At 59.5% G+C, this 111559-nt stretch overlaps 7 protein-coding genes and 1 long non-coding RNA gene across 15 annotated transcripts; 3 read left to right on the forward strand and 5 right to left on the reverse strand.

Moving 5' to 3' along the window:
* Positions 1 to 5759: 5759 nt before the first annotated feature.
* Positions 5760 to 8951, reverse strand: CD70 (CD70 molecule). Its single transcript, XM_040990229.1, has 4 exons — positions 8784 to 8951; positions 8323 to 8481; positions 8176 to 8209; positions 5760 to 6145 (listed from the first exon to the last, which is right to left on the reverse strand). The coding sequence occupies exons 1-4, from the start codon at positions 8949 to 8951 to the stop codon at positions 5760 to 5762; spliced, it is 747 nt and encodes a 248-aa protein (XP_040846163.1).
* A 10100-nt stretch (positions 8952 to 19051) lies between these two features.
* On the reverse strand, positions 19052 to 23873 carry TNFSF14 (TNF superfamily member 14). Of its 2 annotated transcripts, none has more exons than XM_040990934.1 (4): positions 23637 to 23873; positions 21360 to 21396; positions 21100 to 21141; positions 19052 to 19835 (listed from the first exon to the last, which is right to left on the reverse strand). In XM_040990934.1, exons 1-4 carry the CDS (start codon positions 23754 to 23756, stop codon positions 19408 to 19410), a joined length of 627 nt encoding a protein of 208 aa, XP_040846868.1. In that variant the 5' UTR covers positions 23757 to 23873; the 3' UTR covers positions 19052 to 19407. The 2 variants fall into 2 exon arrangements, with proteins under 2 accessions (XP_040846868.1, XP_040846867.1); XM_040990933.1 differs by having other exon boundaries at positions 23529 to 23873.
* Positions 23874 to 23981: 108 nt separating this feature from the next.
* LOC121163437 lies at positions 23982 to 28291 on the forward strand. Its single transcript, XR_005884881.1, has 2 exons — positions 23982 to 24321; positions 28032 to 28291. It is a non-coding gene; the product is annotated as an uncharacterized LOC121163437 (long non-coding RNA).
* On the reverse strand, positions 27664 to 52005 carry C3 (complement C3). The gene is made up of 41 exons (XM_040990674.1): positions 51886 to 52005; positions 50968 to 51160; positions 50327 to 50492; positions 49744 to 49814; positions 48916 to 49010; positions 48721 to 48803; positions 48517 to 48607; positions 48305 to 48407; positions 48082 to 48208; positions 47837 to 47952; positions 47599 to 47745; positions 46750 to 46959; positions 46451 to 46657; positions 46148 to 46306; positions 45299 to 45428; positions 45018 to 45089; positions 44612 to 44812; positions 43428 to 43536; positions 42740 to 42825; positions 41039 to 41181; positions 40719 to 40931; positions 39178 to 39244; positions 38934 to 39020; positions 37601 to 37804; positions 37138 to 37213; positions 36700 to 36859; positions 35115 to 35213; positions 33763 to 33919; positions 33303 to 33466; positions 32204 to 32362; positions 32025 to 32084; positions 31820 to 31910; positions 31638 to 31689; positions 30532 to 30619; positions 30324 to 30413; positions 29650 to 29755; positions 29141 to 29230; positions 28805 to 28888; positions 28245 to 28328; positions 28012 to 28147; positions 27664 to 27831 (listed from the first exon to the last, which is right to left on the reverse strand). The coding sequence occupies exons 1-41, from the start codon at positions 51957 to 51959 to the stop codon at positions 27690 to 27692; spliced, it is 4992 nt and encodes a 1663-aa protein (XP_040846608.1). The 5' UTR covers positions 51960 to 52005; the 3' UTR covers positions 27664 to 27689.
* A 5542-nt stretch (positions 52006 to 57547) lies between these two features.
* On the reverse strand, positions 57548 to 63912 carry GPR108 (G protein-coupled receptor 108). Of its 2 annotated transcripts, none has more exons than XM_040990811.1 (17): positions 63766 to 63912; positions 62199 to 62318; positions 61870 to 61920; positions 61671 to 61753; positions 61407 to 61559; positions 61171 to 61315; positions 60691 to 60795; positions 60228 to 60361; positions 60039 to 60114; positions 59764 to 59837; positions 59563 to 59680; positions 59335 to 59465; positions 59166 to 59209; positions 58953 to 59002; positions 58732 to 58815; positions 58520 to 58644; positions 57548 to 58091 (listed from the first exon to the last, which is right to left on the reverse strand). In XM_040990811.1, exons 1-17 carry the CDS (start codon positions 63910 to 63912, stop codon positions 58019 to 58021), a joined length of 1713 nt encoding a protein of 570 aa, XP_040846745.1. In that variant the 3' UTR covers positions 57548 to 58018. The 2 variants fall into 2 exon arrangements, with proteins under 2 accessions (XP_040846745.1, XP_040846746.1); XM_040990812.1 differs by lacking the exon at positions 57548 to 58091 and adding an exon at positions 61331 to 61377 and having other exon boundaries at positions 58516 to 58644; positions 61171 to 61239; positions 61453 to 61559.
* Positions 63913 to 65199: 1287 nt separating this feature from the next.
* TRIP10 (thyroid hormone receptor interactor 10) lies at positions 65200 to 73555 on the forward strand. 2 transcript variants are annotated; one of them, XM_040990794.1, is made up of 15 exons: positions 65200 to 65228; positions 66541 to 66656; positions 66783 to 66839; positions 67752 to 67899; positions 68006 to 68068; positions 68197 to 68301; positions 68458 to 68586; positions 68972 to 69118; positions 69232 to 69426; positions 70345 to 70512; positions 70745 to 70854; positions 72533 to 72665; positions 72901 to 73046; positions 73152 to 73276; positions 73358 to 73555. In XM_040990794.1, exons 1-15 carry the CDS (start codon positions 65205 to 65207, stop codon positions 73504 to 73506), a joined length of 1815 nt encoding a protein of 604 aa, XP_040846728.1. In that variant the 5' UTR covers positions 65200 to 65204; the 3' UTR covers positions 73507 to 73555. The 2 variants fall into 2 exon arrangements, with proteins under 2 accessions (XP_040846728.1, XP_040846729.1); XM_040990795.1 differs by lacking the exon at positions 70345 to 70512.
* A 529-nt stretch (positions 73556 to 74084) lies between these two features.
* Positions 74085 to 79412, reverse strand: SH2D3A (SH2 domain containing 3A). The gene is made up of 9 exons (XM_040990230.1): positions 79344 to 79412; positions 78661 to 79013; positions 78336 to 78412; positions 76834 to 77306; positions 76642 to 76757; positions 76299 to 76473; positions 75877 to 75988; positions 74856 to 75044; positions 74085 to 74245 (listed from the first exon to the last, which is right to left on the reverse strand). Exons 1-9 carry the CDS (start codon positions 79410 to 79412, stop codon positions 74085 to 74087), a joined length of 1725 nt encoding a protein of 574 aa, XP_040846164.1.
* A 3767-nt stretch (positions 79413 to 83179) lies between these two features.
* Positions 83180 to 109470, forward strand: VAV1 (vav guanine nucleotide exchange factor 1). 5 transcript variants are annotated; one of them, XM_040990745.1, is made up of 28 exons: positions 83180 to 83361; positions 83410 to 83478; positions 95886 to 96002; positions 96442 to 96500; positions 96635 to 96703; positions 96812 to 96920; positions 97045 to 97140; positions 98774 to 98842; positions 99327 to 99430; positions 99762 to 99861; positions 100457 to 100552; positions 100708 to 100776; positions 100866 to 100952; positions 101076 to 101161; positions 101528 to 101660; positions 101968 to 102077; positions 102623 to 102724; positions 102936 to 103033; positions 103141 to 103163; positions 103309 to 103354; positions 103903 to 104039; positions 104463 to 104528; positions 104887 to 104918; positions 105637 to 105753; positions 107248 to 107335; positions 108124 to 108238; positions 108871 to 109022; positions 109177 to 109470. In XM_040990745.1, the coding sequence occupies exons 1-28, from the start codon at positions 83275 to 83277 to the stop codon at positions 109228 to 109230; spliced, it is 2490 nt and encodes an 829-aa protein (XP_040846679.1). In that variant the 5' UTR covers positions 83180 to 83274; the 3' UTR covers positions 109231 to 109470. The 5 variants fall into 5 exon arrangements, with proteins under 5 accessions (XP_040846679.1, XP_040846681.1, XP_040846680.1 ...); XM_040990742.1 differs by having other exon boundaries at positions 83181 to 83478; XM_040990747.1 differs by lacking the exon at positions 105637 to 105753 and having other exon boundaries at positions 83180 to 83478.
* Positions 109471 to 111559: the final 2089 nt, after the last annotated feature.

The following is a 111559-nucleotide window of genomic DNA, read 5'->3' on the forward strand; positions in this document are numbered from 1 at the left end:
CTGGGCTCAGGGCACGGCCAACTCATTGTCGGATGTCATGAAAAATATGACTTCCTCAAATGCCTTCTCAACACTCCCTCCCAGCCCAGATCCTCCTTTACGGTCATATCCTGTCTTTGGCCTCTGCCACGGAGGGAGGGGCACAGCTGGGGATGGGCGGACGCCTCGGAGTGCCCTCTCTGTGACCCTGGCACAGCTCCTGTGACCGTCTGATCCACAGGGACTCTGCCAGCCAAAGACTCTCATGTGGCGTGGCCCCTCCCACTTGGGCCCCAGCATCTCTTTGTGATCTGCTGGATCCATAGATCGGGGTTATTAGTCACAGAAAACAGATTAATCAGCACTATTTGCTTTTCATTTTATTATCATTATTATTTTAATTTAGAGACAGCGTTGTGGTGTAGTGGGTGAAGTTACCACCTGCAGTGGCGGCATTCCATAGGGGCACCAGTTCAAATCCCAGGTGATTCGCTGCTTGCTGATGTGTTGGGGAACTCAGCAGAAAAAAAAAAAAAAAAAAAAGCAAGTGCGTGGGCCCCTGTACCCGCGTGGCCAAGGCGGTTGATGGGAAGCTGGCTGCTAGCTTTGGCCTCGTCCAGCCCTGGCAGTTGAGACCACTTTGAGTGGAAGGGAGATTTCTCTTTCTGTTACTCTGCCCTTCACATGAAGACATCTTTACAAATAAAAGACATAACGGTCAGTTCACCAAATGAAGCAGATGTGTTTATTTGTGTTTACGATGCAGCAGACACAGATCCTGGAGGAGATGCCGGCCTCTGGTTTGCTCCCCAGATGCTAGCTGCCCTGGCTGGAGCTGGAATCCACGGGCCAGGAAATGTCTCTAGGTGAGCCTGTGTCTCCATCTTGTGGATTCTACAGGCAGCAGATTCCAGCAAACTTCAGGGAAAGCAGGGACCAGGGTCAGGCCCTGAGCCCCACCCCTGCCCCCTGCAGCAGTTGCCATGGTGATGAGAGGTGGAGCAGGACCAGTGATGCATTTTGCTGTTCCAACGTACTCTTTCTCTGTCTGCCTCTCTGTTCCTCCGCCTCCTCTGACTCTGTACTCTGGGCCTCACTCCACCCAGCCCAATGGGGTTTGGGTGGTGGTGCTGATCCTGTTGGCCATCGTCTGCATCCCGAGCTTGATGCGGGGCGAGGAGGCTGCCCGGGTACACACCTTTGTGACCCCCTGCTCCTGTGTGTGGGGGTTTCTCGGCTGAGCTCGCCTCTCTGCAGCCCCAGGATGCATGCATGGGAGTTTCCGGCCAGCAGGTTGCTAGCTGTGCCTTTGCCAGGTGGCTGCAGGGCCCCCGGCAGAGGTTTTAAAAATCGATGATTTTGAGGAACTGGAAGGAGACAGAGCTCTGGCGACTGGGTCAAGGATGAGCAGCCGTTGAGAATGTCTGAGAACTTCCGGGCCGTCTCTCCCAGGACTAAGTCACTTCCAATATCGGATGGATGGGGAGTGGGGTGGACCCCAGGTCAGTGGCTGTCTTCTGCCTTGATTCAGTTTTTTAAATTATTATTATTTTTTAAAATTTTTATATTGGAAAGTCAAATATCCAAAGGAGGAGAGACAGAGAAAAAGATTTTCTGTCCATCCATTCACTCCCCAAGTGACCGCAACAGCTGGTGCTGAGTCAATCCGAAGACAGCAGCCAGGAGCCTCTTCCGGGTCTCCCACGCGGGTGCAGGGTCCCAAGGCTGTGGGCCGTCCTCCACTGCTTTCCCAGGCCACAGGCAGGGAGCTGGATGGGAAGTGGAGCAGCCGGGATACCTATATGAGATCCCAATGTGTGCAAAGTGGGGATTGAGAGAGACAGAGAGAGTCCACTTGCTGTTTCATTCCCTATAGATGGCTGCAACAGCCAGGGAGAGAGGGAGAGGGAGGGAGGGAGAGAGAGAGGGAGAGAGAGAAGGAGGGGAGGATTCAGCCTGCACCCAGGACCTGGGGCAGCAGGCGAGTCCTGAGAGACACGACAGGCTGCCAGGGGATGGTAGTGACCACTGATGTGTACGAGTTCCTCTTTTCAGCCCAGAGGGAAAGTTCTGGAACCAGAAGGATGCATTAGCTCTGAAGGTTTTGCTACTTTCAAAGAATTCATTTATTTTCCCCCTCAGCAGCAAAAAGTGTAGATTCGTGTTCCACAGGAAAACCCCATACAGGATCCTTTTTTTTTTTTTAATGATGTTTTATTTGCAAGGCAGAGTGAAAGGGTTAGCTACCAAGCAGTGGCAAGGCAGCTGTTGCCTGTGTCCCAGCATGCATCCTTCAGTCCAGCAATGAAGACAAGGGTGAGGGCGCCACGTCCCAGGGCCCAGGTTCGAGTCCCAGCTCCGGCTCCTGGCTCCGACTCCCTGCTTGAGCTCACCCTGGGAAGCTGTAGGTTACGACGCAAGGGCTTGGTTGCTGCTACCCACGTGGGAGCCCTGCAGGTGGAGTTCTGGGGTCCTGACTTGGGGGGATTGCTGGGTCAGCCTTCCTTAGCAGTTAATGTACATTTGGGGCAGTGAGTCAATGAATGGAAGTTGCCATTTACATAAAGGTGGCGGGAGTAGGGGGGCTCTGCCAGGGTCCAGAGGAGCAGTACTTAAGGGTAAATCCTTTAGAAGAGAAAGCTGGACCTGGCATTGTGGCGTAGCATGCTAACCCTCCATCTGTGGCACTGGAATCCCATAGGGGCATCCAATTCATGTCCCGGCTGCTTCACTTCCCTTCCAGCTCCCTACTTGTGGCCTGGGAAAGCAGTAGAGGATGGCCCAAGGGCTTGGAACCCTGTACCCACGTGGGAAACTCAGATGGGGCTCCTTAGCCCTTGGCTTTGGGTCGGCTCAGCTCCGGCGCTCACAGTCGACTGGGGAGCAAGCCAGTGGGTGGAAGATCTCTGCTCTCTCTCTCTCTAAACTCTTGAAGTAAAAATAAAACTTAAGAAAACTCAGGTGCCCTCCCACTTTCTCACCGGGTGGCAGCCGGGGCCACCCTAGCATGCGCCAGCCAGCAGGAGGGGCTGTCCCCTCGGGGCCAGGCATCTCCTCCTAGCAAGCCCTGCAGAGCCGCAGAGCCGAGCCAGGCCTCCCGTGAGCATCTGTCCTAACAGGCCTCTGAGAGGTCAGAGAGAACAGGCCCCAGATGCTGCTGGGAAGGGCAGGGGCGGTGGGGGAAATTTTGTTCTTTTCTGATATGAATCATTACAAGAGTATTCCCTAGCTGAAAGCTTCAGTGTAAAGAAAGGAAGAGAAAATGTCACACGCGTGGGGAGCTGGCGGCCCTGGCCTCCTCCCTCCATCTCATTGTCCCCTGGGGGCCTCCCTGCCACGGCCGCATCAGGGGACCTCTTAAAATGTTTCCATGAGTGATTGCATTTAAAAAAAAAAAAGGTTTATTTATTTTTATTGGAAAGTCAGATATGCAGAGAGGAGGAGAGACGGAGGAAGATCTTCCGTCCGATGATTCACTCCCCAAGTGGCCACAACGGCCGGTGCTGTGCTGATCCGAAGCCAGGAACCCACAGCCTCTTCTGGGTCTCCCACGCGGGTGCAGGGTCCCAAGGCTTTGGGCCGTCCTCCACTGCTTTCCCAGGCCACAAGTAGGGAGCTGGATGGGAAGCAGGACTTCCAGGATTAGAACTGACACCTATATGGGATCCCAGAGTGTTCAAGGCAGGGACTTTGGCCACTAGGCTATGGCTCCTGGTCCCCCGATTACATTTGAAGGACACTGGGCTGGGAGTGGGTGAAACCTGGGAGCCTCTGCGAGCTCCATCTGGGTCCCCCATGTCACTGGGTTTCCGTTGCTTTCCAGGGTCCATCAACGGGATGCTGGAGCAGCCGGAAATCAAGCCTTCCTGTAGCTGCTGTAGGCAAATGGCGACTCCCCCTACCCGCCCACCCAACCCGGACCCGCCCTGCCCTGTCCTGTACCCCAACATACATTCTCAGCCCCCCACCCAGCTCCCACCCTGCTGCCCAGGAAATCTCCATCATCCAAGAGAGACAGAGAGCTTGGACTGGGAAGGAGAAAGCTTTTTCAATCTATCCTTCTTCAATTTTACCGCGAGAAGCAGTGCACCTGGCAGAGAGTGCCCTAATCTCGTTGAAGGGCGCAGCGCCGGAGCAGTCCTGAGACGGCAAGGTCCTCACCCACAGCTCCAAAACTTTCTCCTCTGTCTCACCCTCCTCCCCCACGCCCTCCAAACTGAAACTCCGTCCCCGGGAAACTCTTGGGGCCCCCAACCCCGTCCCCCCCGACTCCCATCTCTCAGAAAGCATCTTCAGGCTTCTTCAGTGCAGTTTGTGGCAACACTTCCTTCCTTTGTTAAAGTTTGAGAGGCAGAGAGCCCGGTGCGATAGCCTAGTGGCTAAGTCTTCGCCTGGCACGCACCACCAGGATCCCATATGGGCACCGGTTCTAATCCCGGCAGCCTCACTTCCCATCCAGCTCCCTGCTTGTGGCCTTGGTGGGGGTTGGGGGGGGCAGTTGAGGATGGCCCGAAGTCTTGGGCTCCCGCACTTGTGTGGGATTGAATTCCTGAGTGAGAGATCTGGAAGAAGTTCCTGGCTCCTGGCTTCAGATCAGCTCAGGACTGGCTGCTTGGGGAGTGAATCAGCGGACGGAAGATCTTCCTCTCTGTCTCTCCTCCTCTCTGCATATCTGACTTTGCAATAAAAATGAATAAACATTAAAAAAAAAAGTTTGAGAGGCAGAGAGAGTGGGTGGCAGGGACCCAAAGGACCATCCCCTAGTGCCTCCCAGGCTGAGGTTGGTGGAGCAGGGAAGCAGCTGGCAAGCGGAGGTGGCGGGACTTGAACTCCAGGCTTGGGATGCTCCGACGTGGGGAGGAGCCCCTCAACTTCCTTCCCTTTTATGGTGTATGAATAGCTGGTCGCCTGCCCGCAGCGGCCGTCTTCTCTAAGCCATTCACCTGCCAATGGATGCTTTCACTTCCGGGTGACGGGGAAAGCTAGCAGCCGCACTAGTGGTGGGGGTGCTGGTGTGTGTGGGGGAAAGTTATGAGCTTACGGCGGCTGAAGTCATCTCCCTCTTCATTTTGGAGATTCCCTGGGAATCCTGAGTGCTGCTTCGGTTTTTTGCAACCCTTTCTCTGTCGCAGGAGCTTCTGAGATGGCGGAGGGCAGTGGGGAAGATCAGCTACCTTTGGATACATGGGTCTTTATTAAGAAAACTTTTTGGGGGGTCAGCATCCTGACTCAGTGGGCTCATCCTCTGCCACAGGGGGTGCTGGTTTGTATCCTGGCTGCTCCACTTCCCATCCAGCTCCCTGCTTATGGCAGTAGAGGACGGCCCAAAGCCTTGAGACCCTGCACCCGCGTGGGAGACCCGGAAGAGGCTGCTGGCTTTGGATCAGCTCAGCACCAACCGTTGCGGCCACTTGGGGAGTGAATCATCGGACGGAAGATCTTCCTCTCTGTCTCTCCTCTCTGTATATATGACTTTCCAATAAAAACAAAAGCCTTTGTCTGGGTGGGAAGTGGAGTTCTGCCTCCTGTGTGTTCCCAGCCCCACCTGCCTGGAATCTGTGGTGTTGCAGCTACCCGAAGGGCCCAGGCCTCTGGGCACAGATAAGCACCTCCTGTACCTAGCCAACACATGGAGCAGGGGTCAAGTACAACTTTTTATTGGTTTCTTAGATATTCTTATTTCCTATCTATGGTAGCAGCAGTGTCTGGCCGCCACAGCCTCCCTACTCCTACTGGGCTGTGAGGGCCATTGTCCGGAGAATATACATATATATATATATTCAGGGATGCACCCACTGGACACCAAAGAAGGTTTCGTCGGGGTTTTGGGAGGGTACCAGGGGCAGTGTGAGGTTGGTGCACAGCAGGTCCCCACGGGCCAGGGGTGTCAGGCGCTGGGAGACGACGCTGCAGCTCTGGGAGAAGTGGAGGCGCAAGATGCTGATGCTGTGTGTGGCCGGTTTGCAGATGCTCAAGGCTAGAGTGGCACCGCGGGGCCGGGTGGGTCCCCACCAGGAGCAGTTGGCTAGCGTGACCTGGATGTGCAACCGGTAAATGCCGTCACGTTGGATACGTAGCTGCCCGTCGTCCAGCTCCGGTCCGAACAGGAAGGAGCGGCCGAGTGCCGGGCCGGCCTGCCAGCGCAGCCTGGGGTCCTGGCGAGCACCTGCTGAGGCATAAGGGTTGGGGGAATGGGAGGAGAGCGGTTTAGGGTTGCTGAGGCTCGAGGTGGGGGTGGTTGTGTTGATGATGGGATGAAGGAGAGACGGGGAAGAGAAGATGGAGAGAGAGAGTAGCAGTTGGATAGAAAGAGTCCTCGGGCAGTGAATTCCTGCTGTTCTACCACCCAGCGTCTGCTCTGAGCCTGGGGTCAACCTTCTTACATTGGAACCCAGCTTGGTGGCTCCAACCACCAGGACCCCGCCTCCTCCCGGTTCCTCAAAGCCATCTGCTTAAGGCACAGCCAGCTACAGCTCACAGGCAGAACCCCGTCCGCAGCCCCGACTCCACACAACCACTCCCCGACCCCACGACCTCAAATAGATGTCCCTTGTTACGTCTCTCACTAGCTGGGTCCCCTGTGGCTGCCCCTCAATCCCCTTGGGGCCTATGAGGCAGTACCTTCTCTCTAGGACCCCTGAGTCATAAAGGGCTCCTTGGGTTCTTCTGGGGACCTACACACCCTTGTATCTTGGTTTCTATTTGTTCAAAGAGGCCGACCAGGACACCTGTCACTGTACGCTGGAAAAGGACCCACAGGGCGTGTGCCAGGATCTGCCATCTCCTCCCCTCCCCCTGGGAGGGCTGCATTTGGCCACGGGTCAGGCTCGGGGGGTGTAGGCATGGTGGCCGTGCTGGTTGGTCAGCTGGGCACATGATCAGAAACATTGATACCACTTGGAGCCAGCTGCCCACGTGCCCCCATCACCCACCCAGAGCCTTGGGGTTGAAGGCCGGGCACAGAGCCACAGAGAAGGTGAGAGAGAGAGAGACAAAGGGAGAGAAGAGAGAGAGAGAGAGATTACCACTGAGGGGTAGAATGTTGAATCTCACCTGTTCCACACAAACAGGACACAGTACCCCAACTCAAGGGGCCCCCCCTGCAGACACAACAGCCCAGAAGAGAAAGAGGCGCAGCGGACAGCTGGAAGGGGCCCTGTCTGCCCACTGGCTCAGGTCCCCCCGGGGGGGCAGCTGGCCATGGCTGAGACCCCAAGTGAGGAGGCCCACACCCCCAGCACGCTCTGTCCCTTCTCTTCCTCCACAGGACCAGGGGTGTGGCTGGCCTGCCCACGGCTGGCTGCCGGCCGCATCCTGCTCCCAGGGTAAGGGTTGGACATGCGCAGGCTGCACTGGGGGGAGTGAATGGGGTCATGGCTGCGGGGACTGCTTGCTCTGCCTTCTGGGTTGATTTGGGCTCTTTCAAAGGAGAGGGAGACACGCCGGAAGGGAGCCTGTGTCTCGGAGAGTCTGGGCTGAGAACTGGCCGGCCCCAGCTCCCTGCGCATGCGCACCCCGGGACACAGCTGAAGATGAGCTTGGGCTCCTGCACGCATCGGGGGAGACCCGGAAGGAACTCCTGGTGCCTAGCCTTGGTCTGGTCCAGCTCTGGTTCTTGCAGGTTTTGGGGGAGTAAACCAGTGGATGGAAGGTTTTTCTCCTCTCTTCCTTCCTTTTTTTTTTTTTTTCAGATCATTTATTCTTATTTGAAAGAGAAAGGAGGAGAGACAGAGAGGAAGATCTTCCGTCCGATGATTCACTCCCCAAGTGGCCACAACGGCAGGTGCTGAGCCAATCCGAAGCCAGGAGCCTCTTCCGGGTCTCCCCCGCGGGTGCAGGGTCCCAAGGCTCTGGGCCGTCCTCCACTGCTTTCCCAGGCCACAGGCAGGGAGCTGGATGGGAAGTGGAGCAGCTGGGACTCAAACCAGCTAGGGCCCATATGGGATGCCAGCTCTGCTGAAAGTTTAACCTACTGCACTATGGCACGGGGCGGAGACGGGGTCGGGGGAGGTGGTCAACCTTTCAAAAAAAAAATTACACACATAAAAATGGACAGTGAAGAGCTAAATGGGAAGGGAAAGGTACCCAGGCGCACACCTGCGCCTCTGCGTCTGCCCTCTTCCTCTGTCTCATTCATTTGCTCTCACCTGCACCCGCACCCTGGCGCGCACCCGGCCCGCACTTGCCCCGTCTCACCTGTGCGGTTCAGCTGCAGCTCAGCAATGTCCCACTGTGGGAGGGGGAGATGAAAAACAAAACAAAAATGAAAAAAAAAAAAAAAACCAACTAGAAAATGCCAGCCCGGGAGAGGAGGGGGTCTGTCTATCCCCCCTCCCGCCGCACTCCAGCTTTCCAGACAGCCTGAGCACCAAACTCGGCGCTGCCCAGAGACTTTTCCTGGAAGTTACCGGACGCAGGCACCCGGAGGGCCTCCTTACGCGAAGGCCCCTGCGCGGTCCCCAAACGGAACTCCCCGCGCCCATGGGTGATCCACTGCCTGCCCTGTGAAGCCCCCAGGAGCCTCTGAGTCAGCCGTGCCAGGGGGAACACCGCACCTGTCCCTCCTGGCGCGCGCTCTCTGTCTCTCTGTCTCTGTCTCTCTCTCCCTCTCTCTCTCTCTCTCTCTCACACACACACACACAGCCTCCGTTGTCACCCAGCTCTCCCTTTCTCCCTCTCGTCAGTCCATCTGCGCGCCCCGGGCGGGTGCGCGGTCCCTCGCCCCGGACCAGGTTCCCGGCACCCGGAGCCTGGTGCGCGCCGACTCTCCCTGCGCTTGCAACTCCCTTCTCCGGTTCACTCACCGCAGGTGTCTCTAGCTGCTGCTGCTGCGGCTGCTGCTGCTTCGCCAGCCAAGGGCTGTAGAGGAAGCCGTAGACCGCTGCCACGATGAGGGCCAGTGGCAGAAGCGGGCGCAGCGCCGATGCCCAGGGTAGGCGTAGCGAGGGGCAGGAGGAGCCCTCCTCCGCCATCGCGGCCCGCGGCCGGCGTAGCATGGGCGAGGGCGGCCGCTGAGCCAGGAGGAAACTTGGGTCCCTGCGGGCGCGGTTCTCTGAGGGTTTTTGCCTGCCTCGACCTGCCTGCCCCTCTCTCTCTCTCTTGGGGATGTCCGGCCCAAGGGAGGGGCTTGAGCTCAGGGAAATCCCCTCAAGCCTGTGCAGGCCCTCACCTCCCAGCTGAGGCCATCTGGGGGGAGGGAGGACAGCGGCTGCCGCAGCCCATCCCTCTGACCCTGGCGGTCTAGCTTTCCTGTTTGGTTCCTCCTGCCTTCTTCCTTGCTCGTTGGGGAGACCCCCAGCGCACAGTGCATCCACAGCGGCAGGGGTGGGAGGGCTGGAGACTGTGTTAGTTCCCCCCGGGGTTCAGAAAGCAGCCAGGAGTTGGGAGTGGCTCCCCAGATCTTCATGCACGCCTCTCTACTTCTTTATTTACATGAAAGCTGAGAGAGAGAGAGAGAGAGAGAGAGAGAGAGAGAGCCACAACGACCGGGGCTGGGATGGCTACAAGTCAGGACCAGGAGTTTCTTCTGGATCTCCCACGCAAGTGCCGGGTCCCAAGCACTTGAGCAGTCCTCCACCGCTTTCCCCAGGCATCTCAGCAGGGAGCCTAATCAGAAGTGGAGCAGCCCAGACTCGAACCCGTGGCCCTATGGGATGATGGTGTAGCAGTGTCTCCCTTGCTCTGGCGCATTCCTGACCTTACCTGGCAGTCAGGAGTGGTCAGGTGACTGCCCAGGTTGGCGGGAGGAACACGGTGGTCATGACGGAGTGAGACAGCCCGCTGTCTCCCCTTCCTTACCTCGTGTCCTCTGTGGGGGTGCTCCCCGGGGCCTCCCCAGGTTCCTGTACAGCCCAGATGTCAGAACACGTCTGCGTTTGGAGATGAGTCGGGGTGGTGAGGCAGTCGACAGGCAGGCACTGCCTCGTTCTGCTTCCAAAACACACACACACACACACACACACACACACACACACACACACACACACACACACATCCTAGAGGTGAAGTGACATCATGGGGTTGGCACAGTGGCTCAAGAGGCTAATCTTCCACCTGCAGGCACCAGGATCCCACAGGGGCCACCCGTTCATCTTCCAGCTGCTCCACTTCCCAACCAGCTCCCTGCTGGTGGCCTTGGGACCCTGTACCCACTTGGGAGACCCGGAAGAGGCTCCTGGCCATGGAAGCCACTTGGGGAGTAAACCAAGAGATGGAAGATTTTTTTTTTTTTCTGTGTCTCATTCTCTCTGTTGATATGCCTTTCAGGTAAAAACAAATCTTTAAAAACAGAAAAAGCAGACGATGCTGTGGCGAGGCAGCTGTGCAGCTGGACAGAATGCTACGTGAAGGCGAAAGCGCCGGGCGCAGGAGCCCACTCAGAACGAAGACACCCAGCTGCCAAGATGCAGTGAAACGTGATGGGAAACTGGCCAGGCCACAGTGGGACTTCCCCCTCAACCCCGCCCTGCCCCTGGGCGATGGGGTGGAGCTGCATCAGGGGCTTCGCAGCAGGCACCGGGGGTGGCACACGCCTATACCCTTAGCAGCTCCTTTCCCAGTGCAGCCCGAGAAGGGGGACCCTGCAGCGGAGCTGGGGATGTGAGAACAGCCTGGCTGGACACACGTAACATGGGTGCTCACACACGGCTTGTGCCAGAGACGTGTGCGTGTAGTTTGAGAACGCTGACGTCGCTCGCGTGCCGTGGAGAGTGAAGGGTGACCGTAGCGTCCACGGGGGCGAAGCTGGGCAGTGTAGGAGGTGAGGTGGGCTGGGGAAGGAAGGGGTGGGTGGCTAGGCTGGCGGTGAGGCTGAACCTGCCCCCCTGTGTCGAGCCCCTGGGTTCAGTCCCCAGGCTCCGGCTCCCGAGTCGGGACGATGCGAGCAGTTGAGTCTTTAGCCTTCTCACGGGGCAGATGCACAGAGTTTCAAAATCCTGGCCCTGGGCCCGAGCCTTGGCTGTCACGGGCATTAAAAAAAAAAAAAGATTTATTTGTTTTTATCGGTAAGTCAGATATACAGAGAGACAGAGAGGAAAGTCTTCTCTGATGATTCACGCCCCAAGTGACCTCAGAGAGACCACAGCCGGAGCTGAGCTGATTTGAAGACAGGAGCCAGGAGCTTCTTCCGGGTCTCCCACGCGGGTGCGGGGTCCCAAGGCTGTGGGCCATGCTCCACTGCTTTCCCAGGCCACAGGCAGGGAGCTGGGTGGGAGGTGGAGCTGCTGGAATAGGAACCGGTGTCCATATGGGATTCTGGTGCATGCAAGGTGAAGACTTTAGCCACTAGGCTACCGCACCGGGCCCTGTCACGGTTGTCTTTGGTGGGAGCTCTGTCTCTTTGTTTCTGTCTGCCTTCAGATAAAGATGTGCAGAATGGGGGTGGTGAGGAAGAAAGGGAGAAGGAAGGGGGTAGAATCAACAGAGAGCAGGGTGGGCAGCGCAAAGCACGGGGGTCTTACTCAGAACCTGAATGGTTCTGCTGTGTTTTAGCACCTGACAGGTACCTGCCTTTAAGGAGCCAAGACACGGACCTCAGCACCATGACTGGGGAAAGACATGGCCACTCCAATGCGGTACACACTCACAATGGAATATTACTCAGCCGTGAAGAAGGAGCCGTATGGCATGCACAGCCCTTTAGAACTGAAGGTTCCTGAGAGAAGGAAGGGGACCTGGCAGGATGGCTCAACTGGCTAAGCCGCCTCCCTGCAAGCGCTGGTATCCCACAGGGGTGCTGGTTCATGTCCCGGTGCCTCCACTTTCCATCCAGCTCCCTGCTTGTGACCTGGGAAAGCAGTGGAGAACGGCCCAAAGCCTTGGTGTCATGCAGCCATGTGGGAGACCTGGAAGAAGCTCCTGGCTCCTGGCTTTGGATCGACCCAGCTCTGTCTGGCTGTGGTGGCCAGTTGAGGGAGTGAACCAGTGATGGGAGATCTTTCTTTCTGACTCTCCTTCTCTCCGTAAATCTGACTTTCCGATAAAAATAAGATATTTTAAAAAGAGACAAGGAAGCAGATCCCAGGCAGGCTCCGGCTGCATGGTCTGTCTCCTGCAGGCGAGTGAAAGAATTGTCATTGAACTGAACTTGCTGTTGTGATGATAAAAGTCTGGGAATGCTGGGAAGGTGAGTTCCTAGCAGAGGGAGACAGCACAGTGGAGCTCCCAGGAACGGGCTGTCTTTTATGGGAAGAATCAGGGAGAGAGAGAAAGAGAGAAAGATCTTCCATGCACTGGGTCACTCTCCCAAATGTTTACAGCAGCCAGACTGAGCCAGAGAGAAGTCAGGAGCCAGGAGGTCAAACAGGAGCCAGGAGCTCCTGGCTCCTGGGGGTGTGTGCAGGAGCCCAGGCAGTTGAGCTGTGGCCTGCTGCCTCCTAGGGGCGCATCGGTAGGGGCAGAGCTGGCACCACAATGGTGTGAACTGTGAGCAGGCCAGGCCTTGTGCCAGCTGCGGTGTGGACAGCGGATCCAGGCGCAGCTCTGCAGGTGTGCGACGGAGACGCGAGCGCCGGTGGCTCTGCAGTGTCTACCGAGGGGAGCCACATGCGCCTCCCGTGCCGCAGGTGGCTATCCTCCTCCAAGCATTCCGCGTCCTCAGCGCGCCTGCGTGTGTCAATCCGGCCCAGGTACCTATGCAATCAGTCAGTCAATCAATCAATCAATCCATCAATCAATCCAGTGTGACACAAGACTCACGCAAAGACCCCCTCGGGATGGGCACCGGTGCCTCGGCCAGCGGGCTTAGGACTCCGTGGGTTTCCCCTTGGGTTCTCGCACGAAGAAGGCGCAACCGTCGTGTTTTTGAGTGGGAGGAGGTTCTGGGTTGGAAGGTAGGCTGACATGTCCCTCCCCCACCCCGCTTGCATCACTAGGGGACTCTGTCCTCTTCTAGCCTGCGCCTCTTCCCCGGGAGCTTCCCCCATCTGTAGGGCCAGGGTCACGGGAGGAGATCTCCTCGGCCAGCCCACCCCTCGCGGCTGTCCTTCGTGTAAATTGGGGAGGGGGGCAGGAAATCAAGGAAGTACGCGAGGGGGCAGGACTTGGTGGATGGTGGGGACATACCCCAAGGCTTGATGAGTTGACCCGAGCCCCACTGTACGGGGAGCCCCTCCTTGACATGAGGGTGCTGTGTAAACGATGCAAGCTTGCTCGGACGAGGTCAGAGTTCAGTGTGGAGCTGCCCACGTGTCTCCTGTTGACGTTCTGTGTTGTCTAAGGGCTATTTTATTTATTTGAAAGGCTGAGGTTCCAGGAACAAAGAGGGAGAGAAAGATCTTCTGTCTGCTGGTTTACTCCTCAAATGGTTGCAACAGCTGTGGCTGGGCCAGGCTCCCGTCTGGGTCTCCCACGGGGATGGCAGAGTCCGAAGAACTTGAACTAAACCTCAAACCAGGCCTTCACGATGTAAGATGCGGTGTCCCTAGTGGTGAATAAACTGAATTAAGGGGGCAAAAGATTCGTGCCTTCTGCACTATAAAACATTGGCCAAAGAAACGGGTTTGGGAAGGTGGAAGTCTGGCGTGATGGCTCAGTGGCTAAATCCTCATTGTCTATGTGCTGGGATCCTGAAGGGCTGCTGGTTCAAGTCCCAGCTGCCCCACTTCCCATCCAACTCCCTGCCTGTGGCCTGGGAAAGCAGCAGAGGACGGCCCAAAGCCTTGGGACCCTGCACCCGCATGGGAGACCCGGAAGAGGCTCCTGGCTCTTTGCTTTGGATCGGCGCACCTGTGTTGTGGCTGCCTGGGGAGTGAACCAGCAGATGGAGGACCTTCCTCTCTATCCTCTATCCACGGTGGGGTGCTACGGTCAGGACACAAAGCAGCGTCCATGTGGGCTGCTGGCACCTGAGACAGAGGCTTAGCCTACTATGCCATGGCGCCAAGCCCCAACTGCCTTCCAGAAACGGTGCCAAGAACACCCAATGGGGAAAGGGTTTGTCTTTTTCATATGTGATACTGGAAGACTGATGACGCTCGTGCCGAAGGTGGCCATTCCAACTTCCTCGCCACACCACGTGCAAAACCCACCGGCCCCCACAACACACACAACAGCTTGAACCAGACAGTGAAATAGAAGAGACCAGATATCATGGAACTATCCAGGAGAAAAAACACCGCAGAAAATTGCCTGCAGGGAGTTTCAGGATTTTAAAGCAAAAGTATATGACAAGAGTGAAGAGAGATGGGGGGGGGGGGGAGAGAGAGAGAGAGAGAGAGAGAGAGAGATGGGATTACCACCTGCTAAGTAGATATATCACAAAGGAAAATAGTCCTCTTCCACCTGCCCCCAGACCCAAGGGTAGCTTGCAGAATGGCAGGGAGATTTTGCAAAGCAAATAAGCCAGAAGGCGCTCAGTAAAGAAAACCCGAAATCACCCGATTTAAAAATAGCCCAAGGCCCTTCTCGCCAGTTCTCAGAAGATACAATTGAATAACCAATAGACAAACAGCATCATTAATCATCAGGGAAATGTGAATGGAAACCACAGTGGGACGGCCCCTCCTTAGAGAGGGCTGGCTGACTTGGAAGACGGGCGGCAGGGGGCAGCGCGGAGGCACCACCTGGGCAGACATCGCTTGAGAAGTTCTTGTCCCGGCTGCTCCACTTCCCATCCAGCTCCCTGCCTGTGACCTGGGAAAGCAGTGGAGGACGGCCCAAAGCCTTGAGACCCTGCACCCGCGTGTGGGAGACCTGGAGGAAGCTCTTGGCTTTAGATCAGCTCAGCTCTGGCTGGCCATGGTGGCCATCTCTCTCTGTTTATCCTCTTGACACTCTGCCTTTCACCTAAAACCCATCTTTTGGAAGAGAAAGTATAGCATAAGTCTTCCTTGAATTTCACCACGCGTGGGTCTCTTGAACAGAATGTTGAAGGGAGGAAGTTGTTACAGAGGATGGAAATGGTATCCCAAGCCAGCTCATTGCGTTGGAATGCTGAGTAGAGTTTCCCTAGGAGCAAGGGAGAGAGGCATGCCCGAGAGGTAGACATGAGGGGGATTCCTGGACGCTGGGGATGTGAGTGAGAGCTGCTGGTGAGTGTTCACTCGTTTGGTGCACCTGCCGGGTGTAACCCTCCAACAGAAACCAACCAGCCCCTCACTCAGGCTGTTGTCATGGTGAAGGGCCTGTAGGGGGCGACAGTGGACGTAGAGCGAGCAGACTAGGCAGCACAGGTGGAAGTGGGGCTCAGTGGCTAAATCCTGGCACCTGCTGGGATCCCGTATGGGCACTGGTTCGAGTCCCAGCTGCTCCACTTCCCATCCAGTTCCCTGCCTGTAACCTGGGAAAGCAGTGGAGGACGGCCCAAAGCCTTGAGACCCTGCACCTGTGTGGGAGACCCGGAAGAGGCTCCCGGCTCCTGGCTCCTGGCTTCAGATTGGCTCAGCAGTGGCTTAGAGGGGGCAATCCATTGCATACCCAGATGTCCATGGAGGATATGGCAGGCCACTGTAGCCTGCAGGGGACACCTGGCAGCATAAGAGAGGAAGGAAGGCAGAACAAATTGGACCAAGCTTGAGAGCGAATTTCTGGGTGAACGGAGACTTGAAGGTGGACTGAGTCAGCCAGTGGGCCTTGGAAGGATTTCCACATCTCTGGTTCGGCGAGTCTGACAGCATTTCAGAACTATAGAATCCGCTTGAGTAGAACCCTCGGAGCATCCTGGGGACCCTGGGATGACATCTGAGGGTGACACCCCTGGGTGCTGAGGCGGTTGCGGGGCTGGGTGTGACTTCTCTCGCCTTCTCTCCTCTTCCTCCAGAAACAGGAAGAAGAAAAGGAAAATTTGGAAACAGTGGTCTCACCCACTTTCCCCCAAACCTCAACCCTTCCCACCCTCATCAACTATGTAAGCATCATCAAAAATAGCCTGTGTCAGGTTAGCAAATCTCGCTTCAAAAACTCAGAATAATTTTTTCCCTGCGTCTTTAGGGGAAAGAAGGACGCCCGCTCCCTGCTTCTCTCCCTCCCTCTCATTCTTCCTTTCTTGTTCCCTCCCTTTCCTCCGCCCCCGCCCCCCCAGCTTTCTTTTCTGCCCTTGGCATTGCATACATTCTCACGGGCTACGCAAGATGATTTCCAAGCCACTCCTAGCTGGCGGGCAGAGGCAGGGTGGGCAGAATTTGGCTCCAAGGCCATAGCGACTGATTTTTGCGTAAACTAAGAGCTGGAAAGAGTGGAACTTGATCAGGATTGGGTTCCTTGCTGGGACATGAAGGGGACAAAATGTGCCCTGGTGGCCCCCTGCGATGGCTCAGTGGCTAAATTCCTGTCTTGCAAGCAGCAGGATCCCATATGGGCACCGGTTCGTGTCCCAGCTGTTCCACTTCCCATCCAGCTCCCTGCCTGTGGCCTGGGAAAGCAGTGGAGGACGGCCCAAAGCCTTGGGACCCTGCACCCGCATGGGAGACCTGGGAAAAGGAGGAGAAACAGAGAGGAAGATCTTCCGTCTGATGATTCACTCCCCAGGTGACCACAACAGCCGGAGCTGAGCTGATCTGAAGCCAGGAGCTTCTTCTGGGTCTCGTAGGCGGCTGTAGTCTCCCCAAGGCTTTGGGCCGTCCTTGACTGCTTTCCCAGGCCACAAGCAGGAAGCTGGATGGCGAGTGGAGCAGCCAGGATTAGGACCAGTGCCCCTGTGGGATCCTGGCACACACAAACTAAGGTCTTAGTCACTAGGCTAGCTCAACAGGCCCACCTCATGTTTCTTTTCTCCTGCAAGGTGCATCCCGGGTATTGAACCGCAACAAGCAGCCGCTGGAAAGCGAGACGCCCTCCTTGGTTCTTATCAGCTTTCTGTGTCACTTCTGGGTGGAGGTGGTGGTGGGAGGGAGCAAGGCAGTGGACTTCCGGGCCCGAGTGGGAGTGGAGGCTAGGAGGTGAAATGGGGAGATGCTGGTGGTGGCATTGGGGGTGAAAGAGGAAACTGTGCAGATAAAATTCTCAGAAGCTGCAAAGTAGGTCTGTGGCCAGCGCTGGGGGCGCCGGGGGCGCTGGGGGCGCCAAGGGCTTCCTGCTGCCACGCCTTATCTGAGCCCACAGGGAGGTTCCAGCTCTCCTCTGGGCCCCTCCTCCTGCTGCAAGGCATCACGCCCCATCTGCTCCGTGGGCCACTCATCCCATCCCTCTCTCTCTCTCTCCATTGTCCCGCTCGCTCGCTCCTCTCACCTCCTCTTCAAGGCGTGGGGCGCTCCTCCTCCCCCCTGTCCCCCCCCCCCAAGTTTGGAGACTAAACTTAGCAAGCTGCTCCAGCCCCAGGCGGAAGTCGGTGGCTTGTATAAATGCACTGTCCTGACACTTAGGTCTCCTCATCAAAGCCACGGAAATAGAAAGACCATGATGAGAGAACAGAGGAAACTCCGGCGGGGGCTGGGGCTGGGCACTGGGGCTGGGGGCGGGGGGCAATGGCTCTCGCCTCCCACCTGCCAGCCAGAGCAGGGCAGAAAGGGACACACTTTCCCGGACTCAGCGGCCACCCTTGGTGGAAGCGGTCAGCCCCTCGGCCACCTTGTCAGAGACGTGCCTGGTCTACACAAGGCAGCCTCCCCCGCCCCACACACACACACGCTGTCCTCTCTGACACACTGCTTAAGCGCCTACTGTCTACCGGGTGCTATCACAGACAGTTCTAGGGTCGGCGTGGCGCATTAGCCTGGGGAAGCCACCACTTATGACACCAGCATCCCATAGGGTCACCGGTTCAGGTCCTGGCTGCCCCACTGCCCATCCAGCTCCCTGCTAAGGCTTCTGGGAAAGCAGCAGAAGCTGGTCCCAAGTACTGGACCCCTACACTCACACATAGGGGAGACCTAGAGGAAGCCCCCTGGGGTCTACGTGCCTCAGATCTGGCTGCTGTGGCCACTTGGGGAGTGAACAAGTGGGTGGAAGATGTATCAATTTCTCCATCTCTCTCAGTCTACCTTTCAAATAAAAACGATCTTTAAAAAAAGTGCTTTCCACGCCTGCTCTGCTCTTGTCTTACAACGAACATAGGGCAAGCAAGCACTGTTGTCATTCTATCAGCTATCCCTGGACGAGCAGCCTGAGGCCCCGGCAGCTGTTAGGGCTGGCTCCAGGTCCTGGAGGGCAGGAGTCGGGGTGGAGCCAGGAGCACCTCAGCTAGCCGCTGGTCTCCCTCCCTGCTGCGTGATGACAGCCACAGTGTCGACAATCCCCATGGATGCCACGTGCTCACCGCTGGGACCCCCAGAGTCCCAGGGACTCAGACCTCCCTCCAGCCACTACACGGAAACTTCCTTCCACCCTCTGATTTGGACAAAGTGTCAGGATCGGCTCCCTTTCCTGCCCCCACCCCACCCATCATCCTGTGCTCCTGAATTTAGGTCAGCAGCCAGCCAGGCTCCTTGTGTGTCTATCAGCCGGTGTGGGTCATGCCATCCATGCCTCTGCCGCTGTGGACCCTTGCCCATCACCCAGTGTGGTCCACATCCCCCAAAAACCAGGCAGAGGGGCCTGGTGCGGTAACCTAGTGGCTAAAATGCTCAGGATCCCATATGGGTGCCGATTCTAATCCCGGCTGCTCCACTTCCCATCCAGCTCCCTGCCTGTGGCCTAGGAAGGTAGTCCAGGACAGCCCAAAGCCTTGGGACCCTGCACCCCTGTGGGAGACCCAGAAGAGGCTCCTGGCTCCTGGCTTTGAATCGGCTCAGCTCCGCCCGTGTGGCTGCTTGGTGAGTGAATCATCGGATGGAAGATCTTCCTCTCTGTCTCACCTCCTCTCTGTTTATCTGTCTTTGCAGTAAAAATAAATAAATCTTTCTTTCTTTCTTTTTTTTTAAAGAACCAGACAGAGCCGGGTACAATTGCTCACCATCTTTATTTCAAAGACCCGCGGCCGGGGGAGACATAGTTTGGAACGAGGTCTGGTCCCAACCCCAAGCCGTGTGTGTGTGTATGTGTATGTGTGTGTGTGTGTGTGTAGCTCGCTCTGACAGTGATGTGGACACCCCATGTGACGGACCAGTCTTCCTCACTGCCTTTCTCTGCATCCATCCAGCCACAAGCACGTTCCTGAAGACCTGCTGCGTGGCCGGGTCCCCGGACAGGACACCACAAATGTCTACACTGCAGTGACTGGCGAACCCTACATACAGGTCTTTGAGTGCTGGTGGGGGGCATGACACTGGCAGTAAGCTCTCCACCTGGAGCCCTCGACCCCACCCACACAGTCTCATTCTTGTCCAGGGAAAATGCATAAATACCCATCCCGTGTCCCTTCCTCCTGAATGTCAGGAAAACCAGCTAGCTGGACCCCCATGCCTAAGGAGTCACAGAGGTCCCTACCCCCCAAAGTCTCTGGGGCCGGGGCTGGGGGGTTGTGACTATAGACCACCTGTCGTGTCTTTCGTCTTCCCAAAGTGCCTGTCGTCCCTGGGCTGGGCCCCTCCCTGGGGTCTCAGCGAGTCGCACTCCTCACACCATGAAGGCACCAAAGTAGGAGCGGGTTCCGTCCCGCAGGTGCACCAGCTGCTCCTCCAGCACGCGCACCACCACCTCCTCGCCGGCCTCCAGGTGCACCACGCCGCCCAGGAAGCTGCTGTCCCACCACACGCGGGGGCTGGCTGTCCGCCTGCAGGGTGACCGCCGGCTGACCAGCAGCTCCAGCTCCTCTGGGTAGCGAGACGTGCGCTTGTAGAGTCCGTGCGTCACGGGCCGGTCCATGGAGAGTCCCTGCGGGCAGCCCACGCCGCCCAGCTGCACCTTGGAGTAGATGTAATAATAGCCAGCTTGCGTGGTCACCAGGGCCCCGTCGTGGTAGCTGAGACCTCTGAGGAACGCCAGCCCCAGCTGCGTCTCCCACAGTAGGGGACCTCCTGTGCTTGCCAAGCTGGAGTTGGCCCCTGGGAGAAGAGAGAGAGAGAGAGAGAGAGAGAGGAGACAGGTGGTTAGCATGGTCAGCACAGCTCTGGTTTCTGCTGTGCGCCCCCTACCCCGTCTCTGAGCCTCCATCTCTACGCCAGTAAGGACCAATTCCCATCACCATGGCGAGTTGCCCAAAAGAACTTGTTCTGCCCAGGGGCAATTCAGAAACTCAGTTAAAGGATCCCCAAACGGGCAAGTGGCAGAGGGGCCCCCGTAGAGAGACTCTGTGTGTGTGTGTGTGTGTGTGTGCGCGCCTCTGCTTCCCTTCCAGTGAAGTGGAATGAGCGCCAACAGCCTCATCCAGGATCGAACCAACTCCTCCATGCCCGGCACCTTACACGCCGTGACACGAGAAAGGCGTCCTGAGAAAGCTTTTGCGAATAAGGTTGGAGATGTTCTAGCTCCTGTCCCCACCCCTCATCCGTGACCTCACATGCTGGGGAGTCAGGGTCCACCACAGTCAGTGGGGATCTGTGAATCAACAGAATGTTCTAGAATGTTCTAGAAAGCAGCGATTTGTAACTGGTAAGAATTTCTTTCTTTCTTTCTTTCTTTTTTTTGATGGCATGTGATGACAGTGGTTTTTTTTTTTTCCTTTGATCATCTGTTATCACTTTTTATCTTTTATTGGGCCCAATTCATCAGGCCAACACTACCCCAGGTAGGTGTGTATAGGAAAAACAAAAGACAAAAACCAGAGCCTACAAGAATCTGCTCTGGAATGGAAAGGAAAGTTCCTTTTGGTCCAAAAAATACATTTAAAAAAAAAAATGGAAGCCACACATCCAAAAAGTTTTCAAAACCCCTCTAAGTGAAAGCATATTATGAAAAAAAAAAACCCTGCATGCATTTTTGGCTTTCATTTTTGCACTGAAATAACCTTGTCTTTTCATTTCATTTTTTCCTTCAAACTTACTCAAATTTGCTCCTGGAGGATTTGGTACTGGTAGGGTTTTGGGTATCCTCTAGGGGTTCTGGAACTTTCTTTTCTATGGACAGGAAGGTTCCGGAACCTCCTTCCCTACAGACAGGAAGGTTCTGGAACTTTCTTCCCTACAGACAAGAAGGTTCTAGAACTTTCTTCCCTACAGACAGGAGGGTTCTGGAACCTTCTTTCCCTATGACAGGAGGCTTGTGGACAGCATAGCAAAGCAAGAGTGAGTGAAGGCAGGAATTGTCCTGCCCCATCAAAGCATATGACCACTCCCCCACCTAACCTTCCCTTCAGCTCCCCCCCCTCACCTGTCAGGTGTGCCGCTGGGCTGGCCTTGTGCGATCTGTGTTCTGGGGAGACAGGGCCAGAAGTTAGCAGGGGGCAGTCCCCGTCGGCTACCTCCCCTTCCGGAGTGACCCGCAGTTCTGCTTCTCGGGGCCTGCGGGTGGGGCACCTGTGGGGCTGGGCCGCTTGCCTAAAGCATGTTGCGCAATGGAGGTGGTAGGCCACGCGGGAGGGAGGGACCCAGAGACCCACCCCCTCCCCAGGGAGCCGGGGGCCCACTCACCTTGGATGAGCTGCTCCCAGGAGCCCGTGTCTTGGTCCTGAAAGGGCAGAAGGAGACCGTGGTGAGGACCCGCCGCCGCTGAGGAGGGTCAGCCATTCGGCCCATGGCCACGGGCTTACGCACAGAACCATATGCACATGTGTGCACACACACACACATACACGCCTCTCAAACACATCTCCCACACACATCTCCCACACACATACACACCTCACACACCCCATCCAGCTGCCTCAGTGCCTCAATGTCCCTCTCTGACACTGCTGAAGTTACAAATAGGCAATGGGCACTGGTTCATATCCCAGCTGCTCCACTTCCCATCCAGCTCCCTGCCTGTGGCCTGGGAAAGCAGTGGAGGACGGCCCAAAGCCTTGGGGCCCTGCACCCACGTGGGAGACCCGGAAAAAGCTCCTGGCTCCTGGCTTCGGATCAGCTCAGCTCCAGCCATTGCAGCCACTTGGGGAGTGAAACAGTGGATGGAGAATATTTCTTTTTGTATATCTGACTTTCCAAGAAAAATAAATAACTCTTAAGAAAAGTGTCTGCTTATGATCTAATTGACCAGAACCTGTGCATGCAAGCACCAGTCCAGGGCATGGACGCCTACCACTGGGATAGGACTTCAGCCTTAATTTCTTAAATTTTTAAAAATGATGGATTTTGTTTATCTATGAAAGGCATATAGAGAGATCTTCCACCCTCTGGTTTACTCCTCAAATGTTTGCAACATCCAGAGCTGGGTTAGGCTGAAGTCAGGTGCCAGAAGCCCCCTCTGGGTCTCCCACGTGGGGTCCAAGCACATGGACCATTCTCCACTCCCTTCCCAGGTGCCTGAGCAGGGAGCTGGATGGCAAGTTGAGCAGCCAGGACTCGAACCAGCAATGTTCAAGCAATGAACCAGCAATGATACGGGATGCTGGTGTCGCAAGCTACGCGTTTATCCATCACGCCGCAGCATGGCCTGCCATCCTTAGTGGCACACGTGTGGGCTTAATGATAGGCACAAAACCACGCGGGGGGGGGGGGTGGATGGCTTCAGGTTCCACACAGAGTCAGGTACACGACACCCTGAGCACGGATGGCAGACAGCCAAGTACACACGCACGGCCGGGGGGCATGTGCATGCAGCCACATGGCCAGTAGGTTCAGACAGAAACATGTGGGGACCCAGCACGCTGAAGGGCAAGACCACATGGGCACGGCATCTGACGCCCCGACTCCCAGACCATCCCAGCCACCCCAGCTGGGGCGGGGGGTTCCACCAGCCCCGAGAGAATTACAGACAACATCCCAGGAACCAGGGTTACCTCACCAATCCAGCTGGCTCTCCGGGAATCGAGCATGTTCCCTGGGGACCACCAAGCACCCCAAGTCTCACTTTGTTCTCCAGAAAGTGTGCTGCTGCTTGTACCTCATTTAATCTTTTTTCTTGGAAAGTCACATTTACAAAGAGAGAAGGAGAGACAGCGAAAGATCCTCCATCCACTGGTCCCCTCCCCAAGTGGCTGCAGTGGACAGAGCTGAGCCGATCCGAAGCCAGGAGACAGGAGCTTCTTCCGGGTCTCCCACGTGGGTGCAGGGTCCCAAGGCTTTGGGCTGTCCTCCACTGCTTTCCCAGGCCATAGGCAGGGAGCTGGGTGGGAAGTGGAGCAGTTGGGATACGAAACCGGCGCCCATATGGGATCCCGGTATGTGCAAGGTGAGGGTTTTGACCACTAGGCTACTGTGCCGGGGGCCCCTGTACCCCAATTTTACATATGAATAATTTAGCTTTTGAGAGGTGAATTTACTACTGCTCTTACTTATTTGAAAGGCAGAGAAGAATACACACACACACACACACACACACACACACAGATTCCATTTGCTCATTCAGCCCTGAACAGCCAGCACTGGGTTGCGGCTCAAGCTGGGAACTCTCAGCTCGCTCCAGGTCACCCACGTGGGCAGCAGGAACCCAATCACTTGAGCCACTGTCCCCTGCTGCTACCCAGGCTGTGTGGGCAGGACGTTGGAGTCATGAGTTGGAGCTGGGATTCGAACCCAGATCCTTGGATGTAGAACCAAACTTCCCTCTCCACTCCGCTCGCCCTCCCCAACCTCAGGGCCAAGCTAGACCTTTTGGGGTGTGACCCACCAGCCTTCCACCCTGCTTGGGGCCCCACTCACCGGCAAGCGCATGCCCAATTCTCCCAGGCGCTGGTGCAGCTGCAGGAGGAACCAGCCCTGCACGGCCAGCCCGCTCCCCAGCAGTAAGAGCAGCAGCCCCAGGCCCACGCGGGCCGCGCTGCACGGCTGTCTCCGGCGGCTTCGTCCCAGCCTGGTGAATGGAATGTCCGTCTGCCCGTCCACCACGAACACCGAGGGACGTACTGTCATCTCCTCCATGCCTGTCATAGATGAGACGACTCCCCCACCCCCGCCACCTTCCCTGCCCGCCACGGGTCGTCCAAGGGCCGGGCTGGCACGCCTGGGTACTTTGAGCTGGGAGGAAACCACAATTGCCCAACGTGCTTCGTGTGCTTTGCCTGCTGTGGAAGCCACCCGCAGGGCCCCAGGGGGGCCGCCTTTAGACCTGGGGCTCGGCCCCTCCCCTTTCCCGCTGTACCCTCCTCTTCTTCCTGTCCCCCAACCACGGCTGCCCCCTGCGCGGCTGGGCTCACTCTCACACTTTCCAGTCTGTGAAAATGTGACTCAGGTGGGGAACGGAGAGGGGCGGCCCCAGCTTTCCCTGCTCGGCCACTTCCGTCTCGCCAAATCTGTCCTGTGGGCCTCTTGCAAGTGCTGGCGACTGTTCTAGGTTTCATGGGGGTGGTGGGGGGGGTGGAGCGGTCACAGCAAGTGCATGAGGGGGAGTCAAAGCTGTGGTTGTGTGGAACCCCGATTCCACTGGGTTCAGGCAGACGGTAGAAGAGGCGGATACCCTACAAGAACACGAGGGGCTTGGACGGCGGCATGCACGGTAGGAATAAAGGACTTGTGTGCACGTGTGTGCATGGGGGAGTGTGTGCACACAGGTGGGGGTCCACGCACACGAGCATCTGTGGCTCGCATGCATGCGTGCATAAGTGTGTGTGGGCAGGGCTGTTTGCATGTGTGGCCCACAGACACGTGCAGGTGCATTTTTGAGCACAAATGCATCTGGGTACCTGTGTGTGTGTGTGTGTGTGTGTGTGTGTGTGTGTGTGTGTGTGTGTGTGTGAAAGGTCTGTGTGTGAAAGGTCTGTGTGTGCTTGTGTGCATGTATTTTTTAAAAAAAAAATGTTTACTTTCATCTTCTAGAAAGGCACAATGGCAGGGAGAAAGTGGAGTGAGGGAAAGACAGCAAGAGACCTTCCTTCCGCTGGCTGGCTCTTGATATTATCAGCTGGGGCTGGACCAGGCCAAAGCAGGAGCCCAGCGCTCCATCCGGGTCTCCCACATCAGTCATCCACTGCTGCCTCCCGGGATCTTTTCGCGGGAAGCTGGGAGAGAAGCCGAGGAGCTGGGGCTGAAGCTGGCCTGTTCATACGGGCTGCAGGAGCCCCAGAGAGCGGTTTAGCCCGCTGTGCCCCAGCACCCACAAAGTGCCTGGATTCAGAACAGAGGCTTGGAGACGGCAGGGGACGGGACGGGGTCATACCCAAGCAACTAACCAAGATGGGAGAGTGGGAAGACGGGATGGAAGGAGAGAGGCAGAGAGAGAGGGAGAGGGACAGTGAGAGAGGAGAGAGAGAAAGGGGAGAAGAAAGAGAGAGTTGGAGAGACAGTGAGAGAGAGGGAAAGAGAGGGACAGTGAGGAGGAGAGAGAGAGAGAGGAGAGAGAGAGAGAGAGAGAATCTCAATCTGAAGGAATTGATTCCCAGGGTCGTGGGGCTGGCAGGTCTGAGATCAGGGGCCAGTCCCACGAGCCGGAGAGGCAGGTCACAGCTGATGGTGAGGTCTGGAGGCCACGGCTGGGGACTCCCGCAGCCACTTACCGTGGCAGTCTCGCAGCGGGAAATCTGTGGCCTGGCCCTCAGCCCCTCCCCGACTGGGTGCATCCCACCCACCCGTACTGAAAACAGTCAATCGCATGTGGCTGTACGTGCCCAACGCTAAAGGCCGACGGCCAGCCGGGTCAGCCCCGGAGACGAGTCCTCCCGTGACCCCCGTGTGCAGGACCCGCCGTGCCAGCGTCCCAAGGAGGCGCCTTCTCTCGCTATCACCCCCTTTTATTCTGAACACCTCCCCTGCCAGAGTTCAATCCCAGGAGGTCTACAAGTATCTTTTTTTCCTGTTTCCTTTTGACGTTTTGGTTTGTTTATTTATTTATTTCCCCCAAGGAGTTCTTTATTTGAAAAGCAGAGTGATGGAGAACGGAAAAAAACGCTTCCATCCACCTGTTCACTCCCCAAATGGTCTCGGCTCAAGGCAGCCGTCAGGAGGGAGCTCCAGCCAGGCCTCCCACACGGGTGGCAGGGGTCCAACTACCTGGGCCAGACTCGTTAGCAGGGAGCCAGATGGGGCAGTGCAGCAGCCGGGACTTCCAGCTAGCGCTCTGACATACGGCATACCGGTGTTGTAGGTGGTGGGTGGACCCACAGCACCACAACCATGGCCTGCCCATGCTGGCCAAGGCAAAACTGAACCCAAACCACACATCAGCCCCTCCTCGGGTGTTTAGGAGACAAGCAGGCCCCGTGGTGAAGGTGCCTGCGCCCCTGTATCACCATGTTCAGGTGTAGTTTAGCTCTGGACTCCAGTTCCTTGCTCCAGGAGACCCCGGGAGGCAGCGGGCGGTGGCTCAAGTGTCTGGTCTTTGTGGGATGAGACCTAGATGGAACGCACAGTTCCTGGCTTCGCCCTGGTGCGGTCCAGGTCAGCGCGAACATCTGGAGGAATGAACCGGCCAGTGGGGGCTCTCTGTCTCTCCCTTCCTCCTCCTCCTCCTCTGCTTCTCCAATAAAAGGTTCCTTTTTTTTTTTTTTTTAACAAAAGGCATCTGGGCCCGGCGCAAGTGATTAAGGTCCTCACCTTGCACGCCCGGGATCCCATATGGGCACCGGTTCTATCCCGGCAGCCCCGCTTCCCTTCCAGCTCCCTGCCTGTGGCCCGGGAAAGCAGTCGAGGACGGCACAAAGCTTTGGGACCCTGCACCCGCGTGGGAGACCCGGAAGCAGCTCCTGGCTTCAGATCGGCATAGCATCGGCCGTTGCGCTCACTTGGGGAGTGAATCATCGGACGGAAGATCTTCCTCTCTGTCTCTCCTCTCTGTATATCCGCCTTTCCAATGAAAAAAATAATAAAAATAAATCTTTAAAAAAATAAAACAAAAGGCATCTGAAACCAGAGAGATGGGAGAAGAAAAAGAGACAGCTACGAAGCTGGGGACACGCAGTGTGTCACAGCGACAATAGTCTTTGGCGTCTGAGGCTGGAAGCAGAGTGAAAGAGAAAGAGACAGGAGAGGTGGGGGTGGGAGGGGGGGTTCCATATTCCTGGAGCAGGTTGCTGGGGCTTTCCAGGACCTGGGAGTAGGGGCCCAGCGGCTTCCCTACGGGTCCGTGGGTTTTCCCGCGACGATCTAACCTGGGGCTGGCACCCTGGCCGCCCTCTGCCCCCCCCCGCCGCCGCCGTTCACGACACCCATTGGCCATTCCCTCTATTCAGGGCTGCTGCTGCCCCACGCAGCTCTGCGGTGCCTGTGACCACAACGTTCCCCCAACACACACGTACCCTCCTGCCTGTTGAGTCATGTCTTTATCCGGAAATGCTACCCTTGCCCACCCTGGCCTGGCAGCCGCTCAAAGCATCCGCTAGAGGAGCTGGCCCTGGGCACGCAGGGGAAGGCAGATGAAAGAGGAGGTGGAAGAGGCTGTGGGTGAGGACAAGGGGGTCAGTGGGAATGGCACAAGCAGCAGGTGGAGCGTCTGGGAGCAGGTGCAGGCCAGCGGGTAGGGCAATACGTGCGGAGAAGATGCTGCTAAGAATCTAAGTCAAGGTCCAGACACAAAGGAGGGCTAAGACAGAAACAACACTGCGTCAGGATGCTCCCAGGACACAGGTTAAGCTCACAGGCAGCCAGGCGAACAGGTGCCCCTGAGACAGGGGCAGGGGGCTGGGGAGTGGATGAGGCTGTAGGGGTGAGGGGCAGCAGCCGCTTGGCAAGGAGGAGGTGGCTGGCGGAGAGGAGCAGAAGGACCCATGTGTGAATTCAGGTGGGAGACCCGGTGCAGGGTGCCGGGCGGGCAGGCGTGGGAACAGGAGCGGGTTGAGGCAGTGGCTGGGTGGGAGCGTTCCCAGGTCCCTCCGTCCTTCCTCCCCCCAGACAATGGCGAGCTGTCTCAGGTGAGGCCGGCCTTTATTGGGGTCAGTTAGGGCAGCCATAGACGATCATGTTCTCGGTGAAGGAGGCCAGGTCCTGGCACTGCTTCTGGTTCTCTTCGTCCTGGCACTCGTCCTTCTCAGGCCACAGCTCCAGCCACGTGTCCTTGCCGATCATGTAGCTGATGCTGGGGGCGAGGGCGGAGAGGGGAGGAGGTTGGGGGACAAGTCAGAAGGGCGTGGCCGGGCAGGGGGAGGGGGATGGAAGCTTGGGGAGGATAGTCAGGAGGCTTGCCGGGGGGGAGAGGGCTGGACCACGCAGGTGTGGCAGGGAGAGGGCCGTGCCCGTGTGAGGGGCTGGCACTCACTTGGGTTTCTCGCCCCACAGGTCGGAGGAGAGTCCCCACACGAGGTAGTGCTTTCCTTCCTGGAGTTTGAGCGCCTCTCTGCACTTGATGTGGCTGATGAAGCGACGCTCTTGCCCGGCCTGCACTTCATCTGAGCCTGTGGCAGCGGGCAGGGAGCCAGGGGGGTGATGCTGAGCCTGAGCTGCGGCTGGTGGGGGTGGGGAGGGAGGGCGGGAGGGCGGCAGGAGGCTGACCTGACTTGATGGTGTTCTCAATGACCATTAAATATTCGTCAAAGTCATTCGATTTCTCTATCCGGACCAGCCTGGTCTTGTACACTGCCCAGGAGTGATGGGGGGGGGGCGGAGCCGATCGTGAGTGGGAGCGGGGCAAGCCGGCCAGCAGGTGCGCTGGGCCGAGGGCCCAGACACAGCTGGTCACCCCCTCACCGTTCCACACCCCATCACCCTCAGAGGCACACACCCAATGAGATGCACACACACACGCACACACACACACACAAATGGCTGCACATCTGCACTTTGCTCACACACTCACCTCTGCCAAGGCCAGCGAGCCGTGGCTCCCCCACACCACACACGCAGCCCCTCGCACCACATCCATGCACACACAGACCATGGTCACGTGCAGTCCACGAGTGACCCATGGATCACAGCCACATGCCCCGTGTCTCAGGCTGACACACGCCATCCAAGCCACTCAACACGAGTGCTCACACCCAGCCACGCTGGCATACACACACACACACACACACACACACACACACACACACACACACACACACACCACTCACCATAGTCCACCCCGGGTTCACAGGCCTTGTCCAGCCGTTCGTTCTCGGTGACTTTGTTATCTGGTTGTTGCAGGAAGCAGTTTTCTACAGAAGAGGGTTGGAGCCAGGGTCTACACCAGGGTGTACAGTGGGTGAGGCCAGCCCTGGGGCCCTCCCTCTCCTGGGGTCCAGCCCTCCCTAACTCGCCCCAGGACATCCACCACACCCCTCCCCGGCCCGCCCCAGGATGCCCACCACACCCCTCCCCGGCCCGCCCCAGGATGCCCACCACACCCCTCCCCGGCCCGCCCCAGGATGCCCACCACACCCCTCCCCGGCCCGCCCCAGGATGCCCACCCTCGGCACAGCGGCACATGTCCTTGTGGCAGAGCTTGTTCAGCATGCCGTCCTCTTTGTCTGGGTGGTAGAATACAGTGCACGCTTCCTCTGTGGGCGCAGGGGATGGGGAGGGGGTCAGGGAGAAGGGGATGCCAGAGCCCAGCCCTCAGACCCCCGGGACTCCTTGGACTTCAGGCTTAAAGTGCCGATCCTTGTGGCATGCGGACCCCAACCCTGGGACACGCCCCCCCTCGGCCCCTTAGACCTTCAAGTCGGAGGCCTGGGGACACAAGACTCCCAGAACTCAGGATTTTAGGATGTGTAGCATCTTGATTTAGGGATCTGTGAGGCCTTCAGATCCCCCACCCACGGACCTCTAGGACCTCTAGGCCCCTGGATCCCTTGGGCCACCCCCAATTCACAGATCCCCGCAGGGCCCCTGTGCACCTCGTCCCGCACATCCTGTGACCGCCCCCTTCCCCGCCCAGCTCTCAGCTCCTGGCGCTGTCAGCCCCCTGGCGGCTCACCCAGGTTATAGTAAGAATAAACCTTGACCGAGCCAGGCTGGATCAGCCCCACGTTGAAGAACTGGTGAACTTTGAACGACAGGCAGTGCTCCTCAGTGTGGGAGATCTGTGGGGGGCCAGGGGGCGCTTGGCAGTGAGGGGAAGAGCAGGAGAGGTGAGGAAGCTGGGGGAGGGGGTGGCAGCGGCAGGAGAGGGAGGGGCCGAGGTGAGGCAGCCCGACTTTCCTGTAGGCTCAGCTGTTGGACACTGTTGATCAGCTCCGTTTCCCCACCCAACTTCAAGCCTGATGTGGCCAGGCAACCCAGCTCTGACCCATGGGTGGCTGCCTGTGCGCATACGGCTAGCTCCCTCTTACAACGCTCTCTTACTGGACAGGGTTGATGCTGCAGGGTCTGCAAGACCCACCCCCCTCATGTCACAGAACCCCCCAAGGGGAGCGTGCTCAATCCCTGAAGGACGGTGTGGAGCGCTCGGCCCCTTCCTCACCTGCTAGATGAATGAGAGACGGACGTCTACTCCACCGAGAGACCTCCCCCCGGCCCGCCCCACTCCCCTTCTCCCACGGCTGCGTGAGACCCCGATACCATGGTTTGGCACTAGGGTAGGGCAGCAGGCAGGACCAGCCAGGCAAGGGTCCGGGCAGCCCGGGGTTGGGGAGGGAAATCCAGCCTTACCTTGTCCAGATAAATGATGAGTGTGTTTTTGTGGGAGAAGGCTTTGCTTAGCTCATACTTGGAGATGTACCTATCAATGCCGTTGCTGAGCTGGGAGAGAGAGAGAAAGGGAAGGCTGGGTGGAGTGGTGAGTGGAGGCGGGTGCAGAGTCCCTCCTGGACCCCCTTGCACACTCCAGCCTCCTCCCTTCTCCCGAGCCCCTTCCTACCAGGTTGAGGTCATCTGTGTCAGGGACGAAGCCCGTCATCATAGAAATGTCCAGGATGGACATGGTGGCATCCTCGTCGCCCAGGTACCTGTGTGAGGGAAGGGACGCAGGGAGGGACCTGAGCGGTGGTGGCCGTGCTCTGGGAAGGTAGCTCTTTTGGGGAGAAGCTGGGCTAGACAAGGCTGTGTTGAGCTCTACTCTCTCTCTGGGACACTCCTGTCTGGCATGCCACAAGGGCCTCCGTTGCACTGATTCCGCCAGCCACTGCCCATAGCAGGTGTCAGGTGAAAGGCCCCGGCTGGCCCTGGACATCAGACCTCCAGAACCGTAAGTCCGGATGAACCTTCTTCCTGGGGTATCAGTGGGTAAAAGCCACTGCCTGTGACACCAGCATCCTATGTGGGCACCTGTCCGAGACCCAGCTGCTCTGCTTCCGATCCAGTTTCCTGCCAATGCTCCTGAGAAGGCAGCAGACGATGGTCCAAACGCTTGGGTCCCCGTACCCACGTGGGAGACCCGGATGGAGTCTCCTGGCTTCAGCCTGGTCCAGCTCTGGCTATTACAGCCACTTGAGGAATGTATCAGTGAATCAGTTCTCTCTGTCATAAATACTACCCTTCCCATTAGCCTCTCTCAGGAATCTACTATCTTGGTGAAAAGCTGATTAATACACACATCCAGACTTAGGGCCATGGCGATCCAGGGTGACGTACAGAGAGCTCACTCTGCCTTGTCTGTTCTACAGAGAGAAGATAAACCCTGCCCGCGCTACAGGGTTCTCCAGCAGTGGCCAACCAGGGAAAACACACGGAATTAAAATACTTTCCCTCTTGGGCCCGGCACGGTAAGCCTAGTGGCAAAAGTCCTTGCCTTGCATGCTGGGGATGCTCGTCAATGCGCACGGAGCAAGCGCAGAAAGCACTGGAGGCCTGGAGCACTGGCCACGAGGAGACCGGCCGGCGACACGGGGCTGGCCGAGGCGAGTGGCCGACGGCCGAGGCGAGTGGCCGACGGCCGAGGCGAGTGGCCGACGGCCGAGGCGAGTGGCCGACGGCCGAGGCGAGTGGCCGACGGCCGAGGCGAGTGGCCGACACCCGGCTTCCTACCTGGTGCAGATGTCAAGGATCATGGTGCTCTTCGCATCCTGCGGCTTCTTCACTGGAGACACAGAGGATGGGTTTAGGGGAGCAGGGCCCCTCGCGGTCTGGCTCAGGAAGGAGGCGGTGCCGGACGGACGGTAGGAGGAAGGCAGAGGAGGAGGGCAGGCACGGACTTGGTCCCCTCTTACCTGTGTCGGGAGCTGGTCTGATGTTGGCCCTCAGGTCAAACTTCTTGCAGCTGACTTTGTCTTTGACCTTGGCGTAGTACATGGTCACCACCTGGTGAGCAGAGGGGTCGGGGTGTCAGACGCCAGGGCCCTTGGGACAGCCCAGGACAGGGGAGAGAGGCTGAGAGAGGGCAGGGGCCCGGGAGCGGCGAGTCTGTCGGCTTACCGACAGCGTGCCTTGGCCCTTCCCTTGGGCCGTTAAGGTAAATCCCTCGTTTTCCTTGGTCTGTGGAGAGAGAAGAGGCAGAGGGTGGAGAAGCAGGCCTTCTGACCGCTGTGGGGGGGCGGGAGGGCGGGTTCCTCTGCCCTGCCTGGTTGGCGGGGGGCATGGGCGGGACACCGCACCTCTTCCGACCGCAGCAGGCTCGCGGATTCCCAAAGGATGAGATGCTTGACTGGGGAGCTGCGGCTGGGCAGCTGGATGGAAACCTCCAAGTTTAAGTCCTTGTGGTCAGGCATGTCCACTTGGTATTGGGCCAAAGCTTGGAACACCATGAAGGTGGCCTAGAACACACGAGACAGAAAAGGGGGTGAAGTGGGGATGGGAGGAGAGGATGTGGCTGAGTCCACTGTGGGAGAAGGGGGTTCGAATCAGGGTTTTGATCCCCCAAAAACTGTGGCCCGGAACCCAACAGAAGAACATGGGGGCACTGTCAGGGGGCAGTGACTGGAAACTGGGAAACATGTTCTGGAATTCTCTAGGTGACAGGAGGCCAGACCAGGACTTGGTGACAATAAACCTGTGGTCTAGAACCTACTAAGGTATGACTGTTCATCATTGGACCCTGGGGACATGTTCTAGAACTCTCCAAGCAGCTGGAAGCTGTTGAGAGCGTGTCCAGAATCCACCAGAATGTTCGCAAGGATGTAAGCTTGATCCATTTGAAGGAGACAGGTTTAGAGCAGGGCTTGGAAAGCACTGAGAATGTACTAGAAACTACTGGACACGCGATTCGGAATGGGATCGTGTGTGTGTGTATGTGTGTGTGTGTGTGTGTGTGTGTGTGAAAAGAACATAACACAAAAAAGACATCCTAGATCCCCAAAGAAAGACAGAACTCAAGTGGGAGCCTGAGATTACTGAATACTGCGTTGACTGAAATGATGGTCCAGGAGCCACCAGAATCAGGGAGGGGGGGAACTGACTCAGTGAGGCTCTGCCTGGGTTCAGGGGGAGCTCGTTCTAAAACTCACCAGTGAGACAGGGGGAAATCCTGGGAGCTAAGGAAGCACTTTATCTGATCCCAGCCCTGAGGATACAACCCAGATACCAGCAGGACTGCAGCATGGAACATTCTGGAACATTCCAGATCATTCCATAATCTACCCATGGGCTGGTAGATGAGAGATACTGATCCACGCCCCCGAACACACTGGCTCAGGGGGACAGAATTATGTCTCCAGGAGCCACTGGGGTTGCCCGGGGCCACGCAAGTCCACATACCTGGGTAGAACCGTAACCACCGCCATAGTATCTCTGCTCGTTGAGCCAGCGCGCAACGGCCGGCAAAGAGTCCATGTCACGCAGGCGCAGCAGGGCCAAGAGGGCGTAGGACGTGGCCTCCACGTTGTAGAGTTGCTGGCCAGGCTCCTCCCAGCGATTCCTGTCTGCAAGAAGGACACCCCCAGCCCTGGCACTCGCTGTCCTGTCCACCTCGGTTAAGACCCATTCTAGACTTCCTGATGCCCACCCGGGGTCCTTGTCTATCTACTCGCACTCCAGCTGCCTCGAATGGAATACTCAGTAGACATCTGCTGGGTGAAGCCACAGACCTGCTCCTGGCAGGGGGAGTTGACCTACTCACCTTGGGATTGCTCCCCTTAAGTCCCCAGCTGTGGAGCCCCACCCCCCGCATCCCCCAGCCTGTGCTGCCTGCGCCCACCGACCCTCACTGGCCCCTTACCTTTGGCTGCGCTCAGGAACTTGTTGAGAAGTTCCCCCTGCAGCATTTCCTGCTGGGCCAGTGCATAGCCAGCAATGGCTATGCTGTACGGCCTCTGTAGGTTCAGGTAGTTTTCTCTGATGAAGTCCTTGGACTTGCTGATGCTACCTGGCAAGCTCTGAAAGGGAAGAGCATCGGGGGCTGCTGGTCAGGGGCGGGGGCTGCTGGTCAAGGGCGTCACTCCTTGGGCACTTGGGCGCTTTCTGTGCCCTGGACCCAGTGGACCCCTGGTTGGCAGTGATGACCAAATGGCTGGGGTGCTAACACGCCCAGCAGAGCCGATACGACTGGACAAAAGATTAAGAAGAGATATACCCCACAGGAGCTCGTCAGCTAGGCTGAGGCAGAACCTGACAAAACCCTACAAGATGAAAACACACACACTCTGTCTCCTCTCTCTCTCCTTTCTCTGTCTCTTCCCCTCTCTGTGTGGCTCGTCAACAGCTTCAGTTTTCTCTCTGTTGGCCCATTCCCTTCCATCTCTTTCCAGGGGTGCACACGGGGTGAGCAGCTGAGGGTGACCTTCTAGGGTTCCCCACACGGGAAGGTCTCCAAACCCCAAGACAGAGAGATGGCACCGCCATGGGCATCGGGAGTGAAGCCAGATAAGAGCAGGGGGGCCCACCAGGAGCCTGTGGCCCTTGTTGCTTCCTGTGTGGGGTTGGGGATCCCGTGGCAGGTGCCCCGAAAGAGGCCGTGCACTGAGGCCATGGCCTCCGTTCTAAGCTTCCTCAGGACTCCACATGCTGGGTTTTCTCTAAGCTAGAACACAGAAGGCGGATCATGACCTAGGAATGAGTCAAGTGCCTCGATCACGGCCGAGTGATGGGACAAGTGGTTTCTGGAAATGAGCTCAGAGCTCTCTGGAGACATCAAAGCAAAACCCAAAGGGCTCCCACCTTTGGCCTTTTTTTCGCCTCAATTTTCTCATCTGTAAACTGGGGGGTGGTGGTCATGAGAGTCAGCCACCTTGGACTGTTACATCAAGCTCTCTGATGGGTGTCTCAGGTGCTCAGCGTGTGTCGGGGGTTACCACAGTGACTGTGGAGGCTGTTTAGGGTCCTCGGGAGGGCCGGAATCACCTGACAACATCTGGATGTGGCCCAGGTAAGGTCACTTACACAATGGTGGGATGAGGAAAGACAGGGTAGGCCAGGGTGGGGCAGGGCAGGGTGGGGCAGGGCAAAGCAGCATGGGGTATGGCAGGGTGGGACAGGGCAGGGTGCGGTAGGGCAAAGCAACATGGGGTATGGCAGGGTGGAACAGGGCAGGATAAGGTGGTGTCCTGCGTGGGGAAGAGTGAGGACGCTTACATTGATTTGCTCTTCGCAGATCTCTCTTGCCTCCTGCAGGGCGATGAGCACGAAGGCCGTGAGGGACACTTCTTTCTCTGCAGAGTTCCGGAAGCCACCCTGGCACAGGGGGCAGGAAGCAAGGGTCACTCACAGGTCACCCAGAGTCCAGAGGCAGCAGTTACCCTCGCTGTGGGGTGCGCCTCCTCCTGGTGGCGCCCGGCCTCACAGGAAGTTAATGCTTTAATAGTATTGGTTCATCCCACTGCAAGCTGGGGACCGACATGGCGTCACGGTATCAGTGAACTCGAGGCCGGAGAGAGCTGCTGGTTCACTCTCTCCCGGTGCCCGTGGCAGCCATGGCTGGGCCAGGCTGAACCCAGCAGCCAGGAGCACCGCTAAGGTCTTCCCGGCAGGTGGCAGGGACCCGAGGACTTGAGCCACCACCCGCACAGAGCCAGCCTGGACGGAATGCTGGAGTCAGGAGCTGGAGCTGGGAATTGAACAGAGAAACTCCAGTGGGGGAATGCAGGGACTCTAGTCAGCACCGTACAGCCACTCAGCTAAATGCCTGCCCTAGAATGCATGGGTTTCCAGCAAGTTCCTGCTGGCGGAGTGGTTGCTTGGGTTGCCAGAATCCTGCCACTCTGCAGGGCTCTGGAGCTACGGATGTGCCAAGGGGCGTGGCAAGTGCCTGAGAGCCAGGAGGCAGGGCAGAGTGGTGAGAAGGCTCCTCTTGGGAGAAGATTGCCAGCAGGTGGCCCTGCAGGGTGTCCCAGTGAGAGACGGAGTCCCTGAGGAGGGGGGAACGAGGGAAACTGGCCAGGGGGAGATGGTTCTGAGCAGCGACCAGATAGCAGGAGCGGGAGACAGTGCTGGACGTGACACAAGGCACAGTGCGCGGGTTGAGTAATTCTTAACTTCTCAGCAAGGGGACCACATGTTCCTACTGTGTCCTGGGCTGCACATGCCCAGGAGGGTGTGTGTGTGTGTGTGTGTGTGTGTGTGTGTGTGTGTGTGTGTGTGTGTGTGTGTGTGTGTGTGTGTGTGTGTGTGTGTGTGTGTGTGTGTGTGTGTGTGTGTGTGTGTGTGTGTGTGTGTGTGTGTGTGTGTGTGTGTGTGTGTGTGTGTGTGTGTGTGTGTGTGTGTGTGTGTGTGGTACAATGGCTCAACTGACTAACCCTCTCCTTACAAGTGCCGGGATCCCACAGGAGCACTGGTTCATGTCCCAGCTGCTCCACTTCCCATCCAGCTCCCTGCCTGCGGCCTGGGAAAGCAGTGGAGGACGGCCCAAAGCCTTGGGACCCTGTACCCACGTGGGAGACCAGGAATAAGCTCCTGGCTTCAGATCGACTCTGCTCTGGCCCTTGTGGCCATTTGGGGAGTGAACCAGCAGATGGGAGATTTTTCTGTCTCTCCTCCTCCCTGTAAATCTGCCTTTCCAATAAACATGAGTGGAGTTGGCTGTCTTGTCCTCCATGCCAGCCCCAGGCAAACTGGCTAGGGTGGAGGCAGAGCAGAGTGGGGCGGGGTGGAGGGAGGTGTGTCCATCCCGGCAGCGCCCAGCAGCCCCCTGCCCTCTCCACCCGCGGCTTTGGCCTCTCACAATCATTTCTTGGTGGATCACGGGCGCGTCCTCTTGGAAGACCCCGTCCGGCTTCTGCTTCTCCATGATTAGCCACTTCACGGCCCCGCACAGGACCCGGGAGTCGATGGCGATGAGGTTGACGGCCAGAGAGAAGACCTTGACCACATATGCGGTCAGCCTGTTGGGGCAAAGGGGTGGACGCTGTGCATGGGTCCCGGGGACTCGGCACTGTACACGTGGGGTCCATCCCGGCCCAGCGACGAGCAGATGAAGGTTCAGCTCTGGCCTCATCTCCCTTCCTGCATACAATAACCCACGGGGCTCTGCGTGTGCCAGTGGAGGGGTCTGAGCCTGGGAGAGTGCAATGGTTTTGCTGCCCTCTGCCGATCCCCTCTGGGCCAGGGACCAGGCTCCCCGCTCAGGAAGTGGCCGGAAGAGGCTGGCCCAGGGCCTCACCAGGTGCTTGGTGACCTATTCAAGAAGGCTGCGTAAGCGGAGTTGGGTTGCTTGAAGGCCAGCTGCTGGGTGTAACCTGCAGGGGAGAGGGATGGGGTGGGGACACAGTGAAGGGGCAAGGACAAGGCAAAGGATGGGATGGGGCAGTGTCCATGGGCTGCTGGGTGGAGGGAGTGGGGATGGGGGGAAAGAGACGCAGTGGACAGGGATATCCGAGGGGGAGCAGGGCTTAGAGCAGGGACAGGGTCTGTGAGGGGTGGGACAGGGGTATATAGAGTGAAGGAGGATGCGAGGGTGGGGAGGAGATTTCTGGGGACCCAGCGGTTAACAGAGGAGGGACGAGAGGAGTGGGAGGAGCTTCTGGCAGAAGGGTGGGGCCTTGATGAGGGGGTGTGTCTTAGGGAAGGGCGTGGTCTGGAGGAGGAGGGGTCTCCGGAGGAGAGGGTCTGTGGGCAGGACCCACCCTTTTTGATGAGCTCCAGGGCCTCCTCCCTCTTGCCCAAGGGGTACTTTTCCCACTGCTGGGTTTGGTCCAGGTAGTGCACAGCGATGGTCGTGGGCGTCATGGAGATCATGTTCTGCTCCCCGCAGCCCGACGGCGTCACGATGAGGTGTTTCAGCCGCTCGCCGTCCACGGCGTCCTCCGTCATCTGGGCCACCGGGGTGCCTGTAGGAGGACCCCGAGGGGGCTCTGAGGAGTGTGGTGGGAGGGAGGGAGAGGGAGGGTCCCGTGCCCCCATGGCTCCCAGCCTCTGCCCAATCAAGGCCAAGGGGCAAGGGCTGAGAAGTTGCGCCTGGCATGGTTTATGGAGAGGAGGGGTGTGGAGAAGCAGCTGGAGGGAGAGGCCTGCTTTTAGGGGGAAATTGGGGGTTTCTGGTTGGCAGTCCCTCCTCCCAGGGTCTCTTGTTTCACAAGTGGGAAAATAATTTTAATAGCTAGCATCACAAATACGAGCAATCAATCTTGCTTAAGTTATGGTCACAGATTCTTCAAAAAGTTGGTGAGGAACCGACCCTGAAAGGTGAGCTTAGGGAAGCATGGCTTGGCCAAGGGGTCGAGAGGCCCGCATTCCACAGCACAGTGCCCAGGTTCGATCCCCAGCTCCGGATCCTGACTCCCCGGAGGGCATCAGGTGATGGCCTGGGTGCTGGGGTTTCCACCACCCATGTGGGAGATGCAGAAGAAACTCCAGGCTCCTGGCTTCAGCCTGGTCCAGCCCTGGCCATTGCAGTCATTCAGGGAGTGAACCAGCAGATGGAAGCTCTCTCTCTCTCTCCTCCCCCACCTCTAGAACCCTGCCTTTCAAACAGATTAAATAAATATTTGGGAAAAAGAGAGACATCTTTCACTTGTACGTTTCCATGACCATGTCATGTTTCATGTAATCACCCCACAACACTTAGAGGCAGACCTACTGATCGTCCCCCACCTTGCTCCACTCCCACCATCCACCCCCGTCATCTCCCCCACCCCCACTACCCCCATTCACCCCCACTACCAACCCCACCATCCACCCCCTACTGTCCACCCCATTTCATGTCCAAACCCTGCCACCTCACAGGTTACAAGGTGGCCCCCTCGGCCCGTCTTCCACCCCTAGCTAAAGTGTGCCAGGATTTCTGCTATAGAAACACACTGCTTTTTGCTGACCCGAACACCCTCTGGAGGGTTCTAGAAGACGGGCCCAAGAGGGGCCCGCTTTAGTGGACTTGGAGCAGCGGGGAGGCACGCCGCCTTCTGGGGACTCCCAGCTCCCCCCCGCCCAGGAGGCGGTCAGGGCGGAGGGACAACTCACCTTGCAGAAGGATCTTGGTCTCTGCTTCGGTTCCTGGGACTTGATCGCTGAGGTCGGCCGGGGGGATCTCCTCCTTCTGGAGGCCCCCTGTCGGGCCAGCGAGAGACGCGTGAGCGCCACCTGACGCCCTCCCAGGCTCTCCCCTTCAGCCGGCTATGGGAGGGATGCTGCCCGCTCCACCAGCCCCCCTCCTGCCCCACCGCGCCCAGGTCGAGCTCCATGCCCTTCCTGGCAGCTCCCTCACCTTGGCCGAGGTTTTCTGGGTCCAGGGTTCGAACAGTCACAGTTTTGTTAACAGGGATCCCTTCGGGCTACGCGGTGTTGAGGGAGGGGAGAGATGAAAGGACAGACACACAGAAGGTCAGTGGGGTCCTGTTGGGCTGGTTGCCTGAGCTTAGGGGTCGTGGCCTGGGAACTCGGCCCCTCACTCTCTCAGCTGTGTGACCAGGGGGTTGCTTCATCTCTCCATGCCTTGTTCTCATCCTTTACGAGGAAGAGGTGGGGGATGGCGTTGTGGTGCAGCAAGTGAAACCACTGCTTATGACCCCCGGCATCCCATATGGGCGCCGGTTCGAGTCCCAGCTGCTCTACTTCTGGTCCAGCTCCCTGCTCAAGCGCTTGGGAAAGCAGAGGAGGGATGGTCCACGTGCTTGGACCCCCTGTCGCCCATGTGCGAGATCCACCTAGAAGTTTCTGTCTCTTGGGTTCTTCCTGGTTCCGCACCAGCCATTGTGGCTTTTACGGGGAGTGGACCAGGGGATGGAAGATTCTCTCTCTGCAACTCTACTCTGCCTTTCAAATCCACCCATCAATCTACCCTTTAAACAGGAAGACGTAACACGAACATCTGCATCTCCTGCCGCGGTGGCCAGTCTGGTGAGTATACCTGCCGTCGCTCCCACTTATTTTTTTTTAAGATTTAGGGAGAGATACCCTGCGTGCAACTGCAGAAGGTGGTCCTGCAGGCAATTGGACTAGAAGCCATAATAGGGACAGTTCTACACCTCGGGTCGGAGGTCCTGGCTCCGGTTCCTGACGCCAGCTCCCTGCTGATGTTGCCCCTTGGGTCTCTGCCAGCTGTTGCGGCAGACCTGGTTTCTGCCTTTGGCCCTGACTGGGTACCGTCGTGGGCATCTGTGGGGACTGTGAGTCAGAAGAAAGGAGAGGCCTCACTCCCTCCCGTCCTCTGAAATAACAGAAGTGAGCACGTTTGAAAAAGAAGCACGCACCTCACCACTAAATTCTTTTTTCTCTTGATTGCTGAGTTCTTTTTTTTTTTTTTTCCCCAGGATTGTTAAAATTCTGTACCGCTGCTTTCTTCTAATGTGTGAGCCCTGCCTCCAACCTTCCACAACTTCTAGAATTTGTGTAATTCCAGCCTAGACACTGCAATTCGTAGTGAGCCTCCCGTGTGAGTCAGGGGCCCAGAAAAGAGGTGGTGTTGTGGCACAGTGGGGTCAAGTCACAGGTTTCCAAGGCCAGCCAGCCCACAGCGGAGGAGCGCCGGTTCCAAGTCCTGGCTGCTGTACCCAGGAGACAGCAGCTGATGGCTTGAGACCTCTTGCTGGGAGTCCAGCTTGAAATCTCTGCCGCTAGAATCAAGCCTCGTCCAGATCTGGCTGTTGTGGCCGTTTGGGGTGGGAGGGAGTGTAACAGCAGGTGGAAGATTTCTATAACCCTTCCTGTTGTCTCTCTCTCTCTCTCCACTGCTCTGCCTGTCAGATAATGATCAGGAGCCTTCCCTGAAGAGGACGAGGGGGTGGCAAGGGGTCCCCGAGGACTCACCACGACCTTCAGGGTCTTCTTGACACCGTCGCTCATGTACTGATTATAAACGGCGGCCTTGACCTCGACCTCCTGCAGACCGATCTTCAGAGGCACAAGGACATAAGGGATGGGCAGCGAGGACTTGGGCGGGATTGTCACGATCTGCTGGTGGTTCTTCTTGGCCGTGGCCATGCTGCAGAAGGCTGGGTTGTACAATAGTTCCACTCTCACCTTCCAGAGACAGAGAGAGAGAGAGAGAGAGAAGGTGTCAGGGCAGGGTTGTGTGTGCGCACCAGGCTGCCCCCCCAGCCAGCACCACCCCCACTCCCGACATGTACCCTGAGGGACTCGGACTCGTGGTAGTTATACAGGACAGCTCGGATCTCCACTTGCTCGTTGCGCACCACGGAGTAGGGCAGCCGCAGGTCGATGAAGAAGTTTAACATCACCGGGACCTCATAGGGGTCGGCCACACAGATTCCTGCCCAGGCATGGATGGGGCAGGTATCAAGGGTGGGAGCATTTTTAAGGCAAGTGCTCATGTTCAAAAAAAAAAATTTTTTTTTTTTCTTTACCTACCTACCTACTTACTTACCTACCTGAAAAGAGAGAGAGAGATTCTATCTACTGGTTCACTCCCTAAATGCCCCTAGCAGCCAGGGATGGCCCGGGCAGAAGCCAGGAGCTTCATCCAGGTCTCCCACACGGGTTAACAGGGGCCTGGTCACTTGGGCCATCCCCTGCTGCCTCCTGGGGTGCCCATCAACAGTGGGGAGCAGAGAAAGGGCTCCAACCCAGGAACTCTGAGGTGATATGCAGGAATTGTGACATCTATGTCACATGGGGTATTCTTTTAGAGCCAATTCTTTCGCCCAAACCAACTTGAATCATTTCATGAAAAGAAACTCCATGTGAATTGATTTATTTCCGATGCACAGAAATAGATGCTGGGCAGGGTAATCTCCCATCCATCCACTGGTTCACTCCGTGCCCCACCCCCGTGCCCACGGGGCTGCGTGGGGACTGGCACCAAAGGCAGCGTAGCTTTCCCATGCAAGTGGCAGGCACCCAACCACTTGAGGCGTCACTTGTTGCTTTTGCAGGAAGCTGGGATCCCGCAGCCCTGTACTGAGCCCCACAGTGCCCTGTACCGGCGCTCCACAGTGGCTAACAGGTGTCCTGCATGTTGAGCTCAACACCAGTGCCCCCCACCCCACCGGGCCCTTTATCCCCAGGTTCAAGGATCACATCCTTCCATTACAACAAAGGAGCTGCTGTCCAGGGGCAGTGGGGGACACAGGGGTGGGGAGCTCAGGGGACAGATAGGAGCTGTGTGTGTACTTTCTGTTCAATGTCGCTGGGAGCCCGGCTGTGAAAAACGAAAAGAGATGCATAAAAAAAGCCACGCAATGTGAAAGTGTTGGCATTGTGGCACGGTGGGTTAAAACACCACTTGCTTGTCTGTACCAATACTGTTGGGGCACATTTAGATAGCAGAATCACGGAACTGTAACTCCTTATGAAGAGTGTGACATTATGGGGAAAATCAATGGAGGGGCAGAAAATAGGGGGAGGGGAATCCCAGACCATACAGAATTGTATGATAAACTTCAAGAATTAAAAACATATATATAATAAAAATTTAAAAAAAAAACTGCCACTTGCAATGCCACAGCATCTCACGTGGGTGCCTGTTTGAGCCATGGCAGCTCCACTTCCCATCCAGCTCCCTGCTTGTGGACCTGGGAGAGCAGTGGAGGCCAGCCCAAAGCCTTGGGCTCCTGCACCCGTGTGGGAGACCCAGATAGAGTTCCTGGCTCCTGGCTTCAGCCTGCTGCAACTCTGGCCACTGTGGACATTTGGGAAGTGAACCAGGGGCCAGAAGATTTCTTTCTCCATCTCTCTCTCTAACTCTGCCTTTCAAATAAGTAAAACAAATCTTTTGAAAAAGCCCATCAGCTTTGGAGACCTCGTCCCCCGGGTCTGCCCTTCAGGCTGTGTGGGCCGCGGCCGGCAGGCACGCTGTCCCCTTTGCTCACCTTTCTTATCAGACAAGCTCACGGCCATGATCTCCCAGGTGGTGATGGAGTCTTTCAGAAACACGCGCATCGTCTTCGTGGAGATTCTGCATGGGCGAGGGGTCGGGCATCAGGGCGACACGCCCAGCAAGTGCAGGGATGGGGCCTGCTTTGGGCACCCGGCGCTAAGCCCTTGCCCGAGTGCCCTGAGCTGGGCTGGGGTGCAGAGCAGTTTAAGCAAGAGGAAGTGGGAAACTGTGGGGTCTTGCCTCCCCTCAGACGGGGTCTCCTTTCCCTCAGACGGAGTCTCCCCCTCAGACGGGGTCTCCTTCCCCCTCAGACAGGGTCTCCCCCTCAGACAGGGTCTCCCCCTCAGACGGGGTCTCCTTCCCCCTCAGACGGGGTCTCCTTCCCCCTCAGACGGGGTCTCCCCCTCAGACGGGGTCTCCTTCCCCCTCAGACGGTCTCCTTCCCCCTCAGACAGGGTCTCCCCCTCAGACAGGGTCTCCCCCTCAGACGGGGTCTCCTTCCCCCTCAGACAGGGTCTGCTCCCTCAGACGGGGTCTCCTTCCCCCTCAGACGGGGTCTCCTTCCCCCTCAGACGGGGTCTCCTCCCTCAGACAGGAAGATCTCCCCCCCGAGCTAGGACCTCCTCCCAGCTCAGGGACCTGGTGTGGGGACGAGGGTCAGGTGGGCCTCTCAGCCTCACCCGTTCTTGGCCGGTTCTTTGAACTCCTCGATGGTCCAGAGCCAGCTCTCTGGGAAGTGGCTTCGGGAGACAATGTCTTCTTCTGGCATGATGTCCTCATTCAGGTCACCTGTGACAGGCCAGAGGCAAGCTTAGGACAGAACGCCCTTCCTGGCTGGCCCCTTGCAGGTCATCCCTTTCTGGGATGGATTCCTTCCGGGTCAGCCTGATGGCTTAATTAAAAAAGAAAACCCCTGGGATGCCGCATGTTAAGCTGCTGCCAGCAGTGCCGGCATCCCATAAGAATATCAGTTGGGGTCCCAGCTGTTCCACTTCTCTTCCAGCTCCCTGCTGATGATCTGGGAAAGCAGCAGAAGATGGCTCAGGTGCCTGGGCCCCCCCACTCATGTGGGAGACCTGGACGAAGCTCCTGGCTCCTACCTGGTTCAGCCCCAGCTGTTGCAGCCATCTGAGGAGTGAACCAGCAGATTCTCTCCGAGATGCCGAGTTTCAGATAAAGAAACAAATCTTACAATAACAGCAACAGGTGCATGCTGTTACAAACTCAACAACATTAGGTTGAGTTTTCCTCATACCAATTGAAAAATGGGGCTCTAGGTTTCCACAGCAACAAAGAAGGTGGGACTCCGCAGATCTGTAAAATCTACCTGTATTCTGGAATCTTCCATCTGAGTGCCTTTGTATCTTACCCCTGAAGCCCTGCTACGAACTGCTACAAGCTGAAGAAATTACACTAACACTGGGGAAGAACACTCCCACGATGTAGACCCCCCCAGCGCGTCAGAGATGCTGTGGAATTCTCCCGAAACCCCCAGACCTTCTCCAATTGACAAGAGAGATTGGTCCTTCTCTCTGGGCACGTCGTAAACTAATGTGCTTGGCGGAGGGCTCAGAGCCCATCACCTGCTTGCGACAACAACATGGGCAGTGCTGTCATTTAGAACCTGGGTGTGCGTGGGTGACCGCAACTTTTGTCTGATGGGCCAGCCCGGGTTGATGCTCCCCAGCAGACCCAGCCTTCATCCCTGTCACCAGACTAGCTTCTGGATCACCTGGCTTTACATATCTATCCTCATGCTCTCTCAGCCAGGAGAATCCTCCTCCTCAGCCAGAGCCTCCTCCCCATCGCCTGGCATCCCCTGATCCCACCTGCCCGCCAGCCGCCCCAGCCCTGGTGGACTCACTCCTGGCCAGGCTCAGCATCCCTTCCCGTCGGTGCTGCTCACGGAGCCGGGCTAGGTATCTGCAGCAGTCCAGGAAGGCTTGTACACACGCCTGGCCCAGGGTGATGAAGCGTGCCCTCTGGTCGCAGGAGAACTGCATGGGGTTCTCGCGCATGCCGCCCTCGCAGCACCTGCGCAGTCCCTTGTCCTTGTACTGGCCCGCTGTGGGAAAGTCATGGTTAACTCTTCCATTGGAACTCCCCCAGGGCCTGCCCTCCTCCCTCCATGGTTCCTGGGTCCCTCTGGGACTAGGCTCCTCACGGAGTGCTAGGTGAGGAAGAGCTAGGGAGAGTGCTGTCCTTTTTCCATCCTCCCCGCCTTTGGATGCGCCTTCCTCCTCCTCCTCTTTGCTTGGACAGGGACCCACCTTTGTCTGTCCTCTTCTCTTGGAGCTGTATTGAGCGACGCCGGCGGGCAGCTGGCTTGGGACACTCCAGTTCTGAACAAAATGAAGAAGCACCCGCTAGGTGGCCCGGGTGCATGGCTCACGGTGGCCATGAGGCCGGGCTGTAACACCTTGCTTCCTCTCCCCCATCTGCCAGCTGAGGGAAGCTGAGACTGAGAAGGAAGAGACCATGAACCCAGCCCCCCACCCTCTGGGTCCTGAAGCTCCACCCCTCCCTGTGGCTGCCCCTTGGGGCTCCTCACGCTTCCTCTGCTCTGTCTGTAGGGCTTTGTTGCTCATGAAGGCCAGGCCTGCATCTGTGAAGACGCCTGCGTAGTCCTTGCCGCTGCCTGGGGTGCAGCCAATGTCAGCCTTCTCCACCACGTCCCAGATCTGCGGAGGGAGTGGGAGAAGGCAGGGGGCCAGGCTGACAGTGTGCACCCTCCCATCCAGCAGCAATCCAGCCGCGCCCCAACCAGCCACACCCCCCCCCATCCAGCAGCACATCCCAACCACGTCCCCTCCGAACCAACAGCCACGTTGCCCTGCTCCCTCTTCAACCTTACCCCCACACTCCCATCTCCACTCTGTCCCTAAGCCTCATCCCCTTCAACCACCCTCCACTCTGTTTCCAGCCCTGTTCCCTACCCAGTCCTGCTTGCTTACAACACACGGCCAAGCGCTCTCAAGTCCACGTGTGCCTCATTCCTCATCCTTAAATCCATCTCAACTGTGTTACCATCTCTGCGTCCCCGACTCCACCCAATGCCATGCCACATCACGCCCACTTTCCTTCCTGGTGCCCAATGACCCACCACGCCCATCCCTTATCTCCACACCCCTGCCAACGCCACTGGAATTCCACTTTCCAAAGACCCAAGCCAGCTGCCACCTATGCCCTCACTGCCCGCCCTGTTGCTACGCTCGTCCCTTCTCCCACCCTCCCACGCTGGGTGATGGCAGAGCACGCCCCATGTTGAAGCTGCCCATTCCTTGGGCAGCACGCCCGACCACGAGCCCTCATGTCTCCCCTCAAATGAAGGTATTTCTATCTCGCCTTCCAGCTCCAGGCCAGCCCCCTTCTGTTCTGCCTCTGCCACCCTTGCACACACCTTGCTCTGAGTGAGTTTATTCTTCTTGTTCAGCACGAACACACCCTTGTCCACGGCCACCAGCCCCACTCGGGCCCCATGGTCACCCTCTAACTTGAGAGTCATCTGCTGGCCAGGCAAATGCCGCTGGCCGTTCTGTCCGCCGCCTTTGACCACCAGCTGTGGGCGGAGGTTGGAGGAGCAGGGAGAAATTAGTTCTTTGGGAGTTACAGGGGCAGAGAGGACAGGGGAGGAGGCGGCGCTCCCCAGGGAGTGACAAGGAGAGGTGTCGAGAGAGGGGAGAAAGAAGAAAGGGGCGCTCACCGTGCCCACACACGTGTCCTTCACGTCCACCCAGACAGAGTCGGCCACCACCTCCCTCTTGCCACTGGCACCAATCAGAGTGTAGTAAGCCACCAGGCGGAAGGAGGGGATGAAGTCGGGGGTGATGGTTAAGGGCAGGACTACCAGGTCCTGGCCGGGCTCTCGGACCTGGCGACCCGCCTTCAGCAGCCTCCCCTTGTTCATGATCTGGTGGGGGGGTGGGGAGGGTGAGAACAGGTTGGCGGAGGTGAGGCAGAACCCCCCCGGAAGGACGCAGCGGGCAGGGGCGGCCCACGCACCAGGTAGGTGTAGTAGCGGATCTTGGCGTCCTGGCCCGGGTCTGTGCGCAGGTGGAAGTGGACGTGCAGCGACTCGCCGGGCTTGAGCTCCGTGCGGGGCAACGAGAGGTGCAGGTAGTTGTTGGAGTTGTATAGCGTGGTGTAGGGCAGGGCCTGCATGGTATTGGTGGCCTGGCGGGCTTCTGGGATACCCTCCTTTTTGGTGCGCACCTGGTGGGGGTGGAAGTAAATGCTAGCCAGCTGGGTCCCTAAGGGTGGCCGCCTCCTCATCTCCGCGTCCTGGGGATACGTGTCCACTCAGTGACAAAAAGAACTTGGTGGACGGGAGGTGATGTTAGGGAAGTTGACATGGGCAGGGTCTCTTGAGGAGACACGGGCGAGAGAAAGGAGATGAAGAAGAAGTGAAAGAAATGGGAGGAAAGAGAAGAGGAAGAATAAGAAGATGAGGGGAAGAAGGCTTGGGGGTTTCCATGCTGATGGCTCTGAAGGCAGGGAAAGGGGCCATGAGCCAGTGTGGGCCACAACCCCTTGAGGGCACGAAGAGATTTCTGCGAACTGCTTTGCCCAACCCAAGGAACTCTACTAAGTCTGTCATGCAAATGACATGATCCCTGTATGCAAATGAGAGGACCAAAATAAGCCAGCATGCAAATAGTAGGATCCTTTCATGCAAATGAGACTCCAATAGGCCTACATGCAAATGCCAAGATGTCTTATGCAAATGAAAGGTTCTTGCTAGACCTCCATGCAAATGACAAGATTCCTACAGGCCAATGAGAGGCTCCTACTAGACCTCTATGCAAATGACAAAATTCCTACAGGCCAATGAGAATGGCCTTCTAGACTCACGGTGATGGACAGGGGCTTCCGGCTGTTGGGCGTGTTGATGCTCAGCTTGGCCACGCCGTCATCTTGGGTCAGAGATTGCACGTCAGAGCCCTGGGTCACCACAGGCACGCGGCGCGCTGGGGTGCCGTCGGGGTTGGTGACAAACACCTGAGGACGTGGAGTAGGTGGGAGGAGGTTCAGAAGGAGCCTGAGGCGTGGTCAAGGCAAAGACGGTGGGGTCCCGTCCCCTGGGTCTCACCATGAGGTCGAAGGGCATGGCGGGCTTGAAGAACGTGGGTGTCTTGGTGAAGTGGATCTTGAAAGGGGAGGTCACGATGGGGATCCCAGTGCGCTCAGCCTCCACCATGTCGCTGCCTGAGGGAGGCCGGCTGTGAGAAGCAGGCCTCCGCTCTCACACTGGGCCATTCCTTCCCACGAGGCCTGGCCTCTCAGCCTAGCTTCCACCCTCCTCCGACAGCGCCTCCCGCCCCGGCAGAGCCTCACCGGACTGCAGGAGGACGGTTGCCGACACGTACAGTGACTTCCCCACCAGGGCCTCGGGCCGAGCGAGCTCCACCCCGTCCAGCAGCACCTGTCGCTTGAGAGTGGCCTCACCGTGGCCGTCCACGATCTGGGGGAGTGGGGCGACAGGGGGAACTCAGAACAGGAGGAAGTGGGGTGAGGCAGGAGGAGCAGAGGGGCCAGACAGGGGGGTCCCGGCAGGTACCTCAACGCGGGTGAGGGAATGGGCCAGTGAAATCCTCTGGTCTTCATCCTGAACCCCAAAGATGACGAAGGCGGTTCCATCCACGTTCTTCCCATACAGGAACCTGCGAGGTCCATTGAAAGCACATCAGAGACCCGCCTCCTAGCCCTGGTCCCTTGCCATCCGTTTACTTGGGGAACCCAGCCTCTCCTGCCCCTCCCCTAGGCCCTCACCTGGCCATGATGGTGACCTGCAGACCCTGCGGCTCATCGATGTAGTAGAATTTCTCCACGGGCTCCAAGATGACCTCGAAACTGGGCAGCACTGCGGTGACAGACACCCAGACACCGTGCGTGGGGCCCAGCCATTCAGGTGCTCCTGCCTCGCCACCTCGCCATCTTGCCACCTCGCTTCCCCATGGCTGACCCTGTCCTTACCATACTCCTTCACCTCGAACTCAGCTGAGAAGACTTGCTGTGGTGAGTGCTCATAGAAGGCCCGGATCTTCCACTGTCCCATGCTGCAGGGATGGGACACAGGGGTGGTACCCATCTCCATCCCTGAGCCCCTCCTGTGAAGGGGTTGTCCTGCCCACCCCTCTCCCTCCCCACCAACTGGAGGGTCTGGCATACTTGACCAGCTCCGGAATGGGCCAGGACAAGGGCAAGATTCCATGCTGGTTGTGCGAGGACAAGGTGGAGCGCTTGACGGCGACGCCTTCAGGGTTCTGCCAGGAGACAGGTGGTGTGTGTGTGTGAGAGAGAGAGAGAGGGGCTCTCTAGAACCCCTAGGCTCCCCCTGCCTGACACCTCTGTGGGACTAGGGGCAAAGGGCATGGGTATAGTTTGTAGGCGGTGTGGTCCTGGGCAAGTTGTTTAACCTCTTGGCGCTCACTGCAGCCAAGAAAACAAAACCCTGAGCCTTGGGACCCTGCACCTGCATGGGAGACCTGGAAGAGGCTCCTGGCTTTGGATCGACTCAGCTCTGGCAATTGTGGCCATTTAGGGAGTGAACTAGTGGGTGGAACATCTGTCTTTTTAATAAATAGAGAAATCTTTTTAAAAAATCCGCTCTCCCAGCTTTCCTGGGACAATGTGGAGTGTAGCCGCTGGGCCATCCACTCAGGCTGCAACATCAGGTGACACGCAGACAAGAACTGGGCCTGACTGTGCCCTGCGTGAAGTGTGGCCCACTGTCCTCTTGGCAGGAAGGGGTGTCAGCTCCCGGGTACTGCCAGCAAGCAGGCCAGGCCGTGTGGGGGTTTGAGCGCTTTTCTGAGAAGTAGAGACAGCATATGCAAAGGCCCTGGGCTTTGGCTGGGCCAGGTGGGGCTGGACGTGAGGGTTGGGAATGCTGTGGGCCTTTTAGGCCAAAGAAGATGGGCGCCCTTGGAGAGGTGGAGGTGGTGCTCGCATCCGTCCCTCTCAATGTGCTCTGCCTGTGGCCTGGGCCAGCCGTACCTCGATGGTGATGATCACCGTCCGGCCTACGGGCAGCAGGTTGTGGTCCACGGTGAAGACCCGGTAGAGGACTGTAGGGTAGGGTAGGGAGTGGACAGAGAGACAGGGTGAGCCCCTGGGTGAGCTCCACCCCGTGCAGCGTCACTCACATGCAGGGCTTCGCTGGGCCCTTGCCTTGATTAGCCCACGCATGCGCAATCTCGCTGGCCTCGATGGCCTGATGCACTGAGCGCATGCGTGGTCTTAGTCAAGCCTGGCTGTGCCGGCAGTGACCTTGCGCATGCGCGCTCGTGCTGTCTCCTCGAGCCTCTCCTCGGGCACGTGCAGGGCATCGCCTGAGGCGCATGCGCCACACGTGTCAGCTCGCTGGCCTGAGGTGCCGGGCGCGCACGTGCAGCAGGCTGGGGCCTCGGTGGGAGCGTTGTGCGCGTGCGCAGTCATGCTGGGCCATCCCACTCAGCGCCCTGCGCGTGCGCAGTCTGCCGGGCCCCCTAACCCCCCCTCAGCGCCTTGCGCGTGCGCAGTCTGCTGGGCCCCCTAACCCCTCAGCGCCTTGCGCGTGCGCAGTCTGTCTGGCGCGCACCTGAGGAGCCGGGCGTGTAGATGGTCTTGTCGGTCTGCACGAAGAGGTAGCCATTGTGCAGGCTGAGCAGCACGGCCTTCTCCACCGTCGTCGTGCCCGCGAACACCGCCAGCACCGTCAGGTACTTGGGACCACTGCCTGGCTTGAGGTCCTTGTTGCTGGGGATCTGGGTGGGGAGACGACGTCCGCGCTGGGCTGCAGGGCTCCCCGAAACCCCGCAGGGCCCCCAGACCACAGACCCCCCAAACCCCACAGGGCCCCCAAACCCCTCAAGGACCCCAGACCCCACAGACCCCCTAAACCCTGCAGGCCCCAAGCCCCGAAATCTGCCCTGAACTCCACGGGCCGGGCCGTCTGAACCTCTCCATCTCCCAGGAGCTTGGAGTGGGAGGAGCCTCCAAGGGGAGGAGCCTGTAAGGGCGGAGACTCACAGGGAGGGGCAGGACTCCGAGGGGAGGGGCTTGGAGTGGGAGGAGTCTCAGATGGGAGGAGCTTGTTAGGGTGGAGACTGGGGGGGGACAGGACTCAGGGGGAGGGGCCTGGAGTGGGAGGAGTCTGAGGGGAGGAGCTTGGAAGAGGAGGCGGAGACTCAGAGGGGTCTGGCTTAGCCATCAGCCCACCCTGCTCCAGTCAGCGCCCACCTTGAAGGTGACGTTGCCCAGGTAACCAGTGGCCCTGGTCAGCACCAGCTTCTCACTGAACAGCACTTGCTTCTTGGCCGGGAAGTCGTGGATGGTGACAGAGACCGGGGTGTCCGCCGCCACATCGTGGGCCTCCAGCACCACAGTCTCGTCGCTTTCCAGGCGGATGATGTTGGGTGTGATGATGGAGTACCTGGGGGAGGGGATCCAGGAACGGGGTGAACCCCAGGGCAGAGGGCTCCAGGCCTCTCCTGAGTGGGCCACTGGGCAAGCCCCCCCTGCACTTCCCTACAGCCAGGCTGCTGTGCCCCTCACGCTGGTCCTGGAGGGGGTCCAGTGAGTGCCCGGGGTGCCTGCCAACCCAGTATCCAGATCCTGGATCCCTGGACACTGTCATGTCCTCACCATGCCACCCCAGCCCCTTCAGCCGTCGGGGCGTGGCATCTGAGAGCTGGGACCCCTAAGGCTGCAGGTCCCAGCAGCCCCTCTAATCCACCTACACCGAGGGCTCCAGACGTGTCCACCTCAACAGTCCCTGGAACCCCAAACTCACAAGCACCCCGACCTTTAAAGACTTGAGTGAGTCCACTATAGACTTGAGTCCTCTACCACTCCAGTCTCACAAACACAGCCAAGAGCCAACGCCCCGACCCCGCACACAGCCAAGACCCTGTACCCCCAACACACAAAACCCTTAAGGCTTGAGATTACCCCCACTCCTGCTACACCATCGCTCAGTACCCCCACCCTGTTGCAGTACCCACACCCTGCACATGCCCAGGAGCCACAGGCAGCGCAGGTACAAACTGTATATTCAGCCTGAGCTTAGGAACACTTCAGTACAGCCCACGTTCTCCAGGGGCCTGGTTCCACGCACACATCTACCCCCACCCCCCGTAAACAGCCATGAGCACTCACATGGGATCTCCCAGGACCAGGGGGAGACTGGTCAGCAGCAACAACACCAAGCCGGGGCCCAAGGCGGCTCCCATGATGCAGGAAAGGTGGAGGAGCCCGGGGTGGAGGGACAAAGGGACAGGCTGGGGAGGACTGGGCAGGAGCTGCTGGAGCCTGCCTTTTATGCAGCTGTCGTCCTCCCCTCTCCCTGCAGTCTGTCCACTGTCCAGGACTGCCCCAGATTTCTCAATCCCTGGGGCTAGCATGTGGAGGAGGTGAGGAACCAGAGGGCATGACCCTGCTGTGACTGGAGCGGGCTGCCCTTTGCCCTGGCCTGTGTCAGCTCCAGGGCCAGCCCTGAACCTGAAGCCTGGACGTATTTACTCTGGATCAGGGACGCCCCAACATCTGCAGAGTCCATGACCCACCCCAGTGTCCACTTTCAGCCATGCATTTGTTCATTCAACAGAGTTCATCTCTGTTCTGGAAGCTCAGAAACTTCCAGAAGTTTCCATGCAGAGGGAGAGGCAATTTAGGACGGGAGGAACGGAGCCCATGGTGGCCTGCTTGCATCAGGGCTAGCGTGTAAGCACATGTGGGGCTGTTTGCTCTCCTAGCCAGCTCGCGTCCGGGGAGCTGGGAGCTGGAGCTCGCATCTGGGGAACTGGAGCTGGAGCTGGGAGCTCCCACTTGCCCTTCTGTGTTGGACTGTCTTAGTGACTGGTGCCTTGAAACATTCGCCAACTGAGTCCTTGGGCCCCCCTGCATGGTGGGTGTCGAGTCCATGAGCCCCAGGATTGGGGGTCCAGTAGGACCCAGGTCGCCTGGCCCAGGTTCTTTGGCCCACCTGTGTGGTGGGTGCTGGATCCACGAGCCCCAGGGGTTGGGGCACCCGGAGGAGCCTGGGTCCCCTGATCCAGGTCATCGAGTCCGGCTGCATGGTGGGAGTCTGCAGAGGACAGCTGGTACCATAGTCGGGAATGGAGAACAGAGCATACGGACAACTACCCCAGCCAAGCGGTGACATCGAACACCTGGGCGGACGGAGAGACTCTGAGGTGGACCGCGTCCTCAGGATCGACCGCGTTTCACAGCTGCCCTGTCCCCCTGGGCAGAGAACCCTCAGAGCAGGCAGGTGTCACCTTGTGACCCTGGATTGATAGCAGGAAGCCATTTGCCATCCCTGGGTGCTGGGGGGTGGGGGTGGGGGCTGTGTGCGGTGCCTCCTCTTATCTCCCCACAGAAATGGGAAGAAGAGATACAAAGTTTGCAAACAGTGGTCACACCCATTTCTCCCTAAGCCTGGATCCCTCCCACCCTGATGGACTGTGTAAACACTCCCGCAAACAGGAAACTGCTGACTCGCAGCGTTTGTATTCCGCGGACATCCTCCTAGCGCACTGCGCTGGTTGGTGGCCACATGTTTGGGCCGGGGAGGGGAAGGGAGGGGAGGGGAGTGGTTGCTATCATGTCCAGATGAGGTGGTCTCTCTTTGCTGCAGAGTTACAGAGAGATCTTCCACCTGCTAGTTCACTTCCTGAGTGGCTGCAACAGCCCCAGCTGGACCAGGCTGCAGCCAGGAGCCAGGAGCTGTAGGAGCTGCATCTGGGTCTCCTGCACCTGGCCCGTCCTCTGCTGCCTTCCCAGCTGCACAGGCAGGGAGCTGGATGGGAAGTGGAGCAGCCGGGACTTGAACCGGTGCCCCCATGGGAAGCTGGAGTTGAAGGCGGCAGACCTTCAACCCTAACACTCCACACCACAGCACCGGCACTACCCTGTATGTCACACCGACACGGACACACCCTGTGTGCCCTCTGCCAGGCCTCACTGGGCTGTAAGAGCAGCCAGTCTACAGGGGCTTCCCCCAATGGGACAGCCACGGCTTCCTGCTCCCCGCCGGGGGAAGAACCAGCCAGCCCATGGACGCGGGTCTGTGGCTTCCAGCCCTGGGCTCGGGTCTCTCCGTGGGAAAGTGAGACCACAATCACGCCCGCTTTGTCTTTCTTTTTTTTTTTTTTTACAGGCGTGCCCCTGTGGCAGTGGGAGGCAGGAATGTCCCGGTCCTCCGCACGTGGGGCTGGGATGGATTCACACAGCGCTCACCGCTCACCGCACTGCAGGAAATTAAGCGCCACTCCCCCCCGCGGGTGGAAACGGCTAACTCCGTGGCATTTTCTCTGACGTTCCCCCAGCTCCCCCGACGGGGCTGTCCCCACCTAGGGCGTGAGCAGGAGGAAGTGGAAACCGAGCCCCCTACTCGGTGCCGAGAAGGCAGACGCGAGCTGCGGTCCATCTCCTGGTTTCCCCAAACGTGTCCTGGGACAGCGAATCCACCTCTTTAGACGGGCAGCTTCTGGCGCGTGGCACAGCCGACCCTCCCAGGCTGGTGGCAGTGAACCCCTGAGGCCACGAGTCTCCGACAGAAAGACGCCCCATCTGGTCTCCTGGAATGTCATTAGCAGGACCCCCAGGTCCCTGATTCGGGGACAGCCACAGGGCCATCACCACATTTCCCTAGAGGACAGGACCGGGCCACCAGTCAAGGAGAAACCAGCCCCCAACTCCACGCCCTAAGGACCTGCACCCTGAGCCCTCGGGTGGGTGGGCGGGGGTGCCTGAGAATCGGGGTGCTGGCAGCCAGGACCCCTGGCTGTGTGCTTTGCAGAAAACAAACCCCCTCCCGCCCCCTGCCCAGCCGTGTGATGGCAGCGAGCCGACCCAGAGCTGAGGGCGGCCTAGCTGGCCACGCCACACCCCGTGGCTGGTTCTGATGGCACCGAACACTGCCTGTCTGGGACGGTGCCCAACTTGGTTGTTTGCGATTTCCTGTAAATCACGCTGCCTTCCTGGTGTGCCCAAGTAACACTGGCCTCTCTGCCTGCTTTGATTTCGACAGCCTTCAGAGGAAGAGGAGGCGGGGGTGGGGTCAGTGCTCGCTTGTTCCTCAGAAGTGGGGTTCCACGTGGACAGAGCCTCCAGCTGGGCCCTGGGACTTCCTCAGTTCCTCCCCCCGCGCCCCCATCCCGCACCCAGGCCACCAGGGCTCCTGCAGTTTTGCAGTGTCAGGTGGCTCGGCTGTCCGCCTTCTGCTGCAGGAAAGCATCTTACACTCCGGGGTGGTGGGGGGTGGGAGCCTCAGTGGCCTGATCTGAGCAATGGGGACAAGGACAGAGGGCATCTTGGTTCACACAGGTGCTGGGCTGGCCTCCAGGAAGTGACCAGGCAGGCAGGGACTGGGAGGGGAATCTGGGGGAAGGGAATCTGGGGGCGGGGTAGGGCAGAGAATGGGGCAGGCTTTGATTCCCAACCACCACAGGACTTCTCCCTCGGAGAAGTACATTTCTGGTTTGTTTTAAAGATTTATTTTAGGGGCCTGAGTAGTGTCATCCTATATGGGCACTGGTTTGTAGCGCGGCTGCTCCATTTCCCATCCAGCTCCCTGCCTGTGGCCTGGGAAACCTTCCACCCACTGGTTCATTCCTCAAGTGGCTACAATGGCCTTTGGAGCTGAACTGATCCGAAGCCAGGAGCCTCTTCCGGGTCTCCCACGCGGGTGCAGGGTCCCAAGGCTGTGGGCCGTCCTCCACTGCTTTCCCAGGCCACAGGCAGGGAGCTGGATGGGAAGTGGAGCAGTTGGGACACGAACTGATGTCCCTCTGGGATCCCGGCGCTTGAGGATGGAGGGTTAGCCAGTTGAGCCATTGCCCTGCAGCCTGCGTTTGCTGTTTCTTGGGCATGCTGGAGGGCAGGAGGGTGCGAGAGGGGTGGAAGTGGGCGCAGGCTACCCACCCCACGCTCTCTATTTCCCGGATGAGTACAGCTCCCTCAGCCTTCCCCCCGAATTCTCTCCAGGCCCCACAGCCAGCCCCATTACTCATTAACCAGCAGGTAACCTTGACCTGGATGGACCAGCCTTCCCTGTGGCCCTGGCTCCTCCCCTGCAGCCCCCAGCAGGGTCATCAGGAGGGGCTGGGCCGCCCAGGCACTGGCTCGATGGTGTTGTCCCTCAGTGATGCCCCCGCCAGGCTGCCAGGCCACACTGCTGCCCCCTCTTCGCTGGGGACAGGCCACGCTGCACTGTCCAGGCTCACCCTTCTCCCATGCGGCCACCTCTGCCCTTCCCTACGCTCCATGTCCTCCCGCTGACCAGCTGAAGCCTCCTTCTAGAATCTGCCTGCCTTCGGACCCGGGCATCTGGCCTACGGCCAGCATGACCAGTCCGGGTGCTCACCTCTCACGCTGGGGTGCCTGGGTTCGATTCTCAGCGCTGCCTCCCGACTCCAGCTGCCTGCTGATGGCCACCCTGGGGTCACCTGAGTCCTTGCCCCTTATAGAAGGGGCCTGGACGGCGCTCCCGCCCTCACCCTCGGTAGTGAGGGTGTCTGGGGGAAACGGACTGGAGCTGTCTTCATGTCTCAGATAACAAAAAGAAAACCCACAAGACCCTTTGACAAAAAAAGACACTGAAAAACATTTATTCGAAAGATAGAGTTACAGAGAAAGAGGCGGTGGGTGGCAAGAGAGCTTCCACCTGCTGGTTCACTCCCCAGACGAGTGCAGCAGTAGTAGGGCTGGGCTGAAGCTGGGAGCTGGGTACCCCATCTGGGTCTCGCACATGGGGGTTAAGGGTTGGTCTGCACAAGCCACGGCCTATTACCCCACCAGGGTCAGCGGCAGGCTGGAGCTGGGAGTGGAGCCCTGAGCACACAGACATGGGACTTGGGGTCTCGGTGGGCAGGCCAAGTGCCCTACCCTGTGCCTCCTCCCACCCGGCTAGTGCAGGACAAGCCCCACGCCTCCCTGAAGGACACAGACCTCGGGAATGGGACGCCTGCGTCTTCGTGGGGACCAGGTGGCTGTCCACCACAGCGCATGCGCACTGGAGAGGCCGCCAGGCCGTGGTGGCCCGGGTCCCTCCCGTCCTCCCACCGGCTCATTAGCCATGTTGCCCCTCCCCTGTGTGGCATTTGCTTCCCAGTGAGTTAATGTCCTGGGAGCCCTCCCTTTGGGCGTAAGCGCACTGTGGGCATGACATGCCAGCTAGCCACCAAACAGGGGCAGGCGCTGTGGCACCGCACACTCAACTATCAACAGCAGCCAGCCGCCCCAAGGGCCGCTCAGGTCCCAGCCGCTCTGCTGTCGAGGCATCTTTGAGGTGATAGATGAGGGGTACCCAGGGCCGTGGGCACCTGCCCCTCTTGTCGGGCACTTGGCTGGAGTGCCTGGCTTCAATCTGGCCAGTCTGGGCTGTTGTGACCACTTGGGGAGTGAACCAGTGGGTGGAAGATCTGTCTATTGCTCAGCCTTTTACATTCACAAGTCTTTTTTATTTTTGTTTTTCCTTAAGATTTATTATTTTTCTTGGAAAGTCAGGAGAGAGAGAAAGATCCTCCATCTGTTGATTCATTCCTCAAGTCACCACAATGGCCGGAGCTGAGCCAATCTGAAGCCAGGAGCCAGGAGCCTCTTCTGGGTCTCCCACGCGCAGGGTGCAGGGGTCCCAAGGCTTTGGGCCGTTCTCCACTGCTTTCCCAGGCCACAGGCAGGGAGCTGGATGGGAAGGGGGGCAGCCGGGACACGAACCGGTGCCCATGTGGGATGCCAGCACTGCCTACTGAGCCACCATGCCTGCCTCATATACGTAAGTCTAAAAAAGTTTGTGCAAAAACTATGGATTTTTTTGTTTGTAACAAAATAAGCTTAATCTTTTCCATTTCCTATCACCTTTTGAAGTCTTTTGCAATTACCTGGCCACTTCCTTTTCCTAGTCTCCGTTCGTCTTCCTCCTGGCACCCCGAGGGGCCCCAGTGATGAAACTGCCTGGGAACACGACCCCCTCCCTGGGGCAGGTGGCTGCTGGTCACTGCTGTGTCGCCAGCGGCCAGCATGGGATCCGAAGCTGCTCCATGAATATTTATTGAATGTGTAAAGCAATGGGCATCACGCCCCCACTGTAAACAGGACCCTGGGATGGCGAGACGGCGTGGCCCTTACTGCCCAGCGGGTTGTAGGGGGGTGTGGTCCCAGAGGGAGGGCCCGGCTGCCCAGACCCGGGCACGGAGCTCAGGGCCTGTCTGGCTGCCCCAATGGCCCACGGCGGCAGGGCGGCAGACGGAGGAAGAGGAGCGTGGTCAGGTCAGAGACACGGAGCCGGTCAGGACACCTCCCGTCCGCTGCTGGTCTGGTTGACTTTGGAGAGGCCTTCCCGGAACCCGGAGTCGGTCATCCTGGGGCACACGGGGCACGCGGGGCTGTCCTTGAGCTCTAGGACAGCTGGCTGCAGCCACCCCAGCTCCAACCCTGGGCAGCCCGGGCCCCTGCCCTACGGGGGCCTCGCCTCCACCCTGGTTCCACACCCAGGAGCCCTGCCCTATGGGGGTCTCACCTCTACCCCGTTCCACACCCAGGAGCCCTGCTCCCAGGGCGGCCCGGCCAACTGCAGCTCCCCAATCTGTCTTCACAGCAGAGGCCCCAGCCCGACTGGACCCGTCTCTACTCCACAAAGGACCCCAGCCCACTGGACCCCACATAGAGTGGGATAACACCCCCTCCACCAGACCCCACTCAGAGCTGCCTGGCCCCGCCCACCTCCAGCCACGCCCACACAGGCCTGTCTGGCTCCGCCCACCCTTCCAGGCCCCGCCCCGGGGCTCACACTTGGTCCATCTGCACATCTTCCTCGTCATCCTGGGGCAGCTGCAGGTACGGGTTGTTTCCCGCAGGCTGGAACTTGTAGCCGGTGAGCACGAAGAAGGCCAGCGTGGAGCTCTCCACCAGGAGCTGGGAGACGGGGCCGGGCGGTCAGTGGAGTGGGGCAGTGAGGAGCGCACCCCGCTGCCTGCCCCGGGCCTCCCCTCCAGGGCTCACCTGGTACAGCCACTGCCACTGGAAGGGCACGGCCACTCGCAGCAGGATGGCGATGATGCGCGTGAAATAGATGTAGCAGATGACCTGAGGGGAGGCCGGGAAGGTGGGGCACACAGGGAGACGGGACGCTGGGCAGACAGGGCGCTGGGGAGATGGGGCACCTGGGGGTGCTGGCTGTCCTCCCCTCCCCGTGCCCCTTGAGAGGGTCAGCAAACTCCTACCATGACGTAGTAATGTCGGAACAGCTTCAGTTTGGCCAAGTTCACTGCCACTGGGGGGAGACAGAGACAGAGGGGTCACTGAGAGCCAGTGGACAGGGTGGACCCAAGGACAGGGCCTCTGGAGAGGGTGGGGGCACAGGACAGACGCAGGGGTCCTCAGCGGCCGGCCAGGTGGGCTTCCAATGGCCGGTGCAGACAAGGAGCCAGGCTCACCCTTCCCGTCGGTGCCGGACGCGTCCTGGAGGTGCCGGATGGACCTGGGATGGGGCAGGGGGGCGCGATCAGGGCAGATCCTGCCCTGCCTGCCACAGGGGCCGAGCCAGGCCAACTCCACCCTGCACCTCAGGATTGGGGTCGGGGAGTGCGGGCAGGGGGCCCTTACCACACCACGGGGAAGAGGATGGCTCCGCAGCACACGAGGTCCACCAGGAACAGGATCTGTTTCCAGAGCCCGTAGTCGCTGGCGCCCTCCTCGCGGGACTCCAGGACAATGTAGGCCACATTGGCCAGGACCTGCGAGGGGGGCGGTGGGCAGCGTGGGTGGGCGCCCCACTCGCAGCCACACCCGCACCCCATCTCCCTTGGCACACCCCGCTCCCGCCTCCTGCACCTGCAGGGGAATCACGATGCCGAAAATTTTCTTCTCCTTATCCGACAAGACGTACTTGACGAAGGCCCAGCCGGAGCCGATGAGGGCGATGGTGATGAAGAGGAGCGTGCCCTTGAGCCTGGGGGTGGGGAGGGCTGAGTGGGGGCCCAGCCCTCTCCTCCCCTCCCCCCACCCCGTGCCAGGCCCACGCCGGGCACTCACAGGCGCGTGATGTAGTGCATGACGGCGAGTCCTTCCATGGGGTGGCCCTGGCTGTTGATGAAGTAATAGTTGATCTGCCGGAGGGACACGGGAGGGGGGTGACAGCTCAGGGGCAGGGTCGGGGTGGGGGGCGGCCAGAAGGGTCAGCTGCTGGTTGGGGGAGTGGTGTGTGGGTGGGGGGAGAGACAGGGGTACAGCTGCCCATGAGGAGGGGCACGGGGCTGCAGCTCGGGGTCTGCTGATTTGGGGGGTCGGGGGAGGGCCCCGGCACTCACGCTGTGGAAGAGCAGGGCGATGCTCTTGGTGAAGGCCAGGGCCGCCATGAGCCAGTGGATCTTGAAGACGTTGTACCTGGCAGGTGGGAGGAGAAGGGGACGCTGGGGTCTGCGGGGCCTGGGCCGGGTGAGGATCTCGGGGAGGGGTGGTCTGGCGAGGGGCAGAGGAGGGGACAAGGCCATTATTACGGGTTCCGGCAGAGGACCGACACCCAGAAGACGCCGGCGGCCAGGAAGCAGGTGGACATGACCAGGTAGAGCTTGAAAAGCGGGATCTCCGCCGCCGACAGGAAGCCCTCCGGGTTTCTCTCACGGATCATCACCTGGGGAGGAGCCCGGGGTCAGGCGGCCACGCCGGGTGGGTTCTGGCTCCCTGGCGGGGCAGGCTGCTCCTAGGGGCCGCCCACCTGGAGTACCTCGGCATGCCTGAACCTGTGCACACCCCCCCACCCCTCGGCTGCCCAGTCAGCCCAGCGGTTACGCTGCGTGTGACTCAAGGCACGGTGTTGTGGGGAGACGTGTTCAGTGTGGAGGCAGCACACCCATGCCACCCCACATCCACCTGAGCTGCCCCGCCCCTCAGCAAGCCCCACCCACCGCAGCCTGCTCCTGCCCCACCCCTGCTCCTGCTCCTGCCCCTGCCCTCGGTCACCGAGAGGTCGAATGGACGCTCCTGTCCTGGTATGGAGTTGTAGCAGTTGTGGAAGTTGAGGTTGTACTGGCCTTCCTCCTCCGCGGAACCGATCAGCACGTGGAACTGGGGGGTGGGAGAGGGGGCATCAGCCTGGGGGTTGGGGTGCCAGAGGAGCAGGTGGGGGCATCTCAACCTGGGGGGGTAGAGTACCAGAGGAGGGGGTGGGTTGGGGGGGTCTCAGCCTGAGGGACAAGGTGCCAGGGAGGGGGTTGGGGTCTTAGCCTGGGTAGCAGGGTGCCAGGGAAGGGGGTTGGGGTCTCAGCCTGAGGGACAAGGTGCCAGGGAGGGGGTTGGGGTCTCAGCCTGGGATGGGATGCCAGGGAAGGGGGTTGGGGTCTCAGCCTGGGATGGGATGCCAGGGGAGCGTGTTGCGGGGGTCTCAGCCTGGGGTGTGGGCAGTGTGCCAGGCGAGGGGGCCGGGGTGCCGCAAACGCTCACACTGAAGTTGTAGGTGTTGTTCAGGTGGCCCAGGTCCAGCACCAGCTCCTGGTCCTTGACGGGGGGAGCCTGGGGGGACGGAGCGTGGTGAGCCCCTACACACTCTTGGCGGGGGGACAGTCCTCCCTCTGTCCTTCCCTCCCTCCTGCCGCCCCCGGACCTGAGCATCTGCAGGCTTTGACGTGGCCACGCTGGGCACTGTGGGCAACAGGAAGACAGGGTTTTAAGAGCGGGACAGCGGGGAGGTGGGGCGCCCTGCTGGCGTGGCCTGCCCTGACTCACCGGGGACTGACTCTGGCTTGGGGAGCCCCAGCCTGGAGGGCACGTCAGGCAGGAGCCCGGGAGAGATGAATAATTTGTTCTGTTCCCCATACTTCCGCACCTGCACCCTGGGGAAGGGGTGGGGAGAGGGCTGAGTGACGGGCTCCCGGGCACCCGGAGCGGCCCCTCCCAGAGCGGTCCATGCCGGCCCGCCCGAGCCCCTCTGGCCCCCAACCCACCTGAGGTCCTTGATGTTGATAAGGAACAAGACCAGGAAACTGCTACTATTTCTTAGGAGAACACACTCGTGGGAGTCCCGGGTCTGCGGGGAGGGGGTGGGTGGGCGATTGGGGGGTTGCGCCCCCCCCCCGTTATCCTCTCCCTCCTTCCCACCAGGCTCACTTCATGTACCCGCCACCCGCCGCCCAACCGACTCACGGAGTAGGAGCGCACGCTGCCAGAGTGAACTCGGTTCAGACTGAACCCCACCTGGGGGGCAGAAAGAAGAGGGGGGAGTGTGTAGGGGGCCCCCATCTGTCAGCAGCCACACACATCACGACTTCTAGAAGAGTTGAGATGCCACTCCTCTGGATTTTCCAAGCCGCCTGCCCGCCACGTTTCAACCCATGCCTCCATATGCGTGCAAGCATATGCACGCGTGTCGGGGTGCGAGTTGTGCTGGGGTGTGCATGATGAAGTGTATGAGTGTGTGTGTGTGTGTGAGGGCGCCCGCTGCCTCCCCCTCCTCCCCTCCGGCAGCTCCTCACCAGGGGAGCCTTCTCCGGGGGCTCCAGGGGGCCCAGCCGCAGCAGGCTCAGCTCCACCTCCAGGGAGCCGTTGGCATAGAAGCCGAAGCTGTTGAGCGGGATGTCTGCTCGCTTCTCCCCCTGCCGGGGACCAAGCAGGTGGCTCAGCCGCGGGGCGCTGGCACCCAGCACCCCAGGAGTCCTCCCCAGGGCCCTCTACAATCCAACACAGGTGGCACAGAGTGTCCGGGGAGGCCGAGCGGGTAGCCCCAGGAGGAAGGGGTGGCCATGGGGAGACACCAATCCCAGTTCTCAGGAGGGCAATCCTGGGGTGCTGCTGGGAGGTTCCCCCCAGACACACACACACACACACACACACACACACACATCCAGGCTGGGTTTCATCTCCCAGAAAACCTCTGGCTGCTAAAGCCGAGCCCTGACCCCATGATCCCCATGAGTGTCCAGGGAATCCCCTGAGTGATGCCAGGGCCACCCTACAAGCCTTTGAGGGGGTCCCCGTAAAGGTGCCCGGCCGGGCAGCTGCACCAGTGGACAGGAGGTGAGGAGGTGGTTGGGAGTCCCGGTGAAGGTGCCTGCTGGCCTGGCAGCTGCACCCGGGCGATGGTCAGGAGGTGAGGGGGTCCCCGTGCAGGTGCCCAGCAGGGCGGACAGCTGCACCCAGTGGACAGGAGGTGAGGGGGGTCCTGTGGAGGTGCACCCAGTGGTCAAGAGGCGAGGGGGTGATTGGGAGTCCCCGTGCAGATGCCCAGCAGGGCGGACAGCTGCACCCAGTGGACAGGAGGTGAGGGGGTCGTGGGGGAGTCCCCGTGGAGGTGCCCACTGGCCTGGCAGCTGCACCCGGTGGTCAGGAGGTGAGGGGGTCCCCGTGCAGGTGTCCAGCAGGGCGGACAGCTGCACCCGGTGGTCAGGAGGTGAGGGGGTCGTGGGGGAGTCCCCGTGGAGGTGCCCACTGGCCGGCTCGCTGCACCCGGTGGTCAGGAGGTGAGGGGGTCCCCGTGGAGGTGCCCACTGGCCTGGCAGCTGCACCCGGTGGTCAGGAGGTGAGGGGGTCCCCGTGGAGGTGCCCAGCAGGGCGGACAGCTGCACCCAGTGGACAGGAGGTGAGGGGGTCGTGGGGGAGTCCCCGTGGAGGTGCCCACTGGCCTGGCAGCTGCACCCGGTGGTCAGGAGGTGAGGGGGCCGTGGGGGGGGTCCCCGTGGAGGTGCCCGCTGGCCGGCTCGCTGCACCCGGTGGTCAGGAGGTGGGGGGTGTCCCCGTGGAGGTGCCCGCTGGCCGGCCCGCTGCACCCGGTGGTCAGGAGGTGAGGGGGGTCCCGTGGAGGTGCCCACTGGCCTGGCAGCTGCACCCGGTGGTCAGGAGGTGAGGGGGCCGTGGGGGGGGTCCCCGTGGAGGTGCCCGCTGGCCGGCCCGCTGCACCCGGTGGTCAGCAGGTCGCGTGTGCGGGGGGTGGACCTCGGACGCGACCACGCGGGGCTGGTCGTGGGGGGCGGCGCCGGGCCGCTCCATCCCGCCCCGGGAGCGGACGAGCCCACTGGAGCCAGGGGTCCGGTGGCGGGGGCTCACCGTCAGCGCCAGCCGGTGGATGCGCCCCGAGCAGCCGCCCAGCAGCAGCGGCAGCAGCAGCAGCGGCAGCGGCAGCGGCGGGAGGCCCGGCCCCCGACACCCGGAGGGACGCCCGCCGCCGAGCCCCCTCCTCTCGCTCCCGGCCATCGCTGGAGCCGCCGCCTCCCCCTGACACCGCCCCCTGGGCGTCCGCCCCCGCGGGCGAGCCAATCACCACACGGAGGGGGCACCTGAGACCAATCGGTGAGCGCCTTTGCTCGGGGTGACAGCAGACGGACAGCCCGAGTGACGAATGGCAGTAGTCAGCCTCACTGAGTCCCGCCTCCACCGCCACCAATCACTACAAAGATGATCCCGGATATGGTTTGATAGACAGTCTTGCCAGCCTATCAGAGCGCACCTGCCATCCGGCTCGCGAAGCGGAATTCCTCTCTGGCAGCTTGTAACGGTCTAGGACTACATTTCCCACAATGCCATCACGGGCGACACGCCACGAAGGAACTACATTTCCCAGGATCCCCTTCTTCCCCGCCCCGGGGACCATGGGGGTCCCCCCCCAGTGCTTTTTTGTGGGGGACCCTCCGGTCTCGCTGCACCCCCAGGTCGTCCCCGAACACGGGGCGGCCCAAGCCTGGCCCCGGGATGACCTCTGACCTCAGGGGCTCCCCCCAGATCCCGAACCCCGAAATTCAGCCCCGAGAACTCCCTGACCCTCGGCTCGTTGAGGCGGAGCGCCTGAGGCCTCGGGTGCTGACATGGTGCACCGGGCCGCGGGGCCAGGCCGCAGGGGCCGCCCTCCTGCTCCCCGCCGGCCTCCCTGCGCCCCCCGCCGGCCTCCCTGCGCCCTCCGCCGGCCTCCCTGCGCCCCGAGGGGTGGGAGCTGCGGGGGTGCAGGGCGCACGCCTCCCCTCAGGCTCCAGCACGCCGCCTGGGCCTCCCCAAGGGCAGCGCGTCCTAGGTGGGAGGGACAGAGGATGCGGCCAGGCCGGACTGGACTAGATCGAAGTCCTTCTCGCCTCCTCCCTGCGGCCGGATGGAGCGCCAGGAGCCGGGGAGGAGCGGGAGGAGGACGGGCCGGAGCCGAGTGGACGCCTGCTGCGGGGCGGGGCGAGGGTCTGAAAGTGCGCGCGGGCCCTTTAAAGGGCTGGGGCGGGAGGGGGCGTGGCGTCCGCTGGGCCCCGCCCACAGAGCTTAGGGGGCCGTACCATCGTGGCTGGAGGCGTGTCCTCGTCGCTGCGGGGCGTGTCGCTGCGCGGCCGGGGGCGTGTCCTCTCGGGTGTTGGGCGTGTCGCTGCGCGGCCGGGGGCGTGTCCTCGCCGCTGGGGGCGTGCCCTGGCCCTGGGGGCGTGGCCGGGCGCTCCGCCCTCGGCCGCGGAGGGAGGGAGGCAGGGAGGCAGGGAGGGAGGGTAGCTGGCGGCGGCGGCGGCGGCGGGAGCAGCATGGACTGGGGCACCGAGTTATGGGTGAGTCCCGACACGGCCTTTCTCCAAGTTTCCCGGGCGCGACTTCAGGCTTTCCCACCTCCTCTTTGCTTCCCAGGCTGGATTTGGGGGGATGGTGGTGGTGGGGTAGGACACCCACCCGTTCCTCTTGCACCCCCCGGAGTCACTCGGGAGTTTTTTGGCGGGGGGTGGGTAGAAGCGAAGGGAGGAGCGGGCGTCTCAGGACCAGTATCCCTCACCCATAACATGGCGGGAGCGGCGGTCTGGGGGTAAACTGAGGCACGGGGCTGGCCCAGACTCCCAAGGAAAGGACCAGGCCCTGGGGCGGCCGGGCGAGGTCACCTATTTTTGGGCACCCGGGCCCGGCCGTGCGGCTTATCTTACGGCCCCTGGGCTCCTGCCCGCCGCGGCTGCTGCCGCCCTGCTGTGTGTGGAGGGCAGGGAGGAGGAGGGGACCCTCTGGCCACCCCTTTCCCCCCACGTGGGACGTACAAGGGCCGCCCCAGCACCTCCCAGCTGCCTCTGATGAGCACCCCGGGGGCGTTGAGAGCCAGGGGAACCCAGGGCGGGGCTGCCCGCACCCCACACCCTTGCCCTGTTGGAACCTGGGGCCCTGAAAGCCCCCGGGATTCCCTCCCTGCCTAAGACTGTCCTATCCCGACCTCCGACCCTATGCCCTCTCTGGTCAGTCCCAGCCCGCCCGCCTCCTCCTCCTCCTCCTCCTCCTCTTCCTTCCAGAGCTAGGAAGGGGAAACTGAGGCACGCACAGTGGTGGTGCTGGTAGTGGGGGTGGGTGTGGGCAGAGGACGTGGCTGTTCGGGTAACCCCCCCCAACACCGGCCTCTCAAGAGTTTAAGGGGGGACCCCACGAACTGCCAGAGATCGTGTCCTCCTGACTCACGCTGGGCAGGCCGGATTTTCCGGAATCTAGGGGGGATTAGGGGAGCCGGGGCGGAGGAGGGTGGTGGTTGTTGGGGGGTGGCGGCCGGCAAATGGCTTTGCGTCCCTCTTCCCTGCCCTCCCAGCCTTCTGGGCCAGCTAGGAGGCGTGCACATGGAGACCCCATCGTCCTGTAGGGGCCCCCCGGGTGGTGGCTCTGGCCCTTCCCGGGAAAGGGAGGGGGGGTTCCCGCCAGTTTCCTGCCTTCCCCCCCATCCCCTCCCCGCCCCGTGCGTTGTCTCCGGGGCGGCGCCTGGAAGCCACTCCTCCCGGGGCCAGCCGGCCGGCCTGCGGGGGCCATGGAGTGCACAGGTCTGCGGTGGATCCCGAGGGGTCCCCCAGGCCCTGACCTGGCTCTCTCCCCACCACCCCGCCCCGTCCCTGACACCCCCAGGACCAGTTTGAGGTCCTGGAGCGCCACACGCAGTGGGGGCTGGACCTGCTGGACAGATACGTGAAGTTTGTTCGGGAGCGCTCGGAGGTGGAGCAGGCCTATGCTAAGCAGCTGCGGTGAGGCCCCCCACCCCCCACCCCCCCGCAGCAGGGGGCAGGGGAGACCCCCGGGGTGCAGCCTGGAGGAGCTGGGGGGGTTGCTCAGCCTGCCACCTCCGTTGTCTACCTTCCGCCCCCCCTTAGGAACCTGGTGAAGAAATACTTGCCCAAGCGACTTCCCAAAGATGACCCCGAGGCCAAGTAAGGATGAGGACTTGGGGTACAGAGCTGGGCCCTGGGGAGGGGTGTGGGGGACCCTCCAGGTTGGAGTCCTGGTCCAGCTGCTGCTGGTCCCTGCGGGTTACAGAGCAAGTGGCCTTGAACCAGGGAGTGGGGTGGGGTGAGAGGAGTGGACTCTTCCAAGCCTTGGTTTGTCTCATGTGCGAAGTGGGTGCCAGGCCTGGCTGAGAGATGGCGTGAGGTCACTCCCTATGCTGTCATGGCCCCGCCCGTCCCCCTGCCCTCCTCCACACGATTCCAAGTCCCTCCTCAATTGCCCAAATCCAAAGCAGTTCTTGGAATCAGAAAAGTTTGCTAAGTCACTGGCAGCTAGGAGCAACTTGGAGTTGTCCAAGTCACCTGTGGGGTAGACAGACCCTGCCCCGTGTGCACCTGCTGTTCCCTGAGTGACACATTGTAAACCATCACTGCCCACCTGGGCTGGATGACAGGTGAACACTACCCGTCTCAAGGGGGCAGTGATGGAGGGAGGGAGAGAGAGGATGCTCCCATCTGTGCTGGTTGTACGAGCCCTGCCCTGGGCCAGGCTGGGTTTCTCACGTTGAGAGGGTAGGGACCCCAAGCCCTTAGTGGTCCCCTGCTGCCTGCCTCCCTGGTGGGCATGTGCAGGCACGATTTGGACGCTGGCCATGTCCTTAGTCCTCGGACACCCGCAGCCCGCCGGACGAGGTGTCTAAGCCCCCTGTTGATGGCCTGCTTTCTAAAACTTGCGGAATTCCGCAGCGCACCTGTTACAGCCTGGAGTGGTGCTGGAGGGCAGTCAGGGTTACAGAGCAGAACCCCATCTCTGCTTCGGGGTTGCGTGGTGGTGCTGGGGGGCTGTGGTGGTGGCCCCCGGGGGACCTCTTCATCCCTCCCCCCCCACGCCCCCAGGTTCAGCCAGCAGCAATCCTTCGTACAGATCCTTCAGGAAGTTAACGACTTTGCCGGCCAGCGGGAGCTGGTGGCTGAAAACCTCAGTCTGCGCGTGTGCCTCGAGCTGGCCAAGTACTCGCAGGAGATGAAGCAGGAGCGCAAGATGGTGAGGTGTTGGGGTGCGAGGGGGGCGCTGGCTGAGGGTCCCCCTTTCCACCCAGCAAGCCCCGCAGCGCATGCGCGCGCGCCTCACCGCGCTGGTCTTTGCGCAGCACTTCCAGGAAGGCCGGCGGGCCCAGCAGCAGCTGGAGAACGGCTTGAAACAGCTGGAGAACGTAAGAGGCAGGCAGGGCGGTGGGTGGGATTTCCTGTCCTCCCCGGGGGTCCTCCCCAACTTGGCCTGCCAGAGGTGGGGGTCCACTGGCAGCCCCTTCAGGCCGCGCTGTTCTGGCTTCTACCCCAGAGCAAGCGCAAGTTCGAGCGAGACTGTCGGGAGGCGGAGAAGGCGGCCCAGACGGCCGAGCGCCTGGACCAGGACATCAACGCCACCAAGGCCGACGTGGAGAAGGTGCGTGCGCTATGCGCGTGCCTGCGTGTGTGCCTCTGTTGTATAGGGGCATGGGGGGGGGGGCGGGTCGGCAGGGCCGACTGGGCGCCTGGGTGGGCTTTGGCTGGCCGGCCACTCAACCACCCGACACCCCACCGTCCCCCTGTGCCCTCTTAGGCCAAGCAGCAGGCCCATCTGCGGAGTCACATGGCCGAGGAAAGCAAGAATGAGTACGCCGCTCAGCTGCAGCGCTTCAACCGCGAGCAAGCTCACTTCTACTTCTCGCAGATGCCCCAGGTCTTCGATGTGAGAGCCACCGCCAAGCGCCATCACCCACACACACCCCAGCCAGCTCCTACACCTCCCGCAGAACCCCAGCCCCTAGACCCAAAGGCAACATACTAGCAACGAGCCAGCTTGTTCCCCTAAGTCCAAGCTCCTACCACGTGGGGAAGAAATCTGATTTGTCCCTCCACAGCTGCCCCCTCCCCTTTATCTAGCCGTGTTGACTCTCCTAGGGGCCCAGGGAGGGTCTTCCCCGGGTCTGCTCCCACCGTTGGAATCTGTTTGTTTGCCTTTGGGGCTTGGGGGTGGGGCCGGCTTGAGGAGCAGCCTCGTGTTTGCGGAGTGAGTCACCCCTACCCCTCCGTCAGCCACCTCTGTCCTCCCCCTCCCCCCATCACCCCTGCAGAAGCTGCAGGACCTGGACGAGCGAAGGGCCTCCCGTCTGGGGGCCGGCTATGGGCTCCTGGCCGAGGCGGAGCTGCAGGTGGGCCCCATCATTGCCAAGTGCTTGGAAGGCATGAAGGTGGCAGCTGAAGCCGTGGACGCCAAGAACGTGGGTGCCTCAGCCGGGTCCAGGGGCGGGATGGTGAAGACGGGGAAGGGGGGGACCCCAGAATTACATGCCTCTGCATTGCTGACCCCCCCCACACACCCCTATCCTGCTAGGACTCCCAGCTCCTCATAGAACTGCACAAATCTGGCTTCGTGAGGCCTGGCGACGTGGAATTTGAAGACTTCAGCCAGCCAATGAACCGCGCGCCTTCTGACAGCAGCCTGGGCACCCCCTCGGACGGGCGGCCTGAACTCCGTGGCCAGGGTCGCAGCCGGGCCAAACGCTGGCCCTTCGGCAAGAAGACCAAGGTGGGAGGGGAGCTGGGGTGGAAGTGGATGGTGTGTGTTGTGGGGGGGGTGGCGGAATAGGACCCACTGACTCCACCCCGGCCGCCTGGACGCCGAGTCCCCGGCAGGAATTTTCCCCTTGGCTGCCAGCCCGGGCTGGAGGGAAGGAGGACGGACGGGGAGTCCCCTGAGGCGGGGAGGGGGGTATGGGGGGGTGTGGTGGCCTGTGGTGTCAGCCTGCCGCTTGCCAGGAGAGAAGTCCTACTTGTGGGGTTCGGGACACCGCTGCCTGGAAGCCCCCTTGGGTTTCCTCTGATCCTATGCACTCCCTCCCCTGCCCCCGCCCACAACTTTGTTTCCCAAACAAACCCCACCCCTCCTCCCAGTCTGTGCCTTCAACAATCCTTCCTCCTCCTCCTCCTCTTCCTCCTCATCCTCCAGCCGGACCTTGGGTTTTCCAAAGAGCCATCCTTGGCACGGGCACCTGCAGGCCCCCTTCCCCTCTGCTCGTCTCCCACCATGCACCCCTCCCTCCGAGCTGCCTTCCTCCCCTGCCCGCTGCTGCTGTGAGCTGGGAAGTCAGGGGGGCGGGCAGGCGACAGCAGGGTCACAGGGGACACCGGGAGGTGCAGGTGGTCGAGGTCGCAGGTGGGGGGGTCTGGCCTCCCAGCTCACAGCCACGTCCCCTCCCTGGAGTTCCTGTCCACTCTTGCACAGCATCTTCTGAGTATGATTGTATATCTTAAGTTGTGTTTTTTTCTTACTGTGTTTTTTTTTTCTTTTCTTGTCTTTTTTTTTTTTTTGAAACTTTTCTTGATTGTTTTCATCTTTCCTCTGTCTCCTCTCTCACTACACACACACACACACACACACACACACACACCCCAACCCTGATCCCTGGCCTCACCTCTTCTCCCATTCCCTGGCCCCCGCCGGTAGCCGCGTCCCCCACCTTTCTCTCCATCGGGGGGTTCACTGCCCTCGGCACTCCCTAACGGGCCCCCGTCCCCCCGCTCCGGCCTCGACCCCTTGGCCCTACTGAGCGAGATCAGTAAGTCGGTCAAACCGCGGCTAGCATCCTTCCGCAGCCTCCGAGGCGCTCGTGGGGTAAGTGCGGCCCCCCCGGGGGCGGCTGGGCCCCCTCCTGCCTTGCTTGGCTCTCTGCATGGCTGCCCCCCCATACCCCCAGAACCGCGGCTGGGGAGGCACGTGGACTAGTGCGTGCGTGCGTGTGTGTGCGTGTGTGTGTGTGTCCACAGAGTGTGCAAAGCAGCCGGGCCGTTGAAGAGCCAGGGGCTCACATTCCTTCCCCCCTCCCCACCCCGCCTCCCCCCTGCAGACAGTGGTCACTGAGGACTTCAGCCACCTGCCACCCGAGCAGCAGAGGAAGCGTCTTCAACAGCAGCTGGAAGAGCGCGGGCGAGAGCTCCAGAAGGAGATAGACCAGAGGTAAGGAAGTGGCCCACCGAGCAAGCCCCCCGAGCAAGCCCCCCGAGCAAGCCCCAGGCCCTGGTGGGTTTACAGTTAACGCCAAACACACCGTGAACCAAGAATTCAAGATTCATTTGGAAGGTGAAGTCAGAGAGGCCTCGGATGTGCGGGTTCACTGGATATGAGCGGTTTCCAAGGCCAGGGCTCCGCCTGGCTCTCCCACATGGATGCAGGGAGCCGTCCTCCACTGCTTTCCCACGCGCGTCAGCAGGGAGCTGGGTGGGAAGTGGAGCAGCCGGGACCCCAAGTGGCCATCCCATAGGAGACGGCCAGTGACCCAGGCTGACCGGAACGCTGGCTTGTCCCGTTTTCTCACAAGTCGTCCCAGCAAACAGAGAAAGAGCAGAAATCGCCTTTAAACAAAAATATTTAGAAAAACTTACGGGGTCTTGATTCTGAATCAGGGAGCAGAGAGGAGCCCAAAATGAGGGGCCCGTGTTTCCTCGCTACGGATCTTCGATATAACACCCCAAGCCAGGCCAGTCTCGGGGTACGCAGACTGTTCCAGAAGGTGCCGGCTGCACAGCCACGTGCACCTGCTGCAGGCCACAGAACGGCCCCCTTCTCACTGGCTGTGTGACCCACGTCACGCGTTCTGTCCCCGTGAAATGCTTCAGGACACACACACACACACACACACTGAGCCACGCAAAGCCGGCTCGATACCAACCAAACAACCCAAAACAAAGAAGCAAATGCTTTTCCACCCAATGGCTCAAATGCTTCAAAAAATATTAACAATAAGACACTTTGCCAGAATTTGGCCTTTTTTTTTTTTTTTTTTTTCCCCAAGCTACAAGTTTCTCTTCCCAGTTTTGTTATGTAAGCGGAAGAGACGCCTGCCACTGGGCAGCCGCTGGCCAATGTGATTCATTTTTTTTTTTTTAATTAATTGACCACGTCTTGCAGACCCAAATAGCTTATGTTGGCTGCCGTGGGGTCTGCCTTGGAACTCGGGGTGCAGCTCTGTCACAGTGTCTGCCTCCCTTTGGCTGGCCTCCCTCGGGGTGCTGGGGGGCTCAGGAGTCCAGGAGCCCAGGGCTGCTACGGCCCACAGACCTGCTTTTGTAGGCATCACCACCCACCTGCTACAGAAACGCAGGCAAATCGGAAGGCCGGCTGTGTTCCCGTTGAGTGCAAAACCCTTTTTTGCTTTTAATCCACAACATTTCTCCCCCTCCCCAAATACGTATTTTCTAAGAAATTTGGGTGTGTGATTTCAAAAATGACTCATATCAATTTTTTTTTAAAGATCTTTTTATTGGAAAGGCAAATTTATCCACTGGTTCACCCTTCAAGTGGCCGCAACGGCCGGAGCTGAGCCGACCTGAAGCCAGGAGCCCTGAGCTTCTTCCCACTCTCCCACGCGGGTGCAGGGTCCCAAGGCTTTGGGCCATCCTCCACTGCTTTCCCAGGCCACAGGCAGGGAGCTGGATGGGAAGTGGAGCAGCCGGGACTCGAACCGGAGCCCCTATGGGATGCCGACGCTTGCAGCGGTGGCTTAACCGGCTCCACCGCAGCCCTGGGCTCCTCCCCAAGTTGTTTGTTTTTTTGTAAATTCACACGGGGGTCACAGCACACATTACAGCTCTGACCGTGCACGCGCTCACTCTCTCCCTCCGTGGCGCCCCTGAAGGGAAGCCTTAAAGAGAATGAAGGATGTGTATGAGAAGACCCCCCAGATGGGGGACCCCGCCAGCCTGGAGCCCCAGATTGCAGAGACGCTAAGCAACATCGAGAGACTGAAGCTGGAAGTGCAGAAGTATGAGGTAAGGAGCGGATTGAGTCATGGCTTCGTCTGCCTGGCTGCCTGGCTGCCTGGCTGCCTGCCTGCGGGGAGGGAGCAGAGCAGGAGAGGTGGGGGCCGGGACGCCAGCTGTTCCTCATGAGGAGTTTGGGTGTGCATGGCTCAGAACTGACCCCACAGCCCTGCCCTGGGACCCACCCAAGCTGGAGTCCTCCCCAGGCGGCTGGCCTCCCATCACCTCCCCTCCTCTCCTCCAGACTTGGCTGGCTGAAGCTGAGAGCAGAGTCCTAAGCAGCCGAGGGGACAGCCTGGGCCGCCACGCGCGGCCCCCAGACCCGCCAGCCAGTGCCCCGCCCGACAGCGACAGCCACAAGAACGAAGGGCAGGATGACAATAAGGCCAGGTTGGGACGGGCGGTGGGGGGCGGCCGGAGGGGCCCAGGAGGGGCCTTGCCCCTGCCCGGGCTCTTGTTGGCTTGCCCCCCTCCTCATCTCCTGGCCGTGTGCAGCTCCCAGGAACCCACGTCCTCGGAGGAGGGGCAGGACGCCCCCATCTACACGGAGTTCGATGAAGATTTTGAGGAAGAGCCTGCGTCCCCCATTGGCCACTGTGTAGCCATTTACCACTTCGAAGGTGGGCAGCGGGCCGGGCAGCCCTCCTTGCTTCCCTCCCCCTCGGGCCAGGCACCCGCTCATTCCCCCTCTGGGTCCCCAGGCTCCAGCGAAGGCACCATCTCCATGGCAGAGGGGGAGGACCTGAGCCTCATCGAAGAAGATAAAGGGGACGGCTGGACGCGCGTGCGGAGGAAACAGGGCGGCGAAGGCTACGTACCCACTTCCTACCTCCGGGTGTCGCTCAACTGAGGCCGGCCCGGGGCGGGCGCCGGCTTGGGGGGGTGCATTTGGGGGACGTGATGGCTGCTGCCGCCGTAGCTGCTGCTGCTGCTGCTGCTGCTGGACCACGGGGGTGGGGGGCGGGCGCCCCTGGACCTATGCACTTTATTTCCGCCCCCCTCGTGGCTTCGGCTGACACCTGTGTAATCTGCGCTGTGCCCACCGCCCCAAGGCCACCTGCCGCCCCAGGTAGACCCGTCCGCCCCCCCCACAAACACACAACACTGTGCCTTCTTCCACCTGTTGTACATACTCGTGTCCCCCCTCCCCATCTTCCCACCTCTTGGCGTGGGCCGTGTCGTTTTATATTATATATTAAAAGCAGAAGTTCTAGAAAGCTCTGGTCTTGCACCTTATGGGTAGGGGAGGGGGGTGAAGGTTCCCAATGCTGTTCTCCCACACAGCTTAAGGTTAAGGTTGGAAGGGTGAGGGCGGTGCAGGGTCCAGTGCCCAGAGAAGCCTGGTGGCGTGGTGGGGCAGACTGGCACGCCTTCCCCCCAGTACGTGGCCTTGTACACTTGGCATCCTTGCCTTTGGGGGATCCACGCTCAGCCATCCGGCTCCAGCCGCTGTGACAGGGCCCTGAGGACCCCCTGGAACTTGTCCAGGCGTTCTCTGCGCGGAGCCCTAGCGCCCCGGCTCCCCCACAGCAGCCGCTGCACGAAGCTGGTGGTGAAGGCTTCCCTCAGCTGCGGGTCCGGCTGGAATCCTGGCAAGACAGGACCAGATGAGCTGTGGCAGCGGGGAAGTGCAGGGCCCCGGGCACCTGCCTCACTCCTCCCCCGCACCTGCTCCTGGGAGAACTTTGACCCAGCTGAGGCCCCATGGGGACTCTGCCCCCTCGGATGGGCTGATAGGGTCGGGGAGGACCTATAGGAACCTGGGTCTCTATGGAATGTAGGGTGGGGCGCCTGGGCGGCTCCAGGGCAGGGGCTAGCCGGCTCCAGGTGCTGGAGTGCAGGTGGACTGGGGCCCGAGGCAGGGCTGCCCAGGAGGTTAAGGTGCAAGCCGACCTGGTATGGGAGGGGGCAGGTCACCCTGGCGTGAAGGAATGGCTTGGGCCAGCCTGGGGGGGGGGTCCTTCAGAGCACAGCGTGGTTCCGAGCGCTTGGGGAGGAGTGGAGTGGAGGAGGGTGGATGCTGGAATGTCCTTTAGGGGCCCCGGGAGACTCTGCTTGGACAGTGCAAGGCCAGGCCCAGGCGTGCGCATCCTGCAGGGGCGCCCAAGAGGGGCAGGGAGCAGGTGCCTGGGGGTATCCGGGGAGGACAGCCCCTGGACCCCTGGTTTCCTGGACCCCTGGACCCCTGGACGTGCTCACCTCGCAGGCGCCCTGCTGCTGCCCGGCGGTACCTGGGCGCGTCCCGGGCCACCCGCCGTGCCCCGTGCAAGGTGCGCAGCAGGCGCCCGCAGCTCTCCTCCAGCGGCCCCGCTAGCTCCTCCTCGTCCTCCAGCAGGCGCACGGCGGGCGCCACGTGCGGCAGCGCCACCTCGCCCGGCTCGCAGGGGCCTGTGGAGGTCGGGGGGGAAGCAGGGTGTGGGGCGAGGGGACCAGCACCCCTGCAGGCTTAGGGGAAGGGGCTGTGTGGGGCGAGGGGTCCAGCACCCCTGCAGGCTTAGGGGAAGGGGCTGTGTGGGGCGAGGGGTCCAGCACCCCTGCAGGCTTAGGGGAAGGGGCTGGAGGCGGGAGCAGGGTGTGGGGCGAGGGGACCAGCACCCCTGCAGGCTTAGGGGAAGGGGCTGGGGGCGACAGGGTGTGGGGCTAGGGGACCAGCACCCCTGCAGGCTTAGGGGAAGGGGCTGGAGGCGGGAGCAGGGTGTGGGGCGCCGGGTCCAGCACCCCTGCAGGCTTAGGGGAAGGGGCTGGGGGTGGGAGCAGACCCAGGATGGGGCGGGGCTTAGAAGATGGGGTGTGGCTTAGGATATTGGGCGTGGTTCAGCATGTGTGGGCGTGGCCCAAGGTGGGGTGTGGTTAGAGAGGCGGGGCCTAGGATGGTGCTTGTGCTACCGTGAAGGCGTGGCCTAGGGTGCATGTGGTTTAGGGCGTGGAGGCGTGGCTTAGAGGGTGTGGGCGTGGCCCTGGGCTGGGCTTGGACTACCGGGGCGTGGCTTAGGGAAGGTTGGGGCGGGACCCAGGATGTGGATAGGGCAGACGTGGAGGGAGGCGGGGTCTAGACGATGGGGCCGGGATTCGAACTCATGCAGGGGCGTGGTCCAGTGCGGGGCCCAGGAAGGGCCGGTGGAGGGTGGAGCCTCGGATGGGGCGTGGCCTGGCGGCGAAGGGGCGGGGCTCGGCTGCAGAAGAGGAGCTCGCGGGCCTTGAACCCGGGTCTGGCACTCACCCGCGCCCTCCTCCAGGGCCCGCATCAGCGGCTTCAGCTCCTGCTCGAAGGCCAGCGCAGCCTCGGTGTGGCTCCGTCGCAGCTGGCGCCACGTGCGCTCCAGCCTGACCACCTGGGGGACCCCCAGCGCAGCCCCTGCAGTCTCCCCTCGCCACCTGGGGGACCCTCACCCAGCGCAGCCCCTGCAGTCTCCCCTCGCCTCCTGCCAGGCTGGGGGACCCCCAGCACAGCCCCTGCAGTCTCCCCTCGCCACCTGGGGGACCCCCACCCAGCACAGCCCCTGTAGTCTCCCTTCCCCTCCTGCCAGGCTGGGGGACCCCCAGCGCGGCCCCTGCAGTCTCCCCTCGCCTCCTGCCAGGCGCTCAGCCCGCACTTTCACCCGCACCTCCGTGGCTCCCTCTCCAGCCCGGCTTCCCACGCACCTGGGGCATGAGCAGGGCGCTCATGACGGCTGCAAACCCTGGCAGGTCCCCCGCCGCCCCTGGCCGCAGCTCCAGGGCCAGCTCCACCAGGCCCTTCAGAGCCGCTGTGCGCTCCTCCAGCGGTCCAGTACAACCCAGCACGGCCAGCGCCCCGGCCAGCGCCAGCGTCTCGTGCCTGGAGACACAGAGGACAGCAAGGGTCTGGGGGCAGTGAGCAGGCTTACAATGGGCATCTTGGTTGGGGGCGTGTGCGGGGACTCTGCCCACCCTTCCCTCCCTTTCTCTCTCTTCTCCTGGGTGGCTGTGACTGCGGAGGAACCTGGGACCCACTGGGGAGGCTCACCTCTCCAACACCTCCAGCCTGAAGTGATGGCCGTGGGGAAGCGTGAGCAGCTCCAGGCCAGAGGCCACCCCCATGGCGCGGCGCTGAGCTCGGGTCACGCCCAGGAGGCCTGTGGCCTGCACAGGAGGGAATGGCATGGTCAGGTCAGGCTGTGCTGAGCCCTTGGGCAGGAAACGCTCGGCGGTGACTCACCTGGCAGTCCTGCAGCAGCAGGTGGAGCGCAGTACTCCTGGGGTGATGTTTGAGGAACAGCCCCCGGAGAGTACGCAGGACATCTGGCTCCAGGGGCCGGTTCCGGGGGCCCAGCAGGCAGGAGGGATTGGCGGAGATACAGAAGGACACCTCGGCTTGGGGTCTTACAAAACATCCATCTTGTTCCTCCTCCTCCTCTTCCTCAGCCTCCCACCATCGGGGCTCCGGCTCGGGGCATCTTTGGCCAGGGGCCTGTTTCTTGGCATTGGGTATTCGGGGTACCAGCTCACAGTAAGGGGCATCGGGCAGTGCCAGCGAGGGGACCCGGGGGGGCTTGCTTGGTGCCTTGGCGTGAAGCTGCCCGTCGGAAGCCCTGAGGCTGTCGGCCATAAGCCCCAGGGCAGCTGGTGTCTTCAGCAACATGGGGTCGCTGCCTGTCCGGGGTAGGGTGGACGCCGACCTGTCAGAGGCTCCTAGGGGTAACAGGTGGGTGGGCTTTATCTGTATTGATTAATCATGTACCTTCAACCCTGCGAATGATACCCTGTGTGGGTGTGACATGCTTGCCCCCAGCCTAATCAGAACTGAAAGCATTTCAAGGGAGCCTGTGGTAGGAAGCCAGAGCCTTCCCAAGGACCCCGAGTTTGAGTCTGGGGTCAGGAACAACACTGTCCTTGTCGCTGGGGCCGGTGTGGTGGCAGAGTATACTGAGCCTCCAACATCCCATGTGGGCACCGGTTCGAGCCCCGACTGCTTCAACTTCCAATTCAACCCCCTGATAAGGTGCCTGGGAAAGCAGTGGTGAATGGCCCAAGATGTATATATATAAAGAGAGAGCTCGATCTTTCATCCGCTGTTTCACTCCCCATGTGGCCACAATGGCCAGAGCTGTGCCAATCCAAAGCCAGGAGCCTGGGTCTCCCACGCGGGTGCAGGGTCCCAAGGCTTTGGCCATCTTTGCTTTCCCAGACCACAAACCGGGAGCTGGGTGGGAAGCGGAGCAGCCGGGATTAGAACCGGTGCCCATATGGGATGGCAAAACAGGTACCATGCAGCAGCTAACTTCACAAGCACGTCTCCCTTGCTCCCACCCGCTGTGAACTGTTAAGCGATAGCCTACACAGTGCACTTAATATTATTGCTATGTTTATTATTTGGCTCATGGCGTGTCCTCCTGTGATAAACAGGAGATTGGTTGCCTGCGGGTAGGGAGTCTCTTGGTCTTTTGTGGATGAGGAGAGTCCCATCTGAGGCCATGTAGAGGGAGGGAGATTTTCCCACCCATGGTGGGAGCCTTACATGCAAAAGCCACGGGGACAGAAAGTTCCAGAAGTAGAAAGAATTGAAGTGAGTGAGTGGCCCGAGGTCAGCTGGGGTCAGGGCAAGCAGAGCGTCTGCTTTCCCAGGCTGTGTGGTTAAGGCACCCCGATTCTTGTCCCAGGGGTTCAGTTTCCCCCCTGCCTGCCATCTGAGGTTGTCCTGGTGGAGGGAGAGGGTCTTACCTGGTCCAGGGTGGTCCTGTCTGGAATGACCAGCACATTCCAAGTTGGCAGGCTCGCTGCTGCTCCACTTCCTGGCCCTGGTGGCATGGGGGTGGGGGTGGCAAGGAAAAGGTGGGGTTTGCCCCTGGAGTCGCAGGCCATAGCAGGAGATCAACAGGTGTTCTGAGCTCCTGGGGCCATGGGCACCTTCTTCCAGGATAGATTATGGGGACATTCTCCAGGCACGTGCCTCCAGCCCACCCATCCCCTGGGAAAGAGCAGGCTCCAATTCTCAACAGTGCCAGTGTGGTGGAGAAGCAGAGACGAAGAGAGCGAGAGCGGGTACCTTAGTGGCTCTGGCCGAGCTGGGCTGTCCTTCAGGGTGTCCTCGCTGAAGCTGCGCCGGAGTGGCCCCTGCCGACCCACGGGCCTGGAAGCCACAGCCCCCGTGGCTTGGGACAATGGGCGCTGGCCGGCCACGTAGCTGCGGACCAGGGCTGGCATGCTCGGGAACTGCTCATCTTCTAGCTGAAACAGGGCTGCTGGGCGGCCAGGCCGGGGGCGCAGCGTGATACGAAACACCTCAAAGTGCAGGACGGAGCCCTGCCAGCGGCAGGAGATCACGGGGTGACCCCCACCACGGGAGCCAGAGTCGCGCACCAAGAAGTCCCCGTCGTGCACCAGAAGAAATTCGGCCTTCTGAAGATGGAAGACGGGGTGCCGGGGGTTCAGCAAGGAGCCTGGACTTGCACTGATGGATGGGCGACTCCCTCCCCACTACACCCCATCCCATCCTGGGGAGACTTCTGTGGTAGGCAGGTGTGGAGTGCATCTCCCACACACCCTTGCTGTGAGTTTGGGACCTGGCCAGTGGGAGGTGGGCACTATACCCTGAACTGGTTCATAAAACAGTCCAGTTCGGTCCTCTGTCAACCTCGTAGGGGACCGTGACAAGTGCCCAGCCAGCCACCTCTCCCGCTGCCCTTGGGGGCCCGAGGTGGGAGGCCATGCTGGGATGGGGCACAGTACCTGCCGGGACAGGGGACCGTGGTACCAGGGCTGGTGGGCGAGGTCCTCTCCGTCCTGAGGTTGCTGCATGGAGCTGACAGTGGCCAGGGCTGCCAGGGTGGAGGTTGATACTCAGAGTCGTCCTCAGCGTTCCCCATCTGGAAAATGGGACTCATGAGCCTGGTTCCCCTGGCGGGCTCTGTGCGTCCTGTCACCCCTTGAGACACAACCAGGGGATGGTGGGACCGACGCAGGGGGAAGATGTTCTGTGCTAACACCATCTGAGTCACACACAGGCCTCACAGCCAGTCGATGTGGTTTTATATACGAAGCGGTAATTGAGGCAGATGTATCTAAAATGTGCAAAGGTATACAAATATATACAGGTGTATATAAATACTTACAAATGTATAAAATATACACATCTATGTAAATATGCACACCGGTATATAAAATATACAAGTGTATACAATAAATACAAATGCATATATATACACAGATATATATTAGAAGATACAAATGTGTACAAATACACACACAAATACATGCAAAAACACACATGTTGTAAATACACACAAATCTATAAGTTATAAATGTATATATCAAAGTATATAAGCTCGTCTATAAGTCAAAGCAGCCTGCATCATTTCAGCATGCTATATTTTACACATATTTACATATGCACGTATATTTACATATGCATAATTTGACACGCAAAATTTTAAGTTTCATTAGAACACACTGTGGTTCATTTTCCTCCATAGAAACATACCTGAATTAAAAGCATTTATGTATCATCAATATATATCAACATATTTCATGTTCACGCATGATCTTGTGGAGCTATATGTTTGTAATTGTGGTGCTCACGTATTTGCTATGCTATATACATGCCATTTCTATGTTAGGAACGTATGGATAAATTATAAATGCATGTGCAATAATCACGAAGCACACATTAAACAGACAAAATTGCCGTGTCACTTGCTTGTAAAATACACATTCCTATCTGTGACTGCATTTTGATACATATTTATGTCAGTTTTATGCATATTTCTGTGTAATTTTATAGAAGCGTATTTATAGTTTATATATAAAAAATCTGTAGAGCATTAAGCCAAAGGCTGGTATTACAGCATAATGGGTAAAGCCGCTGCTTGAGGCACCAGCATCCCATACGGGGGGGGGGGGGCACCGGTTCAAATCCCCGCTGCTCCATTTTCACTCCAGCTCCCTGCTAAGGGACCCACCCCGCTCTGATGCCATGCGTCCATTCCCTGGGCCCGGCAGGGTGGGGGAGGTGAGGCGCAGGGAGCTGGGCCCTGAGCCAGCATTGCAGTTAACTGGACAGTCCGGGTGGGGAGCACGCGGGTATAAGGGTGTGGGGGAGTCAGGAGACATTCCTTATGAGGTGGCCTGGGGAGGGGTCCTGCGTGCGACCCCAGAAGGCAGCACACTGCAAGCAGGAGGGGTGAACTCACACAGCCCCGGCTCCTTGGCCCCTTGAAATGGCAGTGTGGGGGGCTCCCAGGCTGTGAGGTGGTCCAAGCCCTCCCCTGCTTTAGCTGGCAAGGCCCGTGAAGCGCTCTCTCCCTCCGGGAGCAGCCTGGGCAGTTTCCAAGCCACAGGGTCCCCCGGGGTTTGGCGGAGTTTGTCCCTGTCCAATCGCATAGGTCGCAGTGTCTCCCGCGTCTGCTGGCAAAGTGACCCTGGACAAGAAGGAAGAAAAGAACCAGCCCCGTCCTCCTCCCCCTTCCCTCCCCTGCTAGCTCACCTGCTGGGGTCCCCTGGGTGTAGGAGTCCAGCTGTGGGCCAGGAAGTGTCCCTAGTGTGGCCACGGGCCCTGGCCGGGCAGGGAGGGACCTAGCTGACTCCTGGGACTACATACCTGAAACCAGGTGTGGCCTCGGAATAGCCGTGCATTTCCTGTTTGTCAGCTGCGCCAGGCCCTGCGGCCTCAGATTTACTGCAGCCTCTTCGATGCCAAGTTTATACCCAGAGCACCCCTCCCCTCTCTTTGCCCTACCAGCCTCTTGGCACTAACTGATGAATAAGTGTGTGTGGTGGGGGGCACCCGGCAAGGGGCCGACAAAGCCATCTGCAGCCTCCGGGGGTCTTCGGGGCCATTGTTTTGGGAAGAGGGTAGGTGGGGGGGAGAGAGTGGCAGTCCTGGACCCTACACCTCAGCATACACGTGTGGGGGATGCAGGGCGACACCCAGGCAAGCCTGGGCCCGGGGAAGGACTTGGGAGTGGACATTCCTGGGGAGCGGACATTAGCACAGCACAGAGCCGGGCTGCGGCCAGGCTGAGGCTGGGGGGGGGGGGGGGGAGGAGAGATTATAGGTGATTCTCCAGGGGAGTTGAGAGGGTACGTGGCGTGAAGTCTGGAGCGCCGTCCCCCGCCCCCCAGCAGGTGCAGAGTACCTGGGGAGCCCCCAGCGAGCAGCAGAAAGGGGGTGATCCGGAGAGGGTGTGGGGTGACCACGGGGCAGGGAGGGACCCCGGGTTTTAACCTGGAGCCCTCTGGATACAGCCTTGGAAGGGTGTGTTTGGGAAGGGGAGGGTGGCACGGTGTGTTCGCTGGGGCCCAAATGGATGCAGCAACAGGTTGCCGGAGCTGCCCCAACAAGTGCACGTCCGTCCAGGTGCACGCACATGCATGATGACCCCCTGGCTGACTCGCTCCTTCTGGGGTCCTGGGAGGGTGGGCTCTTGGAAAGAAAGAGAAGGCGCCACACCCCAATAGTTCCCTTGGTCCCCCCACCCCGAGAACCCCCTCCATCCTCACTCACCTGGACTACACCTCCAAGGTTCTCCTGAGACAGGCTGAGGCCAGGCAGCAACCGCGGATCTGTCGGCTGCAGGCCCCTCCCTGCCTGCCCCAGCCAGGCCCGGCCTCCCTTTGGGGGAGCCCCTGGGTGTGCAAAGAGGGAACCCCGCCTTTTGCAGGTCCCGCCCCTGCAGCAGTCCTGAAGCCTCAAACCACACCCCCTTTGTCTGTCACCCGCTTTCCGCCTAGTCCCCGCCCCCTCGGGGAAGTCCAGGTCCCTCCCCTTCGTGCCTGGCACCCCGCCCCCAGGACCCCGGAGCATGGTCCTTGCACCCCACCACTTGCCCAAGTATTAGGGTTCCCCCTACATCCCGGTTGCTGGTCACCCCGGGGAAGGGCTCTCGCACCCCCTGCTGGCCACAGGCGTCCAGGCATCCCATAGCCCGATGGTGCAGGCAAGGTCAGACAGGCCAGGGCTGACCAGGGCTGACCAGCCTGCAAGGAGGAGGACTCACGGAGCTGGGATGTGAGCCTCTGGGCCTAGGCTGTAGGTTTGGGATAAATGTCACTTATGGATTCCCTCGCCAGCCATGGGTGGAAAAGGAGACGTGATTCTGGGGTGGACCAGTAGGAGACCAGGCAGTGGCCATGAAGCCATGAGCTTGGCTCACAGAGCGGCAGTGACCTGGGGCAGGGCCAGGCTTTGTCCCTGAGGGAGGTGGGAACCATGGAGGGCTGGGAAGGGCCAGGTGCTCCTGGCATGGACTGGACCGCACTGGGTCCAGTCTAGTCCAGTCGAGCCATGGTGGGATTGGATTGCCCGGGCGAGGATGGGGTGTTGGAGGAAGGGCACGGTCTACCCTTCAACCAGTCCCTGCCATGAGCTGGCCACCCTAGCGGCCTCCAATCCTTCACCCTCCAATGCCCAGAGCCCAGGTTTGGGGTGGAGGAGCTGGGGAGAGCTAGCTGGCAGGTGCTCCCCACCCTCCTCCTCGCCACTGCAGCTCCTCCTCCTCCACCCCCTCCTCCTCCTGGGGCGACAGTTAAGAGGAAGTGGTAGTGCAGGCTGTCGCTCTCAGAGTGAGCGGGCGGGCGGGCAGGCGGTGGAGGCCTCCAGGGTGCGCGGGGCCGGGCCTGGCCTGGCTTGGCAGAGCAGCGGGCCGGGCTGGGGTGGGGGACCATGGAACTATGGCGTCAGTGTACCCACTGGCTGATCCAGTGCCGGGTGCTGCCACCCAACCACCGTGTGACCTGGGAGGGGGCTCAGGTGTGTGAGCTGGCCCAGGCCCTGCGCGATGGCGTCTTGCTCTGCCAGTTGCTCAACAACCTGCTGCCTCATGCCATCAACCTCCGGGATGTCAACCTGCGGCCCCAGATGTCCCAGGTGAGCTTGGAGGCGGGAGGGAGGGGGGCTCAGAAGCGGTCCCCTCCCACCCCGTGATGGCTGGGGCTCCCGGGGTGGGCGGCCAGGCCTTCACCTGGTTCTCATCTGGGCGGAGCGGAATGCTGACGTTACATTGAGGGGTTCCAAACCCCTCCCGATGGGACGAGCTGAGGGGCATATCCTACGTGTGTGAGCATGGGGGGGTGTCCCTGGTAGCCCTAAGTGACCTTGAGATTTGGTCTCCTTGGATGGGATCCCCCTGCAACACACAACCTGACACCCCCAAATTCTGGAGGTGGGGGAGGGGCCGCCACCACCCTCCCCCCCCCACATGTCCTCTCCCGCGGCCTGAGCCTCAGCCCCTTCCTTCCCCTCGTATCTTCCTTCCCTTCAGTTTCCTGCCTGAGCCCCGGGGCACTGTGGGGTGCATGGGGGGCCCAGAATCTCAGAGTCTAGCTCAGGTCCCGGGACTTTGGAGCTTAGAAGTACAGTCTTTCTCTCTCCCCCCCGCCTCTCCTTTTTTCAGCTTCAGGGAGAGGCAAGAACTGACTGTAGCTGCCTCCCCCAGCTTACCACCCCCCACCACCACCACCACTGAGTGCAAGATTTGTATTCAAATCCTGATTTGAATGTGGTTGGGGCGGGCCTGGTACCATGGGCCTAGGAGGAGGCCGAGCCTGTCCTGGGCGTCTCAGGAGATGGGGCCCTCTTGTGAGGGGGACCTCTGGGGACACAACCACCTCCCCACCCCCACTCCCTATCGCAAGAAGGTGGGGGTCTGTCTCCCCCAGCCTCCCCACTATAGGATGATGGCTTGTCCCTGATGAGCTGGGGGACCTGTGATTGAGGCCAGCTGGACGCAGCGGGGCCTCCTTCCTGGCCGGAGGGGTGCCTGTGGCTGGGAGAAGGGGAAGTCGCACACTTGGGGGGGTCTGGCAGGGGGATTTCTCGGGGGCCGGGCTATAGCAGGGAGAAGAGACCCAGGTACTGTCTTCATCTGGTGCCCTGGGGCTCAGCCCTGGCAGGGGGCGGGGTGCGGGGGGTATGGAGAGGAGGGGTGGGTAACCCATCCTGAATTTGCCTTCATTTGCCTGATGGCTTGGCTCCCAGAGCAGGAGGAGGAAGTGGCTGAGGGATCTGTGAGGCCCCAGATGTGGCCCTGAGTGGCAGGGCCTTGTAACGCTGCTGGCGGGAAAGTGGCTAGACTTGAGGGTGAACTTGAGCTCTGCGTGTGGCCGAGCTGAAGCCGGATCACGGCGTGACTCCACAAGGGAGCAGTCATCCTTGGAGGAGAGCTCCGCGTCTCGGTATCAGGCCATGCTAGGAGCTGAGCCGAGGCGTTGTGGTGGTCCTGGACTGGGGCACGCAGAGCACCCCCTCCAACTGTCATGACCTAATCCTGTGCGCTCTCGTCTGGAGCTTCGGGCTGTGGGCATGGCACTGCCTGGCACTGTCTACATGTGTGTGTGGTCTTGAAGAAGCAGAGGACTTTTCTCCTTGTGTCACCTTCGGCTGTGTCGGGCCCCTGGCTGGGTAGGGGTGTTTCCTAACAGGTGGGGGCTCTGTGACTCCCTTCCTCCACCCGTGTCATCTCCCTGTGACATTCCATCGGTGCATGGGGGTGTGGGGGTGTGTATGGGAAGCTGCAGGGTGCTCACGGCAAGCGACCTCCGTGGAAGGGCAAGGGGAGGGGACTCCACAAGGGGGAATGACACATAAACAAGGGTTTTTCTTTACAGAACCTCTTCTGTGCATCCGCCCACCCACCCATCCATCCATCCATCCACACATACACCCACCCATCCATTCACTCATGTACCCATCCATCCATCCACACATCCACGCACCCATCTATCCATCCACCCACCTACCCATCCATCCATCCATCCACCCATCCATTCACTCGTGTACCCATCCATCCATCCATCCACACATCCACACATCCACACACCCAACCCATCCATCCATCCACACATCCACCCACCCATCTATCCATCCACCCACCTACCCATCCATCCATCCACACATCCACCCACCCATCTATCCATCCACCCACCTACCCATCCATCCATCCATCCACCCATCCATTCACTCGTGTACCCATCCATCCATCCATCCACACATCCATCCACACATCCATCCATCCACCCACCTACCCATCCATCCATCCACCCATCCAACCCAGTGCTGCGTGTGCCTGGCCCTGTTCTCGGCTGGGCAGTTATGGTCTTCTGTTGATAACAAGCTTGGGTCACCTGTGGGAAGCCGATGGTGAACAACTGGGGCCATGCCTGCATTGCAGGTGGCGTGGTGCGTGTTGAAGAAACAGCATGAAAGGGGGTTGGGAGTGCTGCGTGGCACTTTTCCCCCTGGTTGTCACTGGTGTGTAACATGGTCCATGTGGGTGGGGTACTGCGTGCTATCTCAGTATGTGTATCATGTTCGAATCAGAGTGAAAGCATCTTCCCTAACACCATGTTTTTGTGTTGAAAACTTTTTAAAAAGATGTACTTATTTTGATTGGAAAGGCAGGTTTACAGAGACGGAGAGACACAGAGAAAGATCCTCCATCCACTGGCTCCCTTCCCAAGCAGCTACAACAGCGGAGTTGTGCCAATCTAAAGCCAGGAAGCTAGCACCTCTTCCGGGTCTCCCAGGCAGGTGCGGAGTCCCAAAGCTTATGTGCTGTTCTCCACTGCTTTCCCAGGCCACAAGCAAGGAGCTGGGTGGGAAGTGGAGCAGCCTGGATTAGAACCAGTGCCCATGTGGGGCCGAGGTGCATGCCTTTAGCCATTAGGCTATTGTGCCGGGCCCAGGATAAGAGAACTTCTAAGCCCTGTCTAACGTAGCAGCTGTTAGTCTCTCACCCTCATCTCCGCCCTCATCCCAGCTCCTGGTAACTGCCACTCCACACGTGTCTTGTATGAAATCAGCTCCTTTCGGATTCCGCATGGGAGTGGGGTGCAAAGGCAGCTCCTGGCTTACTGCGTAACAGCCTCTCCTTCCTTCCGCATGGCACACGTGGCAGGATTGCACCCTCTCCGGAAAGATTGCGTAGTTTGACATCAATTAGGGGGCCTCGCTGACATGGCGACACTGTGGACCTGGGGCAGCAGTGGGCTGAGCAGGTTGTCTGGCCTGTTCATGCAGAGGCCATGGGGTAGGGGCGCAGGTGCCTGCGTGGCGATGCCTGGAGGGAGTGATGGTTGGGGACCTTATGGAGACAGGTTGAGGCCGGGCAAATTCTCCTCGCACATTCCGTGTTGGGGTGCGAGACTGGAGCCAGAAATTGGCTCTGAGGCCAAGTGACAAAGAGTGACTCTTTTTCAAAATTATTAAAAAAAAAAATTTTTTTTTAAGATTTATTTATTTTTTATTGGAAAGGCAGATACACACAGAGAGAACAAGAGAGACAGACAGGAAGATCTTTTGTCCGATGACTCACTCCGCAAGTGGCCGTGACAGCTGGAGCTGAGCTGATCTGAAGCCAGGAGCCAGGAGCTTCTTGGTCCTAAGGCTTTGGGCCGTCCTCCACTGCTTTCCCAGGCCACAAGCAGGGAGCTGGATGGGAAGTGGGGCAGCTGAGACATGAAACAGTGCCCTTATGGGATCCCAGTGCGTGCTAGGTGAGGAGTTTAGTCCCTAGGTGTTGTGGGCTAAGGAGTTGACTAGCACTCGTTAAGCCGAACGGAGTGGGCTTGGGGCTAGAAGCACCTGGTCTCAGCTGTATCCAATATGCGCTAATGAGGGTGTGGGAGAAAGAGTAAACAAGACCTCCAGGTCTCCCACGTGGGTGCAGGGTCCAAAGGCTTTGGGCCGTCCTCTGCTGCTGTCCCAGGCCACAGGCAGGGAGCTGGATGGGAAGTGGAGCTGCTGGGATTAGAACCGGTGTCCATATGGGATCCTGGCAAGTTCAAGGAAAGGACTTTAGCCACTGGGCCACTGCACCAGGCCCAGTGACTCTTCTTTCAAAACACTTCTCTCTGTGTAGCAAGCTAAGCCTCCACCTGTGGCACCAGCATCCCATAGGGGCACTGGTTCGAGTCTTGGTTGTTCCACTTCCCATCCAGCTCCTTGTTTGTGGTCTGGAAAGCAATTGAGGATGGCCCAACTCCTAGAGTCACTACACTTACGTGGAGAAAGTTCCTGGTTTCGAACCAGTTCAGCTCTGGCCATTTGGGGAGTGAACCAGGGGCTGGAAGTTCTCTCTCTCTTTCTCCCTGTAACTCTGTCATTTCAAATAAAAGTAAATAAATCTTCAAGAAAACACCTTTCTTGTAGGATGTGTTAGATCCACGTAGCATTTCCACGAACTGCAGTGTGTGATGCCTTGGTGGGGGATGGGCTGTGGCTGGCTCGAGCAGCTCTCGCTTCAGACGCATGGCTGTCTGCCTGATTGTCACACCAGCGACCCTGTGACCCTCTGGGTCAGCTTTTTACAGGAGCCGGAGAGGCAGAGAGAGAGAGGATGGGGTGGAAGCTCCCTACTCATGTTTCACACCCCAGGCAGGTGCATTCCTGGAGTCTGGACCGGGCAGGAGGAAGTTGGGAGCTTGGGGTTCTAGGTGGGTCTTCCACATGGGTGGCAGGGACCCAAGGCACCTGCTGCTACCCAGCAGCCCAGGGTGGGTGTGAACAGGGGACTGGAGTCCGGAGTGGGAGCCAGGACTCCAACGGATATATCAACCTTTTTAAAAAACTGTGTGGCTGAATGGGGTGGCCACCCCTCGCCTCGCTGCTGATGAATACTTGGCAAGTGTTGAAAGTCAGTAATAAAACATCCACTCCAGTCAACAGCCTGTCACTGTATCTTCCGTGTCAACACACACACACATCACCACACACACACATCACGATACAAGGTGACACATGTATCAATTCATCTACCTTGAAAAGCAGAGTTAGGAGAGGAGAGACAGAAAGATCTTTCATCCACTGCTTCCCTCTGCAGGTGACTGTCACAGCCAGGACTTGGCAAGGCCGAGGAGCCAGGAGCTCCATCCAGGTCTCCCACGTGGACACAAGGAGCAGGGAGCTGCAGGGGAAGTGGAGCAGATGGGGTGCAAACGGTTGCTTCTATGGGATGCCAGCACTGCAAGCAGTGGCTTCACCGGCTGCACCATAATGTGGGGCCACCAAAGAGTGAATTCTCTTAAAGTCCTGTTGGGATGGGTCCATGGGCTGTGATCCGAGAAGATCCGAGAAGCTAGGAAAGTCCCGAGGAAGTATGATAGTTTCTGTTACTGCACACGTGGAGCCGGCGTTGGGAGCCAGGCCTCTGTGTGAGTGACAGGCACTGCCCTGCAGTTCCGTCCACACTGATCTCATGGGGCTGGCCAGCAGGGAGCGAGGGGCCTGGCTGGCTCCAACCCGGCTGCCTGCCTCCTGCTGGGAGCTTGGGCAAGTGGAATGTGCTTTCGAGCTATTTAGATCTGCTTTAGATCTGTCTTCTTTGCCCTTTGTTTTTTTTTTTTTAGTTGTTGTTTGTTTTTGTTTTGTTTCTACTCCTTTCAGGATTACTGACTTTTTTGTTGCCGGTGGATTATTTTCTTTCTTGACACAAGTCGATATGGTCAGCTGGCTTCTGGTTCAGGTCAGGTACTTAGGAATTTTGTGAACCCGAGCCCGTGTGAGTCTTGATGGTAACGTGGGCAAACGTAGGGGCTGACGCTTCAGTGTTGGGTGGGTTGCTATCCCCACCTCCTGGTTCCCAGACTCCTCGGAGCTTAAACTGCAAAACCACATGTTGGTGGTGTTAAGGTTTAAGGCTTGTTTCCTTCAAAGGCAAGTGAGAGAGCAAGAGAGCGAGAGATGGTGATCTCCCATCTGCTGGTTCACTTCTAAACGGCCACACAGCTGGGATTGGGCCAAGCTGAAGCTGGTCTCCCACGCGGGTGCAGGGTCCCAAGGCTTTGGGCCGTCCTCCACTGCTTTCCCAGGCCACAAGCAGGGAGCTGGATGGGAAGTGGGGCAGGCAGAATTAGAACTGGTGCCCATGTGGGATCCTGGCGCATTCAAGGAGAGGACTTCAACAGCTAAGCCACCACGCCAGGCCTGAGAAATCTTTAAAAATGATAGGTGTGAGCTCAAATGACTGAGACATTGATGGTAGAATGACTTCAGGTCTGGCTGGATCCAGGAGAATATCTGGCTGTATTTTCTGCCGGGTGCTTTTCCCCACATGCTCATGTGGAGCAGACATGGGGACCTTGCCGCTCCCACTGAACACCCCAACAACTCCGAGTTCTATAGGGAATGGGAGGCTTGGTTTGTCTTGCCCCTCAGGCTAAGATCCTCCATTGGACCTGATCATCTCAGGGTCGGGTGCTTACCCATCCATTCCTGAGCCTGGCAGGGTTGTATGCACGCCCATTCCTTGAGTTGGAGCAGGTGTATGACCCTAAAGATGGCAAGTGGGTGAAAAATGGAGGGACGGTCACCAGCAAGGGGGTAATATGGGATGTGTACGTTGCCATCGGATACTAAATGTAGGCTGGAGGGTTTCAACCTCTTACCTACTTTTAGGATGTAGCTTTTGGGGCCTGGCACAATGGCTCAATAGGCTAATCCTTCCCTTGCATGCTTTGCGATTCCATAGGGGCACTGGTTCGTGTCCTAGCTGCTCCACTTCCCATCCAGCTCCCTGCTTGTGGTCTGGGAAAGCAGTGGAGGATGACCCAAAGTCTTGGGACCCTGCACCCATGGGGGGAGACCGAGAGGAGGCTCCTGGCTCCTGGCTTTGAATCGCAGGAGCCCAAGCACTTTCGCCATCTTCCACTGCCTTCCCAGGTGTCTTAGCAGGGAGCTGGATGGGAAGTGGAGCAGCCGGGACTTGAACCACAGCTGGTCCCAGTCCTCTTGATGTTGGGGGTAAATCTTTCACCATTCTGGGAGTCACCCTGTGTTGTGTGGAGTACTGAGCAGCCTCCCCAGCCTCAACTGGGGTATCTGACGCCTGCAGTGTCTCCTCCGGGAGCCGAGACCACCACATGTCCGCAGACATGGTCAGAGACCCCTAGGAGAGTGCACAGGGTGGGTGAGCTTCCTGCCACGGAGTGGAGACCAACAATAGTGTCCTGTTAGTGAACAGGACTGGGGATGGGATGGGCAAAGGGGAGGTAAAAAATGACTCTGAGTATGTCAGTTCCCTTATTTTATGATCATCAGCGACATCTATGATGCTGACTGTGTGGGAGGGACCTGTGACACGGGACAGGCCTGTCGATGAGCACATGCACAAGCTAAGGTGGCTGTGTGTCTGCTTTCCACGGCTGCCCCAAACAAGCTCTGCAAACTGGGGTGCCTTCAGGCCACAGCTGCTGCCCCCGCCACGGGGCTGGAGGACCGAGGGTCATGATACAGCAGTTGGCAGTGCAGGTTCTCCTAGGGGTCAGGGCGGCCTGATAGCTGAGCTGGCAGGTGAGTGAAGGTGGGGCGGGCCAGGCGGGGTTTGGGGGTGGGACTTGAGAGATTTTAGTGGGGGCCGTGGGCAGGCTGGAGCTGGGAGGTGGTTCTTGCTCAGGGCCTGGCGGGATGTGTTTTCAGAGGGGGACATTTGGCTATGCTGTGGGGACAGGTTTTGGCTGCGGCTCCAGAGGGGGAGGGATGGAGTCCCCACTGCCTTGCCTGCGTTCTGAGAGCCCTCCACACAATGTTGGGGGTTTAGGCATCAGATGTGTGGGGCTCTGGGATCTTGGACACGTGCCTCTTCTTATTTCAAGTGAGGAGGGAAGGGGTAGCCTCTTGCCTTATAGAGTAGCCAGGAGAATGGACAGTGAAGCCATAGCCATAGGCTGCTGGTCTTGTGCCTCACGTTGGAGTGCCCGGTGGAGACACCTAACGTGGGCACCTGACTCTAGCTTCCTGCTGATGGGGACCCTGGGAGGCAGCTGTGTGATGGCCCCAGCACTGGGGGTCCCTGCTACCCTGGTGGGGAGGCTAGAATTGAGTTACTGGCTCCTGGGGCTTCTGCCCTGGCACTTGTGGGCTGTGTGTGTGTGTGTGTGTGTGTGTGTGTGTGTGTGTGTGTGTGTTTACAGGAGCACTCTCTGCTTTACAAGTCAAAAGTTTGACAACAAAGTAATCTGAGCCAGGCCCATTGTGACAGCCCAGCAGTTAAAGTCCTCACCTTGAATGACCGGGATCCCATATGGGCGCTGGTTCTAATCCCGGCTGCTCCACTTCCCATCCAGCTCCCTGCTTGTGGCCTGAGAAAGCAGTGGCGGACAGCCCAAAGCCTTGGGACTCTGCACTCACGTGGAAGACCCGAAAGAGGCTCCTGGCTCCTGACTTCAGATCAGCTCAGCTCAGCTCCAGGGCCACTTGGGGAGTGAATCATCGGACAGAAAATCTTCCTCTCTGTCTCTCCTTCAAGAAAAACAAATCTTTTTTTTTTTTTTAAGTAATATAAGCTGTAAAGCTGGCAAGTGCTTCAAGTGTTCCTGGGAAGTAGAAAAAACATATGCAACCTGGGCCCGGCGCGGTGGCGCAGTGGTTAAGGTCCTCGCCTTGCACGCCCGGGATCCCATATGGGCACTGGTTCTAATCCCGGCAGCCCCACTTCCCATCCAGCTCCCTGCCTGTGGCCTGGGAAAGCAGTGGAGGACGGCCCAAAGCCTTGGGACCCTGCACCCGCGTGGGAGACCCGGAAGAGGCTCCTGGCTTCGGATCGGCATAGCATTGACCGTTGCGGCTCACTTGGGGAGTGAATCATGGGACGGAAGATCTTCCTCTCTGTCTCTCCTCTCTGTATATCCGCCTTTCCAATAAAAAAAAATAATAAAAATAAATTTAAAAAATGCAACCTATAAGTGCAACAACCCAGAAAGTCTGAGAGAGCAGTCCGAAGGACCAGGCACACACACACACACACACACACACACACACACACACACACACACACACAGGCAGGGGTCATTCTGAATGTGTTAACACTTGCTGACTCCTCTCAAAAGAGTTCTCAAAAAGCCAGGGCTGCGTTTGCCCTGTATTCTGAGTCACCAAGGCCAGCTAGACTTGGGTGGAGGGGAATCCATCTTCAGGCTACCCAGGAGTAAGGGGCTTGTGACACACTCCGTGGCTATCCCAGGCAAGTGTCCTCTGCCAACCATTGTTCTCGCTCACAGATGCGAGAAAGAAACCAAGTTTTAAAGTCAGCTGCCTGAAGTTACCTAATGAACAAGTAGCAAGGCTTGGGCCTAGGAGGCCTTCGTGGCTTTAACTACAAACACACACAGGGCAGGTGAGAGATCATTTACCTGCCGCTTCACTCCCCAAATGACCTCAGTGGCCAAAGCTGGGATGGCCTGAGGCCAGGAGCCTCTTCCGGGTCTCCCACGGGCAGGTGCAGGGTCCCAAGGCTGTGGGCCGTCCTCCACTGCTTACCCAGGCCACAAGCAGGGAGCTGGATGGGAAGTGGAACAGCCAGCCGGGACTTGAACTGCTGACAATATGGAACGCCAGCACTGCAGGTGGTGGCTCTATCCACTGTGCCACTGCGCTGGCCCCCTAAAGTACCTTACCATAAATTCCTGCTTGCCTGTACCTGGACATGACTTCTCGGGTGGTGCACGCAGACCCTTCAAGGTGTTTCATGACCGAGGTCGTCTTTGGGGTTCTCCCGCTCAGGGTTCATCCGGGAAAGCGGGAGTCATTATTGGTGTTTCAGGCAGAGAGAACTGAACTCTGGGTTTGTCTAACAGCGAAGGGAACGAGGGCCATGGGTCACACCTGTCCCCCCAGAGCTGTTCCAGGAGACACATTTGCTGCCAGGAGGAAGTTGCACCCAGCTTTCCGGTCTCCTTCCTCCTGCCGGGGCCTCCCATTGGCTGACTCTGACGAGGAAGCCAGAGTGCAAAGGAGGCTGGGTAATTTAGTTCCTTTTTTAAAACAGACGGAAATAAAGCAAATACAGGCAGGTAGGTTACGAACTGGAAAATGGGCTTTTTCTTAAGAGAGTTGAGGTTCCTGAATTTTGCTACATGAACTTGTCTTTTATGCATGTTTTTTTAAAAAAATTATTAACTTGAGAGGCTGAGAGAGACATGGAGAGAGAGAGGGAGGGAGAGAGAGAGAGAATTCCTAGAGAAGGTTGCCATCCATTCTTTATCCCCTAAATGTCTGGAATGGTTGGGACTTGGCCCAAGCTGAAGCCAGGAGCCAAGAGCTCCATCGCGGCTCACCTACATGGGTATCAGGGACCCAAGGACCTGAGCCATCACCTTCTGCCTCCTAGGGTCCCCACAGGCAGGAAGCTGGAGTAGGGCGCCAGATCTGCCAGTGAACTCCGGGCACCTCGATTTGGGATGGAGGCATCCTAAGATAAGACGGTGTCCGTACTGCTAGGCCAAACACCTGCCTCCAAATTAAACATAGGACATGAGAAGGCATGTGCAACAGTTCATGAGCTTGGGCTGCGTGGGTGGCACCAAGTGGTGGGTTCCTCTTCTCATCCTTTATTTAGTTTCTTGTATTGGAAAGGCTGATTGACAGAAAAAGAGACAGCTGCAATGGCTGGAGCTGAGATGATCTGAAGCCAGGAGCTTCTTCTGGGTCTCCCACGCGGGTGCAGGGTTCCAAGGCTTTGGGCTGTTGTCTGCTGCTTTCCCAGGCCAGGAACAGGGTGCTGGATGGGAAATGAAGCATCCAGGACTCAAACAGGTGCCCCTATGGGATGCCGGCACTTTCAGGGAGAGGATTAGCCAGTTGGGCCTTTGGGCAAAACCCAAGCTTACCTATTTTATTCCCTTTCCCCACTGCCCCAGGCGTCTTTCTAGGCACCACTGGCACATGCTCTCTGCACAGGGCGGGGCACAGCTTGGGCACCCTGTGAGGGAAGCCTGAACCCAAGGAGGGCCCCGCCCCTTCCCTTCCTCCCTCCTCGAGGGGCTGAAGGTGGAGTCCCCAGCCCTGGCAGGCCACAGCAGGCGTTTCCTGTTTCCGGCAGGCTCCCTGTGGCTGGTGGGGGTGGGGTGCAGATGGCAGCTTTAGGGCTGGGCTGGCACGGCGAGGAGAAGGGTCTGGGGTTCTTGGTCTGCTGTCCCCAGCAGGTGCCCCCAGCCTCCAGCAGGCGGACCTTTCCGGCTCTGTCTGGGATGTGTGATGCTGGCGGGGCTGGGAGGAGGAACTCGCTGGCAAAAGAGGCGGAACAAGCCTGGTGCTGCTGAGGTGACTCCAGGTCATGTGGCTGATTTGCATACGGCTGGACCTCAACCCCAGCCCAGTCAGCAACTTTGGAGTAGGGGAAGGGGTCTTGTCCCCGTGGGACCCTGGGGCAAGAAGACTTGCCACCACTCAGGTGCTTCTGGTGATGGTGGCTCTGTGATGGAGCTGAGCCTCCTTTCTTTAACGAACTTTGCGGGAGTGGAGGGGTGATGACTCACTTGTCCCCTCCTGTCCGATCCCCTCGCCCCTTGGAGGCATCACATGACTGGGGGGGGGGTGCAGGAAGCAGGCTCAGAGTCAGCTGATCTCCACGAGGTCAAGTCAGGACTTCCTGGTGCTGGGTTCTTGGCGCCCCATCGCTTCTGCAGAGGCTGCTGCTGGGTGCTGGTGGTTTCTGTGGTTGGGTCACGTGCAGGTGCCTGCCCGCCCCCTGGACCCACCTGTAAAGAGGGGGCCAGGCTGACTGAGTCCTCCCTGGGGGCTCCTAGCAGGGACCTCCCTGACTGCCCGTGGGTGGCCCTGGACAGATGGTGCCCAACCAAGGGGCAATGTTTCTTGAATGGCTTCGTGTGTGTGTGTCTTACACGCCACGGCCCCCAGGAAGTTTCTGGAAGGAGACACGAAAATGTCATTGTGGGGCGCAAACATCTGACATCAGTACCTGTGAGGGGGCCTCAAAAAGTCGATGGGGACACGAAAACTAGAACACACGGATTAAGAAGGTTTTCCACCAACTTTTTTTTTCTTTTTAAAAATATCTATTGTTTCAAAGAGATTTAACATAAAGCAAATATGAAGTAGGCATTGTGTAGACAAAGGGGTCAGGTTGCTTGTGGATGTGGCAAATGTGGGGGGAAAAAAAAGCCACAACCTGGAGACACACGTGGGTGCTGTTGGCTTCTTGTAGCCAACCAATCACACGTGAAAAAATAAGCGACCCAGCAGAGCACCCGTGTGGGAGTTAAGACTTCAGCATGGTGTGTGCACATGTGTGCGCATGGCTGTCCGGCAAAGCCCGCCGCGTTGGGTAGGAGGGGTTCGGCATCCCCGGGTTGTCAGAGCTGTCCAGATGGGGCTGATGAGACTTGGACTCGGTGGCCGTGTTAGGATTTTTCCCATGTTGTCTGGGATGTAAAGGGGTCGGGGGCAGGAGGAGACTGAGCCTGTGGCAGTTGCTTCTGTAGCTGGCGCTGACTTACACGCCCCATCCCGCGCTCTCTCCATCCTCTCCCCACACCCCGCAGTTCCTGTGTCTTAAGAATATCCGCACCTTCCTCTCCACCTGCTGCGACAAGTTCGGCCTCAAGCGGAGCGACCTCTTTGAGGCCTTCGACCTGTTCGACGTGCAGGATTTCGGAAAGGTGAGCTGCGCTCCCGGAATGCAATGGTTGAAGGAAAACAGAGGCTGCAGTTAGGCCACGCTGAAACCAGGAGCCAAGAGCTTCTTCCGGGTCTCCCACGCGGGTGCAGGGTCCCAAGGCTTTGGGCCATCCTCCACTGCTTTCCCAGGCCACAGGCAGGGAGCTGGATGGGAAGTGGAGCAGCCGGGACTCGAACAGGTGCTCCTATGAGTTGCCAGCATTGCAAGTGGGGGATTAACCCAGATGCCATGGCGTCAACGTCCACCCTGGGCTAGCCCAGAACTGTCAGAGGTTGTGCAGAGGAGAGCTAGACCAAGTGTGGAGAGCCCTGGGAGTCCAGCCTGCAGGTCTAGCGCCAGGAGCTGTGTGTGTGTGGGGGGAAGGAGGGAGGGAGGCCAGAGGCTTGTTGAGCAGCCAGGCCCTTGTCACCTCCTGGCAGGTCATCTACACTCTATCTGCTTTGTCCTGGACCGAAATCGCCCAGAACAAGGGGATCATGTGAGTGCCCACCCAGCCGGGACCTTGGGACTCGGGGCTTCTCCGTGTCCCACCCTGTCCAGCCCCACCACTTGTCTGCCCAGCCTCACATTTCCCGGGGTGTCTTCCCACCCCACTTCCACCCCCTCCCACAGGCCCTTCCCCATCGATGAGGACAGTGTGGGTGACGAGGACATTTACAGCGGCCTGTCGGACCAGATCGAGTGAGTGTGTGGGGGGGTGCGTGGCGGGGCTGATGCGCTCCGGCTTGGGGGAGGTGGAGGTGGGGGGCCCCTGAGCTGCCCTCCTCCTGCTGACCGCGCACCCCGCAGCGACACGGTGGAGGAGGACGAGGACCTGTACGACTGTGTGGAGAATGAGGAGGCCGAAGGAGATGAAATCTACGAGGACCTCATGCGAACCGATCCGCTGCCCACGCCGGTGCGTGCTGGCCGGCCGGGTGGACAGGGCAGGCTCAGGCTTGAGGGAGGTAGGTGGGTGGCAAACAGCTGGACAGCAGCTTCAGGCCCCCTCACCGCCGGCCTCTCCTGCCTGCCCCCTGCAGCCCAAGATGACGGAATATGACAAGCGCTGCTGCTGCCTGCGGGAGATCCAGCAGACGGAGGAGAAGTACACCGACACGCTGGCCTCCATCCAGCAGGTGGCTGCAGGGGCGGGGCCGGGCGCAGGGCTGTGGCGGGCAGAGGGGCGTGGTTAGGTGCAGGAGTGAAGCGTGGCTGGGTACAAGGGTGGGGCTGGGTGCAGGGGTCAGGTTACTCATGGTACAGCTGAGTACAGGACCGGGGCGGGCGTAGGGGCGTGGTAAGGCACAGGGGCGAGGATGGGGTCTGGGGTGGGGCTGGGTGCAGGGGAGCGGCCTGGTGCAGAGGTGGGCAGGACACCACCGGGGAGGGACTTGTTGTAGGGGCATGGTCAGTCTCAGGGGTGTGGTCTGGCACGGGGGCAGGGCCGGGCACAGGTGTGTGGCTGGGCATAGGGGCGAGGCCAGACATAGGGGCCTGGCCTGGCACAGGGGGTGAGATTGGTTACAGGATGGGGTTGGGCACAGGGGCATGGTCAGTCTCAGAGGCGTGGCCGGGCCGAGGGGCTGGACTGACACAGGGATGGGTCTGGGCATAGCGGCCGAGCAGGCAGGTGCCCGGGCCTGTGTGCCCACTCTGGGGCTGCCCGAGGCCCTGTCCCCTGGCTTCTTTGCTTCCTGTTTGTCTCTGGGTTTCTCTTGCCTTCCGCTTGGGATCTTTTTCTGACTCTTGTCACTGAATCCCTCTTGTTTCTCTCTGTCCCTCTGTCCCTCTTTAATCAGTTCTCTGGCTTTTCCTGTATTCTCATCTCTGCCTGCCACTCTCTCTCTCTCTCTCTCTCTCTCTCACTCCTACTTTTCGGTGCCCCACCACCAAATATTTGCAACAGCCAGGAGCCTGTAGCTCAACTTATCTCACATTTGGGTGCAGCAGCCCAGGCACCGTGGGACCATCTCCCACTGCCTTCCCAGGCACATCCGCAGGGAGCTGGATGGAAAATGGAATATCCAGTGCGAGTGCTGGCGTTGTAGGTGCCAGCTCTCTGATGTTCTAGTTGCACCTCTTAGTGGTCACCCCTCCCTTCTCCATCCTCTCCCCAACCCCTGCCCTTGGAAAGCACAGTCAGCCCACTGTTTGTGCTGGACATCGCCCAGGCATGGGACCACACAGGGTGTGGCCTCGGGCTTCTCTGGTCACTGACGGTTTCAGAATTCATCCATGTGATTGTAACGAGCGGCAGGGCCGAGTAATATTCCATCCTGTGGATTTGTATCTTCCATCTGCTGGCAACATTTATGTGCAAGTTTATTCTGAATGTGTTTGAAGCACAGATGACAGATGGAGGATTCTTTTCCACCTGCTGCTTTATTCCTCCAAATGGCCACAACAGCTGGAGCTGAGCCAGACCTGCAGCAGGGGCCTGGAGCTCCATCTGGGTCTCCCACGTGGGTGCAGGAGCCCAGCACCTGGGCCATCCTCCGCTGCTTTCCCAGGCCACAAGCAGGGAGCTGGATGGGAAGTGGGACAGCCGGGACTCTCATCAGGGCTCCAACGTGGGGGCTGGTGGCAACCCTGGTGGCTGCTTCACCTGCCGTGCCACAACTCGCATGCAAGCCGGTGCCTGGGCTCCATCTCTTTTTGCCTTCCTGTCCCTCCCAGCTGAGCTCGCTCTCTCCATCTCTCTCTGTCTCGGTGGGCACCTAGGCTGGAGGCATGGCCTCACCCCTTCTCCTCCCTCTCTCCTGGCCACAGCACTTCCTGAAGCCCCTGCAGAGGTTCCTCAAACCACAGGACATCGAGATCATCTTCATTAACATTGAGGTGAACCGGCCTGGGTCTCTGGTGGAAAGTGGGGTGGAGGGGGGCAGGTTCTGGTCCTGCTGTGCAGGGTTGGGTGGAGGGGGCAGATTCAGATCCCAGCATGCAGGGTTGGGTGGAGGGGGCAGGTTCAGATCCCAGCATGCAGGGTTGGGTGGAGGGGGCAGGTTCAGATCCCAGCATGCAGGGTTGGGTGGAGGGGGCCAGGTTCAGATCCCAGCATGCAGGGTTGGGTGGAGGGGGCAGATTCAGATCCCAGCATGCAGGGTGGGGTGGAGGGGGCAGGTTCAGATCCCAGCATGCAGGGTGGGGTGGAGGGGGGCAGGTTCAGATCCCAGCATGCAGGGTTGGGTGGAGGGGGCAGGTTCAGATCCCAGCATGCAGGGTTGGGTGGAGGGGGCAGGTTCAGATCCCAGCATGCAGGGTTGGGTGGAGGGGGCAGGTTCCGGTCCTAACCTGCATCTCTCCCTACCTCCCTCTGACCCAGGACCTGCTCCGTGTGCACACCCACTTCCTAAAAGAAATGAAAGATGCGCTGGCTTCTCCGGCAGCTTCTAGCTTGTACCAGGTCTTCATTAAATACAAGGAGAGGTGAGGGCCAGCTGGCCGGCCCTGCAGGGTGCAGGTGGGAATGGGCTAGGGACTCCCAGCGCTGCCAGGCAGCCTCGGCGAGTGGCTGAGCCTCCCCTGGTCTTCACCTATGAGGAATGATTGGTTTGGGGAAGCACCTGCTAGGCGGTGGTGGGCTTAAGGGCGGCATCCTTACCCTGTGTTCAGGCACACAGCAGGTGCTCAGTGCATGTTTATGAAGGATGGGAAGAGTACTCTTTGGTTTGACACCACAAGAGGCTGCTCTGAGGCCACCAGAGGGATGGGGAGGTGGAGCCACCCTCGCCTGGCTCACCCGCCCCTCTTCCTGCAGGTTCCTGGTCTATGGCCGTTACTGCAGTCAGGTTGAGTCGGCAAGCAAACACCTGGAGCAGGTGGCCGCGGCCCGGGAGGACGTGCAGATGAAGCTGGAGGTGGGGGCTGGGCCGTGTGGGGGAGAGAGCGAGGGGAAGGGGCAGCTCCCCCACTCCCTTCCAGGCTGGAGATCGCTCTGTCATCTCAGTGGTTCAGCCAAGGGTCAAGGCTATGAGTGTGTGTGTGTGACTGTGTGAGTGTGTGTGTGTGTTGCGTGTAAGTGCGTGGTGTGTGTGTGTGTCCAAGGGTGGAAATGAAGCAGAGTCAGAATAGCCCTGGGTCCTGGTCCCAGCTGACCCCCACACCCTCAGCTCTGGGCTGACCCACCCTCCCATTACCAGACTGAAGTTCTGACACACAGCATGGTACGGGGGGCGGGGATTGTGCAAAGCCAAACACGGACAATGCCCCAAGCCTGGGCCAACCTCTAGCTTCATATTGAGCTGGGGCCAACTTGGAGCTGTGTACCTGGTGCAAGTGGGGCTGGGGACCCTTGGGGCAGCCCAGCAGGGTGCTGGACCTCCATCATCCCCTTGGGCTATAGAGCCACCCCTGGCCCCTCACCTCTGGCACCTTTCCTGACCCGGGGGTGTTGGGTGCAGGTAGGCTGTTGCTCCAGCAGCCTGTGCACCTGCCGTCTGCTGCCTCCCCCAGGAATGCTCTCAGCGAGCCAACAACGGGAGATTTACTCTGCGGGATCTGCTCATGGTACCCATGCAGCGAGTGCTGAAATATCACCTGCTGCTCCAGGTGTGTGTGCGAGGTGGACACGGGCCACGGGGAGTCCCAGGACAGCCGGCTAAGCCAGGCAGGAGCTGGCGGGGCTGCGTAGTGGTGGGGTGGCTAGCCTTGGGCGCGCAGGAGGCGCAGGTGCACCCGCTGACGTCACTTCATGGTTGTCGCAGGAGTTGGTCAAGCACACGCAGGACGCCATGGAGAAGGAGAACCTGCGGCTGGCTCTGGATGCTATGAGGGTGACAGGGCCTGGGGGTTAGAGCGGGGCAGGCGGCATGGAGAGGTGGGGCGTCTGGCTCATCCTACCCTGCCCTGCCCTGCCCCGCAGGACCTGGCGCAGTGCGTGAACGAAGTCAAGCGCGACAACGAGACGCTGCGGCAGATCACCAACTTCCAGCTCTCCATCGAGAACCTGGTGAGGGCGCAGGGCGGGGGTGCAGGGCTGTGGGCTGTCTTCCGCCCCCCGCTGGGGAGGCCGTCTGTGCCCCTGAGCCGTGGCCCCTAGACAGACCCCCTTCCCCGCCTGCCTCCTGCTCAGGACCAGTCCCTGGCACACTACGGCCGGCCCAAGATGGACGGTGAGCTCAAGATCACCTCGGTGGAGAGGCGCTCCAAGATGGACAGGTGGGCGGGGTCCAGATGTGGCTGGGGTGGAGCCTGGGAGGGGACAGGGCCAGGCGGGAGCAGGGATGAGCCAATACGGAACAGGGGAGGTTGGCTGGGCAGAGCCAGGCATCCAGACGGGCAGGTGGGCAGAGTCCACATGGATTTGGGGAGGCACCCGAGTCGGGATGCAAATAGAAATAAAGAGGCCGGTGGATAGGGTCTCTGGAGGCAAGCAGTGTTGGAGCTGCGTGAGGTCAAGGTGGACAGCAGGTGGGCTTGGCTGGGATGTCCAGGGAGAAGAGAGGCAGAGAAGGGCCGGGAAGGTGGAGGGAAGGGAGCAGCGAGGAGGTGGGATGGCCTCGGGCGCTGACCCGCTGCCCCCAGGTACGCCTTCCTGCTAGACAAGGCCCTGCTCATCTGCAAGCGGCGCGGCGACTCCTACGACCTCAAGGACTTCGTGAACCTGCACAGCTTCCAGGTCCGCGACGACTCCTCCGGGGAGAGAGAGAACAAGAAGGTGCGGGATCCGGACACCGGGACTTGTGGGGGAGAGGGTGGGCCCAAGTGGGCTGTGTGCTGGGCTTCTGTGTGGCTGTGCGTGGCTGTGCGTGTATGTGGGTACAAGTGTGCACCTGTGTGCATATCTGGGGAGGGGCGTGTGCACCCGAGAATGAATGAATGACATGCTATGTTGAGCGTGGGCTCCTGTGAAGGGGTGTGTGTGTGAGCTCTGGGTCTGTGGCATGGAGCTGGGTTGGATGTGGGTGGGGTTGCAGGGAGGGGTGTCTCCCCCCACCCCAAGACTGAGCGCCTCCTGCCCACAGTGGAGTCATATGTTCCTACTGATTGAGGACCAAGGGGCCCAGGGTTACGAGCTGTTCTTCAAGACCCGGGAGATGAAGAAGAAGTGGATGGAGCAGTTTGAGATGGCCATGTGAGTGCCCTGCCTCGTGCCGTCCCAGGAAGGAAGGGAGGTGGTGGGGAGCTGGAGCTGCAGGGGTGCCCCATACTCCCTTCTGCCCTGCCCTGGCGCCTGCCATGGGACCTTGCTCGGCTTATCTGGCAAAGGGGTGGGGTGGGCTCAAGGCCTTTTCCATTTCTTCCTCCTGCTCTCTCCATCCACATGATGAAAGCTTGGCCGCTCCCGGGATTAGCACCTGTGCCATTTTACACACACCCGCACCCATGTCCCCTGCCGGCTTCCCCCAGCTTGTCCTCGCTCCCCGAGGAGACCCCGCTCCTAGGAAGCCATCACTTCCCTTGGCTTCTCTCTCTGTCCCTGGCTGCCACGAGTCTGCTCTGTGTGTGTGTGTGTGTGTGTGTGTGCGCACGCGCGTGCCCATAGCCACACAGCCCCAGGACCCACCATAGCCCAGTGGCAAACGCAGCCCTCACGCCTACCTGTGGTTGTGTGAGCGGATGTGAGCTAGCCATGAGGAGCCTCGACACCCCGGCTTTTTCCCCCCCTCAACCCCACAGTTCCAACATCTACCCCGAGAACGCCACAGCCAATGGGCATGACTTCCAGATGTTCTCCTTTGAGGAGACCACTTCCTGCAAGGCTTGCCAGATGCTCCTGAGGTTGGCGGTGGCGGTGGCTGGGCCTGGGTCCTCACTTCCTGCTCTCTTCCTCCTCCACCCACTGAGGGACCCTGGGCTGGCCCCCTGCCTGGGAGCTGGGGGTTGGAGGGGGCACTGCTCAGCTTTACTTGTGACTCTGTGACCTCCCACTCCGGCCGGCCGAATGGTGGCCATGCCCACGGATCAAAACCCTTCTCCCTGCACGCCCTAGGGGCACCTTCTATCAGGGCTACCGCTGCCATCGATGCCGGGCCCCTGCACACAAGGAGTGCCTGGGAAGAGTACCTCCCTGTGGCCGCCACGGACAAGGTACCTGCCCCCCGCCCAGGGTGGTGTGGGGGTTGGAAGGGAGGGAGTGGTGGGCTTGGACCACGCAGGGACTTCTCGTCCTAACGGGGTCCTGGTTGTTTCCCTAGATTTTACTGGAACCCTGAAGAAGGTGAGAAGGGGGGAGGCCTCTGGAGGCTCCGGGGGGGGGGGTGTGCACAAAGCTGGGGCTGTTGCTGCAGGGCGGTGGGGAGTGGGGATCCCCAGGCAGGGGTGCGAGGAGGTGGCTCGGTGACAGTGCTGATGTGTCACGCCAGGACAAGCTACACCGCAGGGCACAGGAGAAGAAAAGGAGCGAGCTGGGTGAGTCCGCAGGCCACCGGCTGACCACAGCAGAGGCCGCCCCGTTGTCCCTTCCCTCCCCCCACAACCAAACCACGATGCTCTGCACCCCCCCCCCCCGTCCCCAGCAGCCCACGGGGAGCCCCCGCCCCCTCATTTGTCCTGACTTTGCTTGGAGGAAGGCAGGGGGTTCACGCTAGCAACAGGCAGCTTCCGCTGGCCACCTGCTAACCCCCCAACCCCTGTGCTTTGGCCCCAGCAGCCTGCAGGGAGCCCCCGTTTGTCCCAGCTCTGCTTGGAGCAAGGCAGGGGTGGGGGGGGTCACTCTACCAACAGGTAGCTTCCGTTGGACACCTGCTGTCCTGGGCATATACACGGTGGGGGGGGGCGTGCAGTGGATGTCCGAAATGGGGTCCGCCCCACCCCACAGCACTTTGAGACTGTCCTTACCACAATGGCCACAGTCTCCACTGTCAGCCTTCCCCACTTTTGCCATGGGACCCCAGTGGGCGAGCCCTTGGCCATCTGCCTGCCCCACCCCGCTCACCCCCATCCTCGCCATCCTCCAGGCCTACCCAAGATGGAAGTCTTCCAGGAGTACTTTGGGCTGCCCCCGCCCCCTGGAGCCTTCGGCCCCTTCCTGCAGCTCAGCTTGGGGGACATCGTGGAACTCACCAAGGCCGAGGCAGAGCAGAGCTGGTGGGAGGTAGGGGCTGCTGGGCCCTGCGGGATGGGCGGGGCCAGGGAGGGGGACCCTGGGTGCAGGTGCACCCCTGGCTCAGGAGGCGGGGCCTGGGAGGTGTGATGTGCTTAGAAGGTTCTAGACTTGACCCGTGTGAGCTGTCTGCCTTTCCTGGAGGTGGTTGCTGCTGGGAAGCTGCTGGGAAACCCAGGCTCTGACAGGCTAGGGGTCTCTGAGTGAGAGGTGGACTCGCACACACATATAGACACACATGCCGACACAGAAAGACATACACAAGGACACAGTCACACACAGTCATGGTCACACAGTCTCACACACATGCACACATAGTCATGGTCACACACACAACCACACACACACTCACACACGCAGACACGCACGTGGATGCCCTGTAACCTCCGTGTGTTTTTGTCCTCTGGGTTTCAGGGCAGGAACACGGCGACCAACGAGGTTGGCTGGTTTCCCTGTAACAGGGTGAAGCCCTACGTGCACGTAAGTGCCTCCATGCCGCCCCGACCCAGCCCCTGACAGCCCGGGGGGGCGTCTCTCCTGCCTGCTGTCGCATGAACCTGGTTCTCAGCTGTGAGGACAAGGCCTGGCTCCCCATGGCCCCCCTGCCCGGGGTCATCGGCCGCCCTTTCTTTACCCCATTTTTCCCTATGTCTTTGATTTGAGGGCTGTACAGAGCAGGTGGGAGGGCAGCCCCACAGTCCTGGGCTCCCGGGAGCATCCCTCCCCCTTGGCGCTTGGGTTGTGTCTGCCATGAATAGCACAGTGCTTGTGGCGTGAATGAATGGGTGATTGCCCTGCGGTCAGTGGCCTATGGCCTCAGCTGGCTTCTCTGTCCCAGGGCCCCCCTCAGGACCTGTCTGTCCATCTCTGGTGAGTAGAACTGCATCCTACATCCTGCCTCTTTAACAAGGGGCTTCTGGTTGTTGAGGGGGAGCAGTCTGGGCACGGAGGGGCCTCTGGATAAACCAGTTACTGATTCTCAGAGGTCAGGGAATGGGCTGCTGTGTCCATCCCAGGGCTGTGCACCTGCTGAGGGCAAGGGAAGATGAAGACGGGCCCTTGGGACTTGGGGGATAGTGGTCATTGTGGAAGGGGAATGGTCACAGTTACAGAGGAATGATGAAGATGGTGATGACAGCAGCAATTCCTCCCCCCGTTTCTGGCTACCCGTTTCACTTGCAGCAGTAAGGAGTGGAGGTTTTCTTGCTAACTTGGGTTCAAATCCCGATTCCCACATTATGCAGCTCTTTGCCCTTGGACCAGTACCTTGGAAAGGAGGCCAAGGCAGTGTGCTGTATCCGGGGGTGTTGAAGGCTCCGTGAGCCTGTGCCGTGCCTGGTCCCGGACCCCGCTCACCATGGGCACGCTCTATAGCATCAGCTGCCGTCGTCACACCCCCCTTGCCCTCTCTAAGCTGGGCATTGCGTCTCCCACATCCTTACATCTCTGGGGTTGGGGTAGTTTTTGTAGGGGGCTGGCAGGTGGGAGAGGCAACCTCCATGTGGCTGTGTGTTTGTGTGTGTGTGTGTGTTTACGAGGGGGCTGTGCCCCGTGCTGGGGCCCTGTGTGACTTGGGCTGGCTCTGCAGGTACGCCGGCCCCATGGAGCGTGCGGGAGCCGAGAGCATCCTCACCAACCGCTCGGATGGGACCTTCCTGGTGCGACAGAGGGTGAAGGACGCAGCCGAGTTCGCCATCAGCATCAAGTAACTCTCCCCTCCTGGACCCCTCCTTGTCTCCCACAGGCGCCTGTGCCTTAGGGTCAAAGGGGGGTGTGTCCCGACCTCAGCTCCCCTGTCACGGGGGTCCCTGCTGGGTCCCCAGTTACCCCTTTCATTCGCCTCCCTTGCTCCCTCTATTTGGAAGGAAGGGTTAGAGAGAGAGAAAGATCTTCCGTCTGTTGGTTCACTCCCTAGAAGGCCAGTACCGGGCTGAGCAGAGACCAGGAACTCGCTCAGGGGCCAGTCCCCGATTCCCCGACACGGGATTGGGGGTCCCGGGTGGCACCCCAACTCTCGCAGACTTGCCACTTCCGCCAGTGGGAGTGTCACGCCTCCCAGCTCACCCAGTGGCTCTTATACCCTATTCCATTGGGATTCCCAGTGTGTGAGCTGTGACACTGAGGCGGATTGCCTTAGGGTCAGCTCTTCCCAGCCTGCAGGAGGGCAGGGCCAAGGGCGTGAATTCCCCGTGACTTTGGGTCAGTGCCTGGGCGGTGATGGTGGGTGGGGTCGTCTTGTCCTCCCTTGGTGCTGGGTGTAGCTTCTGGCCAGGCCTCCCCAGGGGCACCAAGCAGGGGTGCTGTCCCCATGGTGCGCGGCCCCGGGAGCCGCGTACACCTGGTACATGACCTTTAAGCCCTGCAGGCTCATGGGTCGCCACGCTCAGCAAACCCACGTCGGCAGCCCTGGCGCTGGCTCTCTGGTCTTAGTTTTTATCTTCAACTGTTTGGCTTCTGGAAGTTTCCTTTTTTCCCTGTTAGAGCTTATCTCTTGTCTCAGCAGAGTTAGGAATTTTACTGCAGGGGAGTGGTTGTTTTCTCATCTAGGTGGTTCTGTCACCAGAGGTGGAGGTCCCTGGAGTTGTTTTTGTTTTTTAAAGGTTTATTGATTTGTTTGAAAGGCTGAGTTACACACACACAGCAGAGAGAGAGAGAGTCTTTTATCTGCTGATTCACTCCCCAAGTGGCTGCAACAGCCAGGGCTGGGCTAGCAAGAAGCCAGGAGCCAGGAGCCTCACCGGAGTCTCCCACATGGGTTCAGGGACCCAAGAACTTGAGCCATCCTTTGCTGCTTTCTCAGGCATATTAACAGGAAGCTGGATCAGAAACAGAGCAGCTGGGACTTGAACTGGCGGACAGGGTGGATGTGGAAATGGCAGGTGGTGCCACAGTGGCAGCCCCTGTTGTTGCCGACCCCACTGGCAGGAGTGGGTCCCTCCTCCCACAGCCATCACATCCTGTGGCCGTCTGAGCAGGAGGCGGGATCGCTCCCTCCACTTGAGCCTTGCATTCCTGTCCACACTTTCTTCACAAGTCTCGGTTTCCACATGAGAAGTCTCTGAGCAGCACAGCTCCAGGAGGAGTGACCTGGCAGGGTGACTGTGGCCCCTGACCCCAGAGGGGACCTGGCTCACTGCGTCCACGGTGGAAGAGGTGGCCTGGACTCCGTGCTGAGTCCTCTCTCTTCCGCCGGTTCCAGGTGTAACGTCGAGGTGAAGCACATCAAGATTATGACTGCGGAGGGCCTGTACCGCATCACGGAGAAGAAGGCTTTCCGGGGGCTGACGGTAGGAGCCCGGCACCCCGTTTTCCCCAGCTCTGGTCCCCCAGTCCCAGGTGGGACCCCTCGCTGTGGGCTCCGTCTTGGGACCCCTGCTCCCCACACTCAGAGTGGTCCCCATGCCTCCAGGGGGCACAGCAGGCTAACTGCCTTCCAGTCCCTTCAGGAGCTACAACCAGAGTAACAATTAATAATAATAATTAATGAATTAATGATGATACTCTTCCAGCTACGACACAGAATGACAGAACTTCGACCTTGCCAAACACAAGCCTTTAGAACTTGAAAGTGCCAACTTGAGAGAGAAGGGTCGGGAGAGAGAGAGAGAGAGAAATATTTTTCATCTACTGGCTCAGTCCCCACATGGCTGTGGTGGCTGGCGCTGGGGCCCACGCCAACGCCAGGACTTCCCACATGCATGGCAGGGGGCCCAGGCATGCTTGGCCACCTCCCGTGGCGCACGCCAGCAGGGAGCAGCACTGAGTTGGAACCCACGTGTTCCGATGGGGGCACGTGGCCATCCCCAGTGGTGCCCACCTGCCAGTGGACTTTGGTGCTGAGCTCTGACCGAGTGACCGGCCCCCTCGAGGGGAGTCCAGCATGTCTCAGTTCAGTGCCCTGGGATTTTCAACTGTGTCTTAGACATCAGCAACCCACGTCTCAGGAGAATGAGTCTGCCCCAGCTCCCCTAGCAGGAAGGCCCAAGCTTCCTCCCCGCACCCCCGTCCTGGCTCTGCCTCCACGTGGGCCGGCTCCCTGGACTGACCCCCATCATGCTGTCACTCTCCCTGCCAGGAGCTGGTGGAGTTTTACCAGAAGAACTCTCTGAAGGATTGCTTCAAGTCCCTCGACACCACCCTGCAATTCCCCTTCAAGGAGCCCGAGAGGAGAGCCATCAGCAGGCCTCCAGGTAACGGGATGCACCTGGGCTGGGGTCCACTGGGGGAGGAAGAGTCTGGGTCGAGAGCTGTGGGTGTCCCATCCAGCAAGCAGGTGGCACTGCGTCCCAGTTTGGATGAAGGGCTGCCATTCTTGACCCCAGCTCCCAGCTGACACGGATGCCTGGGAGGCAGCAGGCAGGGCCTAAGTGCTCCGGTCCCAGCCTCCCACGCGGGTGCAGGGTCCCAAGGCTCTGGGCCGTCCTCTACTGCCTTCCCAGGCCACAGGCAGGAAGCTGGGTGGGAAGTGGAACAGCTGGGACATGAACCAGTACCCATATGGGATCCCGGCGCTTGTAGGTAGAGGATTAGACAGCTGAGCCATTGTGCCTGACCCTACAAAGTTTTACAATGCGCTTTTCTCCTCTCTCTCTCTCTGGATTCTGGGGGCTCTTTCCCGGACCTGAATCTTCTTGTTCTTTTTGCTTATACAGTGTTGCGAATTTAGGGATGCTTAGGATCTGAGTTTGGGCAATGCCTGGGACAGAGAGATGATACTGGGATAGGAGACCCTTCCCACCGGTCAGGGGACCCTTCATGGGGTCCCTGCTGAATGCATTTCAGCCTCCCTTACCCCACCCCTACTCCTGTCTTCTCCCCACAGCGCCCAACACCAAGTACTTCGGCACAGCCAAAGCCCGCTACGACTTCTGTGCCCGGGACCGGTCGGAGCTGTCCCTCAAGGAGGGTGACATCATTAAAATCCTCAACAAGAAGGGTCAACAGGGCTGGTGGCGTGGCGAGATCTACGGACGGGTGAGGCAGGGGGCGGGGCAGCTGGGTGTCGGGGGGGCAGGGTGTGCAGCCAGCAGGTGCATGGCCCTGAGGTGGGAAGGGCCTGTCTGGTGTGCTGGGGAGCCGCGGGAGGCCACGCAGAGGCCACCCTGACCAGCTATGTCTCTCTCTTCAGATTGGCTGGTTCCCTTCCAACTACGTGGAGGAAGACTACTCAGAGTACTGCTGAGCCCTGGGGTCCTGGCCGGGGGGCGGGGAACTTAAGGCTTCGAAGCCGGAAGGAGCCTGCAGCGGGGCCGGTCCCTGCGGGCAAAGAGACTGAGGTTACAGTGGAGGGCCAGTGTCCAGCTGGCTGGGGTCTTAGCATGATGCCCTGCTGTGGGTAATTTATATCGCATGGATGGCCCCTGGGGTCCCCTCAGGAAGGTGGGGCTCAGGGCTACTGCTTGTAATAAAATGACAGACCCAAGATGCAGTGGTGTTGTTCAGGAGGTGAGACGTCCCTCACGCAGCCACACCTGCCTCCCCGCAGTGAGCACCCCCTCCACCATCACCATGGGACGAGGAGGTGGAAACCCGGGATTTCCAAGAGGCAGGAAAGAACGCCACACTGGAGAGATTGAGGAGAGCAAGTGTACACTTGGTTTGCTTTTCTTATTGAAGAGCGTAATTACTGTTTTGCATCCTCCTACCCCTAATTTTGCTAAATGGTATAAACTTTAAACTATTTACACATGTATTCATTCATCCACGCACCCACCCACCCACCCATCCATCCACCCACCCACCCACCCATCCACCCACCTGCCCACTCATCCACCCACCTGCCCACTCATCCACCCACCCGCCCACCCATCCATCCACCCACCCACCCATCCATCCACCCACCCACCCATCCATCCACCCACCCATCCATCCACCCTCCCATCCATCCATCTCTCTCATCTGTAAGTTCCTTAGATCTTATGCTAATTCCTGGGGATCTGGCCTGGGCGGACAGTCCATCTTCTGTGCTGCTACCACTGGCTGAGTTGTTCTCTGTCCCTGTTACGGCGGGGGGGACACGGCGAGGGTCCTGAGGGATTGAGGCACCGACTGGAGACAGGAATGGTGGAAGTCTCTCTCTCAGAGGCTTCCCTTTATTGCCTTTTCTCTTGACCTTTCACCTACTTCTTGTTTACTCTTTCCCCCACACCCTCATTAGGGTAGATTGGCTACAGCTGGCTACAGCTGAGACCAGGTGCTTCTAGCCCCAAGCCCAGCGCCTGTAGTGCTCGGCTTAAGGAGTGCTAGTCAACTCCTTAGCCCACAACATGTCCCCACCTGACTCCTGGATCCTGGCCATCTTCTGCATCTCTCGAGGCACAGGGAAGGCATCCAGCCATATTCCTTTGCATGCCCCGTGGGACAACAGTGGGACAACAGTGGGACAACAGTGGGACAACAGTAGACCCCTGTATGCCTGGAGTGCCCCCCTACTCTTCTGCTGGGGTAGTTCTCGGTCATGACCTTTCTGCCCTCTTCTGAGTATTCTAGTCGCATGGTAAACTATAGAATTCCCGTCTTTGAGAACTTCCTCTGATTGCCTCTCCGAAAACCGGGTGCTGGGAGCCCAGGCCTGGTCCCCCATCTTGAGCAGCAAGACCCCACAGACTCAAGCCATTTCCTGCTGCCCCACAAGGGTCTGCATGAGCAGGGAGCTGGGACCAGGCAGCTCTCATGCAGGATCTCAGAGTGGCCCACCACCTGGAGCTGTGTAGCCTGGAGGGGGGACAGTGGACCCCTCCTCTGGCTTCTGGAGCTCCCATGGCTCGTGACTGTTCAACACTCCTAACACCTCCCCCACCCTGCCACCCAAGAGCTGTCTGGTTGCAGGAAAAGCTGATCCAGGTTGCTACGCATCCTATCGCATTTATTATTCATGGGCAGGCTTCATGTCTTATTTACTAGAGTGAAATATTTTTAAAAATTGTGGTCACACACACACACGCATCCCAGTGGCCATCTCTGCGTGGTTGGGGGTGAGCCCGAGGAATAGCGTCGGGCGGGTTCACGTGGCTGCATCATCACCAGCCCTCCCCTGGCTCCAGAACTTTCTTCATAATTTAAAACCCAAACCGCCTTCCCCATGAACCGTGGCTGCCACAGTCCCCTGGCAATTGCTGCAGCTGATTTTTTTTTTTTTAATCTAGAATTCTCTTTTGTTTAGATAAATTCAGGCTCACAAAGCCAAGATTGGGTATCTCAAAATAGGCCCTTTTTGAAGTTTAAAAGCCAGGAAATGGCTTTTTTGGTCCCTCTCCCACGGGCTGATGAGGTCACGGCCATCAGCAGGACGGAGGGTTGAGGTGAGCGGTCAGGCCGGGCATGGACCTTGGGCTGTGAGTTAATCTGGGGGGGCTGGGGAACAGTGGGCACCTCTAGCCAGTGCCCTCACTGCTAAATATAGACTGCTTGCCACGCTGGGAATTTGGCATTGCCGGCACTGTCATGGTGATCCCCCACCCCCATACACACCTACTGTCTAACAGGGTCGCACTCAGGGTTTCCATGAGCAG

The sequence above is a fragment of the Ochotona curzoniae genome, unplaced genomic scaffold (assembly GCF_017591425.1).
Source record: "Ochotona curzoniae isolate NIBS_2020 unplaced genomic scaffold, NIBS_Ocur_1.0 contig_605, whole genome shotgun sequence".
Taxonomy (NCBI): domain Eukaryota; kingdom Metazoa; phylum Chordata; class Mammalia; order Lagomorpha; family Ochotonidae; genus Ochotona; species Ochotona curzoniae.

Bases quoted from the DNA above. Each gene is read 5' to 3' on its own strand.
- TNFSF14 (XM_040990933.1), bottom strand. From the start codon at position 23,756: ATGACAGGCATGGAGGAGATGACAGTACGTCCCTCGGTGTTCGTGGTG. The intron at 21,142-21,359 runs GTGAGTGGGCCC...CTGTCTCCCCAG, and splicing joins CTGGGAGCAGCTCATCCAAG to AACACAGATCGCACAAGGCC. The intron at 19,836-21,099 runs GTGAGGGGGGGG...CTCTTCTCCCAG, and splicing joins CCCAGCGGCACACCTGACAG to GGGCCAACTCCAGCTTGGCA.
- VAV1 (XM_040990742.1), top strand. From the start codon at position 83,275: ATGGAACTATGGCGTCAGTGTACCCACTGGCTGATCCAGTGCCGGGTG. The intron at 98,843-99,326 runs GTGAACCGGCCT...CCTCTGACCCAG, and splicing joins TCATCTTCATTAACATTGAG to GACCTGCTCCGTGTGCACAC. The intron at 108,239-108,870 runs GTAACGGGATGC...TTCTCCCCACAG, and splicing joins AGCCATCAGCAGGCCTCCAG to CGCCCAACACCAAGTACTTC.
- C3 (XM_040990674.1), bottom strand. From the start codon at position 51,959: ATGGGAGCCGCCTTGGGCCCCGGCTTGGTGTTGTTGCTGCTGACCAGT. The intron at 48,408-48,516 runs GTGAGGGCCTAG...TGGACCTCGCAG, and splicing joins CAGGTCACCATCATGGCCAG to GTTCCTGTATGGGAAGAACG. The intron at 46,307-46,450 runs GTGAGCGCCCCT...CTCCGCCCACAG, and splicing joins AGGACACGTGTGTGGGCACG to CTGGTGGTCAAAGGCGGCGG.
- GPR108 (XM_040990811.1), bottom strand. From the start codon at position 63,912: ATGGCCGGGAGCGAGAGGAGGGGGCTCGGCGGCGGGCGTCCCTCCGGG. The intron at 60,362-60,690 runs GTGACCGAGGGC...GCTCCTCCCCAG, and splicing joins AGCGTCCATTCGACCTCTCG to GTGATGATCCGTGAGAGAAA. The intron at 60,115-60,227 runs GTAATAATGGCC...CCCACCTGCCAG, and splicing joins TCGGTCCTCTGCCGGAACCC to GTACAACGTCTTCAAGATCC.
- SH2D3A (XM_040990230.1), bottom strand. From the start codon at position 79,412: ATGCAGCAACCTCAGGACGGAGAGGACCTCGCCCACCAGCCCTGGTAC. The intron at 76,474-76,641 runs GTGAGCCTCCCC...CTGTGTCTCCAG, and splicing joins AGGCTGGAGGTGTTGGAGAG to GCACGAGACGCTGGCGCTGG. The intron at 74,246-74,855 runs GTGAGCACGTCC...CTGTCTTGCCAG, and splicing joins AGCAGCAGGGCGCCTGCGAG to GATTCCAGCCGGACCCGCAG.
- TRIP10 (XM_040990794.1), top strand. From the start codon at position 65,205: ATGGACTGGGGCACCGAGTTATGG. The intron at 70,513-70,744 runs GTAAGTGCGGCC...TCCCCCCTGCAG, and splicing joins GCCTCCGAGGCGCTCGTGGG to ACAGTGGTCACTGAGGACTT. The intron at 72,666-72,900 runs GTAAGGAGCGGA...CCTCTCCTCCAG, and splicing joins TGGAAGTGCAGAAGTATGAG to ACTTGGCTGGCTGAAGCTGA.
- CD70 (XM_040990229.1), bottom strand. From the start codon at position 8,951: ATGGCGGAGGAGGGCTCCTCCTGCCCCTCGCTACGCCTACCCTGGGCA. The intron at 8,482-8,783 runs GTGAGTGAACCG...GGGGCTTCACAG, and splicing joins AGCAGCTAGAGACACCTGCG to GGCAGGCAGTGGATCACCCA. The intron at 8,210-8,322 runs GTGCGGCGGGAG...CCCCTCCCACAG, and splicing joins AGGCTGTCTGGAAAGCTGGA to TGGGACATTGCTGAGCTGCA.